Source organism: Drosophila kikkawai, chromosome 2R (assembly GCF_030179895.1).
Source record: "Drosophila kikkawai strain 14028-0561.14 chromosome 2R, DkikHiC1v2, whole genome shotgun sequence".
Lineage (NCBI taxonomy): Eukaryota > Metazoa > Arthropoda > Insecta > Diptera > Drosophilidae > Drosophila > Drosophila kikkawai.
Window position 1 is genome coordinate 24,566,565 of NC_091729.1, and position 117,916 is coordinate 24,684,480.

At 40.5% G+C, this 117,916-nt stretch overlaps 4 protein-coding genes and 1 long non-coding RNA gene across 6 annotated transcripts; 2 read left to right on the forward strand and 3 right to left on the reverse strand.

The window, feature by feature from the left end:
* Positions 1 to 4,051: 4,051 nt before the first annotated feature.
* Positions 4,052 to 5,944, reverse strand: LOC108072884 (mucin-2). The gene is made up of 3 exons (XM_017164205.1): positions 5,862 to 5,944; positions 5,482 to 5,793; positions 4,052 to 5,415 (listed from the first exon to the last, which is right to left on the reverse strand). Exons 1-3 carry the CDS (start codon positions 5,913 to 5,915, stop codon positions 4,159 to 4,161), a joined length of 1,623 nt encoding a protein of 540 aa, XP_017019694.1. The 5' UTR covers positions 5,916 to 5,944; the 3' UTR covers positions 4,052 to 4,158.
* A 542-nt stretch (positions 5,945 to 6,486) lies between these two features.
* On the reverse strand, positions 6,487 to 7,702 carry LOC108072901 (uncharacterized). Its single transcript, XM_017164224.2, has 3 exons — positions 7,619 to 7,702; positions 6,916 to 7,239; positions 6,487 to 6,847 (listed from the first exon to the last, which is right to left on the reverse strand). Exons 1-3 carry the CDS (start codon positions 7,664 to 7,666, stop codon positions 6,536 to 6,538), a joined length of 684 nt encoding a protein of 227 aa, XP_017019713.1. The 5' UTR covers positions 7,667 to 7,702; the 3' UTR covers positions 6,487 to 6,535.
* Positions 7,703 to 19,238: 11,536 nt separating this feature from the next.
* Positions 19,239 to 59,066, forward strand: dpr13 (defective proboscis extension response 13). Of its 2 annotated transcripts, none has more exons than XM_017164204.3 (7): positions 19,239 to 20,033; positions 43,094 to 43,671; positions 54,485 to 54,586; positions 55,257 to 55,365; positions 56,455 to 56,631; positions 56,695 to 56,808; positions 57,808 to 59,066. In XM_017164204.3, exons 1-7 carry the CDS (start codon positions 19,823 to 19,825, stop codon positions 57,945 to 57,947), a joined length of 1,431 nt encoding a protein of 476 aa, XP_017019693.1. In that variant the 5' UTR covers positions 19,239 to 19,822; the 3' UTR covers positions 57,948 to 59,066. The 2 variants fall into 2 exon arrangements, with proteins under 2 accessions (XP_017019693.1, XP_070140770.1); XM_070284669.1 differs by having other exon boundaries at positions 56,458 to 56,631.
* Positions 59,067 to 68,221: 9,155 nt separating this feature from the next.
* On the reverse strand, positions 68,222 to 69,943 carry LOC138928154 (uncharacterized). Its single transcript, XR_011444638.1, has 3 exons — positions 69,834 to 69,943; positions 69,313 to 69,747; positions 68,222 to 68,507 (listed from the first exon to the last, which is right to left on the reverse strand). It is a non-coding gene; the product is annotated as an uncharacterized lncRNA (long non-coding RNA).
* Positions 69,944 to 80,490: 10,547 nt separating this feature from the next.
* Positions 80,491 to 81,639, forward strand: PpY-55A (Protein phosphatase Y at 55A). The gene has a single exon (XM_017164212.2). The coding sequence runs from the start codon at positions 80,638 to 80,640 to the stop codon at positions 81,580 to 81,582; it is 945 nt and encodes a 314-aa protein (XP_017019701.1). The 5' UTR covers positions 80,491 to 80,637; the 3' UTR covers positions 81,583 to 81,639.
* The last annotated feature ends 36,277 nt before the right edge of the window (positions 81,640 to 117,916 follow it).

Sequence of the window (117,916 nt, forward strand, 5' to 3'; positions counted from 1 at the left end):
GCACTCGGTTATGCTGAGTGTTTTTATTTTCTGTTTCGGTTTGGTTAAATATGTATGACATGCAAATGGCGGCGACCTGACTTCAATTAACTTTGATCGATTTAACAAAATGGTTAGCATTTTCAGCTCAATTAATTTGCTTTGTTTTTTTGTGCTGCTGTTTAATTGCATGCGTTTTCGTTCAGTTTGTCTAATGTTTATAATTAAATAAAGGTTCTATCATAATGTATTATTAAGGCAAAATACATTAAAGTATTTGTGGAATTATTTATAAATTATTCAAGCTTAGAGTCGAATTTTCACAATGCATTTGCTAGGACTTTGCTGGAATGTTAAGCTGCATTTTTTTGAAATAATAATTGTTGGTTGCAGATTAAACTATCACATTAAAGAGTGCTAAACAAAAATTTAAAAAATATATTTACTTTGATTTTTAGTCTGCCAACTTCTTTGGAGTATTATTTTCAGCAACAAAATGTTGCCATCGTTTTGCTCATCATTTATTTCCGGGTTTATTTTTCATGAGTTACTTTAAAAAAAAAAATCAGCTTTTGACTTTAGTTATCCGCAGGAGTTTTGCATAATTTCAAAATGTATAAAATAATTCCTGGTAAAGTTTCAGTTATTTTGGTTTTCCTGCTGATGGCGTTAGTTAGAGAAATTGTTATATATTCTCAGGCCACATGCATATGCAGATTCCACAAAAAAATGAAATTAAAATAAATGACAAAAAACAAAAGAAGCAAAAGGAGTATTTATTTATTTGAATTTTGTGCGGGAAATGTTGCCTGCTGCTTTATGTTTGTCATTAGGCAAATAGTTTGCGGGCTCTGGCTCTGTGAAATACGAGCATTTCGCAGCGTGTGTCCTGTGTGAGTGCGGAAAACGAAGTACGAATATACAAACAATTATGGGTAAAATCAGGGAATGTGTCAGCCAGAGATTTATTTGCATATATTCTCAAACACACACAGATAGAGAGAGCATTCAATGTTGGGTTACAATGTGGTTGTGGCTGCCAAAATGGCAGCATAATTTCGTGTGGCTGCTAAATTTAATGGGTTCATTAGAGGAGTGTTGCCTACTTTTCGGCGCCGCTGGCTGCTAAAAATTAATGCAAAACGTGAGTTTGTTTTTAGCGCCCAGAGTCTACGTCTACGAGAGGATTTTTCTTGGTATTTATATATATTTTCTTGGTCCATCAGAGCTGACAATTTGTCCGTTTCCCGGAAGGTTTAGTTAAGTGTTTCAATGGTTTTAGTTACCTGAAAATGTAATGGAAATATTTTTAAAAGGTGAAAAAAGTTTAGAAAATGTTAAGCAGGATTAGCAATTAATATTTTTTTATTATAACAATTTTTAATAATTTATTTGGTATAAAAATGTATTTTTTTTGTGGGTTTTAAAGATTAAAAAGATATTTAAAACGTGAATATCGCTCAAATTCTTTATTTAAATATTTAAATAAATAAAAATAATCTATCAATATCTTTTGTAAACTTTTTTTTGCCATAATCGATACATAAATTCCACATTAATAACAATAGTTAATAAAAATAGCTAGTTTAGAATATGTTAAGCAGGATTAGCAATTAATATTTTTTTATTATAACAATTTTTAATAATTTATTTGGTATAAAAATGTATTTTTTTTTGTGGGTTTTAAAGATTAAAAAGATATTTAAAACGTGAATATCGCTCAAATTCTTTATTTAAATATTTATATAAATAAAAATAATCTATCAATATCTTTTGTAAACTTTTTTTTTGCCATAATCGATACATAAATTCCACATTAATAACAATAGTTAATAAAAATAGCTCCCGAAAAAACCCACCAAACGCAGTCTAAAAATAAAATTTCCCCCTAAAAAAGTTTCCCTGCTATTTATATTTCTTTTCCCTTTTTTTTAATGCTCGATCTTTGCTGTTTTTTTAAATGGGTTGCTGGCAGCACTGCCGCTCATTATTCTTGTTGCTGCTTTCTTGTTGCCCAGGAAAATTGTGCTACTGTTATTATAATACTTTTATGCTGTCGTTTACCCTCGCTGATGCTCCTGATGCTGCTGATGCTGCTGCTGCTGCTCCTGGTGGTGTTGACTTAGTCGAGAGCAATTAACATGCAAATAAGGCCTATTAGTTACCCAAACGTCAGCCTGTCAGCTGCTGTGTCTCCCACAACAGCCACGCCCCGTCGCACCTTTTGGTGGGGTCTTTAAGGAGCAAAGGACTGACTGCTGCTGGCTGCCAGCTCCTTTTTTGCCTGGATGGACGCTCACTTTAATGACTTACTAATTTCAAGTTTGCCGCTCGCTGCTCGCCGGGCGTAGTATCGTTAAAAATCTTAATTGGCAATTTAGCAGGGAACCGAGAATGCACAGGGCACAGGGAAGATCGTAATGCTCATCGTTGGGTTTAGTGTTATGCTTTTTGAAGGAGGGGCAAGGGACGACCGTGAAAACTTTTGATTTCCAAAGGGTCAATCCTTTGTCTTTAATCTAATCACCTAGGACTAGAACGACCCGACGTTTTTATGAAGTTTCCTGCCCTGCATTCGGCAATTAATGTTAATTGATCACTTAATTTCGAGCGTTTTCCATTAAAACTTTTCCTCGGTTCAGAGGGGGGCCAAAAGTTAAAGCCAGAGAGTATGATTTGGTTTTGGGCGAAATTGTGCGCCCGCCTTGATTTACATTCCAGGAGAATCCGAGTCCGAGACCGAGAACGAGTCCTGTGCCCATCACACATTCGCACCGTGTGCCGCAGCCATGCAAGTTGAATTAACATGAAAAAATATTGACCCACACACACACACATACACCCAGCAAACACACGGGCGCGAAAGGTCCTGCTGCAATTTATAGCTGCAGTGTCCTGGTCAGTGTGGGAAAATGTTTGAGCACACACTCACACACAGGCGTACACAGGAGCCCACCAATGCAATCGTGGGCGGCTACACTGCAAGAAATTAAATTTAGAGAGGTAAAGGGTAATTTTATAGCCTTCGAAGAGCAGAAAAAGAATTGATTTTTATCACTAGAAAAATAATAACTAATAGGGTCTTTACAAGAGATAAATATAATTTAAAAAGGAATCTTTAATTAAATGAATGTACGTTTAAAAATACTTTTTTAAATTCATATTTAAATGTAATACTTTGGAGTTTCCCCACACTATTTTTTCCCTGTGCACATGTGTCTGGCGGGGATTTACCCATCGCAGGACCGGCCAACGCACACACAATGAAGGTGTGTGCTGACAACGAATGCTGTGGGTGATGATCCAGGTTGATTTATCTACTGGCGCCGAGGTTAAAAGTTTTGCGCATACTTCCATTGTTTAGGTCAGTGTCTCCCTTTGTGTGGCTGCCACAGTGGCAGGACCTTCTCTCTCTCTCTCTTTTCATACAGGACACCCTACTACTTCGACAGCAGGCTGGCAGACAGGAGGTTATGCAAATGTCAGCCCCTTGCAATTATTCAACCTTTGGCCGGACTACAGAGAGAGAGAGAGTTCTTTACTGATTTTTGCCTTACCAATAACGTTTATTTAATCCATGATTATTTTATTGGTTTAGCTGAGAGCTCACAGGACATCGTCCAAAGGACAGCCAGGCAGCTCATTACGGAAGCCCCGCTGCCAGATCCTGACTAATTATGGAGCCTAGCAGCTCGTTATGTATGCGGGTTTTTTGCCAAAAGCCTAAACCAACTACGCCCTACTTTGGCCTGAGTCTTGCGTCCTACATCCTTCGACCCACGCTACTCCAGGGGCTCAAGGCCATGCCCGGAGTATCGGCAATATTTTGCTGACGTCTCTCCGAAATCCATCATTTTCCCCAGCCGTCTGCGACACGTGGTCTCCGCAGCTGGCTAATAAATCTTAATCAGTCCGGTTTTCGGTCTCCAGGCTCTCGAGCTCAGAGCTCCGGGTGGCTGCGGTCTCCGCCTAATTTGCGGTTCTCCTCCTCGCCATTGGAGGCGATGGCTTATCAACTTATCAACCCACGGCCCCCATTGATTGGCCCGCCGTCGAGCATAATCGCAAAAGCTTTTCAATGCTGATAAGTTTATTTATTTCAAGGCCTAGAGCTTAAACTACTGTCCTCTCTCTCTCTGAGAAGAGGACAGGGACGTGCTTCTGTTGCTTCCATCGCGTCTAGAACAGGTCTCCCAGCTCGTTCAGGAGATGTTTGAACCAGTCACCGGTGGCAGTGGTCGTCCTGACGGGAACGGTGGTGTAGTTCCAGGGACCCTCCGTGGTGCTGTTGTAGATGGGTCTTTGAGTGGAGTTCGTGGGCCCCCAGGGATTGTAGGTAGTGTTTCCAGTCGAAGGTGCTGCGGTGGAGTTCGTGGGCCACCAGGGATTGAAGGTCGTGTTTCCAGTCGACGGTGCTGCGGTGGAGTTCGTAGGCCACCAGGGATTGAAAGTACTGTTTCCAGTCCAGGGTACATCAGTGTTGTTGGTGGGAACCCACGGATTGTAAGTAGTGGTTGATCCCCATTGTCCATCAGTGCTGTTCGTAGGATACCAGGTGGTGTTGCAGGGCGGGAACGGAGTGGTGGTGCCAATTGTGGTAAAGTTGGGAGTGGTGTTTGTATTGGGCCATTGGGTGGAGTTCCATCCGGGTTGACCGGTGGTGGTGTTATTGGGCCACCAGGTTGTATTTCCATTCCAAGGTAAATCAGTGTTGTTGGTGGGAACCCACGGATTGTAGGTGGTGTTTCCTCCCGAAGGTCCTTGAGTAGAATTGGTTGGATACCAAGGATATGTAGTATTTTCCCAAGGTCCTTGAGTAGAGTTGGTAGGATTCCAAGGACTAGCAGTAGTGTTTGATCCCCATTGTCCATCAGTGGTGTTCGTAGGATACCAAGGATAGGTAGTGTTTCCCCAAGGTGCCTGTGTTGAGTTGGTAGGATTCCAAGGACTAGCTGTAGTGTTTCCTCCCGAAGGTCCTTGAGTAGAATTGGTTGGATACCAAGGATAGGTAGTGTTTCCCCAAGGTGCCTGTGTAGAGTTGGTAGGATTCCAAGGATAGGTAGTATTTCCTTCCCAAGGGGAAGGAGTGGTGGTGGCAATGGTGGTAAAATTAGGAGTGGTGTTCGTATTGGGCCAGTGGGTGGAGTTCCATCCCGGCTGGCCGGTGGTGGTGTTCTGGGGAGGCAGCACTGTGCTGTTCGAAGGATAGGTAGGACCTTCCCAAGGGGAAGGAGTGGTGGTGTCAATGGTGGTGTTCTGTGGAGGCAGCACAGTGCTGTTCTGGGGGGGCTGTTGGACCAGGCAGTTGGCCAGCTCATTGGTAGCTTCGTTTAGCTTGATCACAGCCTTGGTGAATTCACGAATGACACAGGCCTTGCGGCGACGGTAATCCTGGCGAGCAACATGCACATTGTCCCGGCTGAACAGGTTGAGAACCTGGAAGAGAGAGCAGACTCAGCTATAGATCCCCTCGAGAGAAGCTATTCCAAGCTAAGAACTTACCGCATCGGCATAACAGGAGTAGGTATCGCTCTCCGAATCCAGGACAGCGCAACCAATCATCTCGGCCTCGAAAAGCTCCCTCTGACCATCATTGTGTCCCTCGATGGCTCGCTCGTTCACTTTGTTGCAACGCTGAATCTTGTAGCCAGCCGTTATGAGGATCTCAATGTTGTCCACCGTGTAGAGAGCAGCACAGTCCTGCACGAGGTCATCGGGTTGAGACTCCTGCAGGCGTCCCGTGACGGCATCGAATAACAGGGACTGAAAGATGTCCGCCTTGGAGGTCTTGAATGGTTCAACTGCCGCGAACGCCTGAAGTATGAAAGAGTGGGGATTGCATAAAGTGTTTTAGCTTTTCTTAAAAGCATTTCCGGTCTCACCTGGGCGCTGACGAGCAGCGAGCACACCGCTAATATTTTGCAAAGAACCTTCATCTCCAAGGTTCGAGTCGCTTCTGAGCTGGAACCTCTGGCAGGTGACCATTTTAAGGCGGCGCGCATTTGATTTTTAATATATTATTTTTATTCTGGTTTCCTTAATTGCATTTATCTATAATTGTTCGGAGCCCGGCAGACACAATCAGGCAGGGCAGGTGATAAGTCTTAAGCATTCTAATTGATGATAAGGCGCCAAGTGGTAGCAGTGCCGTCACCATGATAAGAGCCATCGAATATGAATATCTGTATGAAGACGGAACTGGGTGTGAAGTGGCAGAAAGCCCGGGCCGCCGGGTGACACATCGTGGGACTTGGGAAACTCCACTGATTTATGTTAGGTGCTTAAAGGGCTATTTCGCGATAGGCCATTAAAAACATGGGAAAATTTTGGCTAGATTTCCCAGAAAAAAAAGTACAAAAAATGTAATAAATAAAGATTAAATAAATTGATAACTTTTAAGTGTGTTGTTACTGTTCAATTTCTTGTCCAGATCTGTAGATTTCCCAGAAAAAAAAGAAAATTACAAACCCTTGAACTTCTTTCTTATTTTTGATACATAAATACTAATTTTTGTTGAATGAAAACCTTTTTTTTATTAATTTTGCATTTTTAAAGCTTAGTTAGCCAGAGACATATCCTCCAACTCCTGGGTGTGCTTCTCTGGAACCTGCTCCTTGTGAATCTGGGCAGGCTGGAAGGGCTGAGGCTGCTGCTGCTGCTCAACCAACTCCCTCTGAGCTGGAACCTTGGCCAGACAGCTGTCAAAGTCATTGGCAATTTGAATAGACTGAACCTTGGCCTCGCTGACGGCAGCACTGATGCAGTTGGTCCTGGCGGCGCTGACCTGAGTCTCATTGGAGTTGAACTGAGTCTGAGTGGTGTAGGCCTGCGAGTTGGAGGTGTCCAGCAGCTGCAGGTTCTTGTCAAACTATCAGGGAACAAGTAACATTAAGTTATCAATTTTATAATCAAGTTAAAATAATAATATACACTCACAGTGGACACGGTGCAGTTGAGGAATCTGGCGGAGTCGGTCTCGTTGCGGCACAGCTGCAGGTTCTGCTCGAGGGTCAGAAGCTGGGCACGGATCTGGTTGACGGTGGAGTTGCTGCTCTGGACATAGGCCACCTTGGTACGGTTGGCTGACTCCTCACAGGCATTGGTGGAATTGGCCAGAGTGTCGCCGGTCTTCTGGGTGGCATTCAGGTAGTTGTTGGCACAGGTCTGGGCGGCAGGTGTCAGGACCCGGGGCTCCAGCTCACCACCCAAGACCATGCGGAAGAGGGCGCTCTCAAGGCCGGAACGAGGCACAGCAGAGACCTGGGAAAAGGATTTTAAGGAGGGTTCTTAGGAGAATTTTTAGGGGAATTTTTGGGATAATTTTTAATGTATTTTCTTCTAAGAAATGGCTATAAAATATGTTATTAAATATTCTAGACCATATCAACTCGTTTGCTTCTATTTTTAGTTGACTTTTCTAATCTGCCATTGTACTTTGTAAGCTTCACTATCATTTTTGATATTTATACTGATGGCTGGTCAAGTTGATTGCTTATATATCTATACTATAACCGAAGATAGCATTAGACACGCGCCCAAGAAATTGATTTATCAGAGTACACGTGTCCCTCTTTACTCAGTGATCAGGTGATAGTTTTTTATACTTTTTAAGAGAGGCTTTTTATATAAATAAACTCACGCTGAACAGGGTCACGCCCAGCAGGATAACTTGTGTGTAGAGCTTCATTTTCGCTTTGAAAATTATCAAACTTCAATTACTGCCTACAGAGAGTCTGCAGTTGCTTTTATACCTCTTCTCTATATGAAGATCTTCCTCTGAAACTATAATTAACCAAGTTACCTCCACTAATTGGCAATGCACTGGAGATAAGATAGAGAACCAAACAAGAAGACACGACAAATGTTCATCTAATTGGCTTTCTGCAGGGCTAAAACTCATCTCCAAAAAAACGGGACTGAGAGAGATAAGCAGTTGCCAGGTTCAGACCCACTCCAATCAGAGGGTTCCATGTCGCTGGATTGATAACACCTCTAGGGTCTGTGGGGTCTTGCAGTCTGCTGGCTTTATCTGGAATATATAATAATACTGTGATATAAGACCACAAATTTTTTGGGGCCTTGCTGAATCACGCAATCTCAAGCTCTGAGAGCCACTTGATTCCAATCTAACGATTACATGGCTATAAATCAAAGAGCTAAGAGCTCTTGGATTTTGCGTATTCCAAGAACTCCTGACCGGTTCCCAGAACCACTAACTGATTGCCCGAAAGCCTGATAACTATTTTCGCTTTGGCTAAGGTCACTGAAAGTAAAAACCCAATTTCCATGAATTCAGTTATCTTAACTTTGGGCCGCATTTGTGTATCGATCTAACAGCGCTATCGACAATTGAAAGTAAACAAAAAACAAAAAACAAAAAACAAAAAACAAAAGTTTGCTGCCTCTTAATGAATAAATTGACTGTCATCTAATTAGCCTTTCATGCTCTGGAGTCGTGCCTAGCCTGAAAATAGCTATGTACGAGTACATTTCTTACCTCAATTGGGAGTCCTCTTCCTTGAGAGTTTGGGGTGGAGCCAAAAGGCTTCTTTTGGCAGTTGTGTATTTATCAAAAACACACACACACACTCTCTTGCCACTCTGGGGCTCTCAAGGAGACAAAAGCCGAGGCAGTCCCGTGTCCGGACTCCACGTGTGCCGGCTCACATACATCTTGCGATAGACCAAACAAGATTTATAAGCTGAGACATTGTTCCAGGCACCTTCCTTGGAAAAGTCGTCGCAACTCGAACGATTTATCAAAAGCATAAACTGCAGGCGGAACGGGAAAGGTGGCTCAAGGACAACTTTTGGTGGTGATGCACGGGAAATAAAATAAGGTTTCATCTAGGAAAGGGTATGTTTTTCAACTTTTTAATATAAAAAAAATTATTTTAGGTTTTAAACTTATTAAATATTTATATATTTACTTATTTGAGTCTGAATTTGTACTTTCTATTAAATAATTCTTTTTCTGCGATAACAAAGCATGAATGAATACACTTTTCCTAGAATTTCTATACCATCAATTAGCTGTGGTAATTCACAAATATTTATTTGCTAACGAAAAATCAATCAATCTGAAAGTAAGCTCTATGAGAGGTGACATAATTGTAGATAAACTTAAGACTTCTTGGAAAAATAAACAAAAAGACAAACACTTCCTAGACAATTTGTTTTTTCTGTACCAAAATGGTTTCCTTTTATACTAAGTTTACATTTCTTACAGTGCTTTGACTGCCAGGCGCATCTGGTCGCCCCGGAACTTCCCAGGAGCCAGATTTAACGGGGCGACAAGTGCTAATTTGAATGTGGGCAGCCGTTTTATTTGTCCTGACAGTCCCACCCAGCGGAGGTAAGCCACAAGTCACGGCTCCAGTTCGCTCCCAAATCAGATTGGGTTGTCGCTGCCGGTGTCATATCATTTTGGCTGATGGTCTCTCAGTCCCATTGCCAATTCCCCCGTACTGTGGCCGGGAGTGACTCTTGTTCCTCGCGCGTATTCCTGGAGTGGTAAGTCATGTAATGCGCTTGAAGTGGCTTTACATTGCGGCTTCTGTGCCAGCCGCTTCTGTTTCAGTTTCGGCCTCGGCCTCGGATCTGTTGAGATCTCGAGTGGCTGTTAAGCACTTTCATTACACAGGCCCGAAAAGCGCAATGATTTATGCGAGTTATGAGGGGAGACAGCTCAGCTCAGCTCGAGTGTCGCTTTAAATACGTGGAGGAGCATGCGCATTGTTTGCCACCGTTGTTGGTAATGCCTTTGCCGCTGTCACCTCCTTTGTTTGCTGCAACTCGACTGGCAAATAAATGCGCGGTCTAGACAGTCACGCACAATGGCAGTTTTAATTTTAAGAGTGCAACCGGAAAAGAGCGAGGCACAGGACAGCGGGGCAGGAAGATGGGGAAGATGAGTCCTTAAAGGGGACTCTTATTTCAGAGATGAGTTTCTGTGGAAAAAGTTGGCTTAAATGTGAATTTAAGTTGATTCGAAGCCAGATGTGGATTTAAATAAAATAAAACACATTTAAAACTAATTCAAACAATGCTTAAAATAATTTAAAATACATTTTAAAAACCTATTTCCTTCTACAAAATAATACAACTCTGTTGAGTCAGCTCATAGTCACGATAAAAATAATGATAAATCAAACAAATGGCTGTGCTTACCCCACTTTATCGCTCGCAGCTCAAAATAAACGCTCGTTTTCAGTTTCCCCGAGACTTAGTGCCAGAGATAGTGGCTGCAGCAAAGCCCGGTGAGTCAGGTATTTATAAGTTTTTAAGAGTGCTTGAAAACTGCATAAACATTCACTTAATACACTGAGATCAATTAAGTGTGTGCACTCCATTTAAATGTTGGATTTTTTTCCCCCAGGTGCTGAAGAGCTCTCACCTCTCCTCCTCTCTCTCTCTCGCTGGCACCAAAAGCAAAATGCGTAATAAGTTTTTTATGCAAATTTCCCAGGGAAAACTTTTCCCACGTCAACACTTTATTCCATTGTAAATTATTTGCATTAATTTATTTTTAGTTTGCATTTCTCTCTGCCCTGCAAAATGATATTATATAAATTTTATATATATTTATTTATATTTTTTTTGAAGCGCCATTTTGGAGAACATTAAAAATGTGTAACATGTAGCTGCTGAGTTCTTGTTGTTTGCCGAACACACGGCAACGTTTTTTGTTATGTTCTCTAAATGTTAATTCAATGCAACATTTTCGTGTTGCTCGGCATTTGCTGCCATGTTTTAAAATGAATACAAAAAGCTAAAAGCTAAAGGAGAGCGAGGTGGCACACCCGCTGCGCCATATGTGTGTGTGCGGAGGGAAAACTCAGCTGGAGGGCCTTGATTTCTGTGACAATATTTGTGCGGTCTAATGGCAAAATGGCATTTGAATTTTAGTCCAATGCTTATTGAGATTTAATCTGATTGTAAATGTGATTTACATTTTTCAAGGGGGCGACAGCAGAATTTGCATTTCAAAGCAACGGAAATGCCGGCTAAATCGGAAAGGCGCGCTCTCGCTCGCTCGCCGGGCGTTGGACGGAAGTTTTTATGCGAGGACTCATGGAATTTATTAACGCTTTCATTGCACGCCGGGGAATATAGCCGGGGATAAAGGCCAAGAGGAGGCTGCATGCTGTAACATTTCCTTTGTGTGTCGTAGATTTACTGGTTCGCCCCGGGTTTTTCCAGTTGATTTTACAGCGCTTGGATATTACGTTTTAGTGCTACGCGCGCGCTCTGCCTTTGTTACCGCTTAGAAGTGCCTCAAAGTTGGCCGGAATGCGAGCTTTAATCAAGTTAAATGGCGCGCAAGGGCAGGTGCTGCATTTAGTGGGGCTTTAGCAGCCCGGGCAGGCAGGCAGGCCACAACTGGCAGCCTGGTGGTCGGGGTCGACTAACAGCAATTAAAGTGCATTAACCACATGATGCGTTTTGCACTTAAATCCACACACACCCACGCTCAGTGCTTCTCCCACTCGTGGGTCACTGCATCTGTTGCAGTTGCAGTTGCCATTGCATTTTCACTTGCAACAGTTGCACTTGCCGCGCTTGAACCTGAACAGGCACACGCACACGCATCCACATCCGCTTCCGTTTCCGGCGGCAGCCAAGCCACGAACAGGAAGCGAGTGTTGCCGCTTTTGTTGCTACGAAGGACACTGCGGGAAAATTTGCATAAAGTCAAGGACATGTCACTAAATTGAAGGATAAATCTAATATATAAAATAAGATTATAAATATCCTATTTTTAATTTCCCTTAGCCCTCATACTTCCCTTTTCTCAGTGTAATTCCCACAAAGTACTAGCTGGAGTGGGAGTCCGGAAAAAGCACCTGACCAGCGGGCGGATGGCGGCAACATGTGCATCCTAATAAAAACTAATTAGGACTCTCCATCCACATTTACAGCAGCTCCCCCCCTTACTGTTATGTATCCCAGCATTGGTGGTCAGCAAACTGTTGCTGCTGACTGTCGCCTGACATCAAAAGTTCTATTTTAGTTTATGTTGCTGCGAGTGCTACCCTTTCCACCACAGGCCGGAATACATTCCGGGCCCCGGGGCTCTTTCCGAGTATGATTGTGACAGTCCATGGACGGGCTGTAGCCCCAAAAACCTCGATCCCCGGATACGCCAACGACCGACTGGAGGTTAAATGTTCCCTTGGCTGACACGAGGAATTTAATTTCGTTCCGGCAAAGACAAATACAAAGGCAGACGTCAAGTTATTAGCAATATAAACACACATGTGCCGACAGTTTACTTTCCATTTTCCATTTCCATTTCCCCGGAGTCCCTTCGAAATTTTCTGCGTGTGTGTGTTTGTGGAGCTCATTTAAAGGTCTCGAAAAGAGCAAGCGAAATCAAACAGCGAAAGAGTGTATATTAAATTGTAGGTAAAGCCAAAAAATTCTCAGAAAATCAGTAGCTGCCAGGAGGAATCAATTATTACCTGGCTAAAATAAAAACCTGTACTTAATTTAAGAGATTTTGAGTAGGTACGAAAATATAAACCACTAATGTTCAGATAGTAAACAAATTATAAAGTCTTAACTTGAAAAAATGTTTAAATTTCTTAGGAAATCTCTTTGACGTCACAAAAGTTTCTCAGGAATTTTGCAAACAAAGAAAGAGCGAGAGCTAGTGATTAGATTTCTATAATTTCTCAAGAATTTTGTGAATAAAAAAAAGAGCTGGCTAATGATTAGATTTCCTATATCTCAACGTCGATAATCACTGAACCTCTGACCAATCGGAGGGCTTGGGTTTTACTTTCCAGTCCAAGGGGACATTTTTACGCCTACTTTCACCCAACCCCAAGTGCATTTTCTCCGTGTCCGTATGGTTTCCTTGGGCTTAAGCGGATATAAACTGTTCCATAAGCTGCCGTTGGACTTTTAATTTAAAACTTTTGCCCCATATACACCCACCCACACAGAGAGAGGGGGGAAAGAGAGATCTACCAAAAGCCCCCGAGGACGTAATGCAATCAGCAAACAAAAGACAAAAGGCGGCGCTTTCGATTTTTGCCCCTTTTACTACGGATTTCAGGGCGAGATTTCATTTGGTCAGCGGTGGGGGAAGGAGGCTACTTAAGCCAGGATTAAGTGGTAAGTTGCAGTATTTTGCACCTTGAGAGTGGAGGGGAAATGAAGCGACGGGGTAGTTTTCATTTATTATGATATGTAGTTGAGGAGATTTTCATTTAAAAGAGTTTTAATTAACTGAAAGAATTCAATTGCCACAAAAAATGTGGTAATGAAATATTATTTTCCAAAGAAATAATTGTTTTTTCAACAACTTTCAACCCCAGAATAATATTTATAAAAACAATAAACACCACAATAAATTATTTTCAATTAAGAAAAATCCATACTTATATTCACTTTATCCGGCAACTGAAGCCACACATCACTCCAACTTTTTTATCTGCCAAATAATAATAGTTCGACGAGTGAGTTGCCATGGAGAAGAAAAAGTTTGCCAGCTGGAATATTTAAGAGCCAGTGAATTTCCACATTATGCCAATCAAGCTGAAGCCGATGCCGAAGCCGAACGTCGGGGCAATTATTAATTGTGAAATATCAATCAGCAGGATATGATAAATGAGCTTTAACTTTTCGTTTTAGCCTGCGAGAAAAGGAACCTTTCAACGGATGAGGGAATTTGTGCGAAATTGTGGCAACAATGAAAGAAGCAGCCACTTGGCAGATGGATTGCCGAATGACTGCTTCATTTTCGGGCTTGAAGTGGCATTCAAACAGTTTGAAGGAATAGTGAAGCAGACATGACACCTCACCTTGCTTGCTTTTCAGCCGCAAAAGTTAATTAACCATAAGTGGGTGAGATGGTTCGAATAGTTTCTCTCTTGGCCATAAATGCAATCTAGGCTGCATTGGCTAATTGCATTGTTTCCAGCCAACAAAGCGGCCAGTTGGCCAACAAACTAAGCCATCTGTGCCTTTGTCTCGCTAGCTAGATGGCCGTAATGAAATGGCTTAAGCGGATATAAGCCGCTCGTTTGGGGGGGACAGAAGACAAAAGATGCTACTGGCCAGATTAAGTTGTAAATTGCTGCGTTTCGGACGGCCAAAAGGTGTCATTGTCATCTGATAGAGTGCATATACATACATATATACTCCCATCCCCGATCCCCGGTTAATCTACAGCCTTGGGCATAATTAACAAGATATGGCCGGGCACAAAGCCTTTTCGCTTTTCGCGCTTGTCTTTATTTTTTTTTGTCATCCAGAAAGGCTCTGACACACACACATCAGCGTTCCATTCTTCTGTGACAGGTTTTTAAATTAAATCGCAGTATTATGGCGGATAATTGGCCGCTTGGCAGCTCGTTTCGTCACAAAAAATAATTAAGGACACGCCGAGTGCAGAAGGGGAAGCCATCATCTCTCTCAGATCCACTGGAATTTCTGCAGAAACAATCAATGCAAGGCAACATTTATGACTGGCCTGGGAGGAGAAGGAGGTCCTTTGTTGCCACATCTGAAGGTGACTGCAGCTGGGAGAGTGAAGCACTTGAGGCCCCTTTAATTTGCGGCTCAAAGAGCTTAAAAGTCCATTACTATCTGGCGGGTGGGCACAAAACTTTGTCCAGTAATTTCCCAAATGAAAATCCAATTTCAAACGCGGTGAAAGAGTTTTTCCCTCCCCTCGCACAATTTATTGGACTTTAATCTTTTGCGTACTGATTCGGCAACTTATTACTTAAGTTCCCGCTAAATATTTCAATAAACTTTGGCCAAAGTTCGCCGGCCTCCCCGTCAGCGAAATTCCAGGGGAAATCGATGGTCAGATGCCAACTGGTGGCGGATAATCTAATCTGGCAGCGACTAGGGATTCGAGTTACAATAAAAATCAATTTCCATATTCAATTTGCTTAAGTGGCGGGCCCTCCCGGAAAATGGTTGAAAAATGAAAATGAGCCTCGCCCTTATAGAGGCTGTAAAACTATTGAGTAGCCCGAGTTGAGTCAGCACTTTAGCCAGGCCAATGATGACGATGATGGTGAGGCCTTTGATTCCCGCTTTTGTGGCTCCAGAATAACTCCACACGAAACCTAGAGAGAGAGAAAGGAGTCCCAAGTCCGAGGACACGACATTGTGTGACACATTTCCATTTTGGGGAATTTCTTCATTTCTGCTTTGTTGCCTCGGCTTTTATTTACTGCGAACAACGGACAAGGAACAATGCACTGCAATGGCTGGCTGGTTGCTGGCTGCTGGCTGCTGGGAAATGCGAAAATGGGATGGAAAACAACGCTGGAAACAGTAGAAATTGTGAGCTATGTTTTCGGGAATAATGCTTCGGCAAGGTAGCAGTGAAAAATGCCAGCACGTTAAATTCAATTTAACGGGAAAATGCAGTGAGACGAAATGAAATTTTCGCTGTCGCAGTGTCTAACAAGGAGTTGGATGGTGTGGCGGGGAAAAAACAAGCAGGGGGAAAACAAAGGCCGAGGGGAAAATTGAAAATAAGCGAGGACAATTGCCGTCCGATAAGAAAAGCTGGCCATTGGCTGTGGAAAACCGAAGATTACCAAACATAATACAAAAAACTATACAGGAGAGTATCCAGGCGAAAGCTGAAAGCAAATACTTCAATCGAGGCAAGATGAAACGAAACGAATCGAATCGAAACGGAGGCAAACGAAAGCGAATCGAATATTTATTGCCTTTATTAGCGAGTCGATTGAAAAATTTACTGCGCTCAAATTCTATCTGGAACGCTTCGCTTCACTCACAGCCAGCTGTTGGCTTTGGGTTTTCCGGGGGTTTTTCCGCCGAAGCCTTACTTGGGCTTGGGCATTGTGCGCTTCGGCATCAGCGCGAGCAATTCATCTCGGCGTGGAAAAAAACTTTTCCATTTTCAGTTTGGAGCTGGGCTACCTGCTGATGCTGAAGACTGACGCTTCATCCGAAGGTGGCAGGCAGCATTTTTTTTTTGGAAATTTTCGCTGGCTGTTGCAACTTGTTTTTCACTTCCACCTCCACCTTCCATTCGGTTTGAGATGTTTTCCCTTGTTAAACAGCCCGCTTGTGTTGTCTATATCCTTTAGGTCCTGCCCATTTGTTTTCAATTTTCCAGCACCATCGAAGATGTTGCTTTCCAAGCGTATGAGTAATTTTCTCTTCGCCATTTTCCGGCACTTGGCAAGCCCTTTAAGAAGTAAGCAAATAATTGTGCATTTAGATGGGAGGATATATATGGATTTGGGATATTTATTGTATAAAATTTATAGAAGCTAAGCTAAGGAGAGCTCAGCTTTAAATAGGATTTAAAAGGAATCCTCAGCATAAATAATTACTTAATTTATTAAATAAATATTAGCATTTTACTAGCTCTAAAATTCAGGCTAATTTACTTATTTATTTTCAAGCTAAATAAAATAAATATTATTAGTAAAAATCACAGTGCACAACAGCATCTCCTTAAGGCCAGACGTTGCAGAGTGCCGAGTCCTGGTGGCCCAAAGGCTGCCTGCAGGCTATCTCCCCCCTGTGGCTGAGTGAAGTTCTCGCATTACTGTGCCATAAAGGACACTCGCTGGCTGCTTCTCCTCTCTGTTCCTCTTTCTTCCCGTTTCCCATCTGCATCTGTCAGCGTATTTCCGGCGCGTATGTGTGTATTTGTGCTTCTGTCTTTGTCTATGGCAGTTTACCTAATTACATTCCGGAAATAAAACGTTGACTGATTGTGCCAATAAATGAAAATAATGACGCACCATTGACTGCAAACTGGAGACCGGCAAGCGGCAAACGGCCAAAACTCTGGGCAAACTTTTTGCCCGAGTTTGCTTAGAGACAGAGAGACAACCAGCAACAAAAAGCAGCACACGAGCTGGAAAACTTCTTGTCTGTCTGGTCTCCTTCCTCTCGGGGCTTTTCTTCTGCCCTTCAGAGTCTCCTTTCACTTTCTTTATATATATATATATTTTTTTTTTTTTTTGCTGTGTATGTGTGTATGTGGCGGGTCCTGACGAGTTTATTTGCTTGAGCAGCGCTAACTGATTGTCTGTGATTTTCTTGTTTTTAGATAATGAAAGCTGCAGCAATCTGCGGCTGCGGGTACATAAAACGAAGGCGAAAGTAGGGGTCTTGGGATGAAGCAAGTGTAACTTTTTATATGTCCCGGCAAAACAGGAATTGCCGGCAATTTATACAGATTCCGGGGTAGCGAAAAGGGAAAAAGGAAAAGAAACTGAAACTGAAACTGAAAGTGAGATTGAGTGGGTCAGTGTGGCAGATATCACAGGACCTTGGCTGGGCAAAGGGAATTAACATACATGGCTCGATGTTTGATGGTCAGGTTTTCATTGCCTGATATATGGTTTTTATATTCCAGAGGATATTTTGAGGAAAGAAATAGAAAAGGCCCAAAGAAGCTTGATAGATTACATGATTTTGGGGTTAAAAAATGTTCAAAAATTACATTAAAATACAAACTCTTACTCTTTTAACTTACTAACTAACTCTTAAGTATTTTTTCAACCAAGTTTAAAGATTATTTAAACGCCTAAAAAATATTTCTCTATAAAAACCCCTTAAAAGCCTTACCATTTCCCCATTAATTCCCTTTCCTTTCTTTTCCAACCGATGAAGTCATGCAGAATTCGGAACCAAACAGATAAGACAACCGACGCGAAAATGCTTTCAGTGCTGGACAAGGTCTAAACCGTGTTAGCCTTCTTTGGCTCTTGGATTTGCTACAGATTTCGGGGCCAGTCCCAAAAGTATGCAGAGCATTCTGCTGCCAAAAAGCCGTGTGCGTGAGCTGGCCAAAAAGGGGAGTTGGCCCCAGCTGAGGGCCAACCCGAAACTCGGTTGCAACTAATTTCAGCACAATAACCCAAATTGAAGCGGTTTGCTGGCGCTTTGTTTGTCCACGAAGCGCAGCCAGGCGCGTCGAGACGCGTGACGAAGGCGACGTCGAAGGCGAAGTGTCTTCGGCACTCGGCTGTTGTGGCTGCACAAAGAGAGAGCAAAAGAGAAAGTTCAGAGAGCTGAACTATGCGCACGAACGTCAAGGAAGAGAGAGTGGAAGAGAGCGCTGGCCGGAAATAAATGTTTGCTATAAAAATCCCAACAGCTGTTCAAGGGAGAATCCATAATAAAAGAGTTTGTTTTAATAGAGTTTAGTAGTTTGTTTAAAAATAAATTGGAAAAATAAAAAGAAAATAAATTAAAAAATGAAAAATATAAACAAGAATGGAGACTAACTTCAAAGCCAAAATTTGTATGTTCCTGTAGTCAAAAATCAATCATAACTCAGCTAAAAAATCATCAAATTCAATTCGGAAAGCTTTTTTATGTTAGTTTTTAATACGCTAATAAATCTGCATATCGAATTTTAAAATTAAAAAAATTAAATTTCTTTGCGATTTTTCAAAATTTTAATGATGTAACCCCTTATAAAATTTTGCAAAAATGGCCAAAAAATTATTTTCTTCCGGACATGGTCAGAAAGATTCGCCTGTTGATGCTGATCAAGAATATATATGATTTATAGGGTCGGAAATGATTCCTTCACTGATTTGAAAGCATTTGACTAAAAATATAGTACCCGGCAAGGGTATAAAAAACACAATAAAAACATTCAAAAATCATCAAGATATTAATTAAAGTGTTAAAGTCTTAAACTAGACATTAACTAAGATTAAAAGCTTATTTCCTGATAAAAACATATTAAAAGTAACCTAAACAGAATTAACAATTAATATACGTAATAATACACATTTTCCTAATCATTTTCATAAAAATAAACTCCCGTTTTTGCTTACTAAATACTTCAAAATAGTTTTGTTTACAATACCTATTAGTTATTTACCTTTAAATCCCCTCATTATATTCCAATGACAGCTAGTAATTTGTTTCAGTAAGCTTTAATTGCATTTATAACTCAAACATTTTGTTAAAAAGTTTTCCTCATAACCCACTCCCCTTTTAAACAACCCCCTTGACTCGATTCGTCGAAGAACAACAAACAAACTGGGCAGGATTCTACTTTTCCCTCCCCAAGGACCAATTAAGCAAACATTTCACACGAACCGGAGATGCTATAAAATCACAGAGAGAGAGAGAGAGAGAGAGACCTCTTGCTCTTTGAGTTTCCCTCAAGCGTAAAATGAGAGAGGAAAACGAAACGAAGCCTGTGCAGACTTTGCCACGGCTGCTGCTGCCTTTTCCTTGGATCCTCGTGTCAGTCGCGTGCGAAAGCGTAAAGTAAACAGACAGGCGGCTGAGGTGCCAGCTGGAAAAGCGGAAAAGCAGGAAAAGTAGAAGTAGCAGCAGCAGCAGAAGCAGCAGCAGCCAGGCAAAACAACAACGTTGACGACGACGGCAGCTGCTGAGCTCAGTCAGTTAAGCGTTGGCCGCAGCGGTAACGGGTTCCGTTCGGTCCAGTTTATACGCGGTCAACGCGGCGAATGCGCGATATATAAAGTATACGCAACGTGGTTCTTGGCTGGAACGATGGCATATGGCAGCCATGTGTTTTTGCACGCAAAAAATGTGACAGTTAACTGTGTCTAAATGGATTACCGCATAAAACAAAAAAGTTACAAAACGAAAACAATAAAAATCAGGCAAAGTTAATTGCAAATGTCGCTTAAAATGTGAATAAATCAACACGGAAATTGCATTTAATTAAGAAAAACAAAGCAAAAAAAAATTTACAAAAAAATAAAAAACAATTAGAAACGAAAAAGGAAACATAATAAAACGTTTTAATTACGGCAATGTCACCGACAAATTGAAATTGCCAGTGCAGTGACAAATGAAATGAAATTAAAGCGTCTGATAAATTGATTTACAAATGCAAAACAATTGGCAGCCGCCGAAAAAGGGGGAAAACGAGCAAAACATCAACAACATTGACAGCAACAACAACTATTGGAAAAACAGCAACAACATGCCGGCATCAAGTGGATTATATTGCATCAAGCACGGCCGTGTCCTTGACGGGTTGCAAAAACCCGCGGCACTTATTTTTATTATAGCATACATTGCGGCATGCGGCATTTGCGGTAAATATCAAACACACACAAACATCACTGACTTTTGACTAACAGAAAATATAACAAAAATAATGGTGCATATAATTTATATATATTATGTTTTATGGCCGCCTTTTCAATTTGATATTCATGGCCATTTGCGGCAAATATTGCCTGTTCACCCGAAACAAGGATAATTTAATTAGGGCTCGCCCGTAATGCATGAAATATTGTCAAAGGCCATTCGACGCTTATTTTTCACAAATATCAAATTAAATGGTAGATCGAGAAATCGTGAAATCGAGAGAAATCGAGAGAAATCGTTAATTTGTTACATTTCATTGGCTCCGTCGAGTGCAGTGACAGGTCAGGCGATGAGCGCGGAAATCACCTGTGCATCACCTGTCAATGCCTGACACCGCAACAACAACAGCAATGAGGCCAAAACGAAAGGTGGCCCCGCAGGAACGACAAGAACACTTGTCTACAACTCTCCTGTCTGCTGTTGCTATCTCCTCCCGTCTCCTCTCGGCTTTCTGGCTGGCAATTTGTCAAGCAATCAACAAAGCCAGAAATTGCCCGGCAATAAGACAGAGAAAGAAACACGGGGACACTGGGAAGTGGAGAAAGAGAGGGCATGTTGTTGGCTTGCCGAATCATGGCGGCAAATACAGAGTAGAAATGCGAATAAACCCATCGAATGGCGGATATAGGCTGCACTGGGGGAAATAAGTAGGCCTAATGTGGGGTTTAAGGGGTGTTGAAATCATGGGGTTGGGGAATATTTTGATTTGAAAGGGAAATAACTTTAAAAGTATTTTATTTTTTATTAAAATTTTTGTTAAATTAGTGTTCTTATTTTACAAATCTTATGATTTCCTATCCTCCTAGCTACTGGCAATTAGTTCTTTAGGAACTTATCGGATATGCAATTTTTTTAAAGGAATTTTTTGGCCTAAAAAACTAAACATATATTTTTTAAGCAACTAAAAATCTTAGAAAATTTTTTATAAATTAAATAAAGATTTGTTGATTTGTATTTTAAGCTTAAGAAAATTAGTTTTATGATAGATTTATCATATAGAGATAGCTCAATTATCTTAGGCATTATTTTTATAGAATTTCTTAGACTTTTTTAAGCAACTTAAAAGTGTTAGAAAACTCTCTATAAATTTAAAATATTAAAGCATTACTTTATTTGTGTTTTTAAAATAAGTAAATTAGTTTTAAGATAGTTTTATCACACAGATTAAATAAGATATTTCCCTTAGATATTTCTAGCCCTCAAAAATATATTTCCAGCTTCCCTAAAATTTAGGCTTTTAAAAATTCCATCTTTCCGTCTTAATGAATACATCTCAAGTCCACAGTAAATGTTCTTGACTTTGAGTAGTGCATTCTTCATCCCGAAACTATTTGTTCCTAGTGTGTTTGGCCAAAGAACAGCAATATGGGGAAACTAGAACACAGCCAGTGGCTGTGCCACATTTGTGCGTGCCCCCGAGGGGCAACGTCGAAGGGGTAGTTGTAAAATCGTCACAATATAAAAAAGAATGAAAAAAAAAAAACAACCAAAAAAAACAGTGCCACGTCTTTGCCTCAGGGGCAGGGCGCACACACTGGCGACTATCTAGCGCAGCCATTGTTGCATGCCACACACGGACACATGCCTTTTGGGGCACGGCACACACTCCAGCTACAGTCGCTGTCACTGTCAATGCTGTAATGAAAAATGCACAAACACCAAAACGAAATACGAAATACGAAATCCCAAAAAAAAGAACACTAAATACTAGCAAGAGAGAGGGAGCAAGAGCCTGAAAATAGAAATAAACAGACAGAAGGGAGCTTAGGGCCGAAAATGAAAAACAAAAAAACAATTCTGATGCACCTCCTCCTCCTTCTCCTCCTTTTACGCTTGTTTTTTTTATTTAGAGCGCATTAATATTTAGCCAGCCGCATGCACGTCCCACACACAGCTATATAAATGCATATTCCTATAGTATAAATCAATATTTATATGCCCGCGGTGCATGTCTAGTCCCCGGTTCGGGGGATTGTGAAGGCCAGCGGGTCGTTGCACAAACTGCATCGCTCGCTGCATCCAAATCCGCGGCTCAATGGATCCCAGATATTTGCATAATGTAACCAAAAAATATATATGTATATTCGTACAATATTTCCCTAAAATCTCTGCAGTGCAGGCAAGCGTTTTGAGAGCTGGCAAAAAAATGTATAAAAAAGCCTCAGGAGTTTGAGTTCTAGACACTATCGAATGACAAATAAACGAGCAAAATATGCAAATATCTTTGGGCAAATATTCACTTATTCAATTATTCATGTTGTTAAACAAACATTTTTTATGTCATTTATATTTAATGTTAGCTTTTAAGCGAATAAACAACAAATTTAAAGAAATATTACTGACTTTTGTTAAAGAAAATATATAAATTAATTTAGAAAGAATTGCTTTTTATTATGCTGGTTATTATTTTTATTAAATATTATGTATAGTATTTATTCAGCAGTTTCTATATAAATATATCAATTTATAGAACATTTCCTTTATTATTCTTGATTTTAGTTTATCAAACTAATTTGTTTATTTAATTTTTCACTCTGCTAACAGCAAGCTTTTTTGTTCAATTTATTTTCTTTCATTTATACACATAAACGACCAGGCTTAATTCTTTTAATTCTTTAGCTTAAAACGATTTATTTGTGTTTTTTTTATATTTTATAACCCAAAATAGTTTGGCTTTCCTAATCCCCTGGCTTAGATTTAAGTGCCTGGCCATCTCTTTAAACTGAATTTTTAATTCCCCTAAAACTTGTAACCTCCTTCTCCATTAGACAGATCGAATCAAAAGTTTTCGGTTTTGGTTTTCCATTTAAACTGGCTTCCCAGTTTTCCAGTTTTCCCCCCAGCTGACGCCGCATTGTGTGTGTAAAAACCACGTGGGCTGCAAAATGCATGAAAAACAGTCGCATATTGACGGCTGCAGTGGCTCGCTCCCTGCTTTTCCAAGAGTTTCCCTCAGTTCAGTTCAGTTAGGACAGTTACTAGAGCATGACAATTTCATGGCCCACACCCACGAACAGGTCCTGGGTGGCTCTTTTACTGTATGTGTGCTCGAAATTGTGAAATTGCTGTGAAAGTCGGGCAAAAAAGTTAAAACCATTGATGCCTGGCCCCGGGATAAGTGGGCCACTTGCGGCCGAAGCGGGTTAATTGGGCTAACTATCGCAGGAGCGCCAGCCTCTGTTCTGTTTTCTGGATTTTTTTTTCTTTTTTTCTTCGCTGCGTTGGTTAATTGCCACAGACCCGATATCAGACCTTTTTTCGTAAGCCAAAACTGTGGGGGGAGGGTGGAACGAGTGAGGAAACCCACTTCCAAATTAGTCAAATAAATTAATAGTTGACTGCTTCCCGTAACCGGATGTGAAAGCACATGAGCATACATGGAGGTATCTCTCTTTGAACTAGTCACGCTCGTGTTCACTGATATGAATTTTCCAAGAATTGTTTTTGCATTAATATATATATTCATATAGATATATACATAGAATCCTTTTGATTAATATATTTGCTATATAAACAAGTTCCTTATTTTTTTTTTATATATTTAATTATCATTACTTAGCTATTTACTCATTTTATATTCACGAAAAAGTAGTCAAGAATAACTCACCCTCTGAGGTTATAGTTCTTCTTTTCCTCCTTCTTCTTTTTTTGACTAAAAGGACTCTTAGTAATTTGAGTCTGTTTTCGGGGAAAATAAGATAATCGATTCACTATGGCAGATGACAAAGCGAAAGCCGCTTTCCACACAGACAGGCAGACAGACAGGCTCACAGGGATAAAGGATGCATTTGTTAATGACGCGCGATGATTGACGAGCAGGTGAAAAGGAGCCAAGAGGAGCAGAGGGGAGCCAGGGGAGCCAAGAGGAGCCAAGAGAAGCCCAAGGAGCGAGCAAGGGAATCGTTTACCCATGCATCATAATTTTGAATAAACCAGACGCTCCGCCAGGTGGGTAAAAGAAACCAGAGCGGAGCGGAGCGGGGCAATCAGACGTCGTGCACAGGATCCTTCTCACCTGGAAACTGAGCCCGGGTCAAGGCCTACACACACACACCCACACATGGGGCAAGGTGGCAGGCACTGAAAGCGCGTTGGCAAGCATAATTTAATACGAAACATGCAGGGGCATACATACACTCCCACCTGCAACGGTAACAGAGCCATAAAGCTCACCTGTTACAAATGCAACGCCACGTGAGCGTCCTTCCATTCCCTGACCCATCCTGTAACTGCAGGCCTGTATCCTGCCGTACCTAGCGAGCTGCGGCAGCCATAATAATCAGCACAAAAACTAATGGTCCACACACTGGCATACACACACAGTCGCACACCACCATCTCCCATAAAGGATACACACACACACTCGGGCACATTGCTGCACTTTAAGCGCTGAAAGCACGTAAATTCTACATAATTCAGAGGAGGCGCCGCCTTTTGGCAATGGCAAATGCGAAGACATGGACATGTGTGCCAGTTCACTGAGAGAAAAATAGTGCTATTTTACAAAGGAATAAAGTTTGGGTCTTTTAAGGGAAATCTCAACTAGTTGAGGTTGATTTTTTAAAGGGAAAGTTTATTCTTTTAAATAAATTATAAAATTAATTCAGGAATTATTGTTCTTAAATATAGCTTTATTAGTTAATTTTATATTAGCTTATTTCTTTGCTTAACTTAATATTTCATGCTTTATATTTACCTGTACTTCATAAATTCCTTCCTAAATATTTCCTTTGACTGTATGTATAGAATTTTCCTGGGTTTAACGTTGACCTTCTTTGGGAAATGCACATAAAGCTTTGCCCAAAATGAGAAATACATATATCCGTATTTCATACTTTATTTTCTGACCTTTTCCTCGGAGTTTTTATTTATGTTTACATTAATGTGATGATATTTAAGATGATGTTTAAGTCTGCAAAGTTGAGACCTTTTTACAGAAGAAATCTGATGGGTTTTTTGTAAAAAATAAAAGTTACATTTATATAAAACTTTTTCTTTAAATTTTAAGATTTTAAGTAAACTATAAATATTTTTAAAATTTAACCAAAATAATTCTCCGTGTGACACATTTGGGCTAAGCCAAAAACTGCAACTTGCAGACACATTTTAGCTGCACTTAGCTGCCCCGTCTGCCAGTGAGGTTTGAGCCCTGTTCTCCCTGCTCTTGGCAGCCTCTTCCTGCTTTTCCAATTTGCAACTTTTCACCTCGTCTCTGCTAGATATTTTTTCCTTCGGCAGCTGGCAATTTTCTTAAGCCGCGTCATGGCTGGCTATTAAAGACAGAGAGACGTAGTCAACTTACCGGCTTTACCTGTACCCGCCTTTCGCGGGTTTTGTGATTTACCTTTGTCTTCCTCGCTTTTTTTGCGGCCACAAACTTTGACCCATCATCGCGTATCGAGAGCGGTAGAGACTGATTATGATCTGAAAGGGGGTTTCCTTTCGGCTAACGAGCTGTTTTGTCCGAAGGGCAAAAAAAACGCGACAAGTGCCCGGCTAGCTGAGTGAGTGACTTGCCGCCCTTCGCTGGGCTTAATTACAACTTGGACTCGTTTGGGACTTGCGAAAAGAAGGTTCAAATTGGGATTAGAAAAGGGAGAAAACACAGAGGGAAAAGGGTTTACAATTAAGATAGAGGTTTGACTTTGGGAAAATAGATTTTCCGAAATATTTCGAGAAACATTTGCGTAGTTATTAAAATTATAAATAAATATTTGGTTAGGATTTTCTTTTATGGAACAAAAAACTAGAGAACTTATTTGGTAAAACCCTTTGACTTCTTCCCATAAACTCCTTTAAATTTGTATTAAAAATTCCCTTAAATTTCTTTCTCTGCATATTTTTTTAGTACAGAGATACTGTTGTTTTAACAATTAATTTGGCTCAAGTGCGCGCTTGATTTCGTTTTGTGTTTTATGTCACTCCTGATGCCTTTCGAGGGGGAAAAGCCGAAACCCGCTGACACAATTTCATTAACCAAACTTTTTTAGCTCAACGAAGGCTCAGCTCCGACTCTGAGCTCGGGTTTTGACTTTATTTCGTTTATTTCTTGCTCGCTCTCTTCAGTGCCGTTCTGTTCCGTTTTCCGTTTTCCCGCTTTTGGCTTTCAGTTACCAGTTTTTCGTTTTTGGTCTGGCGCGTGGAGTATAAAGAGAATTTGCCTAACAACTCGCATACACACACACACACACACACACACTGCCAGAAATTGAAACTTTTCAAAAGCAATTGCTTGAATTTCAAGTGAAAACTTTCTTTGCGCGTCTGCTACGCTCCCGCTCCCTTCTTTGCTTCTTTTTTTGGCCAAGAAAGTTGTAACTTTTGGCAGAAATATGCAAGCATACATTGGGTTACAGATATATATATATATACATATTTATATATATATATTTCTAAGTAATTGCGCGTCGAGGCAACTAGAGCAAACTGTCTGCCTTTTAAATGCCAGCCAGCGCATTGACGCCAAAGCCAGTGGAAAATGGCGTCGCTGCTTCCTAGCTGCCATTTTGAGACAAATGCTTAAGAGCAGCCGCAGCCATCGAGATTAAGTATCCGCCATGGTGCCCCAAAGTTACACCGAGATTCCCCGGCACTGGCATATGGGGGAAATTGTTTCAGTGCAGCTAAGCTCTCTCAGCTGATTACCGAACAGTCAGCGAACTGCTTTTGTATGCGGATAATCAGACTTGAAAGTTCCCTTCGACCCACCCTTCTCACCCAAACGAGCTGCCAGAAAGTTTCGCGGCAAAGTTTCGCCTTGTGTATTATTGGACAATTTATATAATTAACCCATATGAATATTTATCTTTGGCTGAACTTAAATTTGTTGAAATTAAATCGAGTCGTGAAAAGAGACAGCCGCCTTTTCTTGGCCGTAATTCTCCGACGTAAGCTTTCGAGCCGGGGCTTAGCAGCAGGCGCGAGTCTTAGGCATAAAGCTGGATTATGGCTTTAAGTGTAATTACCATTTACATGGCTTCCATCCTGCCGGCTGGCTGTATTAACATGCTCCTAAGTCCTTTTCCCCTGGCAAAAATACGCAGCAACGAACACGGAACTCGGAACACGAAACACCGCGGCAAATGTTATTAAAAACTTAAACATCAACGCGGCAAATAAAAAAATAAAAAAAAAGGTGGGAGAAGGTGAAGGCTGGTGGTTGAAAAGGTGGCTGGTTTCATGGTCGTAATTAGAAACTTTTTAGTTGGAGCACAGCGTCAGCCCACAAAAGTTGGACATGACTTTTGAGGCATTAGCCTAGCGTAGCCATTTTCGCGCCATGATGCGGTAATTAATTTCCCAATCCCCCCCAGACAGAGGGGGAAAGAGCGGGGGCTGTAGGGGTGCTTTTTAAGGGGTTGGGGCTACAAATTGCTGGACACTCGCGGCTGGTTTAGTTGTCAAGGCCGCCACGGTTCGGCACGGCTGGTAGATGGGGTCAGTCAGATATGCGAGGGTCACTTAAGAGGATTCCCAGGGAAATTCCAAGACAAGAAACCAGACAAAGGTCAATTTAAGCCCATTAATCGAGGGGTAAAGAGAAGGCTGTTAAATATTTGCTGGCAAATGTAAACGAAACTCATTTGAAATTTAATTTTCTTAAGGGTTTCTGGTAGTTTCTTTAAGCCTTATTTGGCTTATTGTTTAAATTGTTATTTAATATTCATAGGGTAAAATTAATTGCTTTTAATCTTTATAAACATATCTATAATTCCCTCAAGAGACACCTCTTTTGATAAATATAATTCCCCTTCAATATTTTCTCTATTCCAAATACAATTCCAACCCTTGAAACCACCCTCGCTCATTGCTATTTCAACGGCATAATTATTTTTCTTGCTAAATTCGAATTCAAATTAAACTTTTGCTCGTAGATTTTGGTGAAGACTCTTACGTTTGCGGTTGGTCTTTGTGGGTTTCCCATTAAATTATAAATTTATGGCCCGCGCAAAAGCGGCCTAAAGCCAAACACACAGAAAGAGAGAGTTGGTGGAGGCGTGTGCTAGCCATGTACGAGTCCTACTTAATTACCGTGATAATTTACACTTTCACTGGCATTGCGGCTTTAACCCTTGTTTGCCACCCCGCAGAACACACACATTGAAGTACGTGTGAGCTCCACATAAATTAAAGTTTAAAGCTCAGTAAATTCAGTTACAAAAGCTGAAAGGGGTGGGTTTTACAGGCGAAATTCGATAGTTATTATGAGAAAGTAATTTTAGAATTTATGATGAAGAAGATAATGAATGAAGATAGTAAAAAAACCTTCTTTTAAACCCTCTACATATAACTTCTTAAATTCAATAATAAAATTTCTATTAGATTTCCTTCTTTTACTTAGTTTTTAATCTCTTTCTCCACCTAATTTACTGAAAGCAACTCCAAGGCACGTTCCACTGTAGCTGCATAAATAAGTATGTTTAAGTTTGGCATTGCGTAACAATTTGGATTACAGTTCAAGTAGTTGACAGTTTTGGAGGCGGCAAGGACAACAGCGGGAGTGCCAAAGGAGCCCAAGAAGATGCGACAAGCTAATTTATGAAAATTGCCGTCGAAATTATTGGCAATGAACATTTGGCGAGGAGTGCGTGGGTGTTTCACTGGCTGAGATGGCTCAGTGACGCAACATCGAGCATCGCCACGCTGCGGTCTCGCAGATCTGTGATTATGGACTGGAACGTATTGAAAGTTACTGTAGGCCCCGCCTCCTTTACCAAAAAAGTATGCAAATATTTGTGTTCTCCGGCGAAAGTCGAAGCGAAAGTGCCTCTCTGCCGGGTTGCCACGAGTATAATTTATGACTGGGCTGCTTAAATTTCACTCGCAGCGCCGGAATTATGTACATACAACGGCGGAGATAACATTTTGCCGGCTGCCAGCTAAGCAAAAATTAAGAAACAACAAGATGGTGTGACAAGGGGGCTGAGTAACCGGGTGTATTGACTAGGATGTGGTTGCCATTGTTGCCTTTAATCTTTGGGGCACAATTTACGCGATTCCGCACACAAACAAGCAGCAGAAGCAGTCTTTGGCTTCAACCAGCTCAAGGACAAATGATAACGCTTAACACAGAGCCGCCAGCGACTGCCTAATGATACTGTTCCAAAAAGGGGACAGGGGGTTTGCTTGCCATTTCCCCCAAAAAAAAAACATACACAACCCAACAAGGACCCGGGAGCAGGGCAAGTATGATGATGACAGCAAGGACTGCGACTGGGACAACAAAATTCTGTCATTAGATACTGGGTAAGCGAGAGTACCCAAGCAGCGAGATGCCAACCCAAAACAAGGACGAAGGGCTAGTTTCGGCAGACCGAAAGTGGGAATCCCCTAACGCAGCCAAAAGCAGACAAATTTCTGGGAATTATTCATCAAAGAATGTTGATATCCGGGCATCTCTTAGATTGAAAATCACCTTAAAGGTGTTTGGGAATATGCAGGGAAACACTATAAGGGAGAGATTCCCAAGACAATCCTGAATAATATAAATTCCATTGGGAAATGGGCCTTAAATTTGGGCTCAAGTCTTTAAGTTTTACTAGAAGATAATTTCATGTAACGTAAATATAAATAGTTTAAGGTTTCTGTTAATTAAATAGGTCTCTTTCTTTTAAGAGACTCAAAACCTTTAAGAAAACAAACTATTAAAAGACAAACTTTGATAGATAATAGATAATTCTAAAAATAAAATTAAGAAATTAATTCTGGACCATTTTGGGCTTTTCATAACATTTTTATCTTTATTTTTTTAGCCTTTAACACAAACCTCTCACCAAAACCTTTAATACCCTCACCCTAGTGTATAACAATCCCGCTCATTTGCCCTGCTTTGCATTTATTCAGTTGACTTTGCTTTAACAATGAGCTCTTGGAGTCAGATTCTGCGCTTACATGCCGCATAGATTGAATATTTCCTGCTGCTGCCGCAGATTTGCCAGGATGCCAAAAGCAAAGGAGCAAGGAAGCAGCCCAGGCAGCATCCGAATCAGAGAAGCACCACCAGCAGGAGGAGGAGCAGCGGCAGCGGCATGTGGAAATGTTTTGCCGTTCATAAATTTATGCCACGCGGCCAAGGCAGCAGCAACAAAAAATGTTGCCTCTTGTTGAAATCTTGTCGTACATGGCCGGAGGTTGCCATGGGGGTAAGGGGGGCTGCCACGCAAATAGAATTTCAAAGAAGTAAATCTTGAAATGAAATTAATTTTCTCAATTTTCCAAGCTGCATCACGGCTGTCTCTCCGGGGCTCTATGGAGATTCCGGAGTCCAGAGACCGGAGACCGAGAGTCCCGGAGTCCGGACATTTGCATAGAAGCCGCTGTTGTGGGCGTGGTCGCAAACAGGAAAGTGGAAAAGTTTCTGGCCCAAGTGGGTTAAGAGAAACGCCTCGCCTCGCCCCGCCTCGCCTTCGCCAGATCGCAGCAGCTGTTGTCCTTGGCCTACACACAGATATGCCAGACATTTGCCGCATCCCTTTCCCTTTCGTCCTGCCAGAATTAGCTCCCAAATCGATTGATTGATTAGCCAGGCTCACATTATTAATGCGAGCAACGGAGCCATAATAAATGTGCATCGATTATAAATTATAAGTCATTATGCGGGCATAAGATTTATGGTTCGATGAAGTGAAATCCCCATAAATTCCCCGTAATCCATTGATTTGTTAATTAAGCTGTCAGAAGTGCATTCAATCAGGGAGTCTCTGCAATCAGGCGGCAGCCACAAAAGCCCGCTTTCAGGTGCACCGGGGATGCCGCAACAAAACAAATTAAATAAGTCGCCGCCAAACGAACGAATGCAATGAATGAAGGCAGCCAGCAGCACAACACAATGGCCGCTGGTCGGGCAAACTTTCTCCTTTCTCGGCAAACGGAATGCCATTCCCCATGTGATTGTGCTGTTTGTGGCCAAGCTGAACAATTGCCAATAGATTGCAGCACACAACGAGGGTTACACTGCAGAAAAAATATTAATAAGATCTTGGAGAAAAAGCTTTAAGCTTGGGTGGGAGGGGGTCGTCATCAGTACCCATTTATACATTTTCAAAATGTAGTCCAAAGTTTGGAATGCAATGAAGGAGCCATTTCCGACCCTATAAATCATATATATTCTTGATCAGCATCAACAGGCGAGTCTATCTAGCCATGTTGGGCAAAAAAAAAATTTTACAATTTTTTGAACATTTTATAAGGGGTTACATCGTTCAAATTGTCAAAAATTCGAAACTGAAACTGATCGTCGTTAAATTCAAATTCAAATTTGGCAGTTAAATTCAAATTCAAATTTGGCAGTTTAATTCAAATTTAAATGCTAACCAATAAGGTTGCCGGCGCGCCCGCTTTAGGGCTGAATTAACAGACACTAAGGACACAAAGGGGTAAACAGTACTCCCCGTATGCCTTAATAAATAATAGGAAAAAAAAAAAAAAAAAAAAAATTTAAATGTAGAGTTTTTAACAAATTTGAATGTGAATTTAACTGCCAAATTTGAATTTGAATTTAGCGACTATCAGTTTCAGTGTGCCCAGGTGCATTTAAGTAACATTTTAGCCAAAAAATTTACAATATGGTCACACCTGGTTTGAGTCTTCGCTTACTCCAAGATCAATGGTTCGAAACTTGGACTTTTTATAACAGTTTATACCAGTTTTCAGTTGCTTGCTGCTGATTTCTGTTCGCCTGTTATCCCAATTTGGGAAACGGGAAATTTGCATGGAAATGTTCGGAAATTTGGATGGGCTGCTGTAGAGATGTTGTTGTAAAAAGGTTGTTGTTGCCATAAGATGTTGTTGTCGGCAACAAATAGGTATAAATGCATAAAATAAAATATAACAGTTTATACGAATTATTATTTTTGCCCAAAAGTTTTTATAACAGTTTATACCAGTTTTCAGTTGCTTGCTGCTGGTTTCTGTTCGCCTGTTACCCCAGTTTGGAAAGCGGCCAAATTGAATGAAAAGTTTTGCTCACTTCCATCAGTGATGCTCACTTCCATCAGTGATGCTCACTTCCATCAGTGATGCTCACTTCCATCAGTGATGCTCACTTCCATCAGTGATGCTCACTTCCATCAGTGATGCTCACTTCCATCAGTGATTCTCACTTCCATCAGTGATGCTCACTTCCATCAGTGATGCTCATCTAGCTGTATTGCAATATTGGGAGGCTATAAAATCGAGCTTCATGGCAGTGATGCTCATCTGGCTATATTGCAATATTGGGAGGCTATAAAATCAGACTTTGCATCAGTGATGCTCATGTAGCTATTTTGCAATATTGGGAGGCAATATATCAGGCTTAAAGGCAGTGATGCTCATCTAGCTATATTTCTTTATTGGAACAAAATAGATAGATGAGCATCACTGATGCAAAGTCAGTTTCAGTGTGCCCAGGTGCATTTAAGCAACATTTTAGCCAAAAAATTTACAATATGGTCACATCTGGTTTGAGTCTTCGCTTACTGCAAGATCAATGGTTCGAAACTTGGACTTTTTATAACAGTTTATACCAGTTTTCAGTTGCTTGCTGCTGGTTTCTGTTCGCCTGTTACCCCAATTTGGGAAACGGGCAATTTGCATGGAAAATTTTAGAAATTTGTATGGGCTGCTGCAGGGATGTTGTTGTAAAGGGGTTGTTGTTGCCATCAAGCTGTTGTTGTCGGCAACAAATAGGTATAAATGCATAAAATGAAATATAACATTTTATACCAATTATTATTTTTGCCCACAAGTTTTTATAACAGTTTATACCAGTTTTCAGTTGCTTGCTGCTGGTTTCTGTTCGCCTGTTACCCCAGTTTGGAAAGCGGCCAAATTGAATGAAAAAATTTTGCTCACTTGCATCAGTGATGCTCATTAGCATCAGTGATACCCATCTAGCTATATTGCCATATTGGTGGGGGCAATTAAATCGGACATAATGGCAGTGATGCTCATCTAGCTATTTTGCTATATAGCTCATAACTCGGCCAAAAACGCATGAAATTCAATTCGGAAAGCTGTTCTGAGTTGCATTTTCTAAGCCTAACAAAACTGCTTACTAGGTTTTGATTTTCATGCATTTTTGGCCGAGTTGTGTGGTTCACATTTTGATAGGTAAGTATTTTAGCAAAACTGAGTATGCAGTTTTGTTAAGCTTAGCCAGAGCAACTCAGAACAGCTTTCCAAATTGAATTTCATGCGTTTTTGGCCGAGTTATGAGGGTTTTTCTGATTTTTTGCTTAAATTTTTTATAAATTATAGGTAAGTATTTTAGCAAAACTGAGTATGCAGTTTTGTTAAGCTTAGCCAGAGCAACTCAGAACAGCTTTCCAAATTGAATTTCATGCGTTTTTGGCCGAGTTATGAGGGTTTTTCTGATTTTTTGCTTAAATTTTTTATAAATTATAGGTAAGGATTTTAGCAAAACCGAGTATGCAGTTTTTTTAAGCTTAGAAAGAGCAACTCAGAACAGCTTTCCGAATTCAATTTAATGCTTTTTTGGCCGAGTTATGAGGGTTTTTCTGATTTTTTGCTTACATTTTTTATAAATTATAGGTAAGTATTTTAGCAAAACTGAGTATGCAGTTTTGTTAAGCTTAGAAAAGGCAACTCAGAACAGTTTTCCGAATTGAATTTCATGCGTTTTTGGCCGAGTTATGAGGGTTTTTCTGATTTTTTGCTTACATTTTTTATAAATTATAGGTAAGTATTTTAGCAAAACTGAGCATGCAGTTTTGTTAAGCTTAAAAAGGCCAACTCAGAACAGTTTTCCGAATTGAATTTCATGCGTTTTTGGCCGAGTTATGAGCTATTTAGCAAAATAGCTAGATGAGCATCACTGGCAGTTAGTAAATAGCACTCCGTATGCCTTATTAAATATAGTGCAAAAATAAAAAAGTTAGTGGCAAAATAAAAAAATTAAAGCATACTTTTGGGGATTTCTATTAAAAACGTGGCATCTTTTAGGCGGAAGTTCAGATTACAGTTTGACAAGCACTGATCCAAGTGGAGTTGCATTCATCCCCGCCCAAAAGTATGCCTTACTTTATATTTTAATCAAAGACTTAAAAATTAAGCCCAAAAGATGCCGCAAAATTTACCAAATAATATTTAAAATGCCTAAAAGTATGCAATTTTTTTTAATCTTTTGATTTGAACCAGGAAAATAAAAGAAAAGTACGTGGACCTGCATTCATCCCCGCCCAAAAGTATACCTTACTTTATATTTTTTTTATCAGACTTAAAAATTCATCCCAAAAGATGCCGCAAAAATTACCAAATAATATTTAAGAATGCCTAAAAGTGTGCAATTTTTTTACTTTTTGATTTGAACCAGGAAAATAAAAGAAAAATTAGGAAAACGCTTTTTAAAGCGGAAAAGAAAATAATTAAAATACACTTATGAGGGTTTTTTATAAATTATAGGCATCTCACTAACTACCAGTGATGCTCATTTCATTGTTCTTATATAGGAATAAAATAAAACAAAATAATATAAAATAATGTATTTCATTGTTTTTATTTAGGTTCATTAACAAAGAATAAAATTCGCTGCTGTTGTTGTAGAAGTAGCCGTCAGACCTGACTGGCGGTGCTCTCTCCTTATCCCTGATTCCTGATCGCTGTTCCTACATTCCCATCCCTTATCCACCATCCTTTTGCGTGTGTCGTTGGTCCTTTCCCTTGGTTCTTGTCCAGGGTGGGTGTCAGGTCTACTGATACTGATGACTAGGAGCGATGGCGATGGCAATGACGATGGAAAGTCTGTAATTGAAATGAGAAAAACAGAAAATTAAAAACTAAAAAAGGCATAACTCTGTCAAAAATGCCTTAATTTGCATTCGGAAAGCGGCGTTATGTTAGTTTTTATAAGGTTTACAAATCTGCATACTTAGTTAGAAATTGAAAATTTTATCAAATTTTGAGAATTTTAATGATGTAACCCCTTATGAAATTTTGAAAAAATTGATTAAAATTTTTTTTCCTCCGGACTTAGCCAGAAAGATGCGCCTGCTAATGCTGATCAAGAAAATATATGGTTTATGGGGTCGGAAATGACTCCTTCAATGCGTAATGAGCTTCGGACTGGAAATAAAATACCCTGCCAGGGTATAAAAATAAAAAATAAAAATCCTCCTTTCTTGTTTTAAATTTTATTCAATGAAGGTATTATTCTGAAATTATTATTATTAAAATCAAAGCATTTTTGGCTGACCATATTTTCAATTACTTATTTCCCTTTTATTAAATTTAAATCTATTAAACTACACTTATTTCTCCCAGTATTTCGCTTCCTTTTAATATCGCTTCCTCTATAAACTTTACAAATAAAATAAAATCCAAGTGTCACACCCACTTGAAATTATTTTCCACTGTGCACTTTCCTTAAACAGAACTTAAGCACGGGTTTTCCCATCAACATTTCATGTGCGCAACCAATGGAAGTTTCGTCTCAAGTTGAAATGATTGCGCAGCAGCAACTTCCGCACTCAACTGCAATTAGTTTATGTGGCACACGAACGATTTCAAGCTGAAAGTCTCTCTCCTACTGGGCACCTGTCAGTCGACGACCGGTTTTAATGGTCGGAAATCATGCAAAGTGCATGACGACGTCTACAGCAGAATTAAAGTCAATTTGTTTAAATAATAGCTGAAAAGTACATATAAACAGATGCACACACACACAGTTGAAAACTTTACGCTTATGCTCAGTAAACTCGCATTACGTATACGCAGTGTGTGTGCGGTAAACTTTTCGGCCACTGCAGCTGTTATTTGAGTAATTCACACACAAACACAGAGAGTGCTACGTTTTATGTTGCAAAAAGATGCTTTGTGTGTGCTAACCAGATGTATTACTGAATTATTTGTGAATTTTGCATCCTGGCATTCCCTGTGTGGATTTGCATGTTTTCGGCTCAGATTAGATTTCCATTAGCAGTAACAATTTAATCGAGCGTGTATTATGCAATGGGCAAACCTGTTAGTAATTTTCCAGTAAATGCACTTGGAAATTAAAGGCTCTAGGTCTGGTCGGGAGTATATATATTTTAAGCTAACACTTCAAACGGTTTTACCCAAACCGCAGGACTCAATCTTCGGCTGCTTAATTGCCACAAAAGCTGGGAGCTCCGTAAGGAAGCTCACCTGGATGCCATTATGGCCACAAGCAAATCAAGCAAATACATTTTAAACTCAATATATCCGTTATGTCCTTCCATCCATCCTTTCAGAGGTCTGTAAGCCCCCGTTTTCTATTTCAGCTTAGTGGGAAATGTCAGCGGCATAAAATGGATAAGGGACAAATGTGACAGCTCACAGAAAAGAAAAAAAAAACAGTCGGATTTGGAGGCGAAAAATGTAAAGAAGCAAACATAAAAGGCAGCGGCCCAGCGCCCAGATTTGGCCCAATCTCGGCCAAGTCAACGGCAGTGTCAACGCGGCGGATGGGTGATGCCGAAATGGGAAAAGGTCCTCCTGTAGGATATACGCTCGTGCGGCTTTACACCCTTGCTGGCAGCGGACATTTCCCAGGCATCGATCAATGGCATTCGCTTAGCCGCCTGGGCGCAAATAAATTGAACTTAAATAGACGACGTCAAGGGCATTAAATGTGACATCTCTGTCAAGTTAAGTGCGGAAGGTGGCAGCGGCTGGACGGGCTTACAGGATAGCAAGGGCTCTGACGAGTGTCTCTAATGCACAATTGAATGTCCTGAGAGTTCGACTGGTGTTTAGTTATGTGAAGAGATTTTAATTAGAGCGTGTAGGCTTTTGATTTTACAATAGTCTTTCAAACATTTATAGTTATGAATATTTGTTGTTTAATGAATTAAAGAAATTTCTAAGAATAAGTTTTTATTTATAGCCTTTTCACAGAACTCGGAATACTTTTAGGGCCCCACAGCCATCACAAATCACTCTGAAAGTGATACAATTTTTCCATAATTTGCAAGCCAAGCCGAGAATAAAATCCCCCGAGATTTCAGTGACACACTTTACATGGTTTTTATATATATTTTCTCCCCCCAACTCAGCCTCTTGGGCTCACAACATCCCCATCCAAGAAGCCAGAGAGTAGAGGGTAGCTAAGCTCAATTCCGATTTTGATTACACTCGGTTTTGTGTGTTGTCCTGTGCCGTTTCTGTTCTGTCCCCTTGTAGTGCCACCAAATTTGCCACATCCGGCGCACAGGCAGCAGTTTATATTTCGACTTGGAGTCGCCGTCGCTTTGTGGAAAATGTCAAGTGTGTCTGGTCGCCCGAAATAAGTGGACTGCCAAAAAAGTTGCCTTCATCCTGGACGCCTTCGCCTTCGGCCGCTTTGTCTGTGCGTTGTGTTGTGTCCTTAGCTTTATTTTTCGTTTAATAATATTTTCACTTTGATGCCACTCTTCTTCCTGGGTCAGTTGAAGCTCAGAGAAAGAGAGAGAAAGAGAGATGTAGTGGTTTTCTGTTTATGCCTCCACATTACGGAAGTTGACAATTTAATTTTATGTACTTGCCACATTCCAGCCGCCGCTGCCGGCAGATACTAAACATTTATTGGGGGCCAAGGCCAAAAGGTTCGACTATTCAAAGTGCTCACCCAGCCGTGGCTTCTGACGGGATCTTGGCCAGGCCCTAAACCGCATTCCCATTCTAATTCGCACGTGCTTGCAATTTGGCAAAGCCCCCTGTAATGTTGTCGGTGCTCCTTGGTATAAATCTTCATTATGCACACAAAAACATTCGCCGGCACTCCCCACTTAACTTATGCTCTTTTATATGAATTCTCCCTCGTTTGCCGCCTTTCCATTTGATTTCACTTGGCTTTGGATCAAGGATTTCCCAGATACTCATACAGAAAAAGGCGCCGCTGAGGCCGATTTGTACCTTATTTATTTTTGCCTGCCATAATTTATGAATACTCTGGGCTTAAGCACTGAGAAAATAGGGTGAAGAGAAGATGTATTTAAGGATAAATTAATAATCCTTTGAAATATCTGAAAAGCAGGCATAACTTCTCACAATAAATGCCAAAATAAAATATTTCCTTTGTTTAACAATGGCTTTTTATTTCATTAATATAAATATACTTTCGTTGAGAATTCTTTTCCACATATTTTCCCTCTGTACACATATCCTTTGTGTGTCCCATTTGAGCCTTTATTTATTGAGGCATAAAGTGCTGCTAAAGTCGCGCCTAAAAATAGATATTTATGTAGATATTTTGAGGGATTCATCAGACCCTGACAACGGATGTAGAAGTTTTCGCTCACAAGATTCCGCAATTAGCTGGAATTTTACTAAGGCATCTTTCCCCGTCTACCAACTATTTAAAACTTGGTAATTTATCGGGGTGAGCCCGGGGTGAGCCTGAGCCTGAGAAGCATATTGTGTGCCGAATGGAAAACCCCAAGTTGGGCACTTAGACACGAATTGAAATAAAATAAATAAAATTAGAATGCTGAGAAAGAGAGACCTCGTCTTCCCCACAGAATGTTCGCATTTATTCCCATTTCTTTTCGTTTCTTTTCTTTTCGGGGAAGCATCTGCCATTCCCTTTGCAGATAGAAAGCCATTTTATGACTCAACTTAAATAGGCACTTTACTTTTGCCTCTTAATGCCTTTTTACGAGAGTTGGCGTTAGTGGTGCTCGCTCGTTGCGTTCTGCAGGGGATCCGCGACATTAATGATGGCCACGCCCCCCCATCCCCGTGGAAGAGGAGGCTTTATTGGAAAATAAATGGGCGAATAGTCAGCGGCAAGTGTGTGGCGCACTTATCTGATTTTACACTTGCGACCATCAAAATTATGACAGTCGCAAAGTGAATCGCTTTTGGCCGAAAAGGCACAACTTTTAGCCAAGTTGCCAAGTTACAAGGCAACAAAGCTACAAAGCAGGCATGCGTGGGCCATTTTCTAGAATTTCAATTAAATGGTGGCGTTGGAGGAAAACTTTTTGTCCCCCCAAGATCCAGGCTCCAGGATGGAGCGAAGGGAAATCTTCGAGGTCAGGGGCCTGGGCCAGTTGACGCATTTACACACAAATTACCGCCAAGTGTCAAATGCAAACACGACGACGACGACGACGAAAACGACGACTGTGGCAACAAACAATATTTGCCATAAAAACAGAAAGCGCCGGGAAAAGTTTTGTAATGAAGCAAACTTCCGCCAGACTCCCTTGCTTAACTTCAAGTTTACTTTAAAAAATTTCCAAACGAAAATTTTTGAAGCTGAGCTTCTAATTGATAAATTTCGGCATTCGGCCATACATTTAATTAAAACTTTTCAATTTCAAACAGCCAGCCAGCTAGCTAGTTGCAGGCCGTGTCGTTGTTTTATGGTCAATTGTCCCCCTTGCACTCTCGATGGCCTAAAAAGTTGGCCCTCGAATTTGTGTCAATTGTTGGTGCTTTAAATAACTGCCACCGCAAATTTAGTTGCAGCTCAAATGGAATAAATTATTCCGGGCGAATCGGAAATGTACTCGCCATTTATTTGTGTTTTAATTAGAGAAATTTATGCGCGCCATGTTCGTTACATTAAATATGAAATCAAATGAAATTAATGAGTCCCAGCCAGGGCTCGGCGCACAGGATGTCGCTAGCCCGCACAATTATCATAATGATATTTGCCAAAAGTGTTTTTTTGTTCAGCCTTTAATTTAATTGATGACAAGGCGAGGACATTGAAGCAATTAAATAAGTAAATTGCAAATAAAAAACCTGGGAAAATTCGCATTTAGATCTAATTTGAAAGAACAAAAACATACAACATTTGGTGGTTTATAAACATAAGTAAATGTATGTATGTGGGTTATCATTAATTTGATTATTTTTTATGCTTTTTTAAATGCTTTAAAGATATTCCTCACATATTCCCCATTTTTCCTTATATATTCCTCATATATTTCTCATATATTCTACATATAATTCTCATATATTCCCACAATTTTCTCATATATCCCCCATATATGTCCCCTATATTCCTCATATATTCCTTAGTTATGGAAATCTCCTACTCCTTAATATTACCTTACCCTCCTGGATTTCAAAAATCATAAAAAACCATTCCCTTACCGAAATAAGAGATATTGCAGCTAGTTCTGTCGACATTGCGCATACGCCGTGTGTGGTTGTGCCAGCAAGCAAACTTAATTAATGTCAAGCCATGATGTCAGAGGCAGCATAAATATTCCGCCACAGTGGGGCGTCGACACGAGGGCACATGAGAAATCATTGATATTAGTTGAGTAGAGAGTAGGGTGGAAGGGTGGCTGGGTGGCTGGATGGCTGGGCCAGCGGATGAATCACGCAGCTTGCAGCGAACTTTTGATTAAAATGTCGTAGCAAACACAGGCAGCAAGGAGCGGGTGGCGGTGAGGGGCGTGAAACTTTAGCGAACGCACACAAATTGCAAATGTTTCGCCAAACGAAAAGTTGGCGAAATCCCACCGAAAATGTTGTTCTATCTGTATGGCTCTGTGCTGCAACATGTTTGTGGTTGCAGCAGGGTTTTGGATTCGGTTTTAGGATTGGGACCAGTTCTCGTTCTGGTTCTGGTTCTCGCTCTCACCCTTGGCCGTGTTGACAATGCAGAGCACCGACCGGTGGTTGCACAATGCGGAGCCGGTTACCAAATCCCAGGGCCAACCGCCGGAAACGAGAAAAATTCGAAAGGGAAGTACGGACGACGGACTCCGACGGACTCCACCGTGAAAAATTCAATTACAAAGTCGCACAAAACCATCGAAAGAATGCAAATTTACACGCGGACCAGGAGAAAGTGCAAAGGGAAAGTGGTTGAGGGAAAGGCAGTCGAACTGGCAACTAGTTCAGAAGCTGTTTTGCGGTCTGCCAGCGACCATTACGATTACGCTTACGTATGTAGCGTGGCTGAGGGGGATGGGAAAACGGGCAGGAAAAGCTGCATGTCGCTAGCAGTCAGTCACGTGCGAACGTGACGAAAATGCCACGATTCAGTTTTGGCCAAGTTCTGCGTGCCAATGAGGAGGAGTAGGAGCAGCAACAGCAACAGCCACAACAAGGAGCAGCAGCAGCAGCAGCATCAGAAGTAACAGCAGCAACAACACCAGCAATCGCATTGTCCCGAGCTGGTTATTTGTTTGTTTTGTGCGTGCAAAGCGAATTGTCCTGATAGCACAAACACTGAGAGAAAATTCAGGGTCTTTTTAAAAGAGTTTTGTAAGAGTTTCGTTGATTAAAAGTGTTAAAAACAGGTAGGTAGGTCTTAGGCAATGTTTCCTGCTCAAGAGTTTCTTGTAAAAATTAAATGTAATCATTTATTCCTCAACAATTTTCAAATTACAAGTTCCCAACAAATCCTTTTCCCCTTTTTTTTACCGAATTTTCTCGTTAAAACCTTGTAGTTTTCCCAACTATTTCCCTCAGTGTCACCCAGCTTCTGGCCAGCTTCTTCGTATTCATAAGGCTGCAGCCGCAATACAATAGAAAAACCGCAGAGTGCGAAATGTCAAATGCGAGGAATCCTGGCTGACCTCGAGGTGGAGCTGAAGGAATAGCTCCTGGCTCCTGGCTCCTGAATCCTGACTCCTGTGCGGCTGCAGTTGCAAATTGCTGTGGCAACACACACTTCTTCTGCACATGTCAATTCAGGGAGCAATCGCTCGGTTCCAAGGGGGCTATTTCTAAGGTGTCAATCAGAAGAAGCTGCATTGATTGACTCGATTGTTCGCTTGTGTTACAGCTGGGTAAATTGATTTTCAATCCCCATGGAGAAGCCAGGCTCAAGGAGAATTCCTTTCAAGTTCAGAAAGTCATACAAAATTCCAGGAAGATGCCAATGGACCACCTCACGATTAATGGCAAAATCTGACCAACGTCTTGGCAACGTGCTAATTGAGTGTCATTCCTCAGGAGCCACTGCAAATAGGCCCCAGGCGAATTCCATAACTAATTAATTTTGCATTACACAAAGTGCATTGGTCTGGCCTTCTGTTTTTGGTCTGTAAATTCAATCATTGTCGGGACAACATAATAAATTTCACAATGATTGGCATGCAATATTTACGGCACTGGATACTGAACACAATTAGAGGTCCCCATGGTCCCGCTGGACGTGGCCAAAATGAAAGCCAAACATCAACATTTTCTGCACATTTTGTGGCCAAGAAATCAAAATCAAAAACGAGCCCGAAAATGCATTGGCCATAATTGAATTTGCAGCCTGGCAAATTTTGCCTAATTGAGGCTGCTAAACAAAACCCAAGCATGTTTGCCAAAAGCAATTATCTTTAATTGTGAAATATTATTTTGTTGGCCCAACGAATTTTACACAAATTACGCAGCGCAAATAAAAGCAGACTCAGGGCCAAACGGGTTTCGGGCTTGGGTTCGGGTTTGGGTAATATGTAATGCGGTTGAGAGTCTGCGGGTGAATTTTCTGGCAATTTTAGATGTGGCGCTGTGGGTCAGCAGGTTGCCAGTGCGAAATTTTAAGGGAAAAGGGTGGACTAAAGGGTAGCCAGTGTCCAGATTGAACTGGAACACAAAATAAAAAAAATTTATTATAATAAAAATTAACTTCCTAAATAATTTGCTTTAACATAAAAGAACCTTTTTACATTTCAGAAAATAAATTCTTGTATAAAAATATATAATATTTCCTACGTTTTTTATCTTAATTAATCATCCAACTCATAGAAATCCCTCCCTTAAATTAACCTATTTATGTTATACCTTAATTTCCTGCCCTTCTTCCTTAAGACTACCAGTTAGCTTCGGGGAAAATTCCATGAAATGCGTAACAAGGTCAGGCAACTTAATTAGTCCTGTCACTTTATGCAGATTTCTTTGAGGGGGGGCCTGGGCTCTAGCCTAATGAAAATCCCGCTGTAAAATATTACGTATACGCACGCGCCAGGCGCTCATTCAAATTAATTGACTTCTCGCTGTTATTGTTTATCCGACAAACTGTTGCGGCGCCACCGGACAGCGCATATATTAACACATTTTATAATGTCACCGTGTGCCTCTCCTCCCTCTCTCTCTTTTGCAGACCACACAGTCTCGGCCTCGGCAGCGGCAGCGGCGCCGGAGGGTGGCAGTGGACCATCAGAAGCCTCCACATCCAGCGCGCAGCCATCACTGCGGCATATAAATCAAAATTTAATTATGTCGCAGTCCAAGGAGGCAGAGCCAGAGCCAGTGCCCGTGCCGCAGCCTTACGCTGCCCAGAGTCCTGGACCAGGATCCATGGCCAGCGTGGGAGGGGGTAGTAGCAGTGGCAGTGGCAGCAGCATCACCAGCTTCGACTCCACGAATGTGATCGATGACAAGCGCCAGCCCACGCCCACACACCTGCAGGAGTCACAGCAGCAGCCGCAGCAGCATTCCCACTCCCATTCACGCATACAGGCAAAGGACACGGCAGGACCCTATCCCATACCCGTCCACCGGCCAGAGCCGCATCCATCGGAGAATCATCTGGAGGCTGGTGGAAACGGACTGGACGGGGGCCTGGACCTGTTCGGCACGCCCATGTACTTTGGCACCGAGAACTCCACGGTGGTGACCACGCAGATCGGGGCCACCGCCCATGTACCCTGCACCGTCCATCACATTGGCGAGGGTGTGGTGAGTACCGCCAGCATTGTTTTAATATTTTATTAAATGCGAATCCATCACTGTTGCTTTGTTTGACTGGGCCAGCGAAGAGAACGATGACGACGACGACGATGATGACTTTTGTGCCAGTTTCTTTTGTCAAAAGAACTGGATTTCGCTGGGCTTTTTCCCCATAATTGAAATGGAAACGCATTGAATGTTAATTGATGAGAGATTGATCACAGACTGATTGTTTTAGTAAGGTCTTATTCCAGATTACTTTGATTTAAATGAGCTTAAGTCTGTTGGAGTCTGGAATTTCTGAGGCTTAAATTTATGGGGTTGAGTGTACGGTGAATGCCGGGTTTTAGGATTTGAAGGATTTTTAGGTATAAAATTGAGTTTATATATTTTAAAGGATATTAAGTTATCATAAACTTACCTATACATCTCAAAATATTAAGAAATATTCAAGAATATTCTTTTATTAAGTTTGATATCGCCTTCATTCGATTCCCAACTCTGACTTATTTATTCTCTGCTGACCACCATCCACATCTGCCAGGGAATTTAATTAAGTCCCTCTGCTTATCGAGGGCACTTGTGTCCTAAGACTTCGTTTCGGCCCCCAAAGGCAAACTCATATGGTAGTAAACACACAGATTTCGGACATTTCAGGCTGAGCAAAATGGCCTAAAACACACACAGACAGAGACTGACTGCCAGGACGAAAGAGAGAAGGAGACAAATTAGACTTTTCGCTGTGTGTGTGTGTGTGTGGGGTTAGCATTGACATGTCATGGCCTCAAGTGGTATTAATTTTCCGCTTGTCTAGAGTTATTACTCATACGCCGTGGTGTGTGTCACGTGCCGTGTATTTGTTTGAGCCCCGAAGTCACGGAGGTGTTTACCACCAACACAATCCTGGACACTCCCTCTCCCCTGAATGGACACTCTCTCCTCTCCTTTCCCTTCCCGAAAAACATCCCGAACTGAAACCGTGCGCGTGTTTGCTGCGTGTCTGGTTTAAATTGACGATTTCATAATTGCGCCTTCAAGTGTGCGGAAGTTAATAAGCACTTAAGTCCTCGTAGGCAGTCAGTTTGGAGTGTATGTGGTTGGCACTTTGCACTCTGGACGACTGCGTGCTCAAGTGGATATACGCTAGCTTATGTGGGCCAGGGAGTTTTGGGGGTATCGTCTCGGCCTAATAAGTTGCCAATTTGTATTATGGTAATTGTATGCCGCACAGCCAGGCCTCATTGGGGTTAACAAAATATTATCATCGATGTGTCGTGGGGCTAGAGCTACTACTATACTATATATGGTACTCCCAAGACTCAATGCCCCGCCGGGCATCGGGGCCTTTAATTGCATGGCTCTCAAAGCGATTCAGCTTAATTCGCCAGCTGCATTCATTAGGTTACAGCCCTATTTACTATATAAATGCATATAGTAGATGTGCAAGGCTTCACGCACTCATTGCGTAATTGGCACACAGAGAGACGACGCTGGAGCAGGTCCCCAATGAGACGGAAATTTCATTGGCAGACTGGCAGCACAGGAAGAAATTTAGAGAGGAGAATACTAGAGGGAAATGTATAAATTATCTAAGAATTTATAAGGTTTCTTCTCAGCCTAACACTTATTTATAAGTACAATAGATCTATTTTAAGCAACAGCTTAATCTTGTAACCCAACGATTCCTTTCCATTTCTAATATCTATTTCCCACTTTTCTCCCAGTGCTCACCCTGAGTCATGCAAAACTTAAAGCTCTTTGAGAGAGCTGCAGCAGCTCCTTGGTCTAAATGGGAAATGCACTTTCATTTCATTGCCCGCACCATGTGTGTGCGTGTGTGTGAGGCATTAAAATCTCCTGCAGGCATTATGCGAATGGCAATGGCAGAGATGCGAGTGCCAGTTCAGTGGACAGGAAATATACAGCTCCAGCTCCCTGGCAAATGATTTCCATATTCCGATTTCGACTCTTCTGCACTGCGGCAGGATTCGCAATTGAAATGCCTTTGTCAGGTGTTTGTTTGCCTTTGTTTGTGCTCTCGGGTAGGTAGAGGAGGGGAAGAGGCTTTCCCATTTTCACTTAAAGAATATACACTAAACACTTCCGCGGATCCTATTTTTTTGTATTTGTGCGGCGGCCTTCGTTGTCGTAAATTTGCTTTGGACGACAATAAAATGCAGGAAACATTAAATAAATGAATTGCTTCCTTGAGAGAGCGAGCCAGCGCGCCTTTGTTTCGGCATTTTGCTGCAATTTTCATTTTTGTCGCGCCATCATTTCGCAGTGGTTGGCTTTTAAGAGAGAAATATAGGGAGGGAAAATTAAGGGAAAAGGGAAGGGAAATGTCAGAAGAAATACGAGTGAAAATGGGAGTGGAAATACCTTAAAGTTAAGCACACTTAATGCCTTCTTTGTAAGAACGTTGTTGACAACTTTCCATTAAAGTAATGCTATTAATTACGAGCTTTTTTCCAGGGCCTAAAGACAAATCTTCCTTATGCCCTGAAATGGAAATTTTCTGGCAAATTTAAAGCCCATAAATCAAATGACACAAACAGCAAGAAGAGTCCTTGCACACACACACACACACACATGGCTCACATCTCATATGGAGGGGAAAAAGGATGTGGAAGAGCACTTCGAATTAAGAATTACGACACTCGAATGTGGCTGGGCGGACATTAAAATATGTCATTAGGGTATTAGTCGAGAGCAGCAGCTTAAATGGCATTTAAAATAAACTAAGCAAATACGTGTGTGTCCTGTGTGAGCCAAAGGACTCGAAGGATACCATCATCAGCAGCAGCAGTAACCCTTTGGCTTGGCTCATATAAATTGAACTAAATCAGCACTCGAGCAGCAGTAACAGTCACTTAAAATATTTATGGTACGGCCAGGACTAGGGTTAAGGGATTCTAAAATAAAATAAAAGGATATAACTGGTTTGTGGGCTAAGGATATTATATTTTGGGAAGGAAAAATATAGAAAAATTGAGACTACTAACAGAAAGTATTACTTTTTATATCAAAAAAATATTTTGAAAATATTTTAAATCATTTTTCAAATATGTTTCTTATATTTAAATAAATAAATTATAGGAGAACTCATTTAAATATGTTTTTTTATACATTTAAAATGTAATTTTCACCAATTAAAAGCTTATATAAGTTGAATATTTTCCCCCTCTCGACAGCAATCACTGTAACCCATATAAAGTCGTACTATATATAGATGTCTCTCGGGGACTTTCAGTTGACTTGCTGTCACCCCTTTTTTTTCTGCCCTCCCCCCTTGACCTCTGCCACTCTGCTCTGCGTTTAATTCCAGTTCCTCGAGCCATGCCAATGCCGATTCCCATGTTTGTCCTGTTGCTCCTGCGCCCTGTCTGTGTGACTTGAGCACTTAATTACTTTTTAGATAAATTGTCGTTTTTAATGTCTAGACTCGCCTCCTGTCCTGGGATATTTTCATAGAGAAAAGTAGCAGTAATTAAATGTGCTCACAGCATGCCAGGATTCGCAAGGATCCGAGGATCCTGCATGGCGCCACACTTCCGACAAAAGGAAAATTGCGAAAAGCTTAAATGTTGAAAACTTGAAAATGTTTCGCCGCCACTGAGGCATTTTGTCTCTCACTCAGATAGAAGGTAATTTATTTATAATTTTCTGGAAAATGTTCACCGATGGAGATTAGAAAATATAATTGTACAAGAGCAGGGGGTAAGCCATGTCCTTCCTTTGGCTTTTAGACTGATAAAAATACCGAAATTGGTATTTTATGAAAATTAACGCCGAAGGTCCTCGCCCTCCGGTTTGGATCAGTCGTTTAGATAAAAAAGGTTACGTAAATGTTTAAGCAGAGCAGAGGAGCATAGATATATATATATGTGTGTGTGTGTTTTCCTATATAATTTGCAAAGTTTAAAATCAGATAAAGATGAAAATTGCCCTGGTCCGAAAAACCCAAATCCAAACTGAAACCAGAAACCAAAGCCATTTAGTTTGCCTGCCAGCGCAGTGAGTAAAAACAAACAAATATTTTTACCAGCAGCAGCACACATTGATGAGGGTTGGCAAAAGGATAATTTGCCGGCCAGGACATACAGGATATGCCCGGTCTCGCACAGCCGAGCTTAATCAAAACAAACACATAATTCCTGCACAATCATAATTTTTGCATAGTTTCACCTCGGCTGCTCTTTGCAAATTCTTCTCAAAAATTTTTGGCACAAAATGTGGGGGGGGGTGAGGAGGGGGAGGACTGAGTGTGTGTGTATGAGTGTGTGCTTCTGCATGAGTTATATTCCTTTGTGGAATTGTTGGGCCAACAAAGTAATACACATTGTTGTTTCTCTGCCAGTTCTCCTTCAGTTTTCTCCATTTTTATGCGAACTCTATGTGTTTCTCATTTTTTATTGCCGCTGGTATGGGTCGGTGTGTGTGTGTGTGAGTGTGAGGAGGAGGTCCTTGCATTCAAGTCGCACAACAGCAAACAAGAGGCAAGGACCTCAAACAAACACAGACCCACTCGTACTCACACACACAAGGATCCCAGCAATGACACAGTGTTGTGGCGCTTAAAAAAACATAAAATATTATAAAATATTTTACTGCCAGGCCCAGTTATTGTTGCAATGACCTTCAGGCCCTAAATATCATATATCTCTTTCCCTTCTCGTGTCCCAGTGTGTTGCGGAATATCTGTATTTTGTATCTGAGTTTCTTGTTTGCTCAGCTGCTTTTTACCCGCAGGAATCGTTGAACTCATCACTCTATATACACACAATATATATTGATGGTCCCACCGCAGGGTGAGAGTCTTAAATGGAAATAACAGTAGCTTTTCCGGTTAATTTTCCATAATATTTGATATATATTTTTGACTACATTTCATAGAGAAATTCTAGCTGCTGCCTAGTACAGATATTTATAATTTAATTTAAATATTTTCAGTGTTAATTTCAAGTCCCTGCCTTCTTCTATCAACACTCAAGCACTTTTCCAATCACAATTTACATTTCAAATGAAGAACCAGGCCATAAAAGTGTCTATTTTGAGAAACCAATTTAATTAGAAATATTGTTTGGAATGCCCACCCTCTGTGTGTGTGTGTCTAGCAAATATATACACACACACAGCAAGGACTAAGCTCATTATAAGACCAACAGAGCAAACTCAAATGCAGCCACTTTTGCGGGGAGGTGGGTCCCAGAAGTTAATGTGGCTCGAAAATTGCCATAAACCTTTTTGAATGAATACAAATCATTATCACTTTGTTGCTGGCAGCCTTAACCGTAATTAAACCAACTCAACTTAACTGAAGGGGACACGGCCTGGCAGGACAATGGTCGTAGAGTTGTTTGCCAGCTAATAAGACATTCTGGTCGACAGCTTGATGAAGGAGGGCCACCAGGCCCCGGCCCCAATGAGTGTCCTTTCGGGATGTTGAAGCACAGGAAAAAATAGGTAGTAAATAAAAGGAAAATATAAGTAAGCTACTATTACTATTAAACTTTAAATTATGAAATTAAATATCTAATTCACAGAAATTCTCTTGTACCTTTTCATGTATTTTTACTTAAACAATTTCTTAGCTTTTAACAGAAATTTTCCCCTGTGTAATCCCGCTGCTCTTGCCTGTCACAATGTTTATTAAAACAAATGTCCCGAACAAAGGGCTAAATTTGACCCAGATTTTTTTGTTTGAGCTCTTTCTCTGGCATCTTGTGAGTATGCAGAATGGCTTCATCATTTCTATAAACTTTTCTGGCAAGACAAAGGCGGTGAGAGGCGGTCTGACCCCCACCTAAAACAATTAAGCCAGCTGGCAGAACCCAGAAAGAGAGAGCGAAAGAGAGGTCGCCTGCGTGTGGAGGTCAGAGTTCAAGCTTTCGCCTGCAAGAAAATCTTAATTATTTTAATTGCAATGCAATCATCAATGGCTGGGCACCCCGAATATAATGCCAGCCATTAAATTGTGAATGTGAATGTGAGCAAACAATCGCATTTCACGCAAAGCCGCCGCCGCCGTCGTCGTCGCTCGTTGACAGCTGCTGAAAAGTAGGCTATGGTAATTTTCATTTCCACTTATTTTTCTTTGTTTGTCCTGCGGCTCTTATCAAAAATAATGGCTGATTGTTTGCTGTGTTGGCTGAGCCCCAAGGCTGCGTGAATATGGCAAAATATTGGTGGAAAATATTTGCATAGACTACCCGTGGGGCGCCAGGTAATCCCCCCAAGGGTTCAGGTTCTTTGTTTGTGCTCATTAAATGAGTGGCCACTGGAATAAAATTAATGCTTAAAACTAAGCCTCGACCCAAGGATCCTGTGTCCCTAAATGTCCCACTGCTGCTAATCCGATAATCCTCTTAGGACGAAGCAAAAGTTCTCGACGTGACACATCACCTTTCAATTTGCATTTTAATTTATCCGTTTCATCTCTTGTTGGGTTTTGATTGCCCCGATTGATCGCCTCCAACTTAGTGTGAGTTGCAATTAGTGTTTTCAGAGTGACTGGTTAATTATGCAGTAATTGCACTTAATATGCATTTCCGCTGAATTGAGCTCGATTTGAGTTTCAATTGCCCTCAATTACGTATGTATATGGAGGACATGGTGATGAATCGCAAGGGGGAAGGCACACACATCGCAGTTAGTAGATGGAAAAACTGAGTTTAGTTCCAGGCGGAATACAAAAAAGTTGTCAGCTCAAATATTTACTAGTGTATGCATTGTTAAGGGACTTTGTTGGGACAACAGCATGACGGAAAATAGTCGCGTTTTCTGCTGAAAGTTTTTGGATAAAGAATGGTTTCGGAGCTAATCTTAGAGCTACAATTTTATAGCCTAATAGCTGTCATGTTTATATGTCGATTATATTTAAATATTTAGTAATACCTTAGTGGTACTTTAAAGTCTAGGTAAAATAGTATCTACAATCCAGTGAATCCAGTCTCATAACTCCATAAACCCCCCATCGAATAAACCTAAAATAAATATAAAACTCTGCTAAAAACTAAATACACATTCAGTCTCAATTCATTCAGAAATTCACAAGTGTTTTATTCCGCAACTTCAGGTATTTTTATATTTATATTTATATCTATATTGCTTTGTCCGTAAACAGACAAGGGGAAAAAGTTGCCCGACTGATAAACAATTTCATAAATTGTAAAGCTGATTTCGCTGTCAATACTCCCTACGAGCCCTACGAAAAAATAAACACACACACAAAAACCCTGGCAATCATTTGTTCCGTGCGGGACAAGTTGCAACCCAAATGGCTTGTGTTGCAACTACTGTAGTTTCTAAATAGAATTTTATTAAAATCGCTTGTTAAAAACTTTTGCACATTGAAAAAGTTGCAGCTATTCTGCTGTTTGTATTATTTTTTTTTTTTGCCTCCCCCTTGGGATTGTGGCAGGGCGGAAATTGGTTGGACAGCGGCGCATAAAGTACACAAAAATGTGCGTCAATAACAGGCAACATGCAACGTGGGAGGGCCACATCGGAACAAAAGCCAATCAAAAGTTTTCGAGGGCGAAAAAAGTAAAGTAAATACGTACATCCAATGCAATCGGCTGTGCATAGATTTAGCCACCAAGCCCTGCAATTACCCAATCACCCAAAACCCATCTAAAATCCCCGTCAGGAAACAGCCGGAGGAGTTAGTCCTTCCTCACCTAGGCACAGGGGGGAGGGTGCATATGGGGGCAGCTGTCAGAGATCCAGATCCCGCGATAAGTCGACATATTGGGGGAGGGGTGAGGGTGTCAGTGGGGCTAGAAAATACACAGATGAGGGCAACAGAATAGTGGCCATGAGTGGAAGAAGAGTTTAAGAAGTTGGAACAACTATTTTAAGTAAAAGAAAGCGGTTTTTATAATTTCTAAATATTATTTATTAAGCAGAGAAAAAGAATTTAAGGTTACAGATTTATTTAGCAGAAACTTTAAATACTTTGAGCTTATAGAAAGTAAGGTAAAATTACTTAAAATATTAAAAATAAATATATAAAATTAAGTAGAAGCCTTCCTTATTAATTTAGGATGAGTTTTCCTTAACTTTTCATTCCAAAATATTCTCCACAATTTATAAACTTACATATTACATTTTAATGATATTTTTGGAAGCCCTTTTTCCTACCAAATCGGCGTTCACTGTGGCTGGGCCCCCGAAGGTGTAGGCAGGCACCTTCGGGGAGCTGTTGGCAGACAAGTAGTTAGCATAAATTTGCCATAAATTCGCTAACAAGTGATTTGTGTTGTGTGCGCTGTAGCTTTTGGCCATAAATTAAGCGTCACTTTTTATTTTCCATACATACAAGTTGCCAGGGAAAGGGGGCGAAAAAAAAAGGTAAAATGTAAACAATTATCTGCGTGCCCGCAGCTGCAGCCGCAGGAGTCGCAGCAGCCATTGGAGATGCCACACATGCGTTTCGCAGGACAGACAACTGAGATTTATGCCCACATATAAAAAGAGTCCTGCCAAAAAAGGGAAAGGAATTCGCAGGCTTTTGATTAATTGCCGCCACATTTTACTCACCGCCCAATGGTTGCTGCCTCACTTGGCACCACTTTCCACACATCCTCCGCTCTCACACATTTTCTTCTCCGTTTTTTTCAAGCTTTGCCAGCTCGACTCTTGTGTTTTTCTTCTGGCTAGCTGCATGGTTTATTTGCAGACACGTAGCACTCGCAGTCGCAGTCCCTTTTGCCTTCATAAATATCATAAAAATCCTAAAAAAATATATATAGGGAGAGAAACATATATAGAGATGTGTGTCGTCGTCGTCGTTGGCGGCGGCTGGCGTCGTCTAGGAGCTGCGGGCCAAACCGGAATTTATGCGCAATTTATGCCCCACACTCGGATTTTACTGTTACAGATTGTATTGAATAGATATATGGAAAGATTTCGCTGGCATATGGTGGGGCGAAATCTTGATAATAAACGACTGCTTGCCATTCAATTGCAAATTTCCCCCCCGAACATTGAAATATTGTTTCTTTTTGTCCGAGCAAAAAACTGCAGGCGGGCACATTGTGTAGGGTTTCTCCTAAACTGAACTGAAAGTTCCCGGGAAATCGTGTCCCGGATTATGATATTTAGGAGAAGAGTGCTCGGGCTCGGAGTTGGGGCTGGTGCTCCCTCGACTCGCACCATTTTCCTTGCTGCTGCTGCGCCACATTGCGTATACGCCGCATTAAACATTTAAGCACGGAGACTGTAATTCGTTTTTATTGGCAAACGCAGCTGATTTAACAATTTCGCCGCCGTTCAACTTAATTTCAAGTTGCCTCGTGTCTTGTTCTCTCCCGTGTGTCCTCGCAGTTCGCATTTCGCATTTGTGGCAGTTTCAGTTTGAGTTTTTCGGAGTCCGGGCGCGCGCGTGTGTCAATATTTGTGGGGGAAAAGGAAAATGCTTGGGCAGGGCAACAAAGTTGAAAGTAAATGCTCCCCCCTCTCGCTACTTTTACTTCGTTATTCTTTATTTTTTGTTGGCCAATAAATAAAATCCTTATCAATTGAAAATTGATTGATACACGCGCTTAGGTGCTTGGGCCTGATCCTGCCAGGCAGTGCCAGCAGCAAAATCATCATCTTCGGCAGGCAATAACCCCATATGGACAGCTAATAGATGTGTTTTTGCCAAAGAAGGCACTGAGAGAAAATATTTTCATTATTTTTAAAAAGCTAGACAAATTTTTAGAATTTGTTTGAAGCTCTTTTAAATTATTTTAAATTTTCTTTTTAAACTTTTAGAAAAGTAGAACTTTTTAAAATTCAAAATAAATTGATTTTTAGTTTATTTACTTACTAATTTGTTATGTAAGGCCTTATTTACATTTAAAAAGCTATTTTTTTATTCAATTAGGAGTTATAAAAAAAATTATGTACTATTAAAAAATTTTCTGGAAATTTCCAGGGAGGTTTAAAAATATTTCATATTATTTATGATACATTTTTTAATCTTTTTAATATTTTGTTTAATTTTTTATTAAAGTAAAACTTTTCTAAACTCAAAATAAATGGTGTTTTAATTTATTTACTTGGGAATTTGTTGGGTAAGGCTTAATTTTAAATTAAATACACCATTTTCTTTCACTTTAAAGGTTCATTTTCCAACCAATTTTCCTCTCAGTGCCCCTGTGCGTGCCTTCATCATCTAGAAAAAAAAAATACAAAATAAGTGCGCAAAAAGTAGATGACGAAATGATTAATGGTCATTTAAGATTAGCTAAAGTCACATTCAGACACACTCAGCAGCTCGGGAGAAGGGCGAGGGGAAAATAGGAAAAAAATAAAAGGGGAAAAGGACGAGGACTTACAGCACACGCCCCCGATTTGTTCGAGGGGGCGGGACCCTCTCCCTTCTTTTTTTAGGTAGCTGCCCCGCCCATTTATTTGTTTGTTTGTCTATTTACAGTTAGGTAGCCAATTTGAACTTTGAACCTCGGATCAATCAATCTGCCATTATGTTTATTGTTGCTCTTGTAGTAATTCTTACACGTAATTGCTTTTTGATTTTTTTCCTCCTCGGAGTATCTGTGTATCTATGTATCTGTGTATCTGTGAGAGGGCCTTTTTTTTGAAAATTGCATCATCATCAAGTCGTTGTCATCGTCCTAGTCGCCCGGTCTTGATGGATTGGCAAACATTTGAACAAGACAGGACCCATCCTCAAGGTCCATCTTTGGCATATGTTAAAATATTCGGTAGGAAGTCCTTGAAGCGAATACCCATTGTATTTGGCTAATGGCGCCGCCGCCCTATCTCAACTCAATCTCTCATCCCACCCACACACACATTTCTCTATTTTTAGGTATCGTGGATACGCAAAAAGGATTATCATCTGCTTACGGTCGGCTTAACAACCTACAGCAGCGATGAGCGATTCAGTGCCACGCACTTGAAGCATTCCGAGGTGAGTCCTGGCCAAGTAATTTACATTGCTGATGGCCAAACAGGGGTTAAGGGAGAGTTAAGCAGCCAGAAAGAAGCCCAAGCTGATTGCATCGTCTCAGAGACCTGCATACGAAATTATATGCCAAACACTTGGAGGGAAATTTATGGCCAAAGAAATTATGTGAGAAATTTTTGAATTTTATAGATACAACATAAATTTAAAAAATATAAAAACCATTTGGAGAACAAATTTTATTAAGTAAATCATATTACATAAAGCCAGCATAACTTTTTTATCATTTACATAGTTAAATTATTATTTTTAATCTCTGAATTTCCTTCAGTTTCTCCCAGTGCACTCACCATCTTTGCTTTAGCCACGCTCCCTGGTTGAATATTTGCTGCATTGTGAGCTTTTCGCCTCCGGTCGGCCTCGAATTGCCGAGACGTGACAAAAATTCAGTGCGGAATATTGCAAAATATTTTCGCAACTGCAGCGCAGCAAATTGACTTCCAGGCGGAATGGCCAATGTCTACACCACGCTCCCAACCTTCCCCCTCGATGGTCTTTAATTCTAGCCTGTCCCCTCCCCTGTTTTCCTGGCCTATTTTTGCGGATTTCTCCATTTCGAATCTATTTTTCTGTTTCTGCTCTATCTTCTCATGTTGTTTTTTTGTGTCGCCTACAGGATTGGACACTGCAAATCAAATTCGTGCAGCTACGTGATGCCGGCGTCTATGAGTGCCAGGTGTCCACCCATCCGCCCACCTCGATTTTCCTGCACCTGAGTGTCGTCGGTAAGTAGAGGCCGGAATTGCCTCGGTAACGGTTACGTTCTCGTTTTTCTCGGTTTTTCGATCTATTTTCTATTTGTGTTTTTTTTTTTTGGCTAGCACTGGTGATTTTCTATAATTTCACGCCTTGATGGCTTTTCTGGCCGAAACAGAATAAACAAATGTTGGCCAAAAAGAGAGAGTCCACAGAATGAGTTCTGAGCCAGCCACATTTTTGTGTTACGTTCTCGGTGCGTTCAAGCTGAAATTAGAAATGTCCATATGCCAACAAAGGTGGAACGGGGCAGGAGAAGGAACAGGAGCAGACTTCGGCAAAAGGGGTCGTCGAAAAGGGGTAGCCAGCCTGGATGGGTTCTCATGTTCCCAACTCGGTTTCGGGCCAAATGGCAACGACTCAGCAAGTTCTCAACTCATCGCGCTGTCCTTGGCTAACTGACGCACATTATTCTGAATTTAACAAACAATTTACTTTGAATGTGCTGCGCCTAATGGCCTTTTCTGCTTCTTGCTCAGGCTTCTTGCCATTTTCGGCAAAAACAAAGCCACTTCGTTGGCCCACATACATACATGGAAACTGATGTGACAGCCCGGGCTACACATTTTCCTCTCAGCGATGCTGCTGCTGCTGGGCTGTCTGCCAGATGTATTTCATAAATTTTGGGGGCACTTTCGGCGGCTCTCAGTGAGCCAAATTGATAACTGTCAGGGATGGATGCTAACCGATTTAGTCACATGATAATAAAGGATTTGACTTTGACACGGTTTGACCCCAGGGAAGCTGAAAGCTAACCTTTGAACTGGGTCTTGAGAGGGGGAGATCTGAGGTTAAAATGGATTCAGTTTCGTTAATGCTAGACATTTTTTTTGGGAAATAAATGAGGTGTATTATAGTTAGTTAAAAGAAGCAAACAAGTTTGTATTTATGTATAAAAATATATACCTTTTGGAGCTGTATTAGTAATGATTTTCGGGGGTGTAATTGCTCTATAAAAATTGTATTGATATAAATCAACTTAAAGCCATCTAAAACGCATATCATTTATATTTTCTATTATATTTTCAAAACCTCTCCTGTAAAAATCGATTGGTTAGAAGCGCGTGCCGAAATCTCGGGACCCCCCATACGATATTTAACGCCAGGCTCAACGCTGCGACTGCAATGCCGCGTGGTCCAGAATACCGAGGCCTCTGAGTATATATTCTGGTATCATGACAACCGCATGATTAACTATGACATTGATCGGGGCATTAATGTGTCCACAGAGCCAGGTGAGTCCCCCTATCAGCCCTTCCCTGCAAACCCCCTTTATCATGGCCTTGCCTCCATTGCAGACTTTCAATCATCGGAGCTTACCATTCAGCGGACACGGCGCGAGCACTCGGGCAATTTCACCTGCGTGGCCAGCAACACGCAGCCGGCCAGCGTTTTGGTTCACATCTTCAAAGGTGAGTTGCAAACAAAAATTAAGAAGAAATGCTAAAAATTCTGGTTGGACACACACAAAAAATGCCACATAAATGTATTATTTTCACATAATAAAAAGCAAATATAATTGGTTGCAAATATTATGCAAAGGTTTTCTAAATAAATTTATAAACAAGGCTGAGCGTTTTTTTTTTTTGTTAAATGTAACAAACATCAACATTTTTGCATAATAAAATACAGATTTAATTATGCCAGAGCATAGTTTTAGGTTTGAATAATACAGATTTTAAACCTTAAAATTCCTCAATATATATATTTTCCTCAATTAAAAATACACATAAACGTTTTTTTGTTGTTTTTTCCCCTCACAGAAATTTCAATTATGTCCAACCAATGAAATTAAAACTTTGAATAAACAAGATAACTGCTCATTTGCGAGCTTGCGAATATTTTTACATCTGTATCTCGGCAGCTGTATCTGTATCTGCATCCTGTATGTATATACCCCTGTATCCCCCGTATCCGGTAGCTCTTTCGCAGTTCATATATCAGCCTGCTCTGCTGGCTAAGAGCGAAAACAATAAAAGTAATTTATGAAAATTACACGGCCGCAAGCATGTGGATTAAAAATGCCCGCTCACGGTGTGCGGCGGCAGCCAGCCAGTGCCATTTGGCAGGCAAAACTGCCATTAAAGCCGGGCCATAAACACAGCGACAGGGAGAAGAAAGAGAAGGGAAACAAGCCAGGGAAAGAGACAGGAGCCGGCAGAGACTGCGACTAAAACAAAGAGTGGCCCACGTAGTTAGTGCTTGTCATAATTTATAAGTTTCTGGCGCGATGAAGCGACGACGCTCATTAGCATTTTGTTGGTTAAGCTCACATTTCGCTGCTGCTGCTCCTCCTGTGTCCTCCTGTGTGTGTTTGTTTAAGCTGTGTGTTTTTTTAATTAAATTTTTGTGCAAATTTCATTTTCATACTCACACCCAACCTCTGGTTTATTCTTTGCTTCCTTCCACAGGCGACCATCCGGCTGCCATGTATCATGGACATGTGGGCGGCTCCACGAAGACAATGCAGTCCCAGCTGCATATGATTATGATAATCATTGCCAGCGGCTATCGGATATTCCACACGAGTGTATATATGAAGATCGTGTAAATGTCATCAGCATGGAGCAGTGGGAACCCCCAAAAGGAGAAGACCTAATCTAACACTAACTTTAGTTATTTCTCTACTACTTACTAACGGCATCTCCCGACACATACATACATACATACATACGTACTACCATATACCCTAAGCAGGGGTATAACCTACAGCCTAAGCCAAAACTATCAGAATCAAACTTAAGAACTCGAATCTCTCTACATATGTTAAAACAGTCGACAGGTGTGCATGGGCTTTTTTGTGTAAGTGTGCCTGTGTGTGTGCGAGTGTTTGTGTTTCGTTAATGTATAAGTGCACATGTATTATATATATAAAAGGTAAACTTTGCAGACTACTAACAAAACTCAAGAGAGAGCGAGAGAGCGAGCCAGCGAGCTTTTATCCTTCAGATATTTTTCGTCAACTCAAGGATCTTTCGTGAAATCCTTGCGCGGTTTACCCCCAGCCCAGCTCAATGTTCAGAACTGACGTGCATTTCCAATCTAGAACTCATATTTTTACAAGTTAAGAACTTAGTTTCGAGGCGAGGGAGAGACACTCAATCATTCCGATCTTATTTTACGCAGCATTGTACAGACAACCACTTAACTGATTAAAATGGATTTAGCTAAAGGAATTTGGTTTTTTACCCCAAGAGAGCCCTGAGAATTAAGCTGTAAATAGATTATTTGTTAAACTAAAATTACATAAAAATAAACTACTACGGTTAAGTGAGTGTGGTTATTTGCAGGCGATGCAAAAAAATTAAGTTAAAGTCAGTTTGGCGAAAAGAAGTTGTTAATCAAAAAAGAAAACAAGAAAGGAAGAAAGGAAGAGCAAGCGAAAACGAAAACCAAACAAACAGAGTAATCAAAATAAACTAATTGTCTAACTTAAGGGATATTTAGCAATTTTTAATTAGTGGACATAACTTTTAACTGTCTTAGCAATGGCGACTAACTAAAAAGGAGCGTTTTGGGGTGAGAGAGATGGCCTCCAATGAGTGTGTGTAAATATCGCAGAAATGATTTCTAGCTTGTAAGTCTGTGTAGTTAAATGTAACGAAAATTAACAAAAAACCAAAAAGACAGAGAAAACCATCAAACGAAAACTGAAACAAATAAAACATAATAAAATTATGCAAAATATAAAACGAAAACAACCAAGCGAGTCTTTAACTTTAAGGTTTAAGGTGGCTTTCATTTCAGTTCATTTCATTGCCTGCGCTCCTTGAGCCAAGGATTCCTCGTCTTGAGTTAATAAAACCAAAGTGTATGGCTGGAAAATAACGCTGCGATGGCCCTGACGATGACGATGACGAAGATGAAGATGAAGTTGATGGCCTTCATCCGGGCGACACTTGATATGCCTGTCCTTCGCCTCGGATTTCTGCAAATGCATCCCCCCCGTCTGGGTAATTAAGTTTTAAATTGCCCCACTTTCCACCGCAGGAAACTTGCTCCGCTCAATGGAACTTTGATTTGTTGCTAATTCCATTTTTGTTGAATTGCGAAACCGAGTTTAATGAACTGTCCGGGCCATGGCTCAGTTCTAAACTTGGCTTAAACAATGGGCAACGAGGGGAAAGTGCAACTGCAATCCAATTTGATGGTTATGCTAACCGCATTCGAACGAGCAAACTCGCACACAAATCCAAACATGGACACAGTAAAACCCAAAAAGCAGATTGGGCCAACACAGTTGGCCAGTGTGCCAATGGCCAAGTGGCTAAAACAATAACAAAAACATGAAACAAAAACAGGCAAACAAAACACAAAACAAAGACAAACCAAAGGCAACAGCAGCATCATCAAAAGTTGCCCACAAGAGGCAACAGTTTCTGCATACGACCATAAACACACCCTCAAATATATTGTTATTATGTGTTATATCAAAAGCCACTCCAGTCCCGCACATAGGGGGGCGTGGCAGCCGCTGCAGGCGTCCAAATAGAAAAGTCAACTCAGCAGCACACATCTTTCCGCTGGGAGTTGTTTTGAGCCAAGAGAAAAGCCTGGCAGGCATTCCATTTCACATTCATTTACTCAGCAAAGAGCCATAGAGAGTAACTCTGATGAAACATTACTGGGAGAAGCACTTGACTAGGTGGCTACAAAATTAGGAAAACTATTTATGGGAGTAGAAATAAATTCTTAGATAATAAGCAAGGTTTTTAATTGGTTTAAACAAGAGGAAAGGAATTTTTCTTTATAATCATAGCCTTGATTAAGGTATGTATATTGCTAAAATTATTGTTTGCAGGGGTTTAAAAATATATAAAACAAGAAAGAAAGCTAACTTTGGCCAGCCAAAGTTTGTATACTACTACTATAATATATCATAACTAAGCCAAAAATGCATTCATTTCGATTCGGAAAGCAGTTTTGTGTTAGTTTTTATTAATTTAAAAAAACTGCATACCAAATTTAAAATTTTAAGAAATCAAAATTTTTGGCCATTTTTGCTACTTTTAATGATGTAACCCCTTATCAAATTTTGCAAAAATGGCCAAAAAATCTATTTCTTTCGGACATGTCTAGAAAGATTCCCCTGTTGATGCTGATCAAGAATATATATGGTTTATGGGGTCGGAAATGATTCCATGACTTAGAAAAATATTATTTTGTATTATAAAATCTGATTTTTTATATTAAACAACTTCTTGATTTTTTCTAAAATTAAAAATATCATAACTCGGCCAAAAGAGCATTAATTTTAAATCGGAAAACTGTTCTGTGCTAGATTTTCTCCAGTTAATAAATCTGCATACTTTATTTAAAAATGTTGAAAATTCAATTTTTTATCAAAATCAAAAATTTTATAAAAATGGCCAAAAAATCGATTTCTTCCTGACAAGTCTAGAAAGATTCGCATGTTAATGCTGATCAAGAATATATATGTATACTTTATAGGGTCGGAAACGTCTCCTTCACTGAAATTATAATACCCTGCAAGGGTATAATCAGTGTACTTTTCTACATTAAAACAAGTTCTAATTAAATTACTGGAATTTATTTTCCACAAAATTCGTTCTCTTACACGCTTTTTAAGTCTTTGTAGATGAGCTTCAATTAAAAAACTAACTCGTTTGAATAAATATAACCCTGTTTCATTATATATTCCTAATTTTTCTTAACCCTAACTTACCAATAATTATCCAAAAAATCCCAAAAGTAAGCAATTTGGTAAAATAGATTTCCAGGAAGACTTCCCATCGATGATGCAAATCAAGGCAGTGCTTTTGTCTGCCACTAATTCCTTTTGACATTAAATATACATGCATTGCCCCCTTTTCAGTTTGGGGCCAGTCATTAAGTCATTCTCGACAGTGAATGGACCACTGAACAGTAAAGGCCAAGAGGGCCAACAGAAGAGCCAGGCCAAGTGAGGCGTGAATTTTGGCCACATCAACGCTCCCTCGAAAGGAGCAACCGAAAACGGGGCCTAAGGGAAATTTAACAAATGCAAAACGCATTATAACTGTATTTATGTGCAGGGAGTGTGTGAGCTGTTGTCGGTCAAATGCGCACACACAATGCGCATACGCCATGTAAGCCCGCTGGCTAAAGCCTGATGCCTGTCATAAAAATTCCAATTTAGTTTCCAATTGCTCGCCTTTAAGTGCTCCGCCATTCAAGCGAGTGTCCTTCCATATAAGGCTCTCTCTCTCTATGTGTGTGTGTGTGTGTGTGTGATGGCACTTTATAATAAACTTAACGACGCACAATTATGCTACAAGTTGGCAGTTTGGGACCGACGACAATGAATGCAGAGCCCAGCAATTTTCCCAGTCAGCCCAGCGTTACTCATACGCCCCGTTACCAGTGTCTCTCGTCAGGACCTCCTCGCTTTACATTTAGACGCGTCTTGTAATTCAAAATGACAGACACGTACAGCGGGAAAACGGCCTGTTGAAGCGCCCTGCCAATGGTTTTATTATCGCACACACCAGACCCAGAAATCGATAGCCATTGTAAAAGTGGCAGGCGAAGGACCTCTCAGAGCCATCACCATTCATTAGGGCATTAGTTTTGAGTGCATCGAGCACACTTCAAGCTCTGGACTCCAGACTCCTGCCTCCTGACTCCTCAATCCTGACACTCCTCCTGCTTCTTGCCTTAACCGTAGACCAATTTAATTGAACTGCATCGAGACGACCACAATTGAGAGTTTTTCACTTAGGTTTTCCAGCCACAAAATGTTGGCCAGTCTTACTGATTCGGAGATGTTCGAAAAATGTATAGAAATTGCTTTTCCAAAATTGGTAAATCATCAATTAAATTTTGATTAAATTGTGGTTAGAAGTTAGAAGGTAGCAAATTGCAAATCAATTACCTGAGCAGAGCCAAAAAGGTTTCAACTGCATTTCCCTAACCTTGCTAACCTGCTGCTTCACTCGGCAATCAAATCAAATTATGGCTGCCTCTTGAAAGCCTCTTTAAGTTGCACCGCTTACTGAATGCCCAATTACCGAAACTTTTACCAAAAAAGCACTTTAAGTTAACATCCCGCCAGCCATTAGCTCAAGGTCGTCGTGCTCCTTTGTGTGCGCATAATGGAAAACACTTATTTGCCCAACTTCTTACACACGCACACCCCACACCCTCCCTGAAAAACCAGCCCAAACTCACTCGGAATACTAAGCACACGCAGTTAGAGAGCGGCCGCAGATTAATCGAATGCGATTGAATATAGGTAGGCAAATACTCGTAGTACAAGCATTGCCTAGATCGAACAATTGCCAGGCTGGGGACCACTTCAAAACGAAATGGAAAAGTCACAGAAAGAAAGCTGGGAATATATCTTAAAGGAAATGTAAACAGGAAAAAAATTAGGGTAACTTTTGGGTTTAACAAAGGGAAAATAATGGTTGTATTCTTAAAGATACAAGAGGTTCTGGAAATACTTAAACAATTAAAGATTTTAAGGGTTTTATTTTTTAAGTAATTATTATTATTTTCTATTCATTAAAAAACCTTTAAGTCTTTACTTGTTACAGGATGTTTTTCTAAATTCAAAGGTTTCTGAAATAACGCTGAAATTTAGGCAAAGGAAAGACCCAAAAAATATTCTTTATAATTCTAAAAGTAAGAAATCTATGGTAAGTCCTGAATACATCCTTCTAATTACAGTCATTTAAGGCATTCGAAATAAATTATTTATTTAATTAAAAACAGAATACCTTAGGTATTTATCATACTATTATTACCAACCAACTTTCTCCTATTTCTTTTCCCAAAGTGTCATTTTGGCCAAAGTTTAGGACGCTTCGTTTAGGTCATCTCGAGTGTCCCTCGATGGCCATCAGCAGATGTTCGGGGCGTGGCCATATTCGAACTCATTACCGCCACACACAGATGAGTCTTATTTGCGCTTAGCATTCCCCACGCAGAACTCTTTGATGTAATGAGGGCCAATTAGGCCGGGCTTACAAGTGCAGGCGTCCGAATGGGTCTTGGTGGCCAAGGGGGTATGTTCCATCTGTTGCCAACATATTGAATTGTTATTGTTATGTTGCAGTTTTGTAGCCAATTACTTGAGCATGTCCTGGTGCTCTTTACTCCTTCTATGCGCTAAAATCTGTTTAGTTTTGCGTTTGTTTTCTGTGGGCAAACACAACGGGCCAATTATTGTGACAGGACATGGCCTGTTGCATGTTTTTGGCCGGGAAAAAAACCCAAAAAGAGTGTGCAATGGTAGAAGAGAAGAGAGATGCACAGAGGAAAATAAATCCAGGATAATTTGGGGTAAGAGTTCTATATTTTTTAGAATATTTAATAATTTAATTAGACTTCATTTTAGGTACTTTCTTTAACTAAACAATACCCTTTTCTATTATATTTTCCACACATATATAACCCTTTAAAAAATCTATTACATTCTTTATTTTATTATTCCTTTTTCAATTGAAATATCTTTATTTTATATTATTTTTTTTCCCAAGTGCGCCACACAAATTTATTTTTATACTTCTGGATTCCAGCCGCTTTGTTTGCGGCCTATAAACAAGTTGTGCCAAAGGCAGGAGCAGTAACAGAAAAGCTTTAAAAATAAATTAAATGCCATAAAACAAAAGGATTAGCTAGCTGGCATGTCATGGGAGGAGCAGGCCAAAGGGGGGCGCCATAAACAAAGCGTGGCAATGACAAAACTTAACCCTAAGCAAAAGACAATAAAAACACTTAAAGCAGGAGGGGGTTCACACACAAATACAAAGAGATACTCACACACACACACACACATGTACGCATGTGTAAGGCCATAAGGAATGGCCGCAATGACCCAGCTAAACATAAACAAAAACGCAAAATGGCGCAAACATGCCACAAAGCAAAGAACAAAAAAAGAGAAGGAGAAATGAAAGGGAAACAAGTGTAGCGCACATGAAAGATATGAACTAGAAATAAACAAATATGTTGCCCCCCCTTCATGGTTGCCTGTGAAATTAGTTGGCAATGATAAAGATAAGTAACGTGAAATATGCGGCCCATCGCAATGTGTTTTTCCACCCGGCAAGGACCATTGAATCTTCCTTTTCCTTTCTGTCGCCATATTTGCCCTGCCAAAAAAAAAGAGGGAAAAGAAAAAGGAAGACAACATATAATTTTATGACACTGATTTCGCCTCTCTCTCTTTGCCAGGCAACAATATTTGCATAGAAAGCACATAAAGGCCACTCGAAAAACTATGGAAATACCCTCCAAAGGATTCTTCACATAATTTGGCAAACAAAAAGGCTTGTTTCGCCGTAAACAACATTTTAATTAAATTACCCAATTGAAAGGCCTCTCTCTCTCTGGGCTTCAATTAAATATGAAATCAAGTGCAGACACAGACACACTCGTCTCCTATCAATCAAACGTCCTTCTAAATGCCTGGCAATTGTGTGGAAAACAAATATATTTGTATAAATTCATTTGCCAAAAAAAAACGTAGCCCTAAATAATTGAAATGCAATCAGGCTGCAAGGGATTTGTAGAATGTAACAACCTCTGAATACCCACTGATACCCTCCTGATGCCCTCCTGATACATAAATTAATTTAGAAATCACAAATTCAGAGCCTGCCGAGTGAGTCCTTGTAAAGTGTCACTAACTCGACTCAATTTAAGGCTCATCAAATATAAAAACTGTAAGCCTGGCTCTTGGCTCTCTCATAAATAATTTAATAAGGCTCTTTGGCAACTCAATTGGATTAAATCCTGTGCATGCAGGACAGCAACAGGACAGGGACATGACACTTGAATGCAGTTCCACAGTTCCACTTGCTCCGCCTGCATCTTGACCCGGCTCAGTGTCAGGCGGCAGTTGCCATTGCTAATTGGCCAACACACTTGGCATCTCGCCTCTCTCCTATCTGGGCATTGATTTTGCATAACGGCCATGGGGAAATGCTGATGCGGTTTTCCGGGCATCAACAGATTTTCCATTTTGGGCCATTTGTCATGCACGGGGGCCACGTTATCAGGGCGTTTGCTTCTGGCTGTTGTTGCCCGCTTGTCATCGTGATGTTCAAAATTCGTATGCATACTGAGTGCACTCACTGTATGGCGAGGCCATTGTGGATTGTTTTGTATGCCACGCCCCGTTGGCGTCGTTGCACATTATGATTTGTGTGTAAGTTAAATTGCCATTACCAGCCGAAACGCATTCCCAGCTGTGGCAATAAATGCATATTCATATTCCCAGTGGGTGTGTAAGTGTGTGCTAGGTGTCACAGAGATGGCAATTTGGGGTTTTTTTGTATATTAATTATTTTTGGAAACTAAAATGTAGCAGAGAAGATGAGGAAAACATTATAAACACTTCATTAAAGCGGAGAATATTTTATAGATATTAATTTAAATGGTGTTTTTATTATAATCTAAAGGGTATTAAAATCTTAAGCGGAAGTTGACAACCCCATAAATCATAAATTAGTTAGTTCTATTTCCCATTTCATTTATAAACCAAAAATAAACCCCAAAAATACCCCACAAAAAGCTACCCTGCCCAGTGGTTTTATTTTTAGCACATTCTCTCTGCTGCTGAAAGGTGTCACTGGCATCACTGGCTTGTGATAAGCATAATCACTGTGGCCACTGGACACGTTCAAGGTGTTTTGTTTGTTCGCAGGACACAAGCAGACCAGGACGCACAGCAGGAGGAGGTACTAGTCTCCTGTATAGTGTCATTAGGCAACCGTTGACAGGTATTTGGAGCATAAATTATTCACAACCTAGGCTCCTAGCCCTGCCGGAATCAATTTTATAATAATAATAATTCCCCAGCGTTGGCAAAATCATAATGCAATTTGCCGATATTGACATTCCCAGATTGCTGCTGACTGGCTGACTTTGTTTGCCTTCTGTTTGTGTTTGATATTTGCAAAGGGAAGCTCCAACTACAGTCGCCTTGCCACACACTTGAAATTCGGAAAATTTCCCAAAATTCCACAAGCGCTGGGCAAACAACACACACACACTCTATGGATGACTTTTCGAATCGAGTCCCTGCCGCAATGCAAATAATCAAATCTGCACTTGGCGCTATGTGAATGCAACACAAATCGAATTTCAAAGATACTCACACATATTTGGTTGTGGCTTTTTGCATGTCTTTTGATCTGCAAATTATGTGCAGTTTACTTGGCTTAAGCTGTGGCCAGGAAGAAACATTAAAAACAATCCCAAGCTCAGCTCAAAGTGAAACTTAAATAGAATCCTACCCCCCCGCAGTCCTCCTGCTTGCCTTGAATTCCCAAAGCTCCCTTTTTTTTGTTCATATTTTTTCCAGTGGGTTGACAAACAGCGAAGCTTGAGCTGGAGAGATATTCTGACAATTTCTGGAGCATACTTACGGGCACACTAACAAGCATTGCGTGCCAGCAAACAAAAAGTAAAATTGCTCCCCACAACAAAGGACCAGGAGGGGTGTCTGTGTGTGTGTGTGTGCACCAAATAGCAGCTCAAGTATTTCCAGACACGCTGCACCCTCGCCTAGGATATGAGGGATATGGAGCGCTCCTGTCCGCCAGCTCGGCTGCAGATCCTGCGAGGCGAAACATAAGCACCAAGATTGAGAGAGATGCTCCCGCAGATGTTGTTGCCCCGGCCAATATGGCAGTGGGGGGTGCCCTGGGTGTGTCAGCGGTTAAACTGCTAAACGCTTCTTGGCACCTTAACAAGAAAAACAGCTGCAGCAGCAGCACCAGTCGCACCAGCAGACAAACAAAAGATTGTTACAAGAGAAATTGCCAGCAAATAGAAAGAAACGCATAAAAAAAGGACAATAAAAAGTAAAGTTTTTCCTGGATGAGTCTGGGTTTTTGTTGCTTTTTATCTGTGGGCCCGGCCAAAATATGTTATTCGGGTGAAAGTGGTCGTAAAAAATTGGGAAAATGAACTGTAAGTGTGGCGTTCATGAATTTTTTTACTGAATAAAAAGAATTTTGGGTTGTTAAAATAGAACAAAAAACAAGGTTTATTTACATTTTTAATTGGGGTTTGCTTTTGTTTATGAAATTATATTTTATTTAGGTTTTAATGGCTGTTTAAGTAATTCAATTATTAAATTTAATTTCCAAAAAATACAATAGCTTTCTTAAATTTTTTATGTATATTCTTTTCTTTATTCCTTTGCTTTTGGCTTTTCCAAAACAAATAAAAATACCTTGTCTCCTTCGGGATTATTCCCGTTGGCAGGTTTTATCCAAGTTTATCAGCCCATTCCGCTGCAGCTTTTACTTTGTTCTTTGTTCCAACTTTCCGTCTTTGGGCCAACTTTTATTTTTGGCCCAAAAGCAGCCTCAGCAGACACGTGTTGTTCCAAACGGTTCGTTCACCCTGGAAAAGTCCACGCATTAAATTTGCAAAAAAATTTTCTTTAATTGTGCGTCAAGGCGTTAATGGGGGGATCATGCCAGAGGGGCCAGTGTCCAGGCAACGACCCACATTCGTGACCCAACGACTGACCGCTTCGCTATCCGCAACTATCCACACCAAAAACCATGATTGATAACATCTCCAGGACACTCGCAAACACGTGGTGAATGTGCGTGAGTTTGGTGGCAGCAAAAAAAAATAGTTTAACATGGAGGAAAAAATTCATTGGTAATGTTAATTAACAGCTTCATTAATTTTCATGATTAAATTAATATTTAAAAAAAAATATTTTAAGTCTTTGAGACAAGTCAGAAAAAGTGCCACCATGTGGTTTATATTACAAATCACAAAAATATTTTATTTAAGTAAAAGAATCACTGACCAAAAATATATAGGTAATCTCTGGCATCTCCAAGAATTTTTTCATAATTTTCCTTGCACAAAATCTCTTCTTTTTCCCTAGGTGCATCCACCAATGGGTGGCTCTGCCTGATGGCTGCCACCGCCGCTCGTTGGTCGTCGCTTGGCTGCTGTCCCCTTATCGCAGCACTTAAATTTCCACTGCCATGTGTCAGGGACCAGTCCAAAACGAAAACCAGGCCCTGATTCTGGCCAGGAACGACACGTGTAACTGCCTGGTCATATCAGCCAAACCCATGAGCGCGAGTACATTGTGGGTGTGTGCGGTGCGGCTTTTGCATTCAGGCACCTTTTTGGGGAAAGGGTTATGGAGTTGCGATTATTATTGCATGTAGTGTCTGCTGCTGGCAGATTAATGTATGCATGTATCATTATCATTTAATATTTCGACCGCCACCGCAGCTTAAAGCAATCACCGCCAATGTCGCTCAAGTCGGAGGACTCAAAGGACCAAAAGCGACGTCGGAGCGAAAACAAAACATTTCATGCAATTTGCACTTTCGAGTGGCGTGAAAAATCTGGGTAGAATAAAAAGGAGCAGCTATAGAGCATTCCTGCTGGTCCGTGTAGAAGGAAATGAGCCTGAAGCTCACTGGGGATTTCAGCTTGGACTACCGCCCAAACTCTGCCACGGCTGCCTGCACTGGAGCATAAAAAACAATGCTGAGGCTGAAGTGTAATAAAAACTAAGTAGCTTACAGGCTCATTGCTTTGCTTCCCCGCCCTCTACACTAAGAGAAAAGAGAGCTATACAAAATAAATACTAATTAGTTAAGTAAATTAGAATTAAAGCTTTTTCTTAAATTGATTAATCTTTGTTATACAAATTCTTTAGAAATGAAAGCAGGATAAAATCTTCAAGGTAATCCTTGATATTTCTAGAAATAAATACTACTACCTTTTTGGCTCAGTGCACCCACCTTCTCCTTGGCCTCAAGTCAGAAGTTTTGGGCTGTGAGGAGGCATTATGCAAAATTCAGGCCCAGCCGTCTGTCTTTTTGTCTACCCTTGTTGGTCCTGGAGCTGCTTACTTAACGTTTGTGTGGGCGTGATTGTTTTACATGCTGCAACATGGCCGTGTCGCCAGGACCTACCCCACTCCTCAGGCTTCCTTCCGCTACTCGTGCTCCTGTTACTTCTCACGCTCCTCTTTTTTTTCCGGTGAGAATGTGTCTCTAATAACCTAACGTGCTGCTCGCATTAAATATGCTAATTTTTACAGTGAATACATTCCCGGGCAGTGGCGACACAGGAAGACCTCGCCTCGACTGACACCTCTCACCTGCTCGTCCTGCGACATCCTGCTCCGGAGCAGTTATAGTTCTCCTCCAGCCCCATTGCCATCATCATCAGGCGTATTATTTGCCACAACAGGCAGCCGCACGCATATTAAATGTGAGATGATGTTGTAGCCTGCTGCCATGCTGCTCCCGTTGACATTTAGCGGTAACTGTCGGTGTGAGGTCCTGGGTCCTTGACGAGGTGGTGAGCTGGAGCCAGCCCACCCACAGAAATTGAGAGAAATTACGCTGCAAATTCCACGAGAAAAATTATGAACAATTTTTTTGTCGACTGTTTTTTTTCTGTTTTGTTCTGTGACAAGATTTTTGCTTACGCTCATTTGTTGGCCTTGTCCCCCTTGGCCAAAAACCTAATGGTAACGTTAACTTTGCTAGGGAATACAAATATAGCTTGGAATACTGTTTTCTACTCTCTTTAATCTTGATCTGGCAGGGTGAGGGTATTTCTGGGAGTTTATTTGGGGTTTTAAGGCTGCTTTGGTGGAGTTTTCAATAAGGTTATGACATATGCGATTGGTTTGGTATTTTATAAAATTTTTTAGGACTTTTGAATACTATTTGTAAATGTCTTAATACATAAATAACTTGTTAAAGCCGAATATCTAATTTCTTAAATATTTTAGGACCTTCAAAATGATTTTCTAAATGATTTAGACACATAAACAAATTATTAAAACCTAATATTCAATATCTACCTTAAATTTTAAAGCAAAGCCTAACATAAATATACATTTTTAATATTTTCTTAGCTTAATAAACTATAAGAAAGATATCCCTGTTTTAATAATTCACCTTTAAGACCTCTTCTTCCTCAAGGATACCCCTAATTTTCCTCTTCTTCTCCACCGATTTAAGAACTGTAATCAACATAACTGCCTTGTATACATAATGCTCTTTTGGCAAAATAAACATAATATTAAATCCCGGCCAATTCGCGGCAAATTGCAGGGTATGTGGAGCCCCGTAATGTCATCCTTGTGGTCCTTATTTTTGGCTGCTGCTCCTGCTGCTGCTGCTTCTGCTTCTGCTCCTTTTGGCTGCCATCGTGGAAGTTGTTGTTTGTTGATTCTGTTTTGCGCGCTTGTTTTTATGCCCGAAATATTCAAATTATGCTGTGGGTGGAAGAGGGCCACGCCCCCACACCCCACGGCTGACATCATTGTCAGTGAATTAAAAACGTCATAGGGGCTTATTTAAATAAATTATAAGCACATGCAGCAGGGACAGGTGCCACAGAGCAGCCAAGCAGCAGGTAACACAACTCCTGAGCGGGCGGCGCTTTCAATAAAGGTAAATAATTCATCACATAAGTGGGGCTTATTAGCCAAAACTCGCTCTTAAGACATTAGAAAGCCATGTGGGAAGCAACAGCCGGCATTGCTGGAATTCACAAGTTGCCTGGAGTTTGGCCTTTGGAATTCCTAAAGGAAATTAACAGCGAAGCAGCTACTTTCTTTCTTCTTTCTTCATCGAACAAATATATACATATTATTTTGTGTATATTTTAGAAGGGAGAGTATATCTGCTGCCCCCCCCCCCCCCCGGGCGCTTGTCAAACTTTCCAAGAGCAAACGTAACAAAATTACCCCGTACCTGCCAGTGCCACCTCAATTCGAATGGAATAAGAATACGAATACGAATAAGAATACGAATTCGAATAAGAATAAGAATAACAAATGCTGCTCGTTTTGGCCCGGCTTTTATTTCAATTGCTGCGGCGGCGGTTCAGTCGGGCGGAGTTAACATTTAAAGTGCCAATAATCGCAACCGAAAATGCAAACGAAATGCAGAACGTGCCTCCGTCGGGGTCTGCAGGTGTCTGCGTGCTTATCGCCCAGGCAGGACCTGGCCTGGTCCTAGCCTGTTGAGCCATTTACAAGGATGCACCGACAGGCAGCAGGGAAATTTCACAAAACAGAGTGAAGGCACTTGTACACTGGGAAAATGTAAGGACAAGTTACACATATTTTTAGATAACTATTTTGTTTATTTTGGGAGGAAACAAATATCTGAATATCCTCTTACCTTTTTCCTAACTTTACTTTAGATTTTCCTAGCTCCTTGGTTGTTTTTCTCTCAGTGCTTCTAGTAAGTGCAGGGAAAATATGCAATGCAGCTGGCGCCAAACAATGGAGAAAGTGAAAGTAACGCTCCATTGTTATCCATCCGATGGCAGGATGAGCCTGGCATAGACAGCTCCTGCTCCAGCTCTTCATTCTGCCCCTGCTCCAGCTCCTCTGCCTGCTCCTTCTCCAGCTTTTTCTCCTGCTCCTGCCACTGCGGCTTCTTCTAGTTCAGCTAGTGCTTCTTTCGCTGCCTGCACAATTGCAAAAAGATAAAGTTGGCAAAGGACTTGTGGGGGAGCCCGAGGTGGAGAAAGCCAAGCGGAAAGCGGAAAGGGAGCCGCTTCAGCTGTTGTTGGTGAAAGGCAAATCTCACAACAATTTGGGTCAAACAAGCAAATTGCATTCTGTTTAGTGGCTCGTTGTTGCCCCCATTTTTCCCCACGTTTTTTTTTCTGCATTTGTGGGTGCAATTGGTTCAGAGTCCTTTGAGGTTGCAAAAACTCTCGCATTGGGAGCTGCAAATATTTGCCCAAAAAGGAAACCCGAGAAAAATGGGTTTAACTGCCGCTTAAGATTTATACGCAGATGCTCATTAAATTGCAGAAAACGCAGAAAGGCAAAGGAAAGGAAAAGCGAGGCGGAAAACGCCGCCAGACGACAGCTGGCAACTTATGCAAATTTCCTATGCAATTGAGACGACGCCCTCGCGAACTTGCCAGGATACGCACCCTGTCCCAGTGATTCGCTGTATGTGTGTGTCTGTGTAATGTAGTGGTAATGCAGTTGCCAAAGGACCCTAAACGACAAGAGCAAAGGATGAAAGTCAGATCGAATGTAAATTGCTTTTAAAGCTCAAGGAGGAGAGTCGTGAATAAGAAATGCTTAAATAACGAACTTGATGCAAATCCAAAGACAGCATATGGGACTGATGAGATTTGAATCGATCGAACAATATTGGAGGAGGCTTTAAATTGGAAGGAGAACACTATTCAATTTCAAGGTTTATGTGTTAAGGGAATATATTGGTATTTTTTGGGTTCGAAAATAAGTCAAAAAGGTAGCTAGAGACTTAAAAAGAAAGACAATGTAAATGTTAAAGAAATCTTTAAAAATTAAAAAGGATGTTTAACATTACAATAAGTCTGGAATTGGTTTATAATATTTCTAAAATAAAACAGATCGTTAAAGGTCTCCAATTTTATTAAATCTCCTTAAGGAAAGCTTAAAAGTATACTATAATAATTGTTAAGCCTTAGAACACTTTCTGAAGTCTTTTTAATTAACCATGTATTTCTTAAACAAACCTTACCTAATTTTATTAACCAAAATATTTATTAAATAGTTTACTAGAGCTTTTAAATTATCAGAAAATCCCACAGTTCCCTGTAAGCCATATTAAACTGAAACCTAACTTCAAGCCCGTTGCTTTTTTCGTAACCCATTCACTCATGTAAGACAAATATTTAGACTCAATTTTCGCTCACAGCCTTTTACCCGCTATTTATATAGTCGAAATGGCACCGAAATGGATGCCAGCAAATTGTTACTGAGGCCTTTTTCTCTGGCAAATTCAGTAATCAGGTGAAATTGCGAGCCGCTTTCCACACTCGGCACTGTATCTGTTTTCTGGCACCAAATCAAACTATATCACCTTGTCAAAGCCCTGAGCAGTCGAGCATTTAATCTTTTCAAAATATACGGCATACGATGCCGTGTAATAAGATATCCTTACCCGCACACACACACACACTGTGAAGCTGTGAAGGTTTTTCACGAAAATTTAATCAACGCACTTGGCGACACAACAGGACAAACAAAGGCAACAATGAAAGGCAACTTATGTGGCACTCGCACACCATTCGCAGGTGGATCCATTTAAAAATGCTTAGCAAACAGACACCCACACATGGCCACAAAAAGGGGAGGAAGGGGGTGCAGGACATACACACAAACATCCTGCGAGAACGAAGAACACGACGACGATGAAGCCGAGTCAAAGTCATTTGATATTTTTTAGCATTAAGGTTGTTTTCTCTTCGTTTCTGTGCGCTTTTCAATAACATGAAAGTTCTGCTCTCTGTTTGATGGAAAATTGTAACGACGCACACACAAGAACCTAGTACAGGAGGGGGCAGAAAAATAGTAAACTTGAGAATTATTAAAGAAGAAAGCCACGATTAATAGGATTTTAATATTTTTAGAATTTATTTTAATAGTTTTAATATCAATTAAACTCAAATTTATGGTAATACACATTTTCTAATATTTTTAGAGCATACTTTTAGGCATTTAATTATAAGTTTTTAAGTCTCTAAAGATTTTAAAATCCCTAAAAACTAAATTTATGTATTTCCTCTTATTTTAAATCATTAAATATATTTCTTTACTAAGCAATACCCTTTTTAACAATCCAAATTATTCCCTAAAAGACATATATTATAATTGACCTTGAAATATTTTATACATCAACCACATCTTACCCATTTTAACCCCGATTGTACCAACACCTATGGTACATGTCAGCCAGGAACAACAATTTTCTTGTTAACTCTGCATCCCAACACCTGCGATGCCAATGTCGCTGATGTGGTAAGCACCTTACAAGGCGAACCCGCTGCGACCGCAGAATCAGCAATGACATCAAACGTGATAGGGAACTCGGAGGGGGGTGGTGAAAAGGGAAATAAAAGAGGGAAAACGGAAAAGGGGGAAACCTCATGTGGTGGAAATTTTATGTGCCTCGGCAATCGGGAATCGAAATGGCAACGAGTGCCATTTCCACGCGGGGAATTCTATTGGAAATTTAGACAAATCTGCCAAAGAGCTTAATGATGTCAATGACATGCTCAGACGAAAAACAAGGATGGCCACAAGGATGTAGAGGCAGGTGGGGCCAGGTGTCGGTGTGGTGAGTGTGTGTTCGGGTAACGTGCCATGTGAGTCACGTACATAATTAGCCGCGCGCGGCACGTGGCCAATGTGGAACTACCTGTGGCACAGGAACGACACCAGGATGGCGAAACCCCTCCTGCCCCTCCCACTGATTGTTCGCGAACAAGATTATCCAGCAAAAACAGCAACTGCAGGAGGAGGAACAACAGCAGCAGCAGCAGCAGCAACTGTTGCATCACCGCGGCAACATGAAACTCTCGGTTGATTGGCTGATTTTCGTGGAGTTGCCAGTCAGAATTTAATGGACAGGCATTCAATACATCGATTTAAACAGACTGAAAAGGGTATTAATTTGTAAAAAATAAAAAAAAATGTATATAAATAAAGAACAGAGCTTAAAGTGGAATAAAAACAGGGGTTTCTTTGATAATTGACAAACTGCTTTAAAAAAATTTTATTTTCTCTAGAATTCCAAAGATAATTTAAGGTAAAGTCAACCTTTGATTTTGTAAACAAACATTTTCCACCTCATTTAGTTTATACTTATTTCCCCCAATGGATCTCTCCCCCCTTTAAGCGGATGATTGGCCCTGCCACGGTCCCCCACTGAGTGGCGGCTCAGTGGCTGTCATAGGCAGCTCTCCTGCCAGGACCTCATCCTCCCACTTAAGCCTCTCCCTCCCCCTTCTATTGGACTCGGTTGCGTTCAACATGCTAATTACTTAAGGCGACAGTTGTGAGCGGGACAAAAAAAAAAAAAAAGGACGAGGCGAAATGCAGAGCAGACAAAATGGCGATGGGGATAAGCCTCGCAGGAGGGCCCCAGACTTGCGAGTCAACTGCACAGCTTGACTGCAAGGCAGCGCCCGCCCGACCAGGGGGAGCGCACACAATACCCGCATAAAGTTGACTTGAGATGTGCAGATTATCCTATGTAGGCACTTAACATGACGCAGGCGAGGGCCAGACAACTCCCAGGAACCCCTAGAACCCAAGACCAGTGGCAGATACATCTACAGCTACAGCTACAGCTCCAGTGCCAGCGCCAGCGCCAGTCCCAGTCCCAAGCCAAAATGGGCCAAGTCAAGTGAGTTGGCATAAGGGCAGACGAGCCAGGCGAGTGAAGCCAACTTGCGGCATGTGGCAAGAAAGGGATACACAGGGGGAAAAAACACTTTACACTTGAAAATTATAAAGGAAATACTAGAAGCATAGAAATAACATATTAAATAATATTTTATTATATTTTCTGTAACAGATTTCCCTCCAATTTAACTCTTATTTTCATCTTTTTATAAAGATGTTTATCCTTTTTCTCTCTGTGCTTCATAATGGCACACTCTCTGCCTTCTTAGCGCCACTGGATGGCGGAAGCATAATAAATAAGCAAGTGTGCAAGCGGAAATATTAAGCAGTGGTCGGGGATGCAGCTTGCCACACACACACACAACGCACAACATCAAACACACACACACAACCGCTGTGCCACAATGAGCAGAAAGAAACTCATTTCGCCTGTCACGACTTTGGCCCCCGACATTTGGACAAAATGCAGTCAGAAAATGCAGAGATCCGCAAATGCACAAATGCACACGCCGATGCTTCCGAGTCCAAGGGCAAGGGAAGTCCCCTTGAGAGAGAGAGAGAGAAGCGGAAGTGCCCATTGTTGCACTGCCAATGGCCTAAGTCAGAGCTGCTATATAGTATACAGTATAGTTAAGCCGTAACACTCATAATTCACCGGCCGCCTGACGCAATGTCAACATCCAGCTTCCGTCATGGAAGGACACAAAAAATGAGGAATAGGAATGGAAACAAGAATACTTTACTTTCTTGAAAAATAAATACTCTCTCTAGGGAGTATAAAAAGTATATATATATCTTATAAGTTACCTTAAACAGCAAGAAAATAATCAAGGAATTATTAATAAACATTATCCCAATCAACTAAGAGTATCTCAAATCATTGGCATATGTTAGACCCAGCAAAACCATTCTTATTCCAATTTCAGACAGATATATAATATTTCAAAGGACCTGCTCTCACTCACTCTTCCGTAGCCATAGTCATGCTAATTTTTATTCAAATTTCACAATAAGGGTATTCCCAAACCAAAGTAAAAAAAAAAGCAAGAGAATAGGCATTTGTTGCTGGTACTTTATGCTCCAATTAGTAGCTTCCGACAACGTCTCAGACTTTGGATTCAGATTCGGACACCGATAAGGGTACTATCAGGAGGGCAAAAGAGTGCTGCGGTCGGTGCCAAAGCGGGGAGGAAGGACCTTCTTTTGTGGCATTTTGTGAAAACGGAAATCAAATAATATTTTCATACTGATTTATGAATCTATTTGCACAGGCACAACGGGCCACCGGCCACCGTCGTCGTCCCTGCCCATTTGCATGTGATTCATGCTCTGAAAACCATGAATGATTATATTTGCCAGTCCCGGCTGAGAAATCCAAGACTCCAAGAGAGAGTGAGTCTTGGGGGAGGCCCTCAAAATATAAATGACTTTGGTTTGGTCCGGCTGAGAGTTTATAACTAGCATCAGATTATGAGGCCGACTTCCAAGGGGAAGTTCTGGAGTCCGCCGCCGCCCCTCCCTTGGGACCACGAAATCCTTTTTCGGTTTCAATATTTATTTGTGGCCTCAGCTGGCATTTCTCAGGCCATGCAAATTGTTTTCTAGCCCCCGACATTAAGTTGTCAAGCCCCGGCCAGGCCGAGATTGTGTCGAGCTCTCAAAGTTTACTTACAGATTGCATTTATTGATGCTCCCAGCTCCCACTTCTGGCTGCCTTTCCATTCAAAAAGCTTTATAATGCACTTAAAGAGAGTCTGGAATTTATATTTTTCTTTAATTTAAATACTGTTTGCCTTGTCCAAACTAATATACTTTATGGCTTTGTTAAATGTTTGAATGTGGCTTTTGCTTTTGAGATATTAAAACTTAATTTTAGTTTAAGCTGTTGCAAATGAGTTAAAAGGTTAAATGGTTTCGGGGGGATAAAGAGTTTAGTTGACAGTACTAAAAGTTATAAGGAGAAGTGGGTGATTTAAAGGATGAAACAATCGTGATTAACTCTAACTTCTTTTATTTAAATTCCCCAATTGTAAGTCACCTTTACAGACTCTATAAAACAACCCTTCTAGATCTATGTTACTCCCTTTTTAACAGGTTCATTCACAAGCAAATCAAACAAGTTTCAAGTGAGTAACTATTTGCAAATATTTATGCGAATGCACGCCCAGGGAAATGTCACCGACACGTGTAGAAAACTGCAGATTCCGAAATTCGAATCAGACGATGAACGTTGACTACGAAAAAGTGCAAGACGTCGCGGGGTCAGAGGGCAAACGACAGTGAAAAGTGAAATGTTAAACCAAAAGAGAGTGTCTGAAGAAAAAGGGGAAAAAACAGAGTGAAATACAACTGCATTCCACACACTAACTGTCGCCATTTGTTATTGCTTTTTAGAAGCTTCTCTGCTCTAGGAAGAAGCAAGTCAAGTGGCAAGTGGAGACGGGGCATCAGTTTGCACTGTACAAAAAAAAGGGGGTATAAAATTAGATTTAGCAAATAAGTTTTATACTATTTAAAGACAATGAAGGAAACATTTCCAAGCCTATAAATCATACAAGCTCTTGATCAGAATCAACAGGCGAGTATTTCTAGCCATGTTAGAAAGAACATTTTATTTATAAATAATTTTGGTTTAAATTTTTTCTCTCTGTGCAATAAAAAATACCAAAAAGTCAAAAGCACCTGTAAAGTAAACTAGTTTCTTCTTAAATTTGTCTAAATTTGACTTATTTCAAATCTAAAAACTCTTAATTTTTATTTACAAATAATTTGTATATATATATTTTCTCCCTGTGTATTATACCACGCACATTGCATCAAAACAGTATAGCTAGAAACTAAAGGCAAGAGCTCCAGCACGTGTCGGGACTTAGAAGCTACCTTTCCCGGCACCCTTCCGGTGTCCTGCAGCCATGGCAACTCTCTCAATTGTTGTCCGGTTCATGGTTGCTCCAGTGCCTCTTCACTCCCCTCCTCCTCTGCCCCCCACAGCCCGCATAAACAATCGCATTTATGTGAATTTTATTTTGATTCTGTATGCGCCGCATAGCCAGTACAGCAAAATAGCTAATAGAAAGTTTCAGAAATCGACAGTAAATAAATGTAAAAGAGCTTGCCGAGAGCAGAGATTTTAATTTTAAAGTGGAAACTTGTAGGAAAATTGGAACGTGTTCATTGTATATTGTATAGAGGGAGTATATATATCGCCCAAAAATAAATCAGCAGCAAAGGACTTAAAAGAACTTTTAGTAAAAGTAGGAAAATAGGTTTTAAAAGAAGATTTTACATTTTAAAATTATAAAAATATGGTTTTGGGTATTCTCGTCAAAGGAAATTGTATCTAGAAAATCCCCAAGGCTTTCCAGCTGTCATTATATTTTATATAAACCCAAAAGAGTTAAATAAAACATCGTTATACGTCAGATAAAATGGCCACATTTTTATAATCATTCGTGGTATCTCCTTGCATAAGTTTTATAGCGCTTCGCCTGTCACTTAGTTCTTTTCGGCCCAGCTGATGAAGATATATACCAAACGAATTCTTTATCATTTAGAATGCGATTTTGGTCAGGACAACGGACAGGACAATAAATACTAATAGCCAAAATAGCCGGCCAACACATAAACCATAGCCGAGAAAAGTAATTCCCCGGCAGAAGGACGAGTAATAATCAACATCAAATTGCCTCGTTTCGAGTTCCACTTCCAATTTGGGGTTTTCCCTTCTCTTTTGCTTTTTTTTTTTTATATATTTCTGGACCCTGGCTCCAGTTCCCTTTCAGTTTCAGTTTTTGGTTCAGTTTCGGTTCGGGTTTCGGTTTCATTTTCGGTTCCAGTGCAAAGACTCACTCAAGTTCATTTATTTTTATTGTTTTCGGAGCTTTTCGGCGACAATTTATGGCCAGCGGAAAAAAAAGGAGATATTTATTGTTGGTAGGTCTCTCTGGCGAAACTTATGTACACACAATGGCCAACCAGAAACTTTATTTTATTTATATTTTATTTTTATTTTTAAATGAAAAGGAAAGTGATGTAAGAGAAAAGCAATGGAAAGAAAATCTACGTAAAACGAATAATTTACTTTTCTTTTGCCGGCTAAGCATCCCCAGCATTCTATCTTATTTTGCACTAAATTTTAACAGGATTTAGCCCCGTCGCTCTTTGCTGTCAGCTGCTAACAAGCGGCAAAGACGTCCACGCTGTCTGACCAGCCGAGCGATTCAAGCCAAGTCCACCAGTCAGGAGGAGCAGGAGTACGAAGAGCAGCAGAAGCAGGAGTAGCAAGAATACGAGGAGCAGCAGAAGCAGGAGGAGCTGGAGTACCAAGAGGAGGTGGACAAAGTGGGCGTGGGCATCGTGTCCATGGTGAATGAGTTTTGTCGCAAATCCGCTTACGTCCACACCGCCGCAACGAAAATTGTGATGGCCCTTCTGATGGAGACGATGTCGGGGCCACCACCGTCATGACGATGATGATAATGATGACAGCGATGATGACGATGGTGGAGCCCCCGAGAATGGCCAACGGCCTTCACAGTACCAGTAAAAGCGGCCCCCCTTCTAACCAACCACCCCCTGTTGTAGTCATTTTAACTGGCACATAAATAAATTCCATAAATCTTTTGCACTTTAACGCTTCTGCTTTGAGCCGAGTCAAGTCTGGGCCCAGATCCGATACGAGCTGGTTCTTTGGTAAGGGAAAATGAGGCTTATCCCTACCATATAGTCTTGTACAGTAACCAAAAAAAAGTGTACGTATTAAAGTGTACACATTTAACAAGGCTAAAAGGTAAGCCAAAAAGAGTTTAGTGAAATATAAAAATTTTTAAAGATAAATTAATATTTATTAATTAATATTTAACCTAATTAATTAATCAACTATATAATATTTTCAGAGTAAACCAAGTAGTATGCTACGAAATTCCTTTCAAAATATTCTCACACTAGAAGACTTTTTTCCACACACAAAAATCAAGCGTTTTTATACTTGCTTATTTTTTATAAAATCTCTAAAATTTCTGTCACCATTATACACATACAAAATTTCTCTATTATTTCCATAAAAGTATAAACAATGACTGGGTTTACCAACCTGCAATTGAACCGTATCATAAAGGAGCTCATTGCCCAAAAGGGAGACTGTACTTGCAACGAGGAGTCTATTCAGCGACTGATCCACCAGGCACGCGATGTGATCTCCAAGCAACCGATGCTCCTGGAGCTAGAAGGTCCTGTAAACATATGCGGCGACATACATGGTCAGTTTACAGATCTTCTGCGTATATTCGAGGCCTGTGGATTTCCCCCAAAGACCAACTATCTGTTCCTGGGCGACTACGTAGACCGAGGCAAGCAGTCACTGGAGACCATCTGCCTGCTGTTCGCCTACAAGGTCCGTTATCCCGAGAACTTCTTCCTGCTGAGGGGCAACCACGAGTGTGCCAGCATCAACAAAGTCTACGGCTTCTTTGACGAGGTGAAGCGCCGTCACTCGGTTCGCTTGTGGCGCAGCTTCACGGACTGCTTTGACTGGCTGCCAGTGGCCGCAGTCATTGGCCAGCGCATCTTTTGCTGCCATGGGGGACTGGGTCCTTCGCTCCGCAACTTGGAGCAGATAAAATATCTGCCAAGACCCACGGACGTGCCGAATGAGGGCTTACTGTGCGACCTACTGTGGGCGGATGTCAATCACACTACAAAGGGTTGGGGCCAAAATGAAAGGGGTGTGAGCTTCACCTTTAGCGAGTCCATCATCCTGGACTTCCTGAAGTCCCAAAATCTTGATCTGATGGTTCGCGCCCACGAGGTGGTTGAGGATGGTTACGAGCTATTTGCTGACCGCCACCTCATTACCATCTTCTCGGCTCCCAACTACTGTGGACTGATGAACAATGCCGGCGGTGTGATGCGTGTCAGCGCGGACCTCCTGTGCTCCTTTGTCATCCTCAAGCCGATGTGTGACTCCAGTGACTCCAAGGAGTCTGTGAGCGAGAAGTCAGAAGACATTTCGTGGACTTGATAAGCTTGTATATAAAATGTTATAAGCTTTTATTAAAGGCAGATCTTGAGATATTAATATGGAAAGCTTGAAGAGGGTATTTAAGGACCTCTTAATTTTTAGGCTCTGATTAGCGTAGCATTTTCCTTGACCTTTTGCTGGTTTTAATCCTAGAACCCATAACCCTTGAAGCATGCTCGAAACACATGTCCTTATGGCTCAAGTGTTGACTTCTTGAAAGGTCAATGGCGACTCCTCCTACGTTGCTCTAATAGAGTAAGCATCCTTGCCTCCTGTTGGCCCACTGTCAGTGTCACCAGGTGGACAGGTGACTTCAACACGCTTGTTTTGCCATTTCATTTGCAGCTCATTGCTGCCAGCCAAGTCAGTCAAATGAATTTTACATGGCGCTTAACTTGGTCAGATTGTGATGTTTGCAAGAGCAGAAGCTGGAGCTGGAGCAGGAGCCGTAGCTGATTTGCTGATGAGCAGGCATAGAGAAGCTTAACCTCCTGGAATCGCCATCTCGTCCTCGTGTGGCGCAACATTTATTTGATCTGGCAAAAGTCAAGCGTGGAGGACGAGGCAGCAGGTCGGACTTGGACTTGGACTCTTGGTCTTTGGTTGTCTGCTCAGTGTTGCATACGAAAGTATCTCCGTCTGGCAGGAGCACGCTCGAATAATTTAATACAGCCTCGGCATCAGCCCCAGCTCGCAGCTTCCCGCCTCGCATGTCCTGCAGGATCCTTGGCATTTGGAATGCACACAGCGTGCCATTTGACTGCAATTTAATGCTCTCTCTCTCTCGAACAGTTTATCCAAAACTGTCTCTGTTCCTCAGCTCCCCAACTGCTGCTGCCATTTCATGTTTTGCGAGAGATGACAAATCACATTTATTTATTTTGAGTATCTGCCAGACCAGGCGACCGTGTAAGCCAGCTAAGCTTTAATGTGTCCTGTGTCCTATGTCCTGTGACAGTTTGATTCAGTCGGAGAACTAGCTGCTGGGATGCAAACGGAGCAGGGAGTGTGGCTACAATCTGAAGGGTTAATGCTCAGGCATAATCGAATCTGGGAAAAGTATTTTGGCTTTCCAAAAAATGGGTTAAACCCCACTGAGTAATTGGCTCAAGGATGTAGAAGTATCTATGGGACACGTTTCACAGCGGGAAAACAATGCAGAAGTGGATGGCAGATTGCTTGGAAAAGGAGAAAGATATTTTTGAGTACATAATTATGCCAATTTGAAGCTGAATTTTGCTGAGAACACAAAAGGAATTATCTTTTTTCCTTCAATAAACTCTTCTTTAGTTACAAAAGTGTAAGTCAACCTCATTGGTAAATCAGAAAGAGCCTCTCTGTACCTGGAAACGGAAGTAGGTCAACCCCTTGGGGGGAGCTCGTAGATGAGCTCTCTCTCTCCCCTGACAGGACCACAATCTTGGCATTGGCAGTGAGACTCGTGACTCTCGAACTTCCTACTTGCTCGCTTAATTAGCAAAACAACCGGGCAACTGGACTGCAGCCGATGACAAATGACTGGAAAGATAGCGACAGCCAGCACAGGCCACCCTTTAATGACTGATTGGGGGGCTGGGCCCCGGAGGCACAAAGTTTAATTAAGGAAATGCCCACTAATGACGACTAATGGCCATGGACACTATGCCGAAAGCATTGCCGATCGCATCACCTCAGAAATCCGCAGAAATATTAGTTGTAAACATGGAAAGGACACCGGGCCATGATCAATTTTCATTTGCCAAGAGGAGGTTCTACTCCTCCTCAGAAAAGCGAGTGGAAAAATAAAGAAAAAAAGAAATACGAAGAATAAAAACAAAGCTCGCTTACAGCTCTCGCTCGACTCAATCAAGTTAATGGCGGCCAAATGGGTTTTTGATGCGCTGGCCGCGCAGCTCCATAAAAAATGATTGCCAGGAGGCCCGGTCCTGGCCTTCGTGTTCCGTTTCGCCAAAAGTTGGCTTAATGAAAACGCGTGGACATTGCCGTTAAATGCGTTCACCGTGGTGTGTGTATAAGTGTGTGTAACTGAGGTGGCATAAAACGCTGGCAACTTGGCTTAGCCAGACAGATAGCCTGGCCCAAAGTGGGCGTGCCAACTTTCTTATTGACAATTTGAGCATTTGAGCGTTAAATTCTTATGAGGCATAAGTTGGGCCCATAGTTAATAACGGCACTTCATAAGGACGCCGCCCGACACGACACGAGGTGTGTCCACGTGGATTCCCGAAAGGTTGGGTTGGGGGGCGGTTATGGCCAGCGCTTTTCCACTTTTCCGCCAGCCGGCATATTCTTATGTTTTTGCCCAGCGTTTGTTTTGGCCCTTGTTTTTATTTTCCTTTTGCCTGCGCCTGTTGCCCTGGGAAAGGGTTTCTCCATTTTCTGAAAATATTTGCTGGAAAGCGAGGAAAAACTTTTTTAATAGATATGAGAAAGTTTTTATCTATTTATATTTGTTAATAGGAATTTATTAAGAAGTTTGTGGGGTTTAAGAAAAGGAATTTTTTATGTATTTCATTTTTTTATATATTAAGAAATTAACGCGTATTTCAATTTAGTTACAACAACTTCAGGCCTCAAGCTAAGGAATTTACAAGTATTTTTTAATTTTATTTTAAAGGTTTTTTACATAAATTATCCCATAAATTAACCAAATCTTAAAAAGAAAGTATTCAATTTGTATTTTATTTATATTTTCACTAGTTTGTAAATATTTTTTTGATTTTATATATTTTTCAGGGCATCTCCAACTTCGACTTCGCTGTTCTCCCCCATCACTTCACGCATTTTCCGCTTTTCCCTGGCGTTGATCCGTCAGAAACTCTAATCAAATTAATGGAATAACTGAACGCTTATGTGGGCTTTTCCAACCCTGCACTTTTTTCCCCTTTTCGAACTGCTCCCCCTATTTTTTTTTTTTTTTTTTTTTTGCAGTTATGTTTCCTCTTCATTTTTTTTCCAGGCGAAGGCCAATCTCAAATAAACTTGACTTCCGGCAGGGAAATAGCCCGGCCAAGTCCCCGAATGGCCTGATATCCACTGAATATTGCTAATTTCACATTCCGATTCAGCATCTTTCTCGCGTTTCAATTCAATTACACGGGTTTTTTGGGTAGGAGAGAGGAAAGAAGCCTGGCAGGCAGGAAAGTCCCTTCGGCTTGGCTTTCGGCTTAAACCGCAAGCGAAGAGATTTTAATTAATTGCATAATCACTCAAATAAACCGCATGGCCCCCGTCACACACCCGCCTTATCCCGGCCGAGTTTTCCCAGCGGGGTGGAAACTGTGGAAAACTTGTAAATGAAACGCAAAGAAACAATCAAAATTCCAAAAGTCACCAAGGCTCTCTACTCATTCCTTTGGCTTTGCCTTTGCCTTTTCCCCCGCGATTGTACAAGTGTTTTTAATATTTAATTGCTTTTTAAATGAGTCCAAGTATTTTATTGTATTTCATTTGATGATGTAAACGCTACTAACAGCACGTCCAAAACTCAAGAGGGGAGGAAAAGTGGCAACCACAGCAGTTTCCTCCGCTCTGGTCGCAACTTTTGCAAATTATTCAAAGCGAAAGGCGGGGGAAATTGGGGGCTGGCTGGCTGGCAACGCCTGGAGCCAAAGCAGCGACAAGTAATGGCCCAAGTGGCAATTTATCAATTAAAATTCTGCTTAACTACCAGGATGCCCAGGAAACGAACTGAAACTGGCAGTAAAAAAAAAAAAGAAGAGGGAGCTCTGGGACTCTGACCAGCTACTAAGCTCCTCGAAGTAGCAGTTCCATCCCTCTCAGTGCACTCTCAGTGTCATTTGCCGCGTGTTTATTTCCCTGCCAACGAACCGTTCCATCTGCCAACAAGTGGAGTGCTAATTAAAGTCCCATGGTCCTGGACACAGTAAATAAATCTTTGAACTGAATTAGATATAAATTGCAGTGCCAGAGGACTGTGCCTGAGCAGCCCCAGCGAAAGGAGCTTAATTAAATCGAGGCGAGGGCGACAAACGGCTGGGGATTACGCATCGTCTAATTGAATTCCATTCGAACAGCTGCCAATTTCAATACCCAGGATCCCAATCCGATGCTGTTTATGCAGCTCACAGGCTCAATAATATTTACCCAGCAGGGATATTACCTATCAGATGAGGTAGTTGAGAGTTGTGGAAATACCTGGACAGTAAGCAAAGAAGCTATTATAAAATGGAAAACATCAGGCAACACAGGAGTGACCTTACTCAAAGAAATACTATACTATATCTTAAAAAGGCAATACTATTTGTGAAACACTCTATCAAAGCCGCATTAAAAACACCTGCTCTCCAAATCCACGTGTTATTACAACCTTAAAACCTGTATTTGATGGCTTCATTGTCCACCAGAGGCTTAACTTTGCTTCCCTGAATTTTGTAATTATTTTCAAGAGAACCAGTCAATATACTTAACCGCCCATCCCGCCAACGACTCACAAGGACCCTCGAAACAGGCTCTCGCCCAGGCTGGTATTTAAGTTTGCTCTTTAAGCTTGTGCATGTAATTAACACTTTGAATAAAGTTTCGGCGCTGATGGCTGCCTTCTGTTTCAATATTTGTGTTTTCATTGGGTAGTTTGGTCAAATTTTTTTATGTCAGGGCTGCGGTTGGGAGGATGGAAGGCTTTCCATCCTTTTTTGTCGCCACCAGTAAGCCAGTGGAGATGGGATGAGAAAATATGGAAATTTTATTGCTCGCTTATGTTTGAGTTAATTTGGCAACAATTTTGTTGAATTTTAATGAGTGAGCGAGGGGGGAGCCCCAGCCCAGGTCCCTTGGGGACTGATTTAAGCCGTTGACAGGGCGACAGACTGCTGACAAGGGGATGGAATATGGGAATATGGTAAATGGTGGAATCCGCGTAACTTGCATTCCGACCAAGACGAGTTTCTAATTAAGCCGAAAGCCCATGACAGCCGCCGTCAAACTGAAGGCCGCAAAATTATGCGAAATCTGCCAGATATTTACAAATTACCAAAATCAACAGCAGACTCTCACTCGACGACGCTCGACTCTGTCGTAAATCTAAAATGGAAATGTAAGTCTTCGATAGAGAGAGTGCAGCGCACTGTTGATTCTTGTGCTAATTGTTGTGTGCCAAATTCAATTAATTTAAATGCCGCGCGGCGTACAATATGCGACTCTGGCCGTCTAAACGTCTGATGAATTAATTAAAAACGCCTCATTTGCCGAAGCAATCAAGCGCAAAAAGCAAGAGACTCAATCTGGGTCCAAGGCCTGAAAAGTCGAAATTATGCGCCACTTTTGGCATTTTCATAATTTTGCTTATGAAACGTGACTTTTGTTCGGTGGGACCTCAGTCACTGCCATTACCATTTCCCAGTGTCCATCCTCCCCACTCCTCTTGTACCCGATTCCGCTGCGTGTCAGCTTTTGTTTCATTATTCCGGCGGTCGGTCGGAGGGGGGAGTAGGCGAATTTTAATTTTAAACTGATTTTTTTTTTTCCTTCTTTCGGCCACGCATTGTTTGTCAACTTTTCGGCCATGGCTTACCCTTATCCGAAGCAGGGTTCGCTCTTGGCCCGCCTGCGAAATGGGTTCCGGAGGGGCGGGTCGAAAAGCGCGTGCTATAAATTTTGTGTAAATATTTGTTAGTCCCGGACAGGACAGAGTTTCAAACAAAACACAGCTTCCCGCTGGAGCTTCATTATGCCGGAGTTCCACTGAGAAGAAAATGTTTACTAAAGTGGGTCAGTCATTTGGGTCGATTTCATGTCAAAATGGAAACTATCTGAGACTTGACTGGAGGATAGTTTGCATTATTTAAATTGAAGAGTAGGTCAAGGGGTTTTTAAAACTATTTTAAAGGGTTTTAAAACAAGGATTTATATTTTCAAAACTAAGAAATGTGATAAAGTTCTATTTATACTCCTGAACATATTAATTCAGGTTGTTGGCAGGTGATGTTTTTATTATTTGTTAATTAAATACAAGGATTTCATTAATAAATGATTTTAACTATATTTTTTAAAGGGTTTCAAAATTTGTTCCCCTTCTTTAGTTCCCAAAAAGAGTAATAATATCTACTTTTTTCGGGGATCTTATATTATAATGTCTTGCAGATTTTAAATGAATTTTTTAGCCCTGCAAAAGTAGTAAATTATTATTTCCCAGTCACCTGAAATTTACATATAAAATTCCACACACATTCCTTTCTTTCTCACCGTGTAGTTGCTTTACTTTTTTCAACTTTTAACACATACACGCTGATTTTTTACGACTTTGATTGTTCGCACACAAATTGTAATTTGTAATTTTTGGCCAAAAAAGGTAATTAAGCCGCCGAAAATCCAATTAAGTGCGACGGAATCTCAAATTGAAATCAGTTGCTTGTGTCTGGCGCCCCCATTTGCACATCATTGTGTAAATCATTATAAAAGTGAGGCATTAAATTTTTAATAGTCCAAACGCCAACGCCGACAACTGTTTATGGGAATGGCCATAAAAGTTTTAGTTTCCAGCGGCCTGACAAACGGAATATAAAGCAGTTAAATACGCATAAATACATGTACTATATGTATAAATATATATATATTCAACTGTATAATTGCAGCACTTAAATGTTAAACGTTTCGCCAGTCCTGTCGCCTGGAATGTCTGTCTCTCTATATATCCTGTCTCTCTGTGTATGTGAGGGGAAAATTGAAAATTTGATGTATCTGGGGAGGTGAGGGGGGAGCAAATGGCATGAGAGTTGTCTCGCATTTCCAATTTGGACTGCCACGTAATGGACCTGACAAAGGGCATGCACACGAAAACAGTATTAATGCCCTGCACGATGCCAGCAAGCATATTAGACTCGATCTTAATAATTTATATCCTGGAACAAAGCTAGCTGCTGACCCTTTTCCCATAGATGTGTGTCTTGAGGATATTTACCATAATATTATTGTTTTGCAGCATCTCTAGAACTAGAAATCTGAAATTAAAGCTTCATTAATTATCCTGAAAATCGTTTGAATTGGCCTTAAGTTCGTATAAGCTTAATGCCAAAAGGCAAACTTTGAAGTTAAGACCAGAATTTCCTTAAATGTTATCCTGAAACTACAAAAGGCAAATGCAATTGGCAATTGGCTTAAATCCACACATATAACTCTAAATATGGGAATAAGTCCAGGAACTGTTTCTGTTTTTATTTGTCCAAATCTAAAGAAAATTTACCTAAAAAGTACTTTTCTATAATTAAAAAACCCTTTTTTTATTTTATTAAAATGTAATTTCTAAGTTTTTCTAAGAAACCAATATATATTGAAAAACTCTCTACAAGTTTTCTTATTTTTAAAGTAAGAAATATATTTATAAAATATAAAATAACCCACTTACGCCACCTTTGTATCATTTTCCAGGGCATTAGTAAGTCGCTTACCCATCATATTTAGCTATACGAATTTTTGGAGTATTTTTTCCGTTTGTTTGATTCATTTTTGGCTCTTTTGTTTTTACATCCTTTGCACTGCATTCAATGTTGTGCACTCAATTACTTTATGTGAATGTTGCGGAGCCAAAATTGAATGCAAAGCGAGTGCCCTTAACGTGAAAAAGCGAATGCAAAAATAACACACAAAATAAAAGTGAAAAAAAAAGAAACGCCAGCATGAAACGGGAAAACGGCAACGCTTTCTGCCAACTCTGCGCTTTCCATAATGGGGCGAAAATGCTGCCGAAAGGAGGCGGGGTGGAAAATCGTGGGGAAAAACTGTTGCCACCCGAAGCGCGGATGAAGCGCATAAATTGTTAACGCATGATTAGGTTTTGATTTCACTAATTAGATTTATTCCGCATTAAAATCTGAACAGTTACCCATCCTGTTCCTCCTGCTCCTCCTGCTGTTTCAGCTCTCCTGCTCTCTGTTATTGAATGGAAATTAAAAACTTCAGCTTGACTGGATATTCTGACTTTTCATTTACAGAGAACCCAAAAGGAGGATGGTGGTGCAGGGATCACACGTAAATATCTTTGATTGGCAACGTTTTGCCCGGCGATTTGCCAACATTTGTTAGACCCAGACAGCATTCGGGGCACTCGACCAGGCCAAAACCGAGACTGAATCCGTCACTGGGACCGTGTGATGAACTGGCAATGTGTCAGGACTGCGTCCATTTCGGAGTCCTAAGACCGTGGAGTCTCCATACCCGGCAGGCTAATGGCCCTCAAACGACTGGCAATCTGTTGTTTATCTCACTGGGCCACCTCGGGGGTGTGGGTACTGGCTATGGCTATGGCTATGGCTATATGGCTTTCCAAGGAGTCGACAGGACACGGCAGCGGGTGAAGCAGCCTGCAGCGGCAGTAGCAGCTGCGAGGGGGCTGACGCATGCATCAAAGTGACGCTCAAACTGAAATTGAAGTTGTTGCCCGTTCAAGAAGAGATAACTTGGCCCAAAGCAGGCCAAGGCAGCACTGAGAAAAATGGAGGGGTTACTTGGAAACAAAGATAAATGATGAATATAGACTTTTAAAATATTTTCAAAAGCTTTTTAATAAGACTGAAGGTTTTGGAAAATATATAAAAATATAGAAAAAATATGAAAATACTTAAATGTTGTTAAAAATTAATTTTAAAAATATTTTCAAGGCAATTAAAGATAAAGATAATCATCTTAGAGGCACTGTAATAGAGGATTCATCTTTTTAGAACAAAAACTAAACTGGATTACCTGATTTGAACCTCCCAATATCTTCTCTCTCCGTGTAATGGCCCCACTATGTTGGCCAAGTGTGCGAGAAAGTCATTTATTATTGCATAAAGAATGACTTTCAATTACTTGCAAGTGAACAAACTTGCTTCCAGCACATTGACATTGCCAATAAACTTGTGCTTAGTTTGTTGGGGGGGAGGGGGCTGCAAGGAGGCGACCGAAGCAGCTGGAATCCGCATTAATTATGCCATTTTAAGTCGGGCTTAGATGGGGCAAAAAACAGATGGAAGGCTACTTGCTTCTCGCCTTCTTCTAACTCGCTGCTTGTCTGCATTCAAATTGAATTTTGTTGGGCGCGACAGAGACAAATGAAGTGTTAACTGACATTTGTTTTATGGAGATGCAACCCCTAGTTGCAACAACCAACCCTACGACCATTTCTGCTGCCCCATAAATCACGGCGTTCGACGGCGTTAAGCGTGCAAGTCGCGTTCGTGAGATAAAAGTGCAAATTGTTCGATTTGCATCGTAAAAAATCCCACAGCTGCAAAAGTGCCAACTGCAATCAACGGCAACTGCAAAAGGGCGGCACACCAACTACTATACTGGCTGCGGTCTGCGGGCAATATAAACTGAAACAACAGCTTTATTTGCCACACTTTCTCGGAACAAAAGAGCGCACTCGGAAATCTGTAAAAGGAGTAACAAAATAAAACTGATCAACTGCTGCCAATTTGGTTTTTTATACAATTGAAAACTTGTCCGAAACATTTACGCTATTAATTTTGTTATAGGTTTTTATTTTTTTTATTTTTGTGGGAATTTATTTCAAGCTAAAGTTTTTATATTGAGGTTTTCCTACATTTATTTATAGTTTGGCCCACTTTTCTAGTTTATAAACATTTTTAAAAGGTGTTTTATAAACATTTTTTTATATAAAAACCAGAGGTGAATGCACTTCCTACAAAAGAAATAATTTTTTAATGAATTGATGAAAAAATATATATATTCTATTTATCAAATACATAATTCCTTTGGGAATTTATTACTCATAAATTATTCAATGCACACTTCTGCCTTCTAATATAATGTTTATTTATACTAGTTTAATGTATGGAAAATTAATTTCAAGAGGCCAGCAACAGGATTAATTGATTAAATATGTCAGGCAGCCAACTCCTTTTTTTTCACAAAAAAAATCAAAGACAACGTATAATAAAAACAATTGTGAGCCGCACATCAATTTACATAGCTAATGCGCCATTATTACGCGCATTTAAATATTTACAACATTAATGCGCATTTCATATTGCATAAATAATCCGCAATTTAATTAAGACTCTGCCAGTTTCATTCGTTGCCATAACTCGATTAATATATGAGGCTTGTTCTGTGCGATCGTGTGTCTCCCCCACTTGCATAAGCATTTATTTCGGTCCAGTAAATCCGCTCTGGCAGCTGGAGGCCTGGTTAATTGACACCCGGCCTCCTGGCATCCCGGCATCCTGCCTCGAAATCGGTTTGGCATTTTAATTTGATTGTGATACCGAATCGAATGCCGGTAATAAGCCCGGCTCGTGCCGGAATGCCTGCCGATAAGAATGTTCAGGGATTTCAAAATTAAGCGCCATAAAATTGCATTTTGTGCGCCGCCCCCGGAATCGCTCTGCTGGCTCGGCGATCAGCGAAAGCCATAAAAAGTGTATAGGCTGGAGTTTGGGGGATGAGGATGAGTCCCTGGGTAAAGCCAAAACAAAAAATCATAAATAAAATCACGTGAAAAACGGGTAAGTTTTAGGTTGCAACAGGAAGGCTATCCTGTGGTGGAGATTCAAGGAAATTAAGTAAATAAATCTATTAAATCTAAAGCTTTATAAATAATTTATTTAATTTTTTAAATATATAAATAATTAAGCTAATAAATATATAATTAATAATATATTAAGCCATATTCTAAGGCTTTAAAATAGATAAAAGCAACAATCCTTAAGATACAGCTTGTTTAAAGACCTCAAAGAAGGTTTTATAAATATTAAAAAAATATAAATACATTATTAAATAAACTTGTGAATAAATAATCCAATAAACTAGGCTTTTAATGGGTGTATTTCAATACTTTTTTTAGATAGAAGCAACAAGCTAAAAGATACTTTTACTTAAGACCTCAAAAATGGTCATTAAAAACTGTGTTAGAACTTAATAAAAAATTCTATATAGATAACAATAAATTCTTACTTAGTCTAAATTTAGTTAAATTAAAAACTCTTTATTAAAAATATATTAAATAATTGTTTTATGAATTTATAAAATATTTATTTCACTTGATATGAATTACTGCTTAGAAAATGGCATCTTTTGCTCGCTAATAAATACTTTTTCTTTCCCCAAAAAATCGTATTCTTTCTCCCTTAAATACATCAAACCCCTCTATATACCCTAGACATGATAAAAATCCTCTGCTGCCCTCCAGCCCCACTCTTCCTTATCAGCAGGAGACCATTTGCCCACGGATATGGACTATGGGAGCGAAAGGTGGACCATGCCGGACACCGAATCTGATGCGAGCGGGCTAAAAAAAGTGTAACGAATTTCATTGTTGCTACCGGAGAGAGCGCAAGTTTATTATTTATTATTTATTTTGGCGCGAAGTTTACGAGGCCATCAGCCAATATATTTTATGACAGCCCAGGAGGGCAGCTTAGGCGGCGGTCGAGCGGCCCGGCATCCTACGAAAAAAAAAGTTTAAAATTAAATTTATTTTTTTCACGCACCAATAATCACCAAGCGCCGCGTAATCAAATTTATTGAAAAATGAAAGCCATAAAAAGCAAAAATACGTGGCGGCCAAAGTCTAGCCGGATGCCAGGTTAAAACCATCAAACAAGAGTCTATTTTAGCCCGAAATAGAAGAGTGGTCTATGCAAATATTAGCCACGAATTTATGCATATACACATATATATTTTAAGCGCAATTCAATATGCATTGCACAGGAGGTATCAGATGTCAGCGGTCGGGGTATCATCACAGTTGTGTTTAGATAAGGACCGGGGCATTAATGAATTTGATTTGAAATTTGAACGAGCACACAATAATCGTATTGATTCAGGTTAATTAATTTGATAGCTTTTGCAGTGTTTAATTAGGCAGAGTGCATTTCACAAAATGCTTAATTTAAACATAAATAATATGTGAAGAAAGAGTGAGAGCATGGATAACATGAGGTATTTGTGGAATTTTCAGTCTGGATTTTCCGATAGCCAACCGCAAATATTGCTTATTGAATTTCAGTTTTTGATGGTTTGCAAACTATGTGTGTAAAGTATTTCATATTTCAAGAGCGAAAGAACTTTGACTGTGGCCTGGCGCCCGTAGAGAGTTTTTAAACCTTAATCCCTGGCAAGTGTAAGTCTCCAACCTCAAAACTGCATTCCTGCAATATGAGCTTAGTTGCTCCAACTTGGCCCTGGACTAAGTAATACCTTCGCTCTTTCTCTCTGCTTCTTTTGGTTGACTATTAAAGTGCGCATCATAAAAATATTTATGCTTAGTGCCTCGACGCTTTTGGCCAAAAACTTTCTGCTAAACACCATAAAACGTAGAACTTTTCACACATAACTTTAGAACATTTTGGTGTTTTTGTTTTCGTGTTTTCATCGTTGTTTTGTCTACTTTCCCTGGCAGCATTTTGTATAATTGCTGACGCTTTGCTTTATTTTCGGCTTTCACCTTTCGCGCGTGTATATAGAGTATGGAGTTGGCCTTTAATGGTATTCTTTTGTGGCAACCACTGACCCATGACCCCCACACAGCTCCTTTTCAAAGTGAATATAAGCAAAGATTTAGCACTTTTATTATTACGCTCGAGTTAAGTAGCAAACTATGTTGGAAGTTTTCCACGCTGCACATTATCAGCAGCAGCGTGCCGCTAACATTTTGGGTGGTGGTGGCTCCGCTCGGCGGTCTCGAGTTGGTCGGCAATCGGTGTGGTTGGGCCATCCGGCGGTGGTGGTGGTGCTGCTGTGCATGGCTGCTTGCGGTGGCTTGCGAAAAAAAGAAAAACTAACCAAGGGAATACGCAACAAACAGTGGGACACTTGGAGAAAGTTAAGGGTAATTAATTTAGAGAATTAAAATTTTAGAGAATAAATCATTTTGTCCTTAATAAAATGAAGCTTCCTTGCCCTCGAAAAGGATTTTCTTATAATTAAATTTTAATAAATATTTCCCTTAATTTCTCTTTGTGCACTAACTCACACTCCTACTCACGTCGCAGCTTCCTTTTTTTCATTATGGCTTTTGTTGGAGTTTAACGTTGTTTCCGCTGCTGTTGTTATTATTGTTGCCTCTGTCGGCGACGATGTCGCTGCTGCTGTTGTTGCTGTTGCTGTTGCTACTGCTGCTGTCGCCATCATCATAGTCGTCGACGTCCTCGGTCCATGCTGCCCGTGTTTGTTACTTATAGCCCAGCATATACACTCCCTTCGCCTTTGTTGCTGCAGTTTGTTTAGTTTTGTGCAAAAGTTTTCAGCTGCGCTTGGTTGGCTTCATAAATTTTTAAATAATCAGCAAACGGATACCACGTACGGCACGTGGAGTGGCTGTGTGTTGGAAATGAGATGGGGGTGGGTAAGGAGGTTAGTGGCTAGCCTTAAGGGCGCTTTAAAAGTCAACAGGATGGTCAACAAGTCTGCTGCTAAAGAATTCAATATGGCTTTTGATTTGCTTGTCAACTACAACACACGAGCAAGACGAAAACAACAGCAACAACAATGATTGCTATTTGTGTTAGTCGACGTAATTTAACGAAACAACATTGTTTGTTGTCAAAGGTATTCGACTTGGTTGCTCTTGCTCGATTTTCCCCAATAAACAAACGGCTAGCGAATGCTTGACGCCAAGATAATCACATATCACGTATACGCCGTGGATGCTCTTGGGCAAGCAGTGGGATACTGGGAAAAATGTTTGTATAAAGAAAATTAAGGAAAAAATAAATAAGAAACCACAAAAATATAGCTGAAAGCTAAGAAAACGCTTGGAAATCAAGAAAACTTGATTATAAATGGTTTTTAATTGAAATGTATATATTCTTAGCTAAGGCTTATACTTTTCTCTTAGTGTAAATTGAGGAATTCCAGCGTTTGTTTGCCAGAAGGCAATAAAAGCACACGTAACAAAATGATAATAAAAATCCAACGAATGCGAGTATCTGCGTGACATAAGACAAAAACCCGAAAAACGAAAACCGAATTGTAATTTTTCCAGCAACTGCGCCATTTTGTTGTCGCAGGATACCCAAAGTCCTTTGGCCATATAGCTCTTTGGCTTGCTCTCTCTCTCTATATACATATATATACCATATATGCCAGCCATATGTTGTTTGCCTGCCGGCTAGGTGACGCATCGTTGGCCAAACACACAATCTCGGCTCACGGCAACATTTTAGCCATGTGTGTGTAGACGTAGCCACTCTCCTCTCTGTCCTCTGTCTGGCCATAAATTTTGTTTGTGGCCGCGTCTGTGGCAAATGAGAATTGAACGCTAATTGATATTGCTTAGGCATAGCTTTTGGATCAGGCTGAGAGATATGTCACAGCTAGTCAAAGGCCAAAGCCTAAGACTTGATCTTAGTCTTAAATATATTTAATTTATTTAAGCTGCTTAAATTTACTCAATATCCCTCTGCTGATTAATTTAATCTCCAAAAGGTATAACAAATAATAATCATAAATTAACGGGGCATTAATAAATTTATCTTTCACAGATACTATCATACATTAAATCAATTTTGATTGTTTGACCCCGAAGCCAATTTTACATTTCAAAATAATAAAAAAACAATAGATTAAATACTACTGTCCACATAAATAAAACTTTTAAATTCCATGCTGACAAGGCATAAAGCATTGTTTAAATAAATGTTAAAAATGTGACAACAAAAAAGTGGAGAAGTCCTGTGTGAATTTTAATATTTTTTTTCAACAACACTTAATTCACAAGTGTGTCAACATAAGTCAAATAAACAAACGACACAAAAAGAGAGAGGTAGAAAAAACATTGGCCAACAATTGTCAGCACATTAACCCGGTGTCAAAGAGAGTTGAGAGGAAGCTGGACGACAGGCAGGCAGGTGTGTGTGTGTATAAGCCGTTTCTTAATTAAAGTGCAATGCCCGAGCGACAGGTAAACATTAAGCCCGAGAGTGCAAAGGCAGAGGGAACGCGTAGAAACAACTTTCCCCTGAAGCCAAAGTTGGCTCAAAGAGTTCTTCATATTTTGCTCATTAGTGTCTGAGTTGGAGACAAGGAAGCATTAGCAGCTCACTTGAAGGGAGATTTTCAGAAAATGCAAAAAGGGGGCAGTGAAGCGATGACACTAGACCGCAAGAGGGGTTTCTTTTAGAGGGGATTTTAATTTCTTATCTGTGGAGAATTTTTCATATTATAAATTCTAGTGGGATTTTAATAATAAAGATGGAAAAATTCTAGAAAATTAAGAACATATGTTCTAGTATATAAAATACATATTTATTTATATACAAAATATGAAAAAAATATGTATATTTCCGTATGATATGATTTCCCCCCATTTCCCACCTTCTTAAACCATTCTAATTACCCCGAAAGACACTTTCCAATTAGCACAACAACTCTCTGTGGTCAAGATTGGACTCCGAAGGACGATTAAATTGAATTGACCATGAACTAGACTGCTGGCCAAGCTGGAGGATGAGGTCAGGACCTCGGCACAAAATGCGTTGAAATCACAATTAGGCAATTTCTCACCTGTTTGGCACAGACACCGCAGGCTTTCGCAGCTCGAGAGCCGGAACAATGCCTAATGACTTAATGAACGTCAGACAAGGAGCAATAGCAGACACACACACACAACACACCCTCCCGGATCCAAGTCTCAATGTAAAGACAAGTCTGGTTTTGCGGCCAGAGTGGAAATGTCAGGGATGTCAAGGATGTCTGTGTCCCCGTCCAGGCCGCAGCATTAACTTAATGCCTAACCAAAGACATGACAAGCCAAGCCAGCTCCGGCTGCAGCTTCGCTTTCTATCTCACTGTCTCTCTCTCCGCCTGGCGATCTTGCGGTGGACAAGGGCGAACTACTAAAAGCACTTTGGCCCAGTCACAACGAACCACCCGTGGCACCACTCACCTTCCTAGGGGCACAGCACCCGCCGCTAAACAAAGCAAACAGCAGCCACAACTACAGCAAACTACGGTAGCTAAAACAATGGAACAATGGGCTTTTAGAGGCAACCACAGGACATAAAGGTGAGACATAAAGCAAGGTGAACAAAAAAAAATAGGAAACTGGAAGAGATGAAGTCTCTAGACGTTCGAGGACCGAAGAAGGCAGCACACTTGCAAGTCAATTTTGTGACGAGAAAGTGAAAAAAGGACAATTTTTAATTTTAAATTAATTGTAGAAGAGATTTATTTATAGGAATTTTTTTATTTATGTCCGAAAATGATATTATTTCGTCCTAATATTGAAATATAATTTATAAAAAACCTTATTTAATACCTTCCTTACCTTAAAATACCTTCTGTATTATCTCGGCAAGCTCCTCTCAAAACTTTAAGTACCCTTAACTTACCTTATGATTATCACCAACAACAACGACAAAACCATAGCCTGGACCTTCGACCTCCAAGATCCTAGAAATGCTAATGTTCTGCCACTCCCACTCTCCCATTTTGCGAACCAACTCCAGTTGTCCTGGCCTGGCCAGCAGCAGTAACAATAACAAAAGCGCGCGTGGCGTGTAATGAGCATGTCCTTGAAACACAATATGTCTGCATAAATTACCGTTATGCGGTCGCGCTTTAGTGTTGGAGTGTCGCACACACACACACACACACACACAATGGAGAACTGTCACCTGCTCTTTCCGTAGGAATTTCCACTTCAAGAGGTTAGCACCGCCCGCCCAGGTGACAAAGTGATAAGGCCAAGTCAGTTTAATGCAAAATTTAAACGTAAATGGAAACGGATAACTACCAGTCTGACCACAATAAATCAGGAAATCCAGAAAACCAGGATTACTTAAGAAAACAAAGAAGAAAAAAACCAAAAAGACAGTTAAATTTAGAGCATGCGAATAACCCCAAGAGAGATGGAGAAGCAGGCTGAACTTTTTAAAGGGGCCAGAAAAACAGATATCGTAAATCATTCACCAGGCAAAACTTCCACTCTCTGCGAGTGTGTGTGTGTTTTCCCCAGACAAACGGGGGAATTCCCCGGTCTAAAAGAAAGAAAAGATTTAGCGCTTGATTCTAGTAAAAGGTCATGAGCGCGTAAGTCAAATATGAAGATGCCGCACCATCCAGAAAGTTTACTTAATAGGTAAACTTTTCAAACAAAATCTCAGTTTAGGAATTTTATCAATCTCGGAATTCAGGAATTTATGATTAAGAGAGTTTTGATTTTTTACGGGATATTTTATAAACAAATTAAATAAGCTATATTTATATACAATTCAACTCCCAAAATTAAATCCTTTTCATAATTCAAATATCACATTTCCTTCATAAATAATCGTTTTATTTGCTACAAAAGGAAATCAAGTTGAATTCCATTCATTTTTCCTGTCAATTTTCCGCTCATTCACTCAACACTACAATTTGGTAAGTGGAAAGAAATGAAATAATTTTTCAGTGATTCTTTTGTGTTATTGACAAGCCGCTGAGAAGCCTTAAAAATTGATTCGTTTTTCTTTCCCAGCTTCTCTGATATTTTTTCTATTTTTTTTTTTTTTTTTGCTTATTCAAACTTCTTTTTTCTTGGCACAACTTCAAGTTTTCTCCCTCGGGGCTTTTTTTTTATAGATATTTTTTTCAGTCCGACGGCTCATTGAAATGGGTGATAATTCACCATTGATTGCACTTTGTCGCCAAAGTTTTGTGTGCCGCTGACAAGTTTGGCCAACTGCAGTTTGGCCTTTCGTTCACCTCGTTCGTTCACAGAAAATTTTTGACTATTTTCATATTGTATTTTTTTGGCCACTTCCTGTTTTGCTCTTTCTCTCTCTCTGAGGCCTTTGGCTGCTGGCTGGAAAAAGCAATTAGTTGAGATTTGCCCACTTGGCCAGGGCCAAGATTGAACAGCAGATTGCATGAAAAGATTGAGGAATCGCCTTAAAGGTCCTGGCTGGAGGTCTCGAACCCCAATGCCCGGGTTCCTTGTTGTCACTTGCACTTGGCAACTTCATCAATTTCCCCTAAGCCCTGCCAAACTTAATGATAACGCCAAAAGCCACCACCCCCTCCCCGAAAGTCGTTTGCTTGAGCGTTCAACACGGCGTATACGTAACGTGGAGGGTAGGTTCGAACGGGAGAGGGCCACGTATACGCAGTGTTGAACGCAGGCAAAGTTTTCGGTGTATGAAAAATGCTTGTTTGTTGCCATTATTTGACCCGCTTGCATACAATTTGAAATACACACACACGAACACGCACACTTGGCCTCAAGACAGGCAGCCGTGCATGGCGGCCACTTGAATTGCAATGCACCAATTACGAGGGCCTGCTGGATTGCCGGCTTCCCAGGCTTCTCTGGCTTCTCAGCTTCCTAGCTTTCCTACCCCCCCGAAGCTTTCCCAGCTCCCCTGCTGGCTTGCTGGCTTGCAGCTTCTTGGCACCGAAGCATAACTAATCTTTTGAGATTTCCAATTAAAAGTAAAACAAGCAGCGACCTCAGCGACGTCAGCCTCAGCTGGGAAATGGAAATCGCAGGACGACCCGCTAAGAAGGCTGTAACGCAAGCCGAGGCTGGCCGGCGGGGTAGGGTTAAGGAGTAGGAAAGCGGAGATGGAGGCGGAGACGGAGACGGACGAAAGAAAGTGTTTCATACATTTTACGTGCAAAGTGTCTGAATTAACAAGGACGACAAAGTCGTGGGTTTGGGCGTAGAGGAAGATGCAGGCAACTTTATAATTATGTTAAGCATGTTGCAGCAATCTCACAATGTTGCAGCTTATTTCCAGAAAGCCTTGCCAGGAGGAGGCCATAAGGCCATAGGGCCATAGGGCCATAAGGCACGTCAAAGATGCAGCAGCGTTGGCGGTGGCAGCGTAGTCCATTTAATAGGCAGCGCGGCTGATGTTCTGGGACAGGAGCATAGAAAATCCAAGTACTGTGGATATTGGAATGCAAAGAATTTTTCAGAAATTTTATAGATAATTTTACAGAAATATTTTCAGCATCTTTTCTTACTTTTTTTTTTATTTAGAAATTTTATTAAAAAAATTCACATATTTTTTTGTCCTTCAATATTTTATTCAATTATTAAACTCGTAATTACCATAAACATCAAACTAGTTTCGAGATTCAATTAAATTTCCCTTCCTAAACTTTTAATTGAAAATAAATTTGTTGTTTGAACAAAATATGCAAAATGAAATTTAGTAGCCACTAAAACTGAAATAGCTCTTTATTAAAAATCTCTCAAAATTGCATTACAAAATCAATTTGAATTACAATTAATTTTTAACTGAATTAAAACACTTGATATTCTTTGAAATTATAAAACAAATTAAACACTTGAAATTACTTCTTATTGAAACGAAAAATATATTTTGTACAAAGACCACCGACTGTATCTCTCTGAGTTGGCAATTTGGCTTTGGTGCTTTAAGTTTTATAGGGGTTTTCGCTTTCACAGCCAGCAGGAAAGGAAAACGACTCTGGCTACCACTTGCCTTTTATGAAAATTACTTTCACGTCAGTCATATGCACTCGGGCAGGGCACCCGGTGCGTATGAGTAACTTAATTAGAAAACTTTGCCATAGTCGATAGGCACACACACATATGCTTCCTGGAAACCAGCCTGTAAGTTTATGGGCCTCTCAAAAAGGATGCAACGCTTGCAGGATATGAGAAACTGCATCGGGCAGCTATTTATGCCTTGAATCGCCTTTTGTGCAGCTCTGCAAGCGATAGTCCTAGTCCCGTAGTCCATAGTCCTTAGTCCCTTTGAGGCTAAATTACTTTTGAACTCCTGCTCTGATGGTAATCGCTTTCGAAAGGACCCAGGCTTTGGTTATCAGGAATTCAGGCCTGCTGCTCACTTCTGGGAAACAACCAGTAAGCAATCACTTTATCGATTCGAAGGAATCAAAGGAAGAGTAGTTTAAGGTGTTTGAAACACATTTAAATGGGAAATTTAATTTATTAAAATAATATCCTTAGCAGCCTCTAAGTTTTACTTACTCAAAAGTTTAAATAAATATATAAAAACAAATTTCCCTGTACCCCAAGGGTCCTCCCTTTCCTCTTCGAACATCTCAATCCACCAATACACCTATTATAGACCTGATCGGAATCCCAAAACGTATGCTGGCCATTTGTTAATTTGCCGTCCCCCGCAATCGTTCCGGGCTTAATAGCCCGCCTGGTGAAAAGTGACACAAATTTGTAAGCTCTTCCCATGGCCCGTATCCTAGCCCATATCCATGGACCCAACAAATCCCGAGCAATCACTCAGAACTCGGACATACACACGCAGAGTGTCACATACTCGATGTGTATATGTCGGAGATATCCGTTATTTAATTTAACCGTAGTCGAGCCAGCGAGTTCTGTTCGCCTGCGCAGTCAAATCGAATCTGTCATCACGCCACTTTTCCTGTGGCCCTTTCACCTTTTCTTACTTTTCACTCAGATGTCATTCCTAGACAATCTCAAGCTGTCTCTCTCATTCTCTCCTATTGTTGCGACAGACGAACAGACCTCACTCAGTAACACTCCTGTTACCGACTCAACTGTCATTGCGCCTGCGCGCCAGCGACACCTACAGGGCTACCAATACCTGAGCATGCCGAATAACTCTGTTGCCATAGCAACAAGCTTTCCAAATTTGCACTTAGCAACCAACTCGCCGACACGGCCATCCTGACAATTCACGCGTCCTCGCGTGACGTGTCTTCTAATAGCTCTAAACATAACTGTCATTTATCATTCTCTCTTTTTTCTCTCTTTGGTCTCAACTTAACATTTCATTTTATCTGTTTTATTCATGTCAAATAAGCTTTACTTTTATTTCTTCTCGCCACTTCATTCTCTTCTCGTACCAAATCTGTATCTTCTTTCTCTGCTCGTACCACAACTCTTACTCAACATCTCTTCATCAATTTATACAGGCTCTTGCTGCACACTTTGCAACGCTCACACGCACCTCTTGCGTCACGGTCTCTCTGGACCCTCACAGCCTTATAAATGATTCCACCAACGAGTGCCTCAGTCGGCGATCTCTCGCTTACACTTCTAGTGTCTTCAAATGTTAGTTTGGCAGGATAACCTTTCGAAACCATAGAGTACAAGCTCTTTTCGTATTTCAAAAGGCTCCGCTTCACATATTCTGACCATAGGAATAAAGTAGGCCCCGTTTCATGTGATCCGACACGGCCTTCCTGACAAATCACACGTCCTCGTGTGTTAACTTTAAATCACAGTATTCTAAAATTTCGGTACTCGTTACATTTTATTGTCAACAAACATTTCATTAATTTTCTAAACATAAGTATTGAGGCATTTAGACAAAATAAGCATCTTGGTTTCATGATAACATAACAAATTACATCTTCATTTTAATCATAATTTACAATTCAGACTTCTCTAATTACATAGCTTTATCAACTGGTGTATTTCCTTTTACACCCACATACTGACCCCCGCCATAACAATTCCTTCTGTTATGGTGCGGTCTCCACTGACCCCCGCCATAACAATTCCTTCTGTTATGGTGCGGTCTCCACTGACCCCCGCCATAACAATTCCTTCTGTTATGGTGCGGTCTCCACTGACCCCCGCCATAACAATTCCTTCTGTTATGGTGCGGTCTCCACTGACCCCCGCCATAACAATTCCTTCTGTTATGGTGCGGTCTTTATATCCCCTCTTGGGATTCCAAGGCATCAACCGTGCCATCCATATCATCATTCCCCACATGGGAATCAGACGCATCTCCACTTGAGTCGTCTAAATCTTTATCAATCAACGTGATTGCTTATTTGTCTATTTGGCAATGCCCTCAAAAACTCATGCGCATACTTATAAGTTCTTTTGCTTGTTAAGGATTTTAAAATGTACCGATTTCCATCTTCATTTCTTTATCTCTTTCTTTCTCCTCTCTCTCATTCGTAACAATTTCAATTTCCAATTTATCCATTTTAAGTTAATCTTGCCTTAACAAAATTGTGCTCTTACTTCCATAATTTTACCGAACCGGCATAACGTAACTTTAAATTTCTCTTTCTTTATACTTTTCTCTGTGTCATGTGGTGGTATCAAGCCCAAAGGGTGGGTCCGATTGGCATCTCTTAAGGGCTTGCATTGGTTGCACTACTAACTGTGCAGTTCGCCGCAAGTTGCACCCCGCCAAGAGCATCTTCCCATCACCTCTGCGGTCCTGGTATCCAGCCAGATGACTACTTTACAACTTTACACATGATACAATTTTCAACAATCTTTAAACTTAGTCATTTCCAACAATTCTGATAAATATTGCTGAGTCTATTTTTTCCAATCCAAACACATAACGGATTTATAACCTTGATTAATAACTATCCAACAAAATTTAAGGGACACTACTGGCAGATAACATTGCCTCACACCTCTCTGTATTCTTTAAAATCCCTCTTCGTAACTCAAGTTAATTTCAATTATTTTTAGTTGTTTATATACCAATAAATCCTGAATCCTGAAGTTGATCAGTCGGTCATTTGAGATTTCCATTCTAAGTTCAGACGTTTTTCTGTCAATTTATTTTTATTTATCGGAGTTAAATCAGTCATGTGAATTCTGGACACAAAAAGAATTCCACAATTGCCTTGCGCTTTCTCTTCCTCTACTCTATGATGCACTTCAGTTAATTTTTTTTTTGTTTAGAAATGATTACATCTGCAATAAGTATAGACTACAAACTCTCATCTGAGCAAACAATGCCAAAAATGTCAGAATAATTGCACGCCAACCAATATTTCCAATTCATACAAAGGCTACTTGGACTCCACAAGACACATAGTTCTACCAATATATCCACCAACATAAGGGTCTCCATTAATTAGGTGTATTAGCATTGGACCATATCCACAAGAGCTTATATCTGTTTCAAATTTGATCAGATGTTTCGAACCCACAAATAACGATTACAGGCTCATTTGTAATAATATTAAAAACGTTCGTTCCAATTTCTGAATATCGTCATTTCACTTATAGATACTTGAAGCCGAAGAATCTGTCTCATGATCTGAGAAAATCGAGGCACACGTTTTTGAAAATAAGGCACCAATTCAATAAATGGTCTTACGACGGTCTCTTAATTGCACCGATTAAAAGGACGGACCTTTAACGTAAGGATTTTCTAGGAATTGGGTCTGATTTCTCCACCGCACACCTCATAGCTCAGATACTGCGTAGTAGGTTCAAGAAACCCACATTTGGTAACGTTAAATGGCAACTCTGGTACAGTCAACACATTTAATACAACCTTCAGCCTTCGGAAAGCCTTTTCTTCCGAGTTTGCCATGATTAACATGCATCTATGTAAACTATCGCAAATAATCATGATAAATTCCAAACGCCTTAACAATTGCATGATGAAGGTAGAAGATGCACTCTTCAAACCAAACGGCACGGCAGACCAAACAGACGGCAACTCGTAATTTTTTTAAATTAATTATTTTTCAACAGAAACATTTTTCCTTCACAGGGTCTGACATAAGCGGCAAAGGCCACTGTCCGAAACCATTTTCGAATATTGCTTCCGATAGTCTAAGCACAACCTATCGTAGCACAGGGCTCGCCAATGGGAAGGCAGATGTGCAAACAACACTGCAATCAAACACATCTCTATTCCCATCTTTTAGCCAATTCAGCTCCCAAATCAAAGAATAATTGGAAAGGGCTCACCCGATACTGTCACTGTTGAATCACACAAATCAACTCGCTTCTACATGCAGCTGATGCTGCCGCTCGCAGCCGCTGATACCCATCTCGTGCACACAGATGCAATGTGACCACCGTTATCACGCCTGAAGTGCGTCACTCCAGCTCTCCGCACTTCAGCCGCAGTTCCGCCAGTGTGCTGTTGTTGTTGTCTTCCATTCTTCCCCAAATTTTCTGGCCGACACTGATGACACTTGCAACCGTCCGGCTCAACACGCGACCAGTGCATTTGACTGCCTATCACGACTCCGGTGTCTCGCACCACGCGGCTGCGCAAGCCTTCGATGCGCCACTGAATTTAATATCGACCGAAAATCACTTTATCAGAATGCCCGCGAGGCTATGGTGAATCCCACTTCTGATGTCGGAGATATCCGTTATTTAATTTAACCGTAGTCGAGCCAGCGAGTTCTGTTCGCCTGCGCAGTCAAATCGAATCTGTCATCACGCCACTTTTCCTGTGGCCCTTTCACCTTTTCTTACTTTTCACTCAGATGTCATTCCTAGACAATCTCAAGCTGTCTCTCTCATTCTCTCCTATTGTTGCGACAGACGAACAGACCTCACTCAGTAACACTCCTGTTACCGACTCAACTGTCATTGCGCCTGCGCGCCAGCGACACCTACAGGGCTACCAATACCTGAGCATGCCGAATAACTCTGTTGCCATAGCAACAAGCTTTCCAAATTTGCACTTAGCAACCAACTCGCCGACATATATATACAGATATAGTTGCTATATGGCATTTGGTATAGTATAAAATCAGTCATGCCAAAAGGGCGAACGTTTTGCGCCATGCTCCGTGAAATGCCAAAACAAATAAATAAACAAACGCCAGAAACAATAACAAATACCGACAATAAGGATAACAACAACAAGAGAGCCAGGAGCAACAACAGAAGGGGGAAGCTAGTGCTCCAAGAACGTTTAACTCAAATCGATTTCGGGGCTTTAAACCAAAAGTAAAAAAAAAAAAAAAACAGAGATGAAAGGAGGAAAAGGTCCCTAAAAACTAGAAATCGAAAAAAGAGCGAAAAATAAAAAACACAAATCCAATGAACAAACAAATGTGGAATCAAGCAAAACATTGGCGTTGGTCGCCACATCCCACACACACGTATACACCACTCTTACACAGATACTCTCTCTCGCACACACACATGTGGCCTGGAACTGGACAGTTGAAAAGCTTTTACAGTTACAGCTGTGCGCACGCTGCGTTCATTTTTTATTAGAAACAAACATCGGTTGACGCTATTGGAAAATGGTGAACATATTTGTCCCTGGACGGCAATTATTGTTATCGTTATTGGCATCGCTCCGAAAAGGTCCTGGTCCGAGATACACCAGAGGGGGGGACAGCAGCAGTCGAAATTTATTTGGGTTCCCCAATCCGAGACCGGTTCGGAGTGCAGCGTCCGAAAAGGACGAGAGATGCCTGGTCGGTCAGCTACCTAAACTCATTTGCCAGCTGTCCAGCCAGGGGAGAAGAGGAGGAGGCCCCAAAAGCTGCAATTTAAAATGGCCAAAAATGGTGGCAGTGCAAGGGGAAATGACCGGTCAGCTACATCTTCATAGGCCCAGAAAAATCTGCAAAAAAAAAGGAAACACAAATTACACTCGGGGAAAAGGTAGCAGCTAAAAATAGAAAGAAAAAATTATTAAAGAGTTGTAAAATGTTTTTTGGTCAGCTTCAAAGTAAGAAATATTTTTGTTGCCTACTTTTAGGATGCCTAAAATGTCCTTCAAGGTCTTATGATTCTCAAGCTGATTTTCAGAAATTAAATTATAAAAATTTAATTTATTTAACTTTATAATTATATTTAATAACGATCCTTAAGTTAATTAGAAGAAAAATATCTTACTAAAAGCAAAGCCAAGGAAAAGCAAAATAACAAAAACAAATTTATATTAAAATTTTCTCAAATTTTAACTTACTAGAATCATTCCTCTCAGTGTAAATATAACCGCATATAGTTCCGCAGCCTCCTCTTGCGGGTTTTCCGACTTTTGTTTTACCTTTTTTCGGTCAGGGCCTCTCGTAGAATATTTAAGGTGTCGCTGACTAACTCGATTAGAGTCCACCGTAAAGACTTTCCGTCTGGGGCAAAGCCCCTCGCATTACGCAGCGTGTTTCGACTTCGATTTTCAATACCAAGGTTGCTGCGGAACGCCACGCCCCCTAAGTCCACCTCCTACTAGTGGCCCCTTTTGTTTTGTGTTTAGTTTCCTTTTTTTTCTGTTGTCGACTTTTGTTGGTTTTGTGTGTGGGTTGTGTCAGTGCCCATTGTTGTTTCTGCAAATTGTGCGGTCTGTTGTTTTTGTTGGCCTGGCCAAGATAGCAGAGATGCCATCGCGCCCAGCACGAGGTGGAGATACCAGTTACAGGATACCGGACACAAGTCGGAAATCCAGATGAGGGCATAGGCAAAACAAAAGGCGCGTGTGTTTGCTTCGGTTGCCCAGATTTTCTAATCAGTTTTGTAATTGTTTCAGCCCGTCTTTTTCGGGGCCCCATTTCTTGTGTTCTTATGGCCAAAGTTCTGTTCTGCGACTGTTCCTGGGGGTCAACTGGGGGCACGCCTGCTTAACCCGAAAGCTGCCAGTGGCAGCTCCTGGCAAGCTGCGAGCTCCGAGCTGTATTCCCCATTGTCCTGTTCCCTGGTTTATTATTCCGGGCTGCGCCTCTAATTTGCCAGCTCTTTGTGGCGGCGGGTTTTCATTTTCCATTTGAGGGAAAGTGTTTTCCCATCACAAAGAGCGAGTGTAGTTGCAACTACAAACCACTTTATGCCAATGAATATTTCAGCAGGCGCTGAAAAATTCGAAACAATTGAATTATTAAAGCGTTTTTTTTTTTAACGCGGGTGCTACAAATGAAATTGAATATAGCTAAGGAGTCTTAAAAAAGGGAAAACTTGTAACAGAAAGTTAAATAGAGACTAAAAAATGGTGGAAAATGTTACAAATATTTATAATATTTATAATGCTCTTAAAGTGACACTTTAATTAGGAATTTAAACATACATTTCCTCTATTCCCCTTTAAATTTCCGCAAAAACAAGTTTGCAATTATTAAAAACAAACAATAGACTTCTAAAAGCCAATTAAATTCCATAAAAACAAATAAATTTATAACAAAGAATGCACTTTAAAATATATACATTTGCATTGAGTTGTCAATTTTCCGCAATTAAAAAGGCAAGCGATAAACAAAATAACATTTTATTTGGCATTTAATTACTCGTGTGTGTTAAGCCCTCATGGCTCTTAAACACAATATTTGGTAATGCAATTAAATTCAAATTATTAAACATTTAAGGGGAAAGAAACACTCTTTAAATAAAGTAAAATATAATTATGTTATATTAAAGCTGATAACTTTTTGGCATTTGAAAGTGACTTTGTATCGCTAATTAAGCTTAAGTCCTCATGGCTGCTCTCTGAATTATTTGAGTACTTAATTTAATTCTAGAAAAACCATCTCCCAGCTAGGAATTGGAATTAATTTAATTCCCTTTCCGTCTATCCTTTTTGTTCCTTTTTGTTTTTTTTTTTTTTTCAAGAGTCACGCGAGCTCCTCAAAGCCAACAGAACAAAATGAAAGAATTCATTAGTTGGCAATTAGACAGCTCGCAGTGCGCAGACGGCTTTAATGAAGGGCCTCGGCAAATATTTATTTATGTTTTATTTTCGAAGTTGAACAAGAAAAAGCCTTGTAGTTCGGGGAAGACTTGGGGTGCTTTACCGAGACTATGGCATACTTGGTATTTATTTTTATTATTAGCCAAGTAACTAAACATAGACTTTGTTTATGAATTATTTGCACAGACACAACACAGTTGATTAACGGCAGGGTCAAGGTTCGGAGATTAGTAGGGTTTTCAGGGGTTGTCAGGCATTTTCATTAGTTGAAGAAACTAATAATAATTAGGAAATTAGAGAAATACAATTAGAAAACTTATTCTTTCTTGAGAAACCCTTCCCAAACAAATTTCTTAGGTTATTTTGTAGTACATAGTGCCTTTAGGTATTGTCTTTAAAGAGATATTTAAAGAGTCTAATTTCTTTCAATTTATAGATCAACGACTGTTAAATTTTACTTAAAACATATATTTTTTTCAAACCATATATACCCTCCAAAAATTAACAAACAATAGGTAACCCAAATCCGCTGCACCAAAGAGCCCGAAAAAAAATGCTGAAAACAAGAAAAATTGAAGCGGGCAATATGCGTCTTTAATTAAGGTCGGCGCACAGCCCCCGCTTTTCATCTGTCTTTGAGATAAATTGCCCGAAGGGGGAAATGCGGGGTCTCTTTCGTTGGGTAAAAAGCAGGCCGATTTGATAAATAAGTGGAAGCCGGGCACTTGTTTTTCTTGCCACTACCGCTGCTGCCATTGCATATTGGCTTTGTCCCAGTCGCTGCTCGGGGCGTATCTGTCGGGCTGTTGCCTTTTTGCCCGACTTTCGTTAATTGCCGAAGGACGAGCGTATAATTGCGCCAATCCTGGTCACAAAAAATACGAAACGAAAATAAATTTAATTTCGCGATGCAGGCAAAGGTCATTTGGGGTGGTGGAGCCCCAGCACATTTCAATTCCGAAGGTCGATCTCATTTTTATTGCATGCTGATGAATCGGCCAAAGGGATCCAAAAGGATCTGAGCCGGATTTAAAATGTTTGTACACATTGTACACTTTCATGGCAATGAATTTTTACGCCCTGTTCGTGCCGGAAACCCCTTTGCCTTACGCCTGGGCGGCACATTAAAAATTACATCGCATTACGAAAATTAACCTCAGACTTAGCAACGCCCTTTTTATTGCCCCGACAACATGTAAATGCTGCTGCTTGGACATTTCTCTCTGTTTTTCTCTGTGTTTTTCTCTGCATTTTCATGTTTTTTATGTTTTTTTTTTTTCAATTTTATAATTCCTGTTGGTGCCGCCCCATAACCTTTTTGATGTGGCCAGTAGCCCTGAATGTTAATGCGACAACAGTCGCGATTTTTAATTCTTTTTGCCAGCTTTCCAGTCACATCCTTCATAATTTATGCCGCCCCAGCACTCGATTTAAAAAATTGTTTATTTTCCGGACACTTGCAGCCTCAATTGTGTTGACTTTCGCCCGCGTATTTGTTTAATTTGAACTTAGCGCTTAATCACATTAGTCTCCCATCATCGTCCTCGCTCATCGATTTATTTAAGCTGTTGAAATTTATTTTAATTGACACGTGGCTACGGCCAAATCCACTCGTCCAAATAATAAAGGAACAAAAAAAGTATATGAAAACGAAGGAAAAAGGTCACTTCTCTGGGGTCGAAGAGCGTGAAACGTGATTTCAGTGGGAAGGTAATTGAATGAATTGGTTAGAAATCTATTATGAAATCTATGTCAAGCGGCAAAGTGTGGAAACTTCTATAAAAAAACGAGGGACTTGAATATGAGAAGGGTAGAAAACCAGAATAAGCGGGTTTTTAGATTTAATTGATTATTTTAGAGACAGAGAAAGGGGGTAAATAAGTTAAAAAGGGTCTGATTTTAAAGAAAATTAATTTTGATTTGGTAATTGTTGAATTATAAATACTTTTTTAATAAAAAAACCTTAAAGCCTATTAATATTTGTTTAGAAAATACATTTAAATTATTCATAACATTTTAAATAATTTAAAAACTTAAATTCAAAGTATTTTTCTAACAAAAAAGTTTTTAATAATATGTATGCTTACTTAAACTATAAAATCAATCAATAATCATCAATAAAATTTATTATAAATCCTATGAATGTTTCTTAAACTATTTCTCTTATTTATATTTATATTTATATTTTATTCTTAATTATTTGTTATTCCCCCCATTTCAACCCTTTAATCTTTTGATTTTACTACCCAAAATATATAGCTAATTATGCTGGAGATCCGCCACATCGAATGGCATCTGCCAGGCAATAAATTTACGCCCTTAACCTGGCTAGAAAATAATTGCAAATGGCGGGCAATGAAATGAATTCGATGGCTTTCACCCACGCTACCCTTTGAAACCCAATCCCACATCATTAAATCGCATTCAGTGGCCACCGCAGTAAAGTTTTCCCAGCTCTCGAATACTTTGTCACTTGGACCAAGAGCAGGCCTCGGGCTTTTCCAGCTTTTCCGCGAGAATAGAGAATGTTTAAAAGCAGAGAGCAAAGGGCAGGACCAACCTAAGCTGCCAAAGAGTTATGCTATTACATTTCTCAGCGTGTTTTTTTCGTCGCCGTCGTCGTCGTCGTCTTCCCCCAACGTCTTCCCCCCAACAGCTGCCACTTCAATTACATAAAATTCACATTATTGAGGCGGCCGGCAGCGTCAGCATTTGAGGCGAGACGGCGTAAAAGAGTTTTTAAATTAAAGGCCAGCGGCGGCTAGTGGGGCCCGTATCTGTATCTATATATCTGTAGCTGTAGATGTATCTGCAGCATTTTCCTCCTTCTCCTCCTACAAAGCAGAGCAGAGCAAAGCGGTACATTGCGGTGCCGGAGGTCAGATTGATGGCCTGACACCAGCCGGAAACATTTCGGGACAGGTCCTGGTGCTGGTCCGCGTAGCGGAGCTGCAGAGATAGGGCTTCAGGGGCAGAGATTCGGGGATATACATCAGCCAAGCGTTGCCAAATGAATGCCGGAGGCCAAAGCAATCGACAACAAAGCAAACAGCAGTAGCAACAACACAACCAGCGACTGGAATAAAGAGTAAAAAAAAACAAAGCAACAAACGGAAGAAAAAAATCAGTTAAAAGAATAAAAAGAAGAACGTGAAATACTCTAACAAAAACCAATTTAAAAAAATAAAAATAAAGGTCCTTAATAAAATTAAATTGGTCTTAATCTTACCTTACATTTATCCCTTTGAATATATATAATATTTTATTCCATATTTCAAAACACCAAACAAACCTTAAGACATAACCCTTTGACCCCCTGAAAGTGTATCAAAAAGGGAAAAAAACAAAGTCAAACAAACAAAAAAGTAAGCAGAAACAAAAAGCTTGGCGAAAACAAAGCCGCTTCTAATTTACATGGACCCGCGGACCAGGACCTGGACCTGGGCCTGAACCTGGACCCATAACCTGGCCTGGACTTAGGACCCGGACATGGACACGGACCCCAAGCCGAGCCGGGGACCCGCAGCCGAGGCCCAAACAATTCATTTAAAGTTGCGACGCTTTTCGCGCATTTAACGTTAAAATTTAATGCCCGCCACTTGGGCGGCAGTTGGACAGAGAAGGAGATTGTCGGCTCAATTCGGTAAATAAAGCAGGCCAAAAAAAAAAAGGACCTAGTGGGTGAAAAAGGGTTAGATGGGTTGCATTTTAATACATTTTTTTTTAGGGAGCTCACACAGAAACAATTAAATCAGAATGTCTGCTAAGCTGCGTTGAAAATTGTTTGCCAGAAATTGGTAATATTTTGGTTTGCCTGTTGGCCGCCTTTATTGCTTTCATCCTTGTCGCAGCAGCAGCAGCAGCATCAGGGTATACTTTGGATCGGGGAAGTATGTTTAAGTTAAAGGAAAACCCATTCCGGACAATTAGGCGCAATTTGCATGATAAACGTGCCATCAAGTCAAGCCACAAAGAGCATGTTTAAGTGCCGCATGTATGTGGAGTGTGTGTGAGGTGCACTGGAAGAATTAGGTGTTATCTAGATAAGGGAATTTAAGTGATTGATTTGGGGTGTAAGTTAGTCATAAAAATTATGACATTAAAGAGGAGTAAGCTACAAGAAGGTAAAAGGCTGAAAAGCAAGCTAAAGCAGCTTAGTTTCAAAAGAAAAATTTATTTAAAATTATATAAAATTAGTTTTTACTAAATATAAATTCAAAATAAAGCTTGTTTCATAATCCTACACTTCTTAAATAATTTAATAAATTATTTAAATATTTTAAAAGCTAAAGAAAACCTTTTAGTTCCTAATTTCAGCTTAGTTTACTCCCAATTTCCCACTCTGTAAGTATAGACATGTGTGTTTGTTAAGCAACAAAAGTTTACCAAGTCCTGGCTGAGGAAATCTTTTTGTGTGTGCTTCCACTTAAACGCTTTCGAATGAAGTTTCACGCGTAAAAGTCATAAATAAAAAGACAGCCAGCATGCACGACATTCTCTTGCCGTATATGGGTGGGATTTCGGGGATTCCCCCCGCTCCCCTATTGTGTGTCCTGGGCGCCTAACAAATCTGTAGAACAACGCCCAGCGCCATAACGAATACTGTCAGCCACGCGTTCGCATATGAAAAACTCATTTAACTCATAAATTATGCACTAAAAAACAAATAACTCATCATTTTTATGCGCTCGTCGAAGTTGGAGAACTCCGTGGAATGTGCGGGTGGTATGGAGTGTGGCCTGCAATGCGGGTGACACTTGGCCATAAATACACTCGTGCAAAAATGTTGCTAGACAAAGTCGTAAAACAGCAGCGAGAGCGCAAACTTTGAGACAAGCAATAAAATCCTTGCCCCCCCCAAAGGGATGCCAACTGAACTTTAAGTGCCACCCCCGGCAAGGTCGCAGCGACAACTAAACGTTTGGTAATTGAAAACTGTAATTTCGAGTACTTATAGTTGGGCCAACAAGCAGACGAACTTTAAAAACATCACTCGGATTTTCTAGGAATTTGTTAAACATATTGGTGGAGCAACCGGAAATTGATATAGCTGGGAAGCGAGAAATTGCTCAAGTTTTTCATGAAATTCTTATGAACTTTTAAGGGCGAGTGTGAACTTAATCGATGAAGTTATATTTAATATATTTTCTTTTCAACTTTGCAGTTGAAAATTAATTCTTTTCTTTTAATCAAACAATTTAATAAGTTATTTTGTTCTTCTTATTCCTTTTCTCGTCTTTACTCGTCGTTTTGCTCTCATAATCGTCGCCTTTTACTCGTTGCTTTTATTCGTTGCTTTTCAGCTTTATCTTTAGCAGAATTCGTTACTCTTTGTGTTTATATTTTGTATTACTCGTCGAATTAACTCGTTGGCTTTACTAATCGCTTTCTTAGGCTTTACTCGTCATATTTTAAGCTCGTATTTCTTAACTCGTTGCCTTTACTCGTCCTTCTACTCGATATTCTCAAATGGTTTCTGCCTAGGGTAACTCCCATCAAAAATCTACCCAAATTCCCCCTAATCTTCTGCGAATATTTTCGCTTGGTTGTAAAACAACAATGATCGGGCTGCGAATGATAAATGTATGTGTTCGCTGGTGGATTCTGTATGCATGCTCTGCTTTACATATCTGGGCATTAATATAAGCACACTCGAACACATATCTTGAGGCGGCCATTTAGCAGTATTTAAAATTTATGACCTGACTATTAAGTGCGTATTAACTGAATGCTTTGTGCATGCCATAAACTTGGGCCGCTGGCAAATAATGCCAAAGGGGGAGTGGCGGTGGGAGTGGAATTTTTCGTATGACAAAGAGCTTAAAGGGCAACTTTGGACGCTTTTATAAAAATTGTTGCCACTCTCGTTGTAGCTCTTTCTGTCGCCGCTCTCCCTCGCTACCTCTCTCGTGTGGCAGAAAGTTGCCACAAAAGTTGGCAAAAGTTTGAAACTCACCTTCTTTGTTACCTGCAATTGAGAGATTTTTTTCTCCCGCAATCGCAATGAATGATGCGGTGGCCAAATGGAATGGGGGGAAATGCCATGATGCAGTTGCAACTGGAGCGGAATTGCATTAGCTAATCAAACGATGTCCTTTTCACTTGTCAACGCGGCCAGGATGCATGGATGAATCCGAGTGTCGCTCTGCTGCTTTGCTAATTACTCCCCTGAATCCTTTTAATGCCATTACGGGTCCCCGTTATCCTGCCAGTGCGGTCAGCCCGGTGTAATGAACCGCACATTAGAGCCATGCAGCTGCTGCCTGTCGGCGATTGGCAATCGGCCGTTGGCAGTCGACAGTCGGAAGTCGATGGTGGCCATGAGAGAGTCGATATACGGCGGCAATCGACAGTCTCGACTGACTGACTTACTGCCGCTTCCTTGGCACGCACTTCGAGTGCACCACAAATTTCCCACAACGAAGCGATTGACTAGAGGAAGGGGAGTCCTTTGCTGCAGGGAGAGAAATTAATACAGGAGTTTGAAAAATTTTAAATAATTTATACAGGAGAGAAATAAACCTTTGAAATTACTAATTAAATATTTTAATTAATATCCATAACTTAATATTTGCTATATTCAACATTTTTTACTAAAATTCTCAAGTGGTTCAAGTAGCACGTACTCAAAATATAGAATATTTATGACGTTTCTTAGGTTGTGACACCCTCTCTATATTTATTCAATGAAAACATTCTCATATAATCGTCTTAAAATTTACAAAAAATATTTATATTTAAATTTTTTTATTCTTTATTTTATGAAATTTTCAAAACACCCTATTTCCTCACAGTGTACCCTTCCAAGGAGGAGTTCCTTGCTAACTTCGTCCTGCCTGCTTGCAGTTCAATTGAATTTCAGTGCAAAACTTCAGCAGGACTGCCTTGCAACACACTTCCACTCCCACTTCATCCCCTTTACACCCACTCTCACACATCAGACTCACACCGATAGCATTTATTTTATTTTTTCTTGTTTTTTTTTTTGTTTATTTGGTGGAAAAGTTTTCACCAGCCTTCCACTACCCTTCCTCCGCTTTACGCCCTTTTTGGCGTGGCCCATGGCTTGTTGTGCCGCTTCGTCGATTACGTTTGGTAATTTGCTTTATGTTCGTTTGCTTTGGCTCTTTTACTTAAAATAAATTAGAAATTATTGGAGCATTTTGATGCTTCAGCCTGGGGCTCCAAGGGTGAGTACTCGATTGATTCGGAATTTCGGTCATAAATATGTAATCGGCTGGGAAACAGACTGAAAGGCAAACAGAAGCAGCTTTTTGGAAATCAAATTTAATATAAATTATATATTACCTGGGAAAGGGAATAAAGCTTTAATCAGTTTTATAAATATTTATAATATTTAGTATATAGAGAGTATAGCAGTGTGTGATTTATTTTCTTTGCTTTAGACTTAATATTCAACAGTTGAAAGTATATACAACCCCTAAGAAACTATACAACAGCTTGTAACTGATCTGGGAAAAGTATCTGAGCTTCAAAACTAATTGATTTGTTTTGTTTTTCTCTTGAAGTTTTCCATTCACACTGGCTTTTGGAAATTTATTCAGTGGGTTTTGAGTTTCTTTTGGAAACTAAAAAGCCAAATGAAGTTTAATTAAATAAGGAGAACAAGTTTTGGGCAGCACAACTAGAACTAGAACCCTATGATCCTTAAAGCGCATCCTTATCGCTGTCTGTGTATGTATGTGTATCTGTGGCAATCAATGGATATTGTTGTGCTTGTCGCTGGACCCCAAAATTTGCAAATTCAAAATCAGAGTGCATGCCATAGACCAATTTGTATTTGCGTAATTAAGAGGCTGCCACGCCATGCCACACCACACCACGCCCCGCCCTGCTAATTGCCCTCGATGCGTCTCGTCGTCGTCGGATGGTTCTAATTAAAACAATATACACTTGCTGGATAATTTGGGTTCCAATCCGATTGGGCCATTTAAGCGCATCTTATTAAGCGACAGCTCCTGGGCCAGTCCCCCCTGCCAACTATCCTTGTAAAGTTCTCTGAAAAGTTTTTCTCGTTCTCGCTCCTTTTATGTCCTTTTATGGATGCCCACTGAGGCATTTGTGCCATTGCGACCGCAATGATAGTGAAAAAATAGGAGTAGTTAGCTTAATTTCTTTGCTCGAGTAGTTTTTCTTGTCCACAGAGAGACAGAGGCAGAGGCGAAACTGAAACTGAAAACTAAGAGAGAGTCTGGGAAAACACACCGCAATGAGTTTGATAATAGTTTCAAGTTATTAACATTCATTTTTTTTATAGCATTTTCCTCCTCACCCTCGGGTAAAATCGTTTCTATCAGCGAAAATGTTCGGCGAAAGTTTTGAAATAAATTATTTTCATGATAATGAGTGCATTAATGGAGCTGGGAGCTAATTAGTGCCCCCGCCGCAAAATGGTAAAAATAATTTCTTTGCTGAACTTGTGCCATATGATAATTCTATTGCGAATCTAATCAACTGGATTTGAGTTTTTAAGTATCTTCAGGGTGAGCTTTTTGGGGAAGGATGTTAGCGGGTTTTGGCACAGAAAGCTTTTTTGTAGGTTGTGTGAGGACTCTAAGCTAACGAGTGGGGTTTCCTGGGTGGGAAAATGATTCTGGAAAAGCTTTTGTTGGGGGTTTTCTACATGAAAGTTTATACATTGATTTTGAGCTTTGAGGGAAGAGTTTATTTTTGGGAATTATATTTAGTACATGAAGGAAATAAAAGGAAAAGAAAGAAGACTATTATTTATTATTATTAATATTTCTTTGTTTTAAAATTTGATTTAAAATTATTTCAAAAATTCAAGGTCTATAATTTGAATGCAAAAATTTAATTTCAGTATATTTTCCTTAAAAAATCATCTCTCTTCTGTTTTAAAAAATGTTTTTTTTTTCAATTTTTTGTTAATAATAATTACTCAAAAAATATTTAAAAAATAAAAACACCATTTCTAAAATCCTTTTTGAGAAGTAGATTTTATAGAAGTTATTTATAAACTCTGTAAATGAAGAAGCTTTCTTTGTTTCATTAAATTTAGTACAATT

Bases quoted from the DNA above. Each gene is read 5' to 3' on its own strand.
- LOC108072884 (XM_017164205.1), bottom strand. From the start codon at position 5,915: ATGAAGGTTCTTTGCAAAATATTAGCGGTGTGCTCGCTGCTCGTCAGC. The intron at 5,794-5,861 runs GTGAGACCGGAA...TTCATACTTCAG, and splicing joins CGCTGCTCGTCAGCGCCCAG to GCGTTCGCGGCAGTTGAACC. The intron at 5,416-5,481 runs GTAAGTTCTTAG...TCTCTCTTCCAG, and splicing joins ACTCCTGTTATGCCGATGCG to GTTCTCAACCTGTTCAGCCG.
- LOC108072901 (XM_017164224.2), bottom strand. From the start codon at position 7,666: ATGAAGCTCTACACACAAGTTATCCTGCTGGGCGTGACCCTGTTCAGC. The intron at 7,240-7,618 runs GTGAGTTTATTT...TCCTTTTCCCAG, and splicing joins TGGGCGTGACCCTGTTCAGC to GTCTCTGCTGTGCCTCGTTC. The intron at 6,848-6,915 runs GTGAGTGTATAT...GTTCCCTGATAG, and splicing joins TCAACTGCACCGTGTCCACT to TTTGACAAGAACCTGCAGCT.
- dpr13 (XM_017164204.3), top strand. From the start codon at position 19,823: ATGCAAAACAATTGGCAGCCGCCGAAAAAGGGGGAAAACGAGCAAAAC. The intron at 54,587-55,256 runs GTGAGTCCTGGC...TGTCGCCTACAG, and splicing joins CGCACTTGAAGCATTCCGAG to GATTGGACACTGCAAATCAA. The intron at 56,632-56,694 runs GTGAGTCCCCCT...CCTCCATTGCAG, and splicing joins TAATGTGTCCACAGAGCCAG to ACTTTCAATCATCGGAGCTT.
- PpY-55A (XM_017164212.2), top strand. From the start codon at position 80,638: ATGACTGGGTTTACCAACCTGCAATTGAACCGTATCATAAAGGAGCTC.